This window comes from Tenrec ecaudatus, chromosome 8, assembly GCF_050624435.1.
Source record: "Tenrec ecaudatus isolate mTenEca1 chromosome 8, mTenEca1.hap1, whole genome shotgun sequence".
NCBI classification, from domain to species: Eukaryota; Metazoa; Chordata; class Mammalia; order Afrosoricida; family Tenrecidae; genus Tenrec; species Tenrec ecaudatus.
The window spans coordinates 79,498,401-79,620,296 of record NC_134537.1 but is presented as its reverse complement, the minus strand read 5'-3'; the positions used below and the strand labels follow the sequence as shown (position 1 = coordinate 79,620,296).

At 44.4% G+C, this 121,896-nt stretch overlaps 2 protein-coding genes and 3 pseudogenes across 2 annotated transcripts; 3 read left to right on the top strand and 2 right to left on the bottom strand.

Annotated features, from left to right (window-relative positions):
- The first annotated feature begins 338 nt into the window (after positions 1-338).
- MTMR9 (myotubularin related protein 9) lies at positions 339-52,951 on the top strand. Its single transcript, XM_075556436.1, has 10 exons — positions 339-927; positions 8,452-8,560; positions 14,405-14,530; positions 15,680-15,853; positions 18,973-19,190; positions 20,214-20,375; positions 22,755-22,896; positions 24,983-25,203; positions 47,280-47,431; positions 48,701-52,951. Exons 1-10 carry the CDS (start codon positions 746-748, stop codon positions 48,862-48,864), a joined length of 1,650 nt encoding a protein of 549 aa, XP_075412551.1. The 5' UTR covers positions 339-745; the 3' UTR covers positions 48,865-52,951.
- Positions 6,450-7,048, top strand: LOC142454979 (large ribosomal subunit protein uL6 pseudogene; annotated as a pseudogene).
- LOC142455806 (small nucleolar RNA SNORA57) lies at positions 31,926-32,061 on the bottom strand (annotated as a pseudogene).
- An 18,172-nt stretch (positions 52,952-71,123) lies between the features above and the next one.
- On the bottom strand, positions 71,124-71,589 carry LOC142455449 (huntingtin-interacting protein K pseudogene; annotated as a pseudogene).
- A 14,803-nt stretch (positions 71,590-86,392) lies between these two features.
- LOC142454374 (L-threonine 3-dehydrogenase, mitochondrial) lies at positions 86,393-97,503 on the top strand. The gene is made up of 8 exons (XM_075555697.1): positions 86,393-86,576; positions 88,907-88,949; positions 90,731-90,801; positions 92,395-92,544; positions 92,643-92,815; positions 94,301-94,391; positions 96,058-96,327; positions 97,359-97,503. The coding sequence occupies exons 1-8, from the start codon at positions 86,393-86,395 to the stop codon at positions 97,496-97,498; spliced, it is 1,122 nt and encodes a 373-aa protein (XP_075411812.1). The 3' UTR covers positions 97,499-97,503.
- Positions 97,504-121,896: the final 24,393 nt, after the last annotated feature.

Below are 121,896 nucleotides of genomic sequence, written 5' to 3'. Positions count from 1 at the left end.
TTGTAACTCCATCCCAGGCTTGCCTTCGCTTCACCGGGAATGGATGAGATCTCCGTGGTCTAGGCAGCCCCGCGCTCTTGCCAGCCCTTGGGAGGGAGGGGTGCTCACAGGCAAAGAGGCAAGGACAGCGACTTCCTACTGTCTCCTCTTTTCGGTCCTTTTCTGATAAGGAGACGGGGAAGGACCTACAGACAGTTTTCCTTCTTCCAGTCTTCTCTCCCGGTAGGAACACAAATATCCGGCTCTGCCTGTTTCCGGAAATACCGTCAACGGACCGGGCCAGGGATCGACTTCCGGTGCTGCTGCCCTTTCTTGGCAGTTTCGGGCTCGCTGCTTCCGCACAGTACAGCTTCGGGCTTGTGCTGCGGTCAAGTGCGTCCGCTAGAAGTCTCTGGCGGTTTAGGCGTGGAAGCTAGCCCTTTCAAGCGGCGCCCCTCTTCTGCTCTGAGCCCGCCCCCCCGAGGCCCGGTCCCACGGGTGTCGGCGGGCCCGTCGCAGAGCGCTCTCCGAGGCCGAGGCCTGTGGAGTGACGCCGGCCTGGCATAGCCGTAGTTCCGGGCTTCCGGGGGCCGCAGGCCGCGCCGCACCCACCGCGCCTGGGGCGGGGCCCGGACGCCACGCCCCCGCCCCGCCCCGCCCCTCCGGCCTGCGGGCGCCCGGTCGTTCTCCGCCTCAGCCCTGCGGCCGGCAACCGCCTTGCGTTTCCGGCTCTCACCGGCCCCCTGCTTCCCACCGCTGGGAGGACATGGAGTTTGCGGAGCTGATTAAGACCCCTCGCGTGGACAACGTGATGCTGCACCGGCCTTTCTATCCGGCCGTCGAGGGGACGCTGTGTCTCACAGGCCACCACCTGATCCTGTCCTCCCGGCAGGACAACACGGAGGAGCTGTGGCTGCTCCATTCAAACATCGACGCCATCGATAAGCGGTGAGTGCCCAGCCCACTCGCTCTGCTGCAGGGAGCTGGGGGCCTTCAGGTGGGCGCCTAAGAAAACTGATTATAAATGTGTCCTCTATGGCCTAGATTCACGACGAATTTTAAGAGCGCAGGAAAACAGACCTAAAGGGATACTTGGTCACTGTTAAATCAGAATAGAACTCGTAGGGGTAACATGTAGTTACTCGGGTTGTCATTTGGAGTGCATACCACCGTTGAAATGGATTTCCAGCGAGGCCTTTTGTAATTTCTTTTCTCTGCCTATCATGCTGCTAATCACAGTTCATGAAGTTGTGTTTGGACGTGATTTAGATAAAATGTTTGCTTACCTCAGCAGGAAACCCCAAAATGGATTTGTAGTCATCAGGCTGTCTAAATTCCATCACACTCCCCACTTCCCCCTCCTCTCCTCCAATAGCTTTGTAGATGGCCCGAGGTGCCATCAAGTTGGTTCAGACCCACAGCGAGTATGCACAACAGAATGAAACACTGCCAGGCCCTGCACCAGCCTCACAGTTCTTCTATGCTTACGCCCACTATTGCAACCACTGTGCCGAATACATTTATTTCATCACCTACCTTCCTTTTTCTTATGTCTGGACCATCAGTGTAATGCTTCTCATCCAGGGAGAGTAGAATGTCTTCTAGTCATCATTGTTCAATTCTGCTTTGGATAGGACAAGATTGGCTCTCGTTCTGCCAAGCCTCAAAATCATTCCACCTCAAAGTCATAATTCTACACTCACACAGAAGCCTGTTTTCCCAGTGGCCCTGGGTCCTCTAACCTCGAGAAAGTACTGTGCTTAATTTATGCTAAAGTATAAGCACATGGCAATATCTTAGGACAGTTTGGACATTGAAAAGATTTCTAGAGAAGTTATGTCAAAAAATAAAATAATGCCTAATGGTAGAATTTCAAGTAGTAGGGCTAAAGGGTGATTTCTTTCTTTACGCAGAGGCCTCTTGCTGGATTTTTTAGGTCAGATTTTCCTGTGTAAACAGTTTCAGTGGTCTCCTGTGTGCAGAATAAAGTCTAAGTCCCTTGCCCTGCTGTTCATTGCGTTCCATGTTCTGGCCTTGACCTCTTTTTCCCATTTTTTCCCCCCTTGTCATTTCCTCCCATGAACCCATTCACTAGCCACTCCTCACATGTTGCTTATTCGTGTCTAGCATTTTCTCATTTCTGCCCTGATATGTTTGCCCTTCTGGAGTGCTTTTCTCTTCCTGTTTGTTAAATATTGATAGAATGTCTCTATGGTCCAGACATTTTGTGAAGCACTAAGGACATCAGAATGAATAAAATGTACCTGTCTTTTCTGAGTTCAGAGACCCGCATCCAACTGTGCCATCTTTCAGTAGTCCGCTCAATTGCTACCATCTTAACAAATCCTTCCACAAAGGGAAGTCATTCCTTGGTCTTATAATCCGATAGCCCTTTCCTTATACGGCCCTTAAGTGTATTTTCAAATCTGCATGTCTGTGAACTCCTTGAAGCCAAGATTCAATGTCCCATTAATTTTTATCTCCTTCCCAACTTTTAAACTATGGCAGAATGGACACAGGATATAAAAGAATGACCACAGCATGAGCCATAGAATACAAATGATCCCTCTCTATGACCTTCCAGACAATTTTCTTCTTCCAAACCAAAACTTACTGTTCTCAAGGCAATTCCAACTCACGTGGGTTTCCAAGACGAAATCTTTAAGACAGACTAAATCTTTACAAAGAGCAGCTGGTGATTTCAACCACTGACCTTGCAGTTAGGAGCCCAACAAGTAACCCACTACCCCACCAACGCACCTATCCTTTCTTATCTACCTCTCTGTTCATGGTTGCCTTTCATTTATTCCTTTCATCATATTTATCGATTACCAGGTACTGGGCCTGGTCATAAAGAATTTTATCAGATATGGAATTTTAACTTGATTGGGGAGAAATGACAAACTATTTACACTTTCATCTTTTTTTCTGGAAAGCAACATGCTTTAACAGAAGGATTGTGAGCTATGTGGACAAGCCAGAATTTGTGTGATGTTTGATTTCAAGAAATATTTACTACAGTATCTCTTCTAGGTGCTGAGCTTTGTATACACATGTATCCATGTGAGGGCTTTGTAGATAACAGTGGTTAATAAGATAAACAGGAAGTGTGCACACTAGTTGGGGAGATGACTAATCAATAAATACATGATAGTATATAAATATATGTGTCAAGAAGGAAAATAAATAAATTAGAGGTGTGTTAGTCTTGGTAAACTAGAGAAACAAATTCATAGGCACACTCGTGTGTAAGAAAGAGGTTTATATACAAGAGCAATTGAATATTGAGAAATCATCCCAGCCCAATCCAGATCAAGTCCATAAGTCCAAAATTAGCCCATATATCTAATACTAATCTATATAGCCCTCTTCTGACTCAACGAAACACATGCAGTGACACCAAATGCAGGAAGATCACAGGGCAGTGGGTGGGAAATCTTGTGGATCCAGTGGCAGTGTAACATCTCAGCGCCAGCAGGGTTCTCCACTTGGCTCCTCCTGCTCCAGAGGTCTGGCTTCATCAGCCAGGGATGACTTGCAGGAAGTGAGAGACAGAGACTCAGTCTTTCCCGCCTCCAAGGAGGAATAAAAGCATTCCCAGAATCCTCAGGAGAAGGCCATGCCTCCACAGAGGCCTCATTGGCTTTACCCTGATTGACAGGATAGACTCCATCCCTACACTCTTATCTTGAAATTGACACTAGATTATGTAACTACCACAAGAGGATAGAGCATCAGGAAGTTATTTATTTTAAAAGGGCTTTAGGAGAAAGCAAGTGATATTCGAGCAGAGAGTGGAGGGAGGGAAGGTAGCATTGTGACTATGTGTGCAAAGAACAGTTTAGCCAGAAGGAACACCAAATGCAAAGACCGTATCACTGGAATATGCATGGCCTGGACCAGGAACAGCAAGAGCCTGAAAGGCAGCGAGCCCAGGGCCGGTGGGAATGGGTCTGGTAGAACTGGAGAGTAATAAGCAGGGACTAGATCATGTCAAGAAAGCAGCAGTTAGGAAATCAAACAAATGACTGCATTGGGCAAATCTGCAGGTGGGGAAAAGCCTCTTGAAGTGTTAAAAAGCACGGATGTCTCTTTGAGGACTAAATGTACTTGGTCCAGGCCTTAGTATTTTCAGTCGCTTCACAAACGAAAGTTGAATAAATGAACAAGGAAGACTCAGGAAGAATTGAAGTATGGTTTTAGCGAAGAATATTGAATATACTATGCACTGCCCAAGTATGAACTGCCGTCAAGTTGACTGACTCATTGTGCCCCTAGATGGGGTTTCTAAGGCTATAAATCTTTATAGGACCAGATAGCCTCAACTTCTCTCCTGGAGCAGCTATTGGGTTTGAACCACGAACCTTGTGCTTAGCAATACTTTCCAATACTTACCAACCGGCAGCACCACCAGGGCTACCTTGGAAACCCAGTAGGACAGTTCTACTCTGTCCTATAGGGTTGCTGGAGTCTGAATTGGCTCAATGGCAAAGAGTTCTTTTGAATGGACATTGTTTCCAGTTTTTTTCCACACCCTGTGATTTTTGTTGTTGTTGTTGAAGCTGAGATATTAGAATATTACAATAAACTAACATTCTCAAGTCCCCCCTGTACACAGTACTTTCCAAAATCCTGAGTTGCACAAGTCATTTTCAGATGGGCACAGCTGTAATTCTCGCCCCCACTGCCCCACCTGCCCTGTGAGAGCGCTGATTCAGGCAGCTCCCAGTTAGATCAGAAGAGAGACACGGAACAGTCAGCTGCTCCATTTTAGTTATATATATGTGCCAAGAAAAAACAAAACCCACTGCCATCAAGTCATCCCGACTCATAATGACTCTTTATGGGACTTCCAGAGCTGTCCGTCTTTATGGGAGCAGATAGGTGTATCTTTTCCCCATGGAGTGACAGCTGGGTTGAACTGCTGACCTCAAAGTTAGCAGTTCACCAATTGCCTGACAGTGCCACCAGGGCTCCGTGTGTAGGCCAAGTGTAACACAGTCTTTATGTGCTAATATAGGGCATGGATGAGGAAAGGCTAAACCTGCACACATTGCCATTGATTCAGTCCCAGCTGGTGGATTCGAACGGCTGACCTGTCAGGTTAGCAGCCAAGCTCACCACTATGTGGGTGGGAAGATAGAGAGATAGCCAAATGAAGTGGATTCTGGCAATTGGTGTGAATCATGGAAACTTTGTGGAGATGAAAAACTCACCACTTGATGATCATGAAAGCCTATTCTCTTCTTTTTATTGATTTATTGATTAAAATGCAGACATAACAGAAGAAGGAAAGCATTCGGGCTTACACACATGAGTAGCTGTTGTTGATGTTCCTTTGAAGATCCAAAGTCACTATAGATTTTGTTTACATACATTTGGCAATATATGGCTGTATGTAGGCTCATTAAGTTTCTTGTTTCTTCTGAATTTTCAAACTCTTTACATCGACTTTTAAATCCAGCAGTTGTGTTTTGGGGTTTCTCAAGCATTCCAGGCACTGGCATCGGAAGTTGAGCCACACTTGGCTCTTACTGATCATGTAAACATTCTTGAGCACCCTCACATGCTGATTGATGCTTTATATGTATGTACGATTGCCCTGATCCATAAGAGAAAGGCCCTTGACAAGATGGACCCACACAATGCCTGCAACCATGGGCTCAAATGGAAGAACCGTGTGAGGATGGGCAAGACCGGGCAGCCCGTTTCGTTCTGTTGGCCTTGCGGTCACTGCACCAGAACCGGCTCGAGGGCCCCGGACAGCCACATTGTACTGATAAAAGGATCCCTAGTGGCACGGGTTTTTATTCTGTTGTCCCTGCATGCCAGAATCGACTCGACGACACCTCACGACAGCCACAAGAGTGGCACAGTTAAAAGCATGTGGCTGTTACTGGAAGGTTGGCAGTTTGAACCCATGGGCTGTTCCCTGGGAGAAAGGTGTGGCGGTCTGTGTGTATCAAGGTTTACAGCTTGGAAACCCTGTGGTGCATGTATTTGCTAAGAGTCAGAATCAACCTGACAACAGTGGACTTGGTGTGTGTACTGAAACATACATAGACATGAAAACAGCGTCAATGATAAGATGGCTATTTTTGAAAAATGATATGTAATAGTGTTGTTTTTCACAAGCAACTGTGATTTCATACTAGAGCCAGTGTCTCAGAACATAAAATGCAGCCAGGGTAAAGTTGGTTCTTAATGCTAGATAGAAATATGCATTTCAAACTTGTCTTGATAATTTCACATATTTTGATTGATTTCTTGTCAGTTGTTACAGTGTCATTAATTTATGATGTGACAGATCAAAAATAGGTGTTAGGAATAGATGTGTCATCTCTTCCTTTTTCTTAAAATTGGGCCACTCTTACTGATTCTAACATACATTTCAATCTGAAACCACTTGCTCATTTTGTGAGTTAGTTTGGTCAAAGCTTAGTTAATAAAACTACTAACAGGGCCTCTTTGCCGCATCTACTGCGAGAATGAAGACCATTCTCAGCAACCAGACTGTCGACATTCCGGAGAATGTGGACATCTCCCTGAAGGGGGCGCACGGTCATTGTGAAGGGCCCCCGAGGAACCCTGCGGAGGAACTTCAATCACATCAACGTAGAACTCAGCCTCCTTGGGAAGAAGAAGAAGAGGCTTCGAGTTGACAAATGGTGGGGAAATAGAAAGGAACTGGCTGCAGTCCGCACGATCTGTAGTCATGTACAGACATGATCAAGGGCGTGACACTGGGCTTCCGATACAAGATGAGGTCTGTGTGCCCACTTCCCCATCAACGTGGTTATTCAGGAGAATGGGTCTCTTGTTGAAATCCGTAACTTCTTGGGTGAAAAATACATCCGGAGGGTTCGCATGAGGACAGGTGTTGCCTGTTCTGTTTCTCAAGCCCAGAAAGATGAGTTAATTCTTGAAGGAAACGTCATTGAGCTTGTATCAAATTCAGCTGCTTTAATTCAGCAAGCCACGACAGTTAAAAACAAGGATATCCGAAAGTTTTTGGATGGTATCTATGTTTCTGAAAAAGGAACAGTTCAGCAGGCTGATGAGTAGCTCTAAGAGGTGTCCAGCAACAGTCAGGATGATTCCTTTAGACTTGTCTGTGATGCTTTGATCCAATCCAATAAAGTTTATGTAATGAAAAAAAAAAACTACTAACGGGTACGTTTAAACTAAAACAGTGCGCCTCTCTGCCTGAGGGAGAGCTCCACACACCCAGGCCTGGAGTTGGACTCCCTGTTGTTTAGGACACCCCTCCAGCCCCCATCTACCCACTAGATAAGATTGAACCACTGGTTATAGGGCTGTGTTAACTATTAGAAAATGTAATTTTTACTTACTTCTCATATATGAAAAATAAATATCAGTTCCATTTTTCTCTTTATGCATTTTACTCGGAAGGGTCATTTGTTAGAACGTTTAATTACGTATTACCTGTACTACTAGCAGCTTTACATGTGTTGGTATCTCTCCTAATGTGAAAGCTCTTGGTACGCAGGTGCGCTCCTGTGCTTTTTAAAAGCAGTTTTCCTTGGCCGGTGTCCTACAAGGGACACCTCAGTGGAAACTGAGTGCATGAGTGTGCAGCTCCTTCCTGTTCCCTTGGTCAAGCCGTATGGGTGAGCGTGAGCGTGGTAAAGAAAGCCAAGCAGACTGTGGAAGCACAATACCCCTCGTACAGAACAAAAGCACAAATGATGCAGACATGAACAAAAGCATAACCACTTTAAGTCTCCTTTTGAAACAGTGTTTGGGTTTTGCGTTGTGGTGCTTTTTTAGTGCGAGTTGGTTATTGAGTCTTGCATTTCTAGCTCAAGCAGGAAGAGTGGTTTTTAAAGCAGCTTTCTTGAGATGTCATTGACGCAGCAACACCCCCCTCCCGCCCCCATTCACAGGGCACAGCTTGGTGTGTGATGGCCTTTGTGGAACCTTGAGCACAATCAAGATCATGAGCTTATTCCTAACATCTGAACAAGAAATCCCTAAGGAAAATGATATGCTTGTAATCAACCAAAAATTTCAACGTTTAGCTAAGACTCAAGAATTTGTGGAAAACATATGGAACAATCAGTGGCCAAGCCAAAGAGGAAATAGGAGCGAACAGCGATAAAAGACAACAGTCCCCAAGTAAAATCTGGTTCAATTTGTAGGAAACTTACAGAGACAAAATTTGGGGTTAAATTTGGCATTTTCTCAGGTTTGCCTTAATTACTATAGATATTGTTAAGCCAAAATATTTTTTAAGTTGAAAAAGGGATATCTATATTTTACATGGACTGTTGCAAGATTGGAAAGGAGTAAAATGTTTTTGTCTTCCATTTTAATGTGTGCTTGACTCAACGACAGTGATTGAAGAAAAGGAAGTGATACGTAGTGGATTATATCTGTGTTGTCTTTTCAAAGTCATCATCACATACCAAGTCAGTAATGCCCCTAAGCATGATCTGTCATTTCTCACAGGTTTGTGGGATCACTGGGTACCATCATCATAAAATGTAAAGATTTTCGAATCATCCAGTTGGATATTCCTGGAATGGAGGAATGTTTGAATATAGCCAGTTCCATCGAGGTGAGTATTTAGGAGACTCAATCTATAAGAATAAATTTACAAAGAAGAATCTTCTATCTGGCTCAGTGCACCTCTTATGTTTCTTTTCAGTTATTTGGCCCCATTCTGTGGCTCACATAGGAAACACATGCAGAAAAAGTCTCGACTGACTTGTTGTTAGAGGAATGTAATGGGGCTTTACTGGTGGACAGAAGTTTTTCGTGTTACATATCTTACATGAGCAATCAAGCTTTGTTATAGGTTAGGAAATCCACACAAGATTGTTTAATAGATGATGTTTCGATTGGTTTTTCTTCAAATATGTGCAAGTGCTTATTTGAAGAAACCATTAAAGGAAGTAAAAGGTTCTTGGGACATATTTTAAAGTTTTGCTTGATAGTTCATGTTCACTATACAGTTATTGATATTTTCTTCATACCAGAGGCAGTTTGTACACCTTTTTTTGTCCCAATCCATGGGGAAAATAAGATCCTGTGTGGCAGTTGCCTTTTTAAAGTTATAGTGGGCAGAAAGGATCCATCTGCCTCTAGGAACTTCCTCAGAGGCATTCAAAACCACTAATGAGAGTTAATCAAGTACAGTGTTTACTTCTTTACCAAATCAACAATTAGAAATAAGAGTTTTTCCTTTTTAGTGTACCAATGCAAAGGGGCTTCCCAACGTTTGTTTAACAATTCTGTTATCTCTTGATCCTCTCTGCCACACACCTCTGGAAGCCCCTCGTAGATCTGTTTTGTAATTGGTGTACAGTCTGACTCTTCATTTTACTACTTCTAGTTTTGGGGTCAAACCCAAATTTCTCTGATTACTTTCCTACTTTTTAAAATGGGGATAATAACACAAAAAAATAAAATGGGGATAATATTACCTGTTGATGTTGGAATTAGTTGGTGTTATTAATATATCATTTTATTGGGGGTTCTTACACATATTATGCAGTCCATACATCCATTATATTGAGCAGATATGTACAAATGTTGCCATCAACAATTTCAAAACATTATCTTCTTGAGCTCCTTGATATCAGTTCCTCATTTTTCCTTCCCTCCCCGCCCAGCCACCCTTGCAAACCCTTAATATATTATGTATTATTTACACATATCTTACACTGCCCCTCTATCCCTTCACCTACAATCCTGGTATTTGTCCCCCTTGAGGGGGCCTATTTCGCCATCATGACTATCAGTCATCCCTTCCCTTCCTGTACCCTCCTGGAATAGTTACTCCCGTTACTGCTTCTGAGGGGTCTGACTGTCCTGGATTCGGTGAATTGAAAGCTCTAGTCTATACCAGTGTAGGTACACCAGACCAGCTGGATTTGCATGGCACGACATGGAGATCATGATAAGGCGGAGAGGAAGGATTAAGGACCTAAAGAAGTGTTGTGTGTTTCATTGGTGCTAAACTGCCCCCTAGTTGTATCTTCTCTTCTGTGTGGCCCCTCTGCTAGAATGTTCAGCTATCCCTGGATGGACTCTGGGTCTCTGCCTTGACCTCTCTCCTTCACACCTCGATGAGGTTGTGTATTTTTGAACTCCTGATGCCTGTTCCCACTGATTACACAGCCTAGTGTGCTTCTTCCACGTGGGCTTTGTTTATTCCGTGCTAGATGGGCACTGTTTGGCTTCAAGCTTTTAAGACCCCACATGCTAATAACTTTTAATAGCTGGGCCCTCTCTGCTTTCTTCACCACATTTGCTTAGGCACCCAGTTTGTCTTCAGTGATCGTGTCGGAAAAGTGAGCATCATCCATTGCCAGACTGTCAGAACCAAGTGTTCTTATGTTGAGAGAAAACTTGAGGAGAGGCCCAAAGTCTGTCCTCTTCCTCAATGTAGTGCCTTATGAATATAAGTACGTAGGCCAATACTCCAGCTTTTATATATTTACATATGTGCACATCTATGTTGTACCTCTATAAATAGTTTTGCTCCCTAGTCCTCTCTCACCTTCGTCCTGCCCCACTATCACGCTCTCCTCTCATTTGCCTCTCCAGTTCCTCTTGGCTGGATTATGGTTGCTCCAACCCCTCCAGGAACGCTGCACCCTCCTCACCTTCCATTTCAGATTCCTAGTTGTTCCCCTGCCCGTGACTTTATTTGCTTATCACTCCCTTACTCCACCTCCTCTTCCCCAACGTACCCTCGGAACCGTCGGTCCCGTTGCTTTCTCCTCGGGTTTGTTCTCATGGCCATCCTGTGTGACAGAAACAGCACAGACAGCACTAGAAGAACAAAACCAGCTCAAGAGAAAAACGAAAGGGGAAAAGAGAGAGAGGAAACCCATACCTAGTTCTGGGTCTGTCCATGGACCTTTATGACTATCTCTCCACCGATCCAGGGGGCTCTGGGCACTGCCCCGCCCAGTCTGACATCTATTGTTGGAGTTCCTCGGGGGCTTCATGACTTTGTTCCTGTGTTAGACAGGGTTCTCTAGAGAGACAAAACCAGATTGCTAGCAATTATATATATATATTTATAAAGATAGATAGATATATAACACAAGAAATGAACCATTAAATTATATACAGCTAGATATATATACATGTAATACAAGAAATGAACACTTAAATTATAAATTATAAAGCAGTGAGACACTAGCAGTCCTTTAAGTCTTGAGGGCCGCCAGTTCTTTCTCTGTAGAGAGAGCTGGGCTGTATATACCCAGGCAGCAAACAGCAAGGCAAGTCACCAACTGTCACCAGCTCTTGGTTCCCAGCTCCAGAGATGTACATTCCAATCGTGTGGGCTTAAAGGGACCTCAACTTACAGCGACACAGTCCACAGGATAGGCGTCCCACAGGCAGTATACCCTTTAAATTGAGGCACAGTACAAGCAAGGCAGCTGCACACTGGTCTGATGATCAACGAGAGAGAGACAAGAAAGGAATTAATCCCACTTGTGTTTATAGGCCAGGCTGACACAATCAACTATTGCAGTTCCCATGGCTGATTTATTATGCTTCCTTCTTGGATTTCCCCCCCACATCCCCCACTATGGGGGGTTCAGACCAGACTCACTCTGGAATTCTAATTATAATATCTGAAGATCTCCCTATTTCAGGCACCCTGGGGGTGCTGTGGGATAAGCATTGGGCTCCTAACTACAGGTTCAGTGGTTCAAACCAACTAGCCACTCCGAGGGAGAAAGATGAGGCTTCTTGTTCATATTTACAATGGTTTTTGGATTTTGTTTAAAGAGCAAACCAAAAAAAAAAATCCACTGTCGTCAAGTCAATGGTATCTCCTAATGTGTTTCTTTTTAAAAATCATTTTATTGGGGGATCGTACAACTTTTATCACATCTATACATACGTCCATTGTGTCCAGCACATTTGTGCATTTGTTGCCATCATCATTCTCAAAACATTTGCTTTCTGCTTGAGCCCTTGGTATCAGCTCCTCATTTTCCCCCTCCCTCACGAACCCTTGATAGTTTATAACTTATTATCATTATTTTGTCATGTTTTACACTGTCCAAAATGTCTCCCTTCACCCACCTTTTCTGTTGTCTGTCCCCCAGGGAGAGGGTTAAATGTAAATCACTGTGATCGGTTCTCGCTTTCTCCCCTACCTTCGTTGCTCTCATTATTGGTTCTGAGGTGTTTATCTGTCCTGGATTCCTTGCGGTTCCAGCTCTTATTTGTACCAGTGTACATCCTCTGGTCTAAAGAACTAGAGGAAAGTTGTATGTTTCATCATTGCTACACTGCACTCTGGCAACCTCATCTCTTCCCTGCAACCCTTCTGTAACAGGATGTCCAGTTGCCTACAGATGGACTTTGGGTCTCTCCTCTACACTCCCCCTCATTCACAATGAAATGATTTTTTTGTTCTTTGGTGCCTGATACCTGATCCTATTAACATCTCATGATTACACAGGCTTGTGTGCTCCTTCCATGTGGGTTTTGTTGCTTCTAAGCTAGATGGCTGCTTATCTTCAAGCCTGTAAGACCCCATACACTATATCTTCTGATAGCCGGCACCATCAGCTTTCTTCACCACATTTGCTTTTGCACACACTTTGTCTTCAGCGATTGTGTCAGAAAGGTGAGCATCATGGATTGCCAATTTAATAGAACAAAATGTTCTTGCATTGAGGGATTTCTTGAGTAGAGACCCAATGTCCATCTGCTACCTTAATACTAAACCTATAAATATATGCATAGATATATTTCCCAAACACCATATATAAATATATTTACATATGTACATTTCCTTTATTTTCCTTTGACTTTCCTCTTGTCTTCCTATCATGCTCAGCCTTTATTTGGGTTTCAGTGATTCCTTTTGGTTCCGTTGCCCTTGATCAAGCCCTAGCAGGCCTCCTGTAACCACCTCGCCATCGATTTTGGATCGTTGAACCATTATCCCTAGGTTTGTTAAACCACTTCCTTTCCCCTGCTTCACCCTTTCCAATGTCCGTCCCCCCCCCCCACTGTGGGTCCTGTTGTTTTATCCTCCAGATTGTTTATCTAGCCGATCTTATCTAGAGAGACCTACATAGATAATAATATACAAACAAAGCAACAAATGAAAGCAAAACAACAACAAACCCAGGGACATAAAAAGCCTGTAAATAGTTCAAGATCTGTTTGTTGACCTTTAGGAGTGTTTTCTGGTGTAGTCTGATGGGGTGCCACGACCTGGCCCTAAAGTCTATTTTTGATATTCACTGGGGACTTCGTTGCTCTGTACCCCTGGCTGTTCTGTTGCGTGCCCTTAGTGTTTTGCCTCAGTGTGGCAATTCCCACACTGTGACTCCAGTGTTGTCCCCTGTAGTGCTATGGGTCGGTGAAGGACATTGTGTCTCGTGGTGGGGCTGGCCCTATGGTCCTTTCTGTGCTTTGGCTGCTCTGAGTGGCTTCCTGGGCCAGGGTGTGTTCCATTCTCTCTTCCTTCCCCTTCATTTGCTCTTATGCGCTCTGGTCAGACATGTCCCTCTCCCTGAGCTGTAGCTTCAGTGCTGTCCTCTGAAGTGAATTCTTCTGCGGAGGAAGGGGGGCTGTCTTTGTAGCTGGGATTGGCGCCTGCCCCTCAGACCTTTCTAATGGTTCCCTGCTTTTTGCTGGTGTGTTGCATTCACCTCTTGCACTGGGTTGAAGTCTGGTCCCTCCTTCCCTGTGGAGATATAAACAATACCCTCACCTTGGGTGGGTTAGTGCCCTGTTCCTCCCTAACCATGTCTTTTATTTTTCTTGTTTCCCATTCCTTTCTGTTGACTACCGTATGTATACCTGGCTTTGGTCTGGGATACATGTGTTTCTGAGACTAAGTCCTTATAAGAAGATTAGGCAATCTTCAACTTTCTCCCTCAGTGTGGTTGGTGGGTTTGAACTGCTTACCCCGTGGTTAGCACCCCAACACCTAACCCACAGTGCCACAAGGGCTCTTTTAGCTACTCAAAGGAGCAAACTCATATTCCAAACTCACTGCTACCATAGTGACGTAGTAGGACTAAGTGAAGGCCTTACTGACTATCCAAAACCTATTTGTTCTCTGATCCCCAGAGATATTCTGAGTCTTTTTATTAGTTTTTATTTAATGGTTTCAAGAAAGAATTGTTGAATTTTTCTCCTAGACTGGGTAAGCACTTTGTGTATTCTTTTGTTTATTTAGCAAACATGTAATAAATGCCTGCTATGTGCCTTTTTAGATCCTAGAAGCAAAGACAGTAACTTCAAATTATACTATATCTGGTGACAAAGATAATATGAGAGGAATACGTTGATTGCCTGTTATGATTATAACGTAACTGTTTAATACCAAGTGATCATTTAAAGCATGCTCTGTATTCACATGGTGGCATGGTCCTTTTTGATGTGCACATTTTCTTTTTGTCCCAAGGCCTTGTCTACCCTGGACTCCATCACTCTGATGTACCCTTTCTTTTACCGGCCCATGTTTGAAGTCGTAGAAGACGGCTGGCACGCCTTCCTTCCTGAGCGCGAGTTTGAACTCTACGCTGCAACTGTGAGTTCGCTCTGAGACCAGGGGGGTGATGTGGTTGTGAGAATAAGTGGCTCCTCTGGAAGAAGAGCAGGGCGAAGTTGGCTGGCCCTTGTCTAACAATGTATGTAGGTGAGTGCTGCCGCTGATGTTCACTTAGCTGATGAGGTTACCGTGACTTGGACTGTTTCTGGTTTTTTTTTTCTGTCAAATTTTTTTTAGGGCTTTTTGGATAATTTTTTCCTGTGAGGCTGTTCAGTTGCTCTTATTCCAGGGGGTTACTTAACTGTATTTCAAGTAAATTTTTTTTATTTGAAAAATGACATTGCTGTAACTTTACAATCTAAGGGAAGCTAGTTGTTGAGTAATTATTTGGTCCTTTAAAAGTCTCTCCATAGCAACAACTTTGTGTGTAGTAAATGGGATGCGAGCCTGTCCAATGGAGCCCATGTTGTACCTGAGACACTACTAGAGAGCCGTTCTACCACTTTTGTTTCTTTGGAATCGTTTTGTGGTTTTATAATTCAGGCTGCCAAGACCAGATTACGAAAACCAGGTTTTCTGCATTATTCTTCACCATTGTACAGCTCCTGTCATTGCTCTGTCGGTGGGCACCCAGGGAGCAGAAAGCAGTGACCAGGTTACTGTGTGGGAGTTAAAAGCAGAGGCGTCCACAGCACTCAGTGTGCTGGTGTTGCCCTGTCCGGAGGGTGGCAGGCTTCCTGGGCCATACTTTAAAATGACAGCTAACAAACTGTACCCAGAAAAGGATGAACGGTCTGATAAAAATAATGTGCGCATATATTTATTTTCTTTAACTTGGAAAGTAGAAGAGTAGAGACAAAATGTCTTTCAAATAGCCGATAGGGTACCATGTGAAATAGAGAACTTGACCTGCATTGTTACAAGGAGAGAGGAAGTTAGAGGGAGATTTGGTCCACAGGAGGAAGAGCTTTCTCTGAAGAGGGCGGCCTGGCCTTGCAGGAAGCAGCCCCTAAAGGACGGCCTCTTTCTTGCCAAGTGTTCAAGCGTCGGCTAGGTATGCTGGTCAGGAAACTTGAAAGCTGACTTCTTCCGGTGTGTGAAAGTGGATCTCCAGGCCCTCTAAAATTCTCCAGGTTTGCTGTGACATTGAAATACTTGTTTAGCTTTAATGTATTTTGTGTTTTTCAGGCCAGTGAATGGAGGCTGAGCCACGTCAATAAAGAATTTGCTGTCTGTCCCTCGTACCCACCGGTTGTCATTGTTCCCAGCTCTGTTGATGATGAAGCGCTAAGAAAGGTAGCTACATTTCGACATGGAGGACGCTTCCCAGTACTAAGCTATTACCACCCCAAAAATGGAATGGTGAGTACACAGCTCTATTGCTGGATGTACCGAGAGGCTGGGCGGGGGAGGCTTTCCTAGAAATGGTCCCTGAAGTCACTAGTGAAGCCTCCCCTGCGGGTTCCTGAAGGGATCGGGTGTGTTGTGTGGTCATGATGTGACTGAATTCTTCCTGCAATGCTGCTCAACCGAAAAAGAGTCTGGAGAGCTCTATCTTCAAGATACAGCACAAAGGGGATCAGTGTTGGTTTGCATGCTTGCAACAGCATTCGTGAAGTAGACAAAGACATTTTCCGGAGTCATGATAAAAATACTTGCGGTCTTAGTGCTACTATACTAACCCACAGCCATTAAGTTGATTCCGATTCATAGCAACTCTGTAAGACAGAGTAAAACTTCCTCTGTTGAGTTTCTGACACTAACTGTAAGATCTCTCTCTCTGGGCTAGAGTTACACCTCGGCGCCGCATGAGAAAGAATTCACGCTGAAGCCTGGCTCGTGAGCCGAGTGAATTTAATGAGAGCTAAAAGAAGCTTCAGGTTTTACGCGCCACCCACAGGATTCCTTTCCACCATGCAGAGACTGCTCGGGGTCACGCAAAGATCTCGCTCCCAAGTTTTCCTCCAAAAAGAGACCCCTCTCCCTCTCCGTTCCTGCCTTTCCAAGGATTCCTGGGGGAGGCATGGTGAACGACCCCCAGGTCGAGCTCATTGGCTGAATTGCAATCACCTGGCCCGGTGGGCTGATCCAGGTTTAACGCCCATCCATACCCACCTGCGGGGAAAACCTAGGCTTTTGTTCTATGCTTGACTCTCCTGGGCATGCGTCAATGGACAGCCCATCCCTGCCTTTCTGCCTAACATAACTATTTTTTTTCCTCATACAGTTCAGTAGTTCAGGCATATCAAGAAGAGTTCTATAATCTTTACCACAATCAATTTTAGAACATTCTCTTTTACCTGTACTCATTGTTATTCATGAATTCCCACCACACACACCCCCCCCCCCCCCGCCCCTAATTTTGGCACAAATTTACGCAAGGACTAAATTTACGGGAGAAGAAAGTCTCATCTTTCTCGAGTGTCTGTGGTTTCCACCTGCTGGCTTTGCGGTTAGCGCCCCAACTCCTAAGAGCACACTTGGGTGCTGGCTCTAGGGGAAGGCTTTATTTTTCCTTTGGCCCTGGAAGAAGGTCCTTGTGGCTCGGAGTTTTACTCTTGGGTGGTCTTTTTGTGGCTTGGCATCTCATTGCCCTCACCTCTGCTTGGAGGCTTTGGTATTTAGTCTGATTTACATTTCAAAAGACACTTACCCTGCCTCATTCACATAGCAAAGACGGTCCTCCCCAGGCCAGGCTTTCCTGCACTGTTCAAAACCCCCTGCTGCTCCCTGGGTGGGGGGGCGGGGAGGGTGAGCCTGTCTGCTCATAAAAAATTTACCATCTCAGAAACCCTATGTAGGATCTTGTTCAGTCAGAATCCACTCCGTGGCAGTTAAGTTGCTTTTAGTCTTTTTGTTTTGGGCAGGGAAGCCACATAATTCAATCCATAACACATTCTGTTACTAATTTTCATCACTATTCCAGGGAAGCAGTGACTCGTGCAGGACTTGTTATATGTGACTGCTCCTGAGAAGCGCTGCATGCCATTAGCCTCAACTGGAGAGTCCAAGTGCAGTGGTCATGCATTCTCTCTGTCACTCACAACTGTCTCCGTGATCCTTGTTTCGAAGTAGTTCTAAATGTGTTTTTCTCCTGTTACTTTCTGCTGCTTCTGATTTGAAACCAATAATAAATTATGTGATGGAGTTGTAGGCCTCTCCGATGGCAATTTAAGGTAAAACGATTTTTAGAATTTGTTTTATTGGCATCAAGCCACCTCTAGCCTGCTGTAAGCTCTACGATAAAACTTTTAACAGCCGAGGTGGCCTCCGTTTGCCTGGGTTAGTGTAGGTTGTCTCCTGCTGCCCTTGCTTGTCCTTGGTAAATGCTGCACTGGGGCTCGCTGGAGACGCCATGGGTCTCCTAAAGTAATCTTGAGCCACCTTCTACCAGGCTGGAAATTGTGGTGCTTGATGATTATGTTTCAGAATAGACAGCAGCTTTTCGGACAGCAAAACACATCCCCAAAGCAAAATGAATCGGGATAGCGTTTTCTCCTCACACCTGTGCCCTTTCTCGTGCTAAAACCTGCCAACCCTTAGATCTACCCCCATGTAGCTGAAGTAGAGGTTTACTTCCTTGTAGGCTATGAATGCTTTCTTATAGGACCAGACCTATAGGGTATCCAATCCAGTGATGAAAGGAATTGTAGTGTTTGATACTCTTAGTTTATTAAGGAAAGTATTTGGAGGTTGACTGCAAGGTCTATTTTTGGTTAGGTTCCTGGATTGGGTTACCTCAGTTCTTTGCTTCATGGAGCTAAAAGGATTCATGCAGCACAAGTGCTTTTGTAATCCAAGGGGGTTTTATGGGGGAAAGGCAAGTTTCAGGTATTATAGTCTTGAAAAGGTACAGACTATCTGTGGAAAGCATGCAGAGCAGGGCAGAAGCCATGAGGGGTTTGGAAATGGGCTTGAAAAACCACGTGGGAAGAACACAGGAATGAGGAGTGTGAAACCCACCCTTGAGGAACTGGGGAATCCCCAGAGGCCAAGGAGCCAAGAGTGCACAGCAGGGCTGTGCTCCCTGTCTTTATTCTATCCAGTCTACTGGCTGGGGGAGGCGGGGGTGAGGGTACTGGCTAACCCCCATTGGCTAACTTCAGGCCCACCTGTGTGATGTCATGAACCTAGGTAGCTTTAGGATTGGGTTTCACCTGAGCTAGGGAGCTTACTTTGCACATGCCCAGTTCCAGATTTCCCCATAGGCTGCCGGATCTCTCTGCACCCCTCTGTTGTGGCCCCATGCAGGCATTGGAGAGGCAGCCCCCCCCCCTCCCCTTCCCTATCCTGGCTTCCTAACATTTTTACTTTAGAGCTATTAACTGTCGTTAGGTGGAAACAGTTCTTTATTTTAGGGTCGGCTCTGTCTCCTGTGCCGCCATCAGGTTTGAGATTTCTTTTCATCCAGCTAGTTTGCTTCTGGTTTTAGAAACTCTCACAGTAGCTCTTACTGAATTTCCAACTGCCTCTTTCTCTAGGTGATTATGCGAAGTGGTCAGCCACTCACGGGCACAAATGGGAGACGGTGCAAGGAAGATGAGAAGCTGATCAATGCTACTCTGAGAACAGGGAAGCGGGGCTACATCATCGACACCCGCTCCCTAAATGTGGCTCAGCAAGCTAGAGCCAAGGGTGGTGGCTTTGAACAAGAAGCTCATTATCCTCAGTGGAGGCGAATCCATAAGTCCATTGAGAGGTAAGAGGTTCTGGAGAGAGCACTGGACGCCTGCTTGAAGCTGCAAAGAGTGGTCTCTTTGTTGTTGGAAGTAGCCTTGGGGTCCAGTCTGACTTGGAAACCCCTTGTGTACACAGCTCTGGAGAGTGGGCTTTTTAAGACTGCCTTTTGGGAAGCACATTACTAGGCCTTACTTCTGAGGCACTTTTCCCGCCAAAAAACCTAAACTCACTGCCATCGAGTCGATTCCAACTCATAGCAACCCGATGGGGACAGGGTAGAGTTCTAAGTGGTTTTAATTCTCAACCTTTCAGCTAGTAGTCCCATTCCCCAGGTACTCCTGGTGGGCCTTTAGCAGTTAAAAACTCCCAAATGGCTAAGTGATGCTCCACATTTGTCACAAACTGGCAGGACATCCTCTCTTGTGTTTATTTTATAAGTGAAGCCAAAAATATCTTGGCTGCAGACAGGTTCCTTTTAGCGCTTTCTCTAAATTTGCTCTGCTTGATCAGAGTACTGAACAGATACGCTAGCTTAGCTACTTCCTCAGCGAAGTGCCCGAGAGATTTCCCTCTCTCATCCTCATCGATCTCACATCCTCTTTCCACCACTGCTGTGCTTCTGGATTCGCTGGGAGTTTGGTTTGTTTTTAAGGCAGAAAGCAAATGCAGGCTGAGTTGGTTCTGGGTGTCACTGCTGCTGGCCCTGGAGTATCCGGTGTTAGATCTCAGGGGAAGCAGAGCGGTGGAAGTGGTGCGTACACGTCACCTTTCACAAAGGGCAGCACTCCAGCCGCGCCCCTAGCCACACCTGTGTCAGCAGATCGAATCTATTCAGGCGTAGAGTAGTTTGTCATGACAGGCCTTTTGGAAACTCTTAAAATGTTAATATTTTTAATCTTCAACCCTGGAGGGATTCTGTACTAAGGTAAATATTTGAGCATCTTTTGAGTTACTTTTGGCTCTGGATAAATTGGAGGTTGAGTTTTGGGTGTGTTGGTTTTTTTCTCTGTATCATCCTGTTTTCACTTCTCGTTTTTGGAAGGTATCATGTTCTTCAGGACAGCTTAATCAAACTTGTGGAAGCTTGCAATGACCAAACACACAGCATGGACCGATGGCTCAGTAAGTTGGAGGCCTCAAACTGGCTAACTCACATCAAAGAGATTCTGACAACTGCCTGTCTAGTGGCTCAGTGTATTGACAGGTAAAGTTGCCTGTATGTTTCTGTATGTAACATATCGTGACAACTAGGCTTTGCTTTGCCTTTAGACTCTTTTGATAAGTTACTACATATGAGGTAGTAGTTAAGACCATTCAGTTACAGGTGATGTATGCCATTAGACTGTGGCATATAATAATGGATAAGTAATGTTTGTTAGGTGAATGTGAACCAGGCACACGTGTGCATGTCTTCTATGACACCATTTTTTTTTATGACACCATTTTTAACTACTAAAAGGCCTGTTTTTTCCCTGTGAAATCCTTGAATTAACGAATCTACTCATTTTCCTTTCCTTAGCTGTGAAAAAGAAAGGAAGATTTCTTCATGTGTTTTTTTCAGAGGACCTAACTTGCCTCCTTGTTTTTGAAACATCCAAGAAAGGAAAAGATAATGTTACACGTTAAAATACATTTTTCTCATCTCTCAGATATCTTATTACAAACTACTTGGTATGTGCAAGTATATCTGAATCTCAAGTTGAGAAAAACCCAATGGCAGTGATAAGAAGTCTATGAACTGATTTTAGTGTGCTCACCCAGTTAACAGTTGCGATTCCTTGAATCTTGACGCAGAAGAATGGTATACATGCTTGCAGAAACTTATAATGCCCCTTTTAAGAAGAGATTCCCACAGAGACAGGAGGGTAGGTATAAGTATTGCCATCACGTAGTTGGATGACACTTTTCTTTGAGGCTTTAATGTGTTTTATTGGTGCTCCCAAATTAGGAAACTATGCCATGTTCCATGTTAGAGAGAAGTGGTTCACTGAGTTAGGTTTCTTACCATCGCCTCCTAAGTTCGTGAAGAGCTGGGACCAGGTTAGCTGTGGTGTCAGGATTCTCAGACTTGCCCAGTCTTTGCTTCAGGGAGAAGCTCTTTGAACTTGTAAAGACCAAGGTTCTGAGGCAGGGCGGGCACATGTTAACAGTAAGGGTTCATTTCTTTTTAACCTAAGCTTATCAGATTTCCCTGTATGTGATCAGTACAGAGGTTTCTGTTGTCTATGAGACATGAATTACAATAGACTGTGCACCACTTCAATATTGCTTAGATTTTCAGCCATAATAACCCAGTGATGAAGATCAAGGCAAGCTCTAGGTCAGAAGAGTGTTTATTTTCTCCACTGAGGTTTAGTTCGGGCTGGTCACCCGAAACGTATAGGGATCTCAAAATGCCTGTGAGGCATAGAGCTTTCGATAGGGTTTGTCACTTTTCTGATATATATTAGCCAGTTATTTGTCCCTTCATTGAGATAGGTCCTTACAGTAATTAAGTATTAAAAATGTAATGGTAGGCCTTAAATTAACTTAATTAAATTCAGAATATACTACAGATTATGAAGAGCTTATTATCAGAAACCTTAAAATATTCACCCATACCCTTTCAGCCTAGTAGTTAGATATTTATCCCCAAACTGAGATTATTAACCTAACCCCAGGTGAGCTTTAAGAACCACTGGCTAATTCAGAAGGCAACAAGCTAGATATATTGTCTACAGTAAAAAAATTGGCAGTAAGCTAAATGGTTTAACTATAGGACTCAGTAAATTCTAATTCATCATTTAAATAGAATATTGTCTGTAACTAAAAATAATACTTTTAAAGGTGCCATAGGAACATGGGGAATGTCTACAATAAGAGTGGAAATAGTAGGATATTGCGTTAGGATAGCAAGTGAACGTGCTTGGGGAAAGAAGCGACAGTCAGAGAGCCTTGTAAAGGGTGCTGAGCTCCTTTTGCCAAAATGTTCTTCATTGTTGGCTCCATAAAAGGAGACACAGCTGATGTGTGTTTGCTTTGATCTCATTGTCTGTAGAATAATGGCAGGACAGACACCTTGTAATTATTGTGGATTCATTGCCATTTTCTAGTTTAACAGTTTTGTGTTTTTGGCTTTTTTCCCATCTGTTTTCTTGGTTTTAGTCTTTGTCTTCCAGGTTCCTTAGTGTCAAGTGACCTTAAAGTCAGCTGATGGTGCCAGGGTAGAATTGAGACCAGAAAGGCACAGGAGAACAATTTTAAGTGTTTGCTTCGAGGTTTGAGAAAAGGCTTTTGTGAACTATGAAAGCAGAAAGGTGAAGCACATAGAAGGATAATCAGGGGTTTTTGTAAAGGGAGAAAAAATTCAGATAAAAGAATGGTTATAATTTAAAGGTTCTTGCCACGTAAACGGTGGGATTTTGTTTTTTCCTTAAGAGAATCGCTCCTCTACCACATGCCTTATTTAGACTGTGTAAACCCTACTGAGGAGGGCAAATCACGTAAGGCCCTAGAAGAATTGAACTCAATACATGCTTGTTATTGTCGGAGTTCATTAGCCATAATGGGGCTATCCCATTTGCACTCTGGTTTTTCCTATCAGGGAAGGAGCATCAATATTGATTCATGGAACGGAAGGAACTGATTCTACACTTCAAGTTACCTCCCTGGCCCAGATCATCCTGGAACCAAGAAGCAGGACCATCCGAGGTTTTGAGGCCCTGATAGAAAGAGAGTGGCTACAGGTAAGAAAGTTCCTTGGTTCTCAGAAGAGGGGCTGTTAATGATGTTAACGTCCCATCTCATGGTAGCTGACGGAATGTGTACAATCTTAATTAAAAATTTTCACTGGTGGACAGTTAATCTTGCTTCCATTTAATATATGTGTCATCTCTGTCACATCATACTTTGCCATTTTGCTTTTATTGTTCATTTGGCACTTCATTCACTAAACAGAAGAATTCTTATTAGCTGCACTTTGCTATAGAGAAGAGAAACACAAAGAAACGTACAACACACTTCTTTGCAGCAGCTGCGTGTGGATAGAGATTCAGGACAGAAGGAAATGGGTGAGCATGGGGTCGGGACTTTGTCATCCTGATGGAAGTATGCATTTCAGCACTTCCTCTGATAAGCCTTTTGCTTCTGCTGCCCACCCTACCCTTTTCCCCTCTCCTTCATTCAGATCCAGCTAGCTGTTAGTGCTTTTGTGATGTCTTGAGACTCTAACCCCTCCACAGATAAAATCAACCCTGATTCCTGAATTAAGATCTAGAGAAGTGACTTCTCTGAGGTCAGGGAAGCAACCTCCTCCATGTGCTTATCCCCGGATAAACGACTCCTGCATTCTGACTCCTGGGTGCCGAAAGAAATCCTCCAAGTCAGTGATTAACATCGGACTTCTCCGAAGTCTTTACTAAGTGTAACGTAGTGGATTTGTACTTAGTAAATACCTGTGACCGAAAACAAATACTTAGCTGTATCCTGAAAGCAGAGGCACCTCTGGAGATAAAATGTTTCTAGCCCTTAAATTTTATTCTCAAATACATTATGTGCTAATGCTGCTGGGACTGATGTCAGATCCCCAGGTGGCACAGATGAGTTTTTCTTGACTACTAGCGTAAAGGCTGGTGCTTCAAACCCACTGAACGGTACTGTGGAGGAAAAGACCTGGTGATCTGCCTCTTCCTTTAAGATTACAGCTAAGAAAACCCAGTGGAACAGTTCTGCTCCACATCACATAGGGTTGCCTTTAATTAGAGTCAGCTCAGCAGCAACTAGGGTAGCTTTGTCTTGTCTACCCTACTTGACCCCTGATCTTTATCTCTAAGTCAGGCCATCCTAAATCTACTGTCCTTAGTTGGCCATCTATTCCAATCCCTCCCTCATGCTGCAATGATGCATTAACCTGCCAAAAATGCTAGGTATTTTTGTAGATGCTACTATCCTGTGGGTATCAAAATCATGTTAGCCACTGCAAAGTCTGCATATGATTATCTTTGTCATGTAAAGCAGTTTTAAAGACCGAGAGACAGCAAGGCTGGTAAATCACCTCCCGAGGGTGGTCTGTGGTAAGGTTAGGGTTTAGTTGCTGTGAAGAGAGCTAACTGATTATTCATGACATTTACTGGTCAGTAGATGGCAGACTCTTCCAGTTCTCTTTGAGAGAGTGAAAACTAAGCACATTTTATTTCTAAAATAAAAATAATCATGCAGATACCTACTGGACAATACACATTTTAAAATGTAATTAAAGATATAAGATGATAGCTATCCTTTGCTTGCTACCTAAAGAGCCCATGTTCTTAAACTTGATTCCAAATTGTGTAGCCCTGGGAAGATTTATGTACCTCACATTAAAGTGCTTTGTTTCCTCATTTGATTTCCAAAAGACACTTGTAGTTCCTGTGGTAACAGCTATATACTCATATTAAGGATTTGTAAATTGCATCTTTTTCCTTGGTTGCTGACTTCATTTAAACTAAAAACTCCACGAAACCACTGCCATCAAGTCAATTCTGATTCATGGAGGTGCTATAGGACAGGGTAGAGTTACCTTCTGAGTTCCTGAGGCTTTAAATCTTTATGGGAGTAGACAGTCTCATCTTTCTCCCACAGAGCACCTGGGGGTTTCGAGCTAAGGCTCCTGTACTTAGCAGTTCAGTGGGTCACCTACTATGCCCCCAGGTATTCTAGCAGCTCCCCTCCTTACATGATGTTCCCATTCGATTGATTGTATTGGTGACACGTGTTAACAGACTATACCATCATGTGATCTCAGTGTTGGCCTCTGCGAGGAGATGATTGTTGTATTTCCGTCTTTTTTCTTAGGCTGGACACCCATTCCAGCATCGCTGTGCACAGTCCGCGTATTGTAGCAGTAAGCAGAAGTGGGAGTCGCCTGTATTTCTCCTCTTCTTGGACTGTGTATGGCAGATGCTTCGCCAGTTCCCTTGCTCTTTCGAGTTTAATGAGCCTTTCCTCATCATGCTCTTTGAGCATGCATATGCCTCACAATTCGGAACATTTCTGGGCAACAACGAGAGTGAAAGGTGAGTACAGAGCTCACATTGGGGCGTTTGCATTTTACTTACTTGGGTCCTTCGTCATGGAACCTAGACTGTGGTTCTACATTGAAGTTCCTTAGAAGAAGCTAGAGACACAGGTAAGTGCAATTGTCATTTGAAGGAGCTGAGTTGTTTGGGACTCTTAGGCACCCAGTGCCCAAACAGAAGGAACCACCACCCAGTCCTGTGCCGTCCTCAGAAGTGTTAGGTTTGCGCCTGTTGCTGCAGCCACTGGTTCCATCCATCTTGTTGAGGGTCTTCCGCTTTTTCATTGACCCCCCCCACTTGACCAAGCATAAGCGACCTAATAGTCCCCACATGACGCTGCAAGGCGGTAGCAGTTCATTCCATTAGTCATAGGTTGCCAAGGGTTGAGCTGACTACAGCACTGTTTAGAACCTCCTCTGGGGGAGGGACAGAATGTGCCTTGTGTTTGCTCTCACTGCCACCGGGTCATGCCGCCTCCTAGGCGCCCTCGAGGGCAGGGTAGAACCGCCCCTGTGGGTTTCCAACACTGCACCTCTTTGTGGGAGTAGAAAGCCTGGCTAGTTCTCCATAGAAGCACCTGGTAGTTTCAAACTACGGACGTGGCAATTAGCAGCCCAATGTGTAACCACCATCCCACCAATCGCTAGCATCATTAATTAAATAGCAAATTGAAACAAGCAGTTTTTCACTTATGTATGAAGTGTTGTGCCTTTGCCAGTTTAAAATGCAAGAAAATAGATCAGTAATTTTTTTTTCTTTTTCCCTAAGAGCTGCGTTGGGAAGTTATCCACATTTGTTTTCAGAAGTAGGAAAGTGCTTGGAACTGTTTAGATCCTGGAGACCGATCTCGGGCATCCCGGGGTTCTCGTTGAACTTTGGCTCCAGCTTTTAGAACTGCATGTTATTTATATGATCGGGCTTCCTAGAAAGACAACGCAGTGACTACATTGTAGTTTATATTGTATATTCTTACTCCCAAGGGTACTTGCTCTCTACTTCATCCTAATAGTATGGAGCTAGGACAGTACTAATTTTAGGCCTGTTTAGGCTGAGATATCCTCTTGTATTGGCAGTATGAAATGAAACATTTATAAACACATTCAGGTGGGGTGGTAGTATCATTTCCCCGGGGGCTGTTTATTCATAGTTTAGATTTAAATGAATCTGTAGGCATTGTACCACATTTAGTTTTCAATTAATGAAACTTATTTTGGTGTTTTAAATTAACTTTCTAGTTGAAAAATGGGTATGGTTTGACCTCCTTTGACTGGACAAGGAGATCTTGGGGTCCAAATGGCATGCTCCACTCCCAGCTCTCCATCTTTTTCTTCTTTTTCAACGTTTTGTTGTGAATTAGATGAAGGCTTAGAGAGTAGATCTTGAGTTTTACATTCAACCATCAGTACACCTATGACTCAACTCCCCCGTTGCAGTCCCTCGGTGGGGGTACTAGCCCCTACTCCATTTCCTTCCTTCCAGTGCTCCATTTCTTCTTCTTTCCCAAAGCTTTGCTAAATGCTGCCCTTTTTGTCTTTAATGTCTGATTATCCTAATATGGGGGTGAATTCAGCTCCAGATTGGAAGGGTGCCTAAGGGCCTTAATCTTGGAGGCTTAATCAGTCTCTACCCGACCAGTAAGCCTGGTCTCTTATGATTTGAGGATTGGTCCTACATTGTATGCCCACTCGATCCAGGACCTCCTAATGGATGGGAGCCTTGTCAGAGCAGGTGGTAGTTGTAGCTGCACCTTCTCATTCTTCTCATCTCCGGCTGGTGAGACCAATGTTTGTCTGGATGACAGTTAGCCCCGTTCAAAAAACGCAGCACACTTCTACTAGTTATGATGAGCCTTCATTCATGGAAATATGGAAAATAGGTACATGAAATAATCCAACTGTAAAGTACAAACTAAAGTTGAGTTTGAAAAAGTTACAAAAGGTGAAACACTCTAGAGTATTCAAGAGTCTGTTAAATTTCCTAAATGCTTCTGGTTTTCTCCTGCCATGGTGTTTGTGAGAAACACAAATTGTAAAGCCTACTTGTTGTTCGGTGCTGTCGAGTCGTAGCAGCCCTGTGCTCAACAGAACAAAACACTGTCCGCCCCGCCCCTGTGCCGTCTTCATATCGTTGTAACATTTGAGCCCCACGATGCAGCTACTGGGTCAGTCCACCTTGATGAGGGTCTTTGACTCTGTCACCAGCCTGCTACTTTACCAAGCATGATGTCCTCCAAAGCCTACTGAAAATACACTATTTTGAGAAATATTTTTATTAAAAACAGTATGTAGGTAGCAACTTTCTTTTTAGATTTTCCCGTTTTCAATTTTTCCCTCTTGGTTGGTAGTGACCTCGTATTTAAGGAAAGTATCGTTTTAAACAAGCTACTCTATTTCTTTTGATTGGTTTGTACTTAAAATAATTGAGAAAGGATTTCCGTGTCATTTTTCTGTTTTCTATATATTGTCTCTTTCTCTTTAATGACCATTTAAAAAAAAGGCATTTTCTAAGGTACTATTTGAATTCTCTGTTTTATTCCCTTTGTTGTTTTTGCTATTTTCTTTGTGGTTGCCCTGGACGTTACAAGAGCATCTTAAAACAATCTGGTTTGGAGTTGTACTAACTTAAACTCAGTAATGTACAGAAATTTTGCCTCAATAAACTTTAATCTGTCCTCCCCTTCTTTGTGTTATTAATGTCATTTAAATAATACATTATAAACAATCCACAGTTTTATCGTTGTCTTTTAAATGAGATAGAAGAAAAAGTTACAAACAAAAAAGACATGTTACTGTCCTTTATGCAAGTTGCCTTCACAAGTGCTCACTCATGTTTGAGTTACTGTCGAATGTTTCACCTGTAGGACTATCTTTTGTCCTGTTTTAGGCCAGCTCTATTAGTGATTAGTGAGAACTTGTTTCCATTTTTGTTTGTCTGGGATATCTTAATTTCTCCTTGAATTTTAAATAATTTTTCTAGCTATAGAATTCTTCAACAATCTTTTTCTTTCTGCATTTAAAATTTGTCATCCACTGCTGCCAAGGGAAGCTAGCCCCTAACACATCATTATGGGTCCTGTAGGTGCAATTGTACAGCAATAATAAGTGAAGATCATAGTAAAGTCATAGAGAGCAAGACAGATATTGAAATAAATGGAGTCAGACACATTTCATGGTAGCATGCTCACCTCAGCCCGGCTTGGTGGTCCACGGGGGGGGGGGGGGGGGTGTTAGAGAGAGAATCTTTAATGCTAAACAAGGCTTTTATATTCTCTGGGGACATGCAAGCCCCCTAATTGCAGGTGCGGACCCACGTCACAGGAAGGGGCTATGCTATTGGGAATTCAGTAATGGGAGGGGGTGATCTAGGGGTATCCACGCAATAGGAAGAGGAGGGATTGGGGGTCTACATGTGGTAGGATGGGCGGATCCTAGATACAGGATGGCAGCCTAACTTTGGATGTCACACAGCTGGTTTGGCCTGTTCCTTGGCTCAACTGATAGAGACCATTATCAGTAGGGTGTGAACCCCACCTACAGGAACCAAGCTAATGGTTGCAAGCCTTAGGGAGAAGTAACCCATTGTCCCCAGCAGCAGGGAGCAGGCCCACCCCTGTGGTGGGGCAGACAGCAGTCTGGCAGCAACTGCCTTCAGGGAGGATGGCTGTAAGCATCTGACCTTCCCCCACAAGTCCCCCTTTTGTTTTATATATAAAATTCAAAAGCCACATGGGCAATATGGTTATTTTCTATACATTAAAAGCTGTCAAGGCAAAACTTCATGATCCAATTAATATAGCCAAAAATTCAGGCTTATAGAAACATTTAGAATCCAGGCACTGGGGAAAAAGTCCCTTTATGCCCATCTGCTATTGGAGGAAAGTATGAGAGAGATTGGATACCACGGTAGGAAGAAATAGAGCCAAATGGGAATGCCTGCTTCTATAGAGGGAATGAATTAACCATGTGCTCACTTTTTAAGACAGCACAGCTTTAGAGAGAGAAACTGGAAAAATAGATTACCACAGGAAAATACACTCGGACTATATCTCCAACTACCAGAGTGGCGGCTTTCCTACCATGGAACACTGGCTTTCCAGATTCCCTCCATACATGTCAGGGATTAAGGCCCAGTTCTATTTCCCTTAGTGCTAGTATCCCACATTCCCCTTTCTGCATTACGTTTAAGAATGAATAGTGTCACGGAAGCAACAAGGTCTCTCCATATCTCTTAGCTTCGAGCATCAGAAATATGATGAATAAACAACACAGTCAGACTAGAACCTAAGCTCTGTGAACTGCTTTGAACCCAAGTTCGAGGATCCAATCCTTCCGTGCCGCTCACCAACTGCTTCATCACATCAGAGCCAGGAGATGTCTAGAGTCTGTCTTTGAATGTTTAGAAAATACCCTTTTTTAAGCTGATCAACATCTAATGAAATGTTTCCCTTAAACCCTTGCAAATGTTTCCTAATAAAATCCCAATCATGCAATGTTACATTATATAGGTAAGGAGTTATACGGAAATCAGTTACATTCCAATCACATTATAGCATTGACAAGTCCAAAATCTTGATCTTTCAGCAAAACAGTCTGCAGTAATAAACCAGTCACTATTGTATAAAATGTTCAGTTATGATGGAGTCCCAGAGTTTCTCTTAGCGTCAGCAATGGAAGAAATATCTCAGTAGTCAGCAGTTGCCATTCTCAGGAATCTGCAAGGTCTTCTTGACGTTTTGGATTAACTTCAGTAACAGGACAGAGTTAGGGCACACGTCAGCTTCCCTCCTTTCTTCTGGGCCTTGCTGGCTGAAGAGAAATTCACCTATCTCCTTTGCTTGTGAAAATATAAACACATAGCCCCGCTCTTTGGAGTGTCATTAACCTGAAAAAGAAATTATGATTAAGCTTTTGCGGTTCCTTCGTGTCCTTTATGTCCATCTTTCTCCAAACGTGGTTGCGTCCTTCTAAGGGGAGTCCATCAGCTTTATTCTGCAAAAATGTAAATGCACAGCCTTTTCTCCAGGTGAATGGACCCAGATCCCAAACACGTTTTCCATCATCTTGGGATTTCTTAGGATCAGTTTTCTCTGTTGAAGTAAAAATGTGTTTATCTGCCCTAATTTTATTACCAGCTTTTAGTAAGGAGAAAACTTTTTGGTTAAATTGACCAAATGAAATTCGTCGTACATAAGATTTCTCTTCTCCCCCTTCTGTTTTAACCATGCAGCCTTTAAAGCATACCTGGCAATCTCAGTTAACTTGCTAAGCTTTGACCCAGTATAAGGACTATTTAGATAGCCTTCATTGTTATGTAACTACTGGCTCCCAGCCCTCAGAGAATTAAGAGAACTGACAAATTGGGAGAACATATTACCATACTTTGAAAGACTGAAAAAATTCTTAATAAATTTGTTCAGCTGTTCTTTAAGTAACTTACCAAACACTTTTTCTCCAATCTTACCAATATGGTTATAGATTCAATTAAGCCGTTTTGCCTTTCAGGCTTCTCACACTGTATCATTTTATAATCTTGCAATCCTCTCTCTTGGTTAACTTCACTTGTTCCCACCATGCTGGATTTAGAGGAAGTTAATGGGAGGGTCTTAGGCCCTCCTGATTGCTCTAAAGAAATGACCCCACATCCAAAGTTTAAAAACCTTTTTCCTCCAATTTCTAATTCCATGTGGGGGCGCTGTTGTTTCACCACAACAGCATTCCAGAAGACCCCTTGATTTAAAGGGTGGTCAGGCTTCTCGAGTACTCTTTCCTGATACGCATACATTTTTACGCTAGAAATGCAAGGAAGCAAAAATTGGCTTAAGCAGCAATCTTCCTTCTTTATAAACCATGGTATATCGGCATTCATCACTGCCTTAACTTTTTCATAATCTTGTTCAATAATTCCAGCAACAATCAGAACACCTGGAGAATTTAGACTTTCCTAATAAACATCCCATAGTTCTTTTAGGTAGCAGACTCCAATTACTACTGCTAATAATTTCTGGTTTAGTCACAGATTTTGGCTTTTCCTTACAACTCTGATCAACTCTAGTATCCATTTAAATTTTTTGAGTACTTAGGTTAAAACTTCCTGATAAAACCTGTATTACTCTTTCGATAAGCTGTTCCTGCCTTTTAGAATCAAACTGCTGTGGGGGCTTCTGAGCCATTTTGGCTAACGAATCCACTGCAGTGAGAACAGACTGGGGTTCTGCAAGTTTGGCTAGGTTTGGTCTGCTGTGAGGTTCGGGGATACCGCAGTTACTCTCTAAGATCTTAGCTCCAGCAGGCAGACACCTTGCCTCCCATGCTCTGCTGGAAGGGGTCTGTATCCAGCTCCTTCCTCTAACTTGCGCTCCATTCAGAGGGGCTTGGAGATGCCCTACTACATGTTTTTTGGCTGGGCGTTACTTCCAGGTAAATGTTCTCTATTGCTAAAGTTGAATGACCACACTCTGCCCAGTGACTACCTCTCTAACAGCAAGGGTAAAATTCGGTTTCCTTGGACTCTTTCTCTGGGTCTTTTCTGCTGTGAACCGTCCTGTTCTTTTGTACCATCTGCCTGCAGTCTCTCTCGTAATGTCCCTCTGCTCCACATGTAAAGCATCTCCCTTTAGGTCTGGTGTAACTTGCCAAAGTAGCAGCCATGAAGTTGGCACTATGCTCATCTGTCCCTACATCCCTGTATAGCCTGATATAATCTTTTTTTTTTTTCCGGGTCCTTGTCCCAGCACTTGAGGATAGAACCAGCGGATGGGCAGCTGCTGGCACTGAAGACATGATGCCAAGGGGACCGGAGTCCGCTCCCTCTGCCTCCATACTATAATCTTAACAGCATGCTCTGTTCTTTGAAAGGGCTTATGGCAGCTTGACATGATGTATTCGAATTTTCAAATGTTAATTTAAGACTATCTGCTGCCCCTTTTTCTGTTACATTCTTGTGGACAGCATCCTGCAACCTGGATATAAAATCTATATATATAAGGCTCATCATTTCTTTGCTTTACTGTCGTGTAACTTGGCCATCTGCTTCCTGATGGTATTAATTTCGCCCAGGCCTTTAGACAGACTTCCCATACCTGTGCAAAAGTCTGCTCATCAAAGTTTAATTGTGCCTCAATTGTGATATAATTCTCATCTCCTAGCAGCTGATGAACCCCTATATCTATGCCCTCTTCTGCATGTTTGCGTGCTCGTTCAAGGGCTGCCTCGTTCCACAGCATCTGATACTGCAAAGATTCCGAAGAGGAAAAGCACACTTTTGTCAAAGTTTTCCAGTCTGTCTGGATCCAATATTACGTATCTGCTGTATTCTTGACCATACCAATTACAAATGGTGAATCTGGACCATAACTAGCTACTGCTTGCTTGAGATCTTTTCAGAAGCTTAAAGGGAAAGGCAGTATATTGCCTTTCTTGATTCCCTTCTGGGTGCTACTCATTGAGCTCCCTGTCCATAATTCTAACAGGATAAGCCATTCTGAATTCTAAATCTGCTTCTTGAGCTATGCTCTTCCCCACATGCGAGAGCAAAGGTGTCTTCCTACTCCCTGACTTTGCTTCTCACTTTCCTAGCCTCACTTTGTAGGTTAAATCTCTCTATTTGCATTTCTTCTCCTCCAGCACTGGCTTGCTTGATAGTATTGTGATTCCCTGTGCTGTGTTCCTGAGGGCATCTGCTATCTCCTGATTCAAACTTAACCTCTCAGCTAGACTTAAAATCTCATCTGCCTGAAACTCACTCTGCCCGGTTCTCACCTGATTTAAGTCTGCTTAACTTAGAGATTTCTCACTACTCTGTTGGTCTTGTTTCTTCACTCTCCCACCCTGCAGCCCTCCAACCTTGCTTTAATCTGCACCCACAGTTCCCAGGCCTCCTTGGGTATGCTCTATCCTTCCCTGTGAGCCTTTCTTAAGTTAATGGTACCTTATCTCAGATCTCCATATCAAAGGTTCCTGACTTCAGAAAAGAAGGATTAAATTTCTTTACCACTTGAAGAAACTCTTTCATTCTTATTCTTTATTGTTGTACATAGGCCTGACAGGAACAACTGAGATGTGAGATTGGAGGAAGAATTAAAAGTGTTTATTAACAACAAAAAAAGAACCTGCGCAGGGACCAGCCACCTGAAAGAAAGAGAGTGTTTGGCTGACTGACCCCGTTTGCTTCCAGACTTAGGTTTTTATGGGTTTTTTATCAAACAATTGAGCTGTGCAAGCAAGCTGATACAGAAACTGAAGCACAACTTCCTGGTGCGGGGTGGTCTGTTGCCAGTTCTAAGGATAAGGGGCTATTTTGGTTTTTCTGAGAATGTTATAAGGCCTGTGGTTGCACGTAGGGTCTTGATGCAGAATGTTTGCTTCCTACAAAGTGTCTTTACTTAGGCTAACTATTACATTTCCCCCTGTTCTTGTTACACCTGTGAATCTTCCAGGTGTGAGCTCTCATAAGACTGGCGGCAGCTCACTTTGGGTTAGTCACTTGTATAATTTGCTAAGCACTAACAACTTAACTGATTGTACTGGATCCTGCCCAAACTGGACTAGCTTGTTGATAATGAACGGCCCGCAGGTGGGCCCTGTTAAAAGTAAGAGTAGCAGGCAGTTAGACGAGATACTAAGGTGGTGAGTCAGGGCGACCAATTGAACAGTTGTTGAAACCAGCCTTTTGACCTTTTCTACTTATTTCCCGTTTGCTAAGTCTTTTTCTAACTGGGGCTAAACTATCTTTAGTTATTCCTGAATGATTGGCATAAAAGCAACAGGTTTTTCTTAGGGCCCTGCACAAACCCCCTTGCTTGAGGAACAAGAGGTTAAGACCCCACCTATTCTGTAGTACTACTTCAGCTAGAGAGTTAAGCGATTTTTCTAAATAGCTGACAGAGTTTTCTAAGTCTTGCAGATCATTATCAATTTGATGGCTAAGTAGTTGATAGTTTTTATTTTCTTGTATTAAGGCAGCTGTGCCTTTCAAAACGGATCCAGTGATGTTCAACCCCACTAACAAGGGAACAAGTATTGGTGCTCTTTTAACTCCGGAGTGGGTGTTAAAATGTTGCCACCGGCCTCCCCTGAGTAAAGGAGTACTTGGGGTAAAATATGCACTATTAGGCATACTTTAGAGCAGTTAGGAGGGAGAAAGGTTAGAGAAAACAAACAGGGAGTGACTCCAATGGAGCAGGCAGACCACATGCCTGCCAGCACAACCAATAGATGTGGGTCTGTTAGGGAGGGGATTACAGAGGCAGTAGCACAATACTGACTACACTGGTGGGCTCCTGGGGACCCTGGATAACAGTGCCCTTCCCCATGTAAGCTTGTTAGGGTAAGGGCAGATCATTGTCCAGCCTCTCTCTATCGGCACATACTGCTGTTTTTGTTGTACTGAGCTAAGGTGATGTTTGCTATGAAGGAGGAGTCCTTGGTCCCTGTACCCACAAAATAAGGGGGTGATAGGTTTAGACACAGCCAACACTTCTCAGTCAAGTTTGGGTTTGTTGCCTTTATAAAGGAAAAGAATGTTTCTAAGGTTTTAACTTCTGATACTGGTGGCTTATTTTCAGGAGCTATTGTTGGTTGTTTTGTTGTTGGTTTTCAAAATTGAGAATATGCATTTTTATGGGTTGGCTTCCAGTACCCTGCTAGTTCAGGTAGCTATTGACAACTTTTTCCGCTGTCAGCAGGACAAGCATATATATATCTGCTGCCTGTAACTTCTTTTTTAGCACTTGTTATCCGCAACCTACCCATCTGGGAGCTTGGGGGTTGGAGATCACAGGTGATCCTTCAGGGTGGGGGCGGGGGGTGACTGGCCAAAATGCACATAAATTAAACTTAAAGGTGGGAGCAATTACTGTAGGTTTGCTGACATTAATGGATTTTCTCGAATTGTCCAAACATAGGGGATTGGCTGGTGGGGGTTTGCCTGGACCCCAGTGCCAGACAGCAGGATTAGTCCAATTAAAACAACTTGTGCAGCGTGTCTTTAGTGGGTCATCTGATTTTTGCACAATTCATTTCTTTTGCCGGTGTTCTTCCAAGGCTCTTGTTATCTGGGTGTAGTGGATCCATGGAAGCTTTCCAACAACCTTGACTGCCGTCGGGGTGAGGAGAATTACCTGGTAAGGTTCAGTCCACCTTGTCTGCAAGGAAGGCGCCTTGTGTCGTTTGACCCAGACCCAGTCACCTGCAGCGATGTTGTAGAGAGGTCCAGGCTTCCCAGCCAGGTCTGGCCTATTGGCCAGATTGGGTCCAGCTCCTCCTGGAAAGTGTTAATGGCTTTCCACTAAGGTGTTGTTGGTGCTGCGGATTTCTTGGACCTGTATGGATTTTAAAAGTTTAGTAAGACAGGTTAACTGGGTTATACCTATGGTTGGTAAGAGAGAAGGCGGCTGGCCATATAGAATTTCAAATGGTGTTAGGTTTTTGAGGTAAGGAGTACACCACACATGCAACAGGGCAAAAGGCAAAAGTCTGACCCGGTTTTTGCTAGTTTCTGTGCATAATTTAGTTAAAGCTTTTTTTTTTTTTTTTTTTATAACCTGCCCTGCGCTTTGAGGCTGGTAGGCACAGTAACGTTTCCAATTAATGCATAACGCTTTGCTGATAGTATGAACTACAAAGGCCGGGCCGTTATCAGAGCTGACTTGTAAGGGAATGCCAAACCTGGGGAGGATCTCAGTTAACAACAATTTGCATACCACAGTGGCTATCTCTGCCTTGGTCAGGAATGCTTCTGTCCATCCTGAAAAGGTGCTAGCAAAGACTAACATATGTATAGCCATACAGTCCTGGTTTTACCTCAGTGAAGTCCACTTCCCAGTCCTGGCCCGGGGAGTGGCCTTGCTCTCGATGCTGAGGTGGTTCAGGAACCTGATGCGGGGCATTTACTTGGGTGCAAGTGATGCCTTTTTCAACAGCTGCTTGAGTCCACTTTTGGAGGTTTGGAATTTTGTACCTTGTAGACAAATATTGGTACAACTTGGTTTCTCCCAAATGAGTGGTTTTATGAAGATGGTCCACTAGTTCTTGCCCAGCTGCTTCTGGATCTAGTCTGCGGTCGTCAGGCAGGTTTAGCTATCTGTCCGGGCCCTTGACACAGGCCAGCTGGGCTACATTTTTTCGCCAACTGTTGGGCTAACTTGAGTTCAGATTCAGAATAGACAGGGTGAACAGGCAATTTAGGTTGGAGCTGAGTAGGCGGCTTCTTACCTTTGACTAGAGCCACTGTCACTCCAGGTTTTGAGCACCCTCGTCTGCCTCCTTGGCCACTTGGTCCACCAGGTTATTTTTTTTAATTACTTTTGAGTTTCTTTGGGTTTCCGTACAGTTATGGATTGGCTCCTCAGCCAGCTTGTCAGGCAACAGGGTTGCAGGGTTGAGAGTGGCTGTTTTGGAAAACGACACTGAGTGGGTTTAGCAATAGTCCCTGGTATTGGAGCACGTGGCTACCATGTCCAGCTTTTTTTTATAGGTAGGCCACGGGTCTTCTCCACGGTCCCAGGTGCTGCTTAAGGACCCCCCTTGGTTACCCCCTTACCTTCTGCTACAAACAGTTTCAATGGTTTTGCACATCCGGAAGAGCTAGGGCTGGGCCGACACAAGGGCCCTTTTAGTTTTTTAAAGACGGCTTCTTGCTCAGGAGTTTTCAGGACTTCCTGCACCTCTCCTCCAGGGCTTTATTTTTCCCTTCCCGCAGGGCAGCCACCATAATTTTTGCCATCTGCCTTGTGGAGGTTACAGGTGGATCCTCCCTGTTACTATAAACTTTTTTGGGTTATCTTTATTAACTCACTAATCCCTCAAGCTTTTGCAGCTTTTTGCAGATCTCGGGCTGATTGTGCTACAAACGCTCTATTTATGGCCCGCCGATTTTTAGGGGCCTCAGAGTTGATTGGCGTGTACAGCCTATAAGCCTTCGTTAGGCATTCAAGGAAGGCACCTGGTGTTTCACCCACAGCTTTTTACAGTTTTACTTAGGACAAATTAGTGGGCTTCCTAGCAGCCCCCACCCCCCAGAGGCCCTGCCACAGATATTGGCAGTACCTGGCCAGGGCTGCCCTGCCCTGTGCATCATTGGGGTCCCATGCAGGACGCTGAGGTGGAAACAAGGCTTCTCACAGATGGGGGGCAGTGACTGGCTGTCCGTCAGTCCCGAGCAGGACCCTATGGGCTTCCTGCTGGACTCTTTCCTGCTCCTCCGCAGTGAACAAGACCTGTAAGAGTTGCTGACAGTCATCCCAGGTAGGTTGGTGGGTATGAAAGACAATTTCCAGTAAAGAGATTAAACCTTGGGGCTTATCAGAAAAAGGTGGATTTTGTTGCTTCCAATTGTAAAGGAACATAAACCATGAAGGGGACCTCTTGATCTGCCCGCGGGGGTGGAATAGTTTGTCTCAATTGGAAAATGCCAACCGGAGCCGTTTGGCTCATTGTGTTCACCCTTGGGGTTTACGTATATCGTTTCTACCCAACCCATATGGGGAGGAATGAAAGGCACAGACATTACAGGGGCAAGGCCGGGGAGCAGCTGCCTCAAGGAGGGCTCTCAGCAGAGGGCGAATTTCACGTTCTTCTTCAGCACTCTGGAGGACTGGATAAAGTTTTTGAGGCTTCTTGTTTTTAGCTTGGGTTTCCTTCTCCATTGCCATCAGAACCTGCTTAGGGGGAAGGAACTTTCAAATATATGGAGGAGGGTCAGAGGCTATTTCAATCCACACATCAATGTAGAGGATTTGGTCTGGGTGACCTGGTTTTCCATAGACAAACCTTCGTACTTGTTATAGGAGGGGCAGGGAAAAAGAGCCCTCCGAAGGCCAGTCGGGTACTCCCGCAACCAAATCCATCTCACAAAAGAACCTGAAGCGAAATTCCTTAGTTTTGAACCCGTAATTTGATATAGACCTTTTAGAAAGATCAGAAAAAGTATTTAAGAGGCACTGGAACAGAGTTGACTGTTGTTGTCCCATGATCTTTACGCTGGCCGCTGGAAATTAAATACTAATGGGTAACCTGCGGGAGCAAGAGCAAGCCCCACAAGGACGAAGCCACCAGTAAACAAGGAACAACAACCCTAGACATACGAGACAAATAACAGAGGAATACCACCAGGGCGTTACAGGAACAGGAGAACACAGGGACGTCTCCTTGGTCCTCTGGGAGCGTCCAAATGTTGCGTCCAACCAAACCTATTCTCCAAATTCAGGATGTGTACACCAATTTCTACAGCGCTCAGGACCAGACCCAGCAACGGGCGGAGGAACGTCTCTCTGAGGCCTTCCCCTAGTTGAACTGGCTCAGGAGCCGTTCCCAGGGTCTCGCTTGTCCCGCTGATGCACAACCTGGCCACCAAGATTCTCGGTGGAACCTCCAAAATGTTGTACATAGGCTGGACAAGAACAACTGAGACGTGAGATTGGAAGAATTAAAAGAGTATATTAACAAACAAACAAAAAAACTTGTGCAGGGACTAGCCGCCTGAAAGAAAGAGGGTGTTTGGCTGGCTGGCCCCGTTTGCTTCCAGACTTGGGTTTTTATGGATTTTATTATCAAACAATTGAGCTGTGCAAGCAAGCTGATACAGAAGCAGATCTTGCGGTTAGGGGGTTAAGCACAACTTCCTGGTGCGGGTGGTCTGTTGCCAGTTCTAAGGATAAGGGGCTATTTTGGTTTTTCTGAGAATGTTACTGTGGTCGCACCTAGGGTCTGGCGCAGAATGTTTGCTTCATACACAATAGCTTTACTTCGGCTAGCTATTACATAACCACTACATTTTGTTTCTCCAAGAGGTGCCACAGAGTGATACTGTAATCAGTGTCCTTGCTCTGCCTGACTCATATCTCACTCAGACTAAAAACACACTTAAAAAAATAAACGCAAAAAAATTTCCCAATTCACCCTCACTACCCCATGAGGCCGTACAATTCTTGGCACAGGATATAACTCAAAACAATTCTTTTCCTACGAGGCCCCACATAATGGGCGCCATGTGCCAGGGGAAGCCAGCCCCTAACACATCATTACGGGTCCAGAAGGCGCAATTGTACAGCGATAAAAAGTAAAGATTATAGTAAATTCATAGAGAGCAAGAGAAATATTGAAATAAATGGAGTCAGATACATTTCATGGTAGCATGCTCACCTTAGCCCCCTTTGCTGGTCCATGTGGGGAGAGAGAGAGAATCTTTAATGCTAACCAAGCCTTTTATATTCTCTGGGGTCATGCAAGCCCCCTAATTGCAGATGAGGACCCACGTCACAAGAAGGGGCTGTGCTATTGGGAATATAGTAATGGGAGGGGGTGATCTAGGGGTATCCACGCAACAGGAAGAGGAGGGATTGGGGGTCTACATGTTGTAAGATGGGCGGATCCTAGACACAGGATGGTAGCCTAACCTTGCATGTCACAGAGCCGGTTTGGCCTGTTCCCTGGCTCAGCTGATAGAGACCATAATCAGTAGGGTGTGAACTCTACCTAGAGGGGGAGGATGTCTGTAAGCATCTGACCTCCCCCGACACACTGCCTTCTTGCCTCCATGGTTTCTGATGACAAATCAGCTTTTTAAAGGATTCTTGTTTGTGATGTTAGTTTTCTGTTGCTACTTTCAAGAATTTTGGCTTTGGGTAGTTTGATTATGATGTGACCAGGTAGAGATCTCTTTGTGTATATCCGATTCGGATTTCTTTAGCTTCTTGGATGTGCAGATTAATGTGTGGTTTTTTTTTCAAATCAAATTTGGAAAGTTTCAAAAATTATTTCTTTGATATTTTTTCCCCCTGCTCCTTTCTCTTCCCACCTTCTGTGACACTCATGGTCTGAGCTGTTTATCATTGATGTGGCTCACAGGTGCTGAAATGCTTTTCCCTTCCTTCCCTTTTCCATTCTGTTCCTCAAACTGGGCAATAGCAGTGGACTTGTCAAGTTCATTGATGCTTTTACCGGTCTAAATCTGCTATTGAGCCCTGCTAGTAGAATTTCATTGTAGTAAATCTGCTATTGAGCCCTGCTAGTAGAATTTCATTGTAGTAAATCTGCTATTGAGCCCTGCTAGTAGAATTTCATTGTAGTAAATCTGCTATTGAGCCCTGCTAGTAGAATTTCATTGTAGTAAATCTGCTATTGAGCCCTGCTAGTAGAATTTCATTGTGGCAAATCTGCTATTGAGCCCTGCTAGTAGAATTTCATTGTGGTAAATCTGCTATTGAGCCCTGCTAGTAGAATTTCATTGTGGTAAATCTGCTATTGAGCCCTGCTAGTAGAATTTCATTGTGGTAAATCTGCTATTGAGCCCTGCTAGTAGAATTTCATTGTAGTAAATCTGCTATTGAGCCCTGCTAGTAGAATTTCATTGTGGTAAATCTGCTATTGAGCCCTGCTAGTAGAATTTCATTGTGGTAAATCTGCTATTGAGCCCTGCTAGTAGAATTTCATTGTGGTAAATCTGCTATTGAGCCCTGCTAGTAGAATTTCATTGTAGTAAATCTGCTATTGAGCCCTGCTAGTAGAATTTCATTGTGGTAATTATACTTTTCCAATCCAGAATTTGGTGGTGGTGGAGGTGGGAGTGCTTCTTCTTCTTCTTCGATCAATTGTTCCTTTGTTGATAATTGTTTAATTGGCAAGACATCACTGTGATTACTTTTTTAAAAAAAAAAAAAGAAGTCTATGTCTAGTAAATCCTCAGGGACAGTTGTGTGTGTGTGTTGTGTGTGTGTGTGTGTGTGTGTGTGTGTTGGCAGCTGTGAAACTAGATTTACCCCTACCCTCCCAGAGTTTGTGATTGTGCTCTGGTGGGGCTTTTTGGTTTGTTTTTTCTGTTGTTTCTTTTTATTGCTATTTGTTTATTTAGTGATTTTCCTGGACTAATTCTGCCAAGCCTGTGCCTACTGGAGATCAGCTCAGTGAGTTACCTTAGTGATTTATCAAGGCTAGTTAGAGGTTCCCCTAAATACCTTCAGTCAATAAGCTTCCCACTCTTTCCTTGTGTGTGTTAAAGTAGACTTCCCACTCAGGTAATTTATAACTTTGTTGCAACCTTTACCTCCTGTCTATGCAGGAACAAGTTTAGACTGGATTGAGAATGAGGCCCCTTTAGATCTTTCCTGGGCATGTGCACATGGACACACTTTTAGAATCCTGGGACTATGTTAGAGTTTATCAAAATCCCCTGTGAACATTCTGTCCCCCGTTTCTTCTTTCATGTTTGCCTGCTCTGTCTAATGTCCTCCTCAGACCTCTGTGTTGCTGACTGCTTTTGATAAATACCCTGAAGGTAGGGCTTTTTCCATGGAGAGTTAAGTCAAATAACAACACTGCAGATAGGGCTTTGCCAGGGAGCTGAGAGACATGTCAATTAGTGCTGTAGAGTTGGCCTCAGGAGAGACACAGGGATTTTGTCTCCCATGAAGGCTTAATGGCCCAGAACCCTCAGGAATGAAGGTCTGCATCACCTCGCCAGGCAAAGAACCACGCCCAGCTGAGATACTAGATACTAGCCGAGGGCAAAGGTAAAACAGAATGGGGAGTAGACCTATCAGTTACGACCACATGATCAGTTGCAAAAGCAAGGTTTGTGATTTTTATGTTTATCTTTTTTAATGTGTGCTTATTGAATGTCTTTCCTTTGTTCATGTATAATGTACCAGATACACTTAGATTCTGTGTGTCCTCGTTTATACGTATGATAGGTGTTTGATGTTAGGTGTAAGTGTGATTTCCTTAATGTCTGGAAATAATATATGGCTAAAGAATTGTGTATAGGTGGCAAGGGGCAGACTGTGATAGGTTTATTGTGCCAACCTGGCCAATAGGAACATGTGGGATTAATAAGGTCACAGTTTGATTGGAGGGCAAAGAAATAAATGTCTCGGCAAGCCCTGCCTCTCTCTCTCTTGCTCTCTGGTGATCAGACCAGCGTGTGGCTACCTTAGCTCATTCTTGCCTCAAATAGTGAGCTATACTTACACTACCTGTGGGACAGCCAATCTGTGGATCGTGTCACTGGAGCTTGAAGTTCCTTCAAGACCTGCTTCGCCACTCTGATGGTATGTACATCACTTGAGCTTGGGGCTGTTGGGTCCTGTCATCTTGCTGACTGTTGGTGACCCGCCCTGCTGTTTGCTCCCTGTGACCGCACTGCCTGAACTACCCTACAGAAGACTCGCAGCAGCCCTCATGAGGTGAAGGACTTCCAGGATATTAACTGTTCCACGGAAGTGAGTTGCTGTGTGGACTAATGAGCTGTTATATTTTGTGCTGTATATATCTACGCATATATATATATATGTTCACAGGTGTCCTGGTTTGGTTTCTCTAGAGAACCCTGTGTACCACGCTCACTGACTGGGCATTTCTCGATGACAGTGAGTTTGGTTTGCTTCGGCAGAGGGATGCTTTCTGAGGGGCTCTACGCTGGTCCCTGACGTGGCTAGGAGGCTGCTGGTTTTCAAGGGTATGTGGATCCGGGAAAGGACTGAAGTGGTCCAGCTTTAGATGTCAGAGAACATACTGTTCTTGGCAAGGTTTAACGTGTTCTTGTTTTTGACTTCAGTAAATGAATGTTCTTCAGATGGGTGCAAGGTTTTGGTTCATATTTAGACTTCTAAAAGAGTCTTGGTCATTTTTGCCAGTGTTTTTGATGCCTTTTGGAAGAGCAGATGTTTTACAGAGGTGACTACTCTGCCATGCCAGAAGTCCTGCTCCTGCATACCATGTTTGATTATGATTGCAGGTACTTTGGTCATCCCCCTTTACACATTGCCTTTCACATTCTCACCACAGTACTTTAATGGAAACTGTCTAAGATTTTAAATGCCAAGATTTGTGTGAATCTCCACTCTGCCACTTTACCCGTGACTTAGTGTTAGCAATGTGGCTTCTCCAAGTCTGTTTCTCTGATATCAAGCGCAAAAACTATTTCAAGTACAAAAACTAGAATCTGCCTCACAGCAACAGTGTGAGAACCATGTGACCATTTCTAGCATGATACCTCTCACTTTGTAGGCATTGTAAAATGTTAGTCTAATCGTCCATTTCTCCTTAAATCTGTCACCAGCCTGGCCATGGTGGTCATAAATTGACCACTGGCTGCATGTTGACACAGCTCTGAAAAGTGTTTTGGCTGCCACATGCAAGGAAAGATGACTGAGCTCCAAATAGCCTCCACCACCCAGACTCTGCATGTGAGGTGTCACCCATTTGTGGACTTTTGGTGGACATTGATACCAAGGAGTGTTAATAGGTGTCAACAAAGAAGGATTCTATGGCCAGGTACATATTTTCTTAATTGTGAATAAAATTTTACCTATCTAAAAACCTTACTTGGCTTTAAAACAACAACAGTTTTAATGGCACATAATATATATAGCATACAATTCAATAGGTCAATCGTTCAGTCATATCAAAGAGAATTATGCAGTCATTACCCCCATTAATTTTAGAACACCTTCCCACCCCACTCCCCACCCCCGTGGTTAAAGCTCCTTTAAAACGAGTTGTGCAATCACAGTCAGTTCCAGGGCTCCCTCCCCCTCCCGCCTTCATGCTTCATTCCTGAAATCTCCTTTACCTCCCTATCACCCATCCCGCCTGCCCCCCTGCAGCCCCAATCAACCCTTGTATCAGTTGTTATCACTATGCGTCTACTCCTACTGTGCCTCACAGACTGGGAAACTGAACGGAAACAATAATGAACAAGATCGAAATAAGGTAGTAAGGATAAAATAATAAATAATAATAAAAAGACAATGATGCAAATAATGTGTAAGGAAGAAAAGACCACTTCTCACGATTCACAGACCCAGGGAAGAGATTTCTGTCATGGACCAAGTAAGAAATACTTGCACCCAGAACAAATTTAGGTCTACAGGGTGGTCAACTGGCGAAGTACCGATTTTGATCCAGCACAATCAAGCTTACAATGGTCTCTGGATCTGCCAGCGACTCAGTCTGACGAGATAGTCTATCAATGGGTTTTGGACTCCCACTGTCCTCCATAGCCTTCTACAAATTTGATGCTCGTAATTTTAGCTCTGATACTTTTTTCTCTATCATTTTATAGGGGACTCTTAGAGCTCTTATCAATCCATACATATATCCAGTGTGTCAAGCACGTGTACATATGTTGCCATCATCATTCTCAAAACATTTTCTTTCTACTTGAACCCTTGTATCAGCTCATTTCCCCCCTCCTCCACCTTCCCTCCCTCATGAACCCTTGATAATTTATAAATTATTTTTTTCATGTCTTACTCCGACCGCTGTCTTCCTTCCCCTACTTTTCTGTTGTCCGTCCCCTTGGGAGGGGATTATATGTTGATCATTTTATGATCAGTTCCCCTTTTTTCCCCCTACCTTCCCCTTACCCTCCTGGTATCGCGTCTCTCATTGGTCCTGAGGGGTATATCGGTCCTGGATTCCCTGTGTTTCGAACTCTTATCTGTACCAGTGTATGTGCTCTGGTCTAGCTGGATTTGTAGTAGAATTGGGGTCATGATAGTGGAGGGAGGGGAAGCATTAAAGAGCTGGAGGAAAGTTGTATGCTTCATCAGTGCTATACTGCACCCTGGCTGGCTCTTTTCTTCTTGTCCCTTCTGTGAGGGGATGTCCAGTTGTCTGCAGATGGACTTTGGGTCTCCATTGTGCCCTCATTCACATCGGTAGGATTTTTTGTTTTGAGTCTTCACTCTGATACTTTTCCCTCACCTGATTGGAATTTTGTAAGTGCCCTCTGGATCACACAAGCTTGTGTACTTCTTCCCTGTGGACTCTGTTGAATCCTCGCATTGATGGCTACTTGTTTGAATATAAGCCTTTAAGACCCCAGACACTACTCCGATTGATAGCTAGACACCATCTACTTTCTTCACCACACTTTGATGTAGCACACTTATCTTCGGTGATCATTTCATGAAGGTGAGTATCGAGCAGGGCCATGTTATCAGAACTGTTCTTGATTGATGTTAGAATTAAGTAGGAGCCCAGACTCCGCCATCTGCTTGTCCGTGGGGGTTGCATTGTCTCAGGCTTACTTTGGTAGTCATAATATGACAAAATCATAACCCTATAGGACCAAGTGCATCCATAGCGGCCATAAGCCAACTAGCAACCAAATAGAACATGCACACCCAAAAAAGAAAAAGACAAAACCCCCCAAAAAGCAAGCTACAAGCAGGAAAATAGAAACCTGTATAAACAAAGAAGTACGGCACACCAAGCACCTGCCTGGGGTATAAATCGATTTTACTCTTCCATCTCGATTTTCCCAACGCGGCACTCCAGACACTGTTGGCAGGAGGCGGCCGCGGGATCCAGTTCCGCATTGCGCCGCAACCCACAGTTGTCATCCTACACAGTTCAACCGCTTATTCAGTTGGGGTTGGTTGGCCCTAAGTGCGGGGCTTGGTACCAGTGGGGGCCTTCCTGAGTCACTTTTTAGAGGTGCAGACCCCATGGGAAACCCACCGAGTCAGGGGTTCCACCCAAGGTTCAGTGACCACCACTTCCACTCTCTGCTTCCTCTCCCATCTAAGTACCCCAATTCTCCGGCCTACGGTGCAGGCAGCTTAAGAATAGGGTTCAGTTCATTTAGCGGGACCTCTTTGTTAAGTCCTTCTGATCTCGCCACTGCGTTGTGACCTGCTGCCTGCCAGGTCAGTTTCTGTGATCCTCTCGGTGCTTAGTCCATGCTGGGGCTCACTGAGGGGCGGATAGAAACAAATTCATAGCGTCTATCCAGGTACCCCAAATCTGGCCCATTGTCTCCTAGGTTCCCAATGCTCATTGTTTAGCATGCTTTCCCTCTGTCTGGTAGTCACCCACCATCCTCACCAACAGAACTGTCGGCATCTCCTCCCCACTGTAGGGTTAGGTGGTTCCCTCTCCGGGTCTTGGCTTGAATTTCCAGAAAGCTTCTCCTTCCATTCCTGTGGGGGCCCCATTGATTTGCCCCAGTCTTGTTGTGATGTTGTATAGCTTCAAGTGAAGGGTTATCTCCCAATTCCCCCTTCTTGAAGGAGTGACCCCAGACAATGTGGGGTCTCCTCCTTCACGCCGGTTCTTGTGAAGTGTGCAAAGGGAAATGATTTATGGTTCACAGCCAGGTTTGTTTTGTTTTTAAGTGATTGAAGGCTCTGTCTAAATAGTTGTCACCAAGGTGATCCTGTGACATTATTTCTTGAAGTATGTTCCACTTGGCGCAGGACCTGTGCTTTCAGGAGGAGAGTAGTCTCAGGAAGATGTCACTAAAAGAGTCGAGGAAGTTTGGGTAGAGACACATAGCGTAGTTTCCTCTTAAAGAATCACGATGCATATAATCATTAAAGGCTTTAAGACGCCTTTGGCCAAAGCAGTGTTTGAGTCAACATTAAATATGTTGATGGAACTCTCTTTTGGTGTGGCACTACGAACATCCCTCAGAGCTAGTTTTCTGTTATTTTTTTCAGAGATAGTTTTCAATTAAAAAATTAAAGTAGATTTTTATCTCATATGCTTGGTCCTGTTTGGTAGTGCTGATAGAGGAGGATTCAGAGGTTGTGTCTGGACCTTGCCAGAAAAGAGTTCAGCTATTGGCCAACCATGCACCAGTGTGGGGACCAAGGCAGGGGACCAGTGTCTGCATTGATTTCCTGTCCACACCATCCCTGCTTCTTGGGAGCATAGTGTAAGAAATGAGATTTCCAGGCAATTAAATGTGAGCATTATATAATTTGTCAGTATATAAATTATCTGTATTGCTAGCATAAAATAATGCACATAATGACCCTATGATGCAGCTATAAATTTTCAAGTTATTTCAGAGATAGAGTAATGTTAGAGTCAAACTTTGTGAAAATTGAATATATTGTCTGTTTTAGGCTAATTTAGTGTTTATCACAACTGTATTTTGAGTCTTGTTCAATTTTCTTTTTCTCCTTAAAATGTGTCTGCACTATCTTTAAGTAACAGTTTACTCTGATAAAGAATGTGCTATAATAAAGTTTCAGGATTGTTAGGAATGCTGTTTGTAACTCAGATGAAGAGGAGAGTTAGTAATGACACCAGTGAACCGCTTTAGTGACCATTTCCTTTCTCTACCAGATGCAAATTGAAGCTACAGCAGAAAACCATGTCCTTGTGGTCCTGGGTCAATCGACCCAGTGAACTGAGTAAATTCACCAATCCTCTGTTTGAAGCCAACAGTCTGGTCATCTGGCCCTCCGTTGCTCCGCAGAGCCTGCAGCTATGGGAAGGTAAAGTATGTCCCACCGTCAGACTCTTTCTTAGTGTTCTCTGTGACTGCGTGCTGTTCATTGCCTCTGAAGATGACGAGGCGCCGTCCCTTAGACCTGCGTGTAATTGCTGATGGCTTCTTAGTGGTGGAATGGTTCCCCTTTCCTCTGTTTTCCTGTCAATTTTTCCTTCAGTCTCCATTTGAGATTTGGACTCAGGAGGACCCAAATGCGAAAGTAGAACCGCCCCGCTCGGGTTTCTGGGCTATAAACCTTTACAGAAGCAGACTGCCGCTTTTTCCCTTGGAGCAGCTGGTGGGTCTGAACTGCCGATTGCAAGTCGCAACCTGGTACTTAACCACTGTGCCACCAGGACTCTGGTGTTAAAAATACAATAGGAAAATCCATACAGACCCACCCACCAGCCAACCATAAAGTTATGTTTCTGTTTACCCTACACATACTCATCTAGAGAAGGACTCATGAGGGCCCTGACAGTTTGGTTTATAGCATATGTTTTCATGAGTCATAACCCGCTTCTGACTTGTAGCAGCATGGGAAGTTGTAGTATTTCTTTACTGGAATTTCTGGTAGCCATTATTTTGGAGTGAAATACTATATACATTCAAGTATAAGCTGAGTTTTTTTCAGCACATTTTATGCTGAAAAAGCCGCCCCAGTTTTTTGGTGGTAAAATAGGTGCCTCGGCTTATACTCGAGTGTATGCGGTAGTTCGCATTGGTCCCAGAAAGCAGAAAATGCCATCATCAAAGGAGAATTATCATTGGGGCAAAGTAACAACTACCTGCAGAAGTGAAAACCTGTCTCGTGAGTGACAAAGAGAACGTACAGGGCTTGTAAAGAGCAATTGATGTGCTTCTGCTTGGACTGCAACTCACGCTTCAGTGAAAGTCATTTCACACGTTCTCCTACAGGCCCGGGTAAAGTTCTATAGCTGTTTTTAAGATAAAGAGAGGCAGAGAGCCACAAGGATATATACTTTCAAACTGGAAAGTGTGATGTAAATTATCAGCTGCTTTTTTGGATTACTAGGTATGTATTGAGCATATATATAGGCACAGTAACTTCTTGAGTATTATTTTAATTACACTCTTTTCCATACATTGAGATGCCTGTGTATTTAAGAGTAAAATAAAACGTGAGTTTTCTTTTTTTTTAAAGGCATCTAGAAAGTAATGTATAATGCATAGCAGATGACTGTCCACAGGTACCCTATTGAACCATGGTGTGCATTCTTCTCCCTGCTCTTTCCCTTTCTGGACTCCACAGGTGTTTTTCTCCGCTGGAATAGATCCTCCAAGTATTTGGATGAAGCTTATGAAGAAATGGTTAACATCATTGAGTATAATAAGGAATTGCAAGCAAAAGTCAATCTCCTTAGGAGGCAGTTGGCAGAACTGGAAACAGAGGATGGGATAAAGGAGAGCCCTTAGAGGACCACCCCCCCCAATACTTTTCCAGAACCCCCAGACCTGTATTCCATCTCTCTCTCCTCAGCCCTTCAGTTTCCTTTACACACTTGCCTTGAATATAAGGCTTAACATGTGGGAGCCCTCTAGCGCCCAGCTTTCTCCGTACTCTCGTATTGAAAGGTACTGTGATTGCTCGTGTTCCATTTGGCCCGTGAGGCGTCTTCGCTGGGGAAGAAGGAAGGAGGTGCTAGCCCTCTTCCTTTCTGTGCACTGGATGACGTTCTTCACGGCCCTCCCGTTGTTCACCATTTCACCGTGAGCGGTGTTTACTAGTACAAAGGTTAAAAATACTTGTTGGCGTAAGCCCTTTGAAAATGTATCTTGACTCCATGTACTGGTCCATGATATGTTAAACAAATATGATTTAAGGGGAGGGGAAGGTTTAGAAACGTGATAAAACTCTTGTTTTGAATTTCTGTACCAGATGTGGAATGTGTCATTGTTAGAGACATAGTAAAGGTGTTATTGATGCTATGCCTGCAACTTTTCAGAGTTTGTGATTCAGTGTTTTCCATGTGTATTTCTGATTATGACTTTGTTCATTTTAACAAATACTATCTATGTTGATTTCCACTTAAAAGGATAGTTGAGCATTTTATTTTTAACATCATTTTCACTGCATCTATATATAGAACCACTTCTGTGTAAAACACCCAAACTGAACCTTGTTTTAGAGCCATGTTTTGAGCTAAAAATCAAGTGTAGCAAAATCTATGGCCTTAGGAACTAGCAAATATTTCCCGTCTCCAGTAGCCCAAGCCCCAACTTTTTCTGCCTCCTCAGACATGGAGCAGAGGCTCGGTAACCATCCATAGTCTAAATGCCCTTTTGGTAAATTGGCTTGGTCATAGTCCTGGCTTGACGAATCCCAGGCCACAGCCGTCAGCGACATTTCCGAAGCGAGTGTCTAGGCCGCCTACGTGCTTCGCAAGCTGTACGGGAAGCTGCATTGATGTGTGAGCTGGGCCGTTCACGGCCAGGTGGTAGGAACCGGTCAGGGGAGCCCGGAAGGACCGAACCCCACCCCCCACCTCAATTTAGACCTGTAGGTGCTGCCCCACCACCTCCCCCAAAGCCTATGTAAAGATGAGAAGCTGAAGACGGACAAACCTGAAAGGAAATAAAGTAGACGTTGTTCTTGGGGGGGGGCGGGGCGAGGCTAACACAGGGAGACAGTGATGCGTCTTGTGAGAGCGATGCCTGTGTTGGGTGAAGTGACGCCAGTTGCTGACTGAATCTGTTCATGGCGTGGCCTTTTCCTTCTTCCTATTTTGTCTTGACTAGATTTGAAGAACGAGCCTTTTTCTTCTCAGTTAATGGACCCATAAGGAAAGTCATCCAGAGCTACTCAAGAAGTGACTTATGAGTCAGTCTGGAGAATTGTTTTTGATAAATGCGGTTTTGTGAACTTTACGAAAGAGAACGGTGGCACTGTTTGCAAACATGGCGCAGCATGGGCACCAGTAATACATGACATCATTGCATTCATATGTATTAGACATCATTATTAGATACCTCTGAGTTCTTTTATACTGAAGGCTGGGTTGCATGGGATGCAAAAAATGGGCCCCCCAAAGAATCCTGTTTAAAATGCAAAGACTGGCTGTAACCGCCCATTAGGAATATCAGGATAGTTAGACTTACATTGAGGGCCATGGTCTCCCTCCCCCACCTTCTACCTTTCTACCATATATCCCCAAGTATAAGCTGACCCGAATATATGCCGAGGCACCTAATTTTACCACAAAAACTGATGCTGGAAAATGGCTTATACATGAGTTATAATACTCATGATACTTATATGATACTTCCTTGCCATTCAGACCAAAAATTCCTAAATCTTAAAGGCTTCTTCCCTTGGCCAAGAGAAAGAAACCTGTGTTGACTTTGGGTCATTAGTTGTCATTCAAACGAATGATTTTTATAGAGTCATATAAACTTAGGTGGAATTTTTTGTTTTAAAAAATCAAAAAAATTTTATGGCAAATTTTCAGCAATTATTCAAAAAGTCACAATTTGTCACTTTATTTCATTAAATGTGAAAAAAGCAGAAATTATACAATATAATACCGTTTAAGCAATCTATTAAATTATTTGTAAGAAAAATTTTGCCTTGGAAGCAAGATTTTTCATTATTTGGGGGAAATATTTGGAGGACAGATTATATCATTTAAGGCCCCATATGGGAGATTTAAACACTTGTCTTTGAAATCAGGCCTGGTTAATCAAGGTGAGATCTCATTCTTGTTTCATTTTAAGAGATAAAATTCACAGGGACTTTGTGTTTGATTCACTCTATTTGGTTCATGTTAAGTTTTTAGATATCAGTATCATGGAAAAGAATGGACCGATAATTTAGTCCCTTGAAGTGACAAATAGGACGACATTTTGAAAAAAATCTGCTTAGAGTCATTTTATTGTAGATAACTAGTTTCTGAAACATTTCATTGTTAGCCTTAAGTAGGCCATTGGGTTAACTTATTATCAGACTTATTATCAAACTTGAGGCAGAAGTTCTGCTTGTTGTCCACTGAATTCTTCCAGATGCAATGCAAGGGCACTCCCTCTGAGAAAGGGTCCTGGACCAAGAATGGATTGTATATGGAATCATTGGTCCCCTCTTTGAGAAGCTTTGAGATTTACCAGGGAGTGAAGTAATTCAGTACATCAGGTAAAGGTTTGTACTTTACCTCAGGCAACATAGGTTTGTTATTTCTTACTCTTTAAAATGGATCAGAGCTCCCCCACCGCATCCTCTAAAACTGGTATCCTAAATTATTACCAAATAGTGTCTTTATATAATTGTCTTAACAAAAAAAAGTTAAAACACTGATTCTTCCATTAATATTTTTTCTAAGATTATATGAAATGCTAATTTTCTGTTTCCTGGTTCTTATTTTCCTTAATAAAACTTCTACCTTTACTGAGTCTCTATAATCCAGTGTCTACAGCATCATCTTCCTTAAATCAAAGCACACAAAAGGTCTTCTGAACCTAAAGGATTTGATTCTTAAGAGGTTGAATTGTTATCCAAATTCTTTCAGAACCTAAAGACCCATCTTTTGAGTCTTTCGATAGAATTTACAATTTGTGCTTAATTTAGTGGAAGATAAGGGGCTCACTCTAGACACTACATTGCCCTAAAAAGTAATTCTTGAAGAGCATGTGCTGGCTTTGAAGTTATTGTGCTCAATCGCCTGCAAGTCTAAGGATTAACTATCTTGGTGGTTTGTGACATAGTTGAGTTGTGCAATGCTGTCTTGTGTCCGTGTGAGCAAGACATTTGCTTCACTTGGAAATGCACATATTTTGGAGAGGTAGACTTTTTCTATAAAAATACTCCCTAAATCCCATTGCTTAGAACCTCTATAGATCTGTTACTATTTACACTAAAAATGGACTTGCACAACTTAGTTAAAAACAAAAAAAAACTATATCTTCAATAACCGGGTATTTGGATTGTACTCTTGATATATTTGAATGTGACTCTTGGATTTAAGTGCACTATCACTCATTTCTTATACAAAATTGCACTGTATGGCAAATGTATCTGTAATGTATGCTGTGCTAAAACAAAACCCCCAATGGTGGTAAAGTATAGGCTTCTATATTGTGAACCTGTCTATGAGTTTTGGGAAGTCTGCCTGTTATTTGTAACATTCACAAAATGTTAAGTTCACTTGCATTCTAAAATGGAAATCATTCACCATGAGTTTGCTGCTTTGTCTAGCCTAGTTTGACTGAATCAAGAAACCGTCTTGTCATATGTGGTACTGTATCTTAGTGTGTGATATTTGTGTATAGTGTGTGCCCTCTGCCACAGAAGGTTATTGCACACACTTGAGTGTTAAATTTCTATAGACACTGGTAATAAAATATGAATATATTCAAATGCAATTAAAGTAAATTTAAAGGCTGGATTACTTTTCTCCCCCAATTATCTGGCAGGGTTAGCAGAATCTCATTTTAAACTCCCCTATGTTTTTTACTTTACATTTTGGAAACTTCAAATCTCAGGGGCCGGGGGTAGTTGTAAAATAATTCATTAAACTTCTACACCACCTTCCCTTAGCTTGAATCATGAACATATTCCCACATTTTCTTTAACTGTGTATGGGTATGTATTTTTAGTATTGCTATTTTGTTGATACATTTGAGATATCCTGGACCATTTTCCTAAGTACCTCATAAAGTGTTTCCCAAGAATTAGACATATATATTGTATGTACTCCCAACTCACCAGTAGTATATGTTGATATGATTTAACCTAGGGGAGAAAGAAGCTGTGCTCTTCTTAGAGTATAATGCCAACTCGTAAGCGTGGAAAGAAGCATGAAATTAGACAAGTCACTATTTAAAAACCATCACAGTAATGATTTTTTAAAACCTCTTCCGTGAATTAGGCAGAAGTTTACAAAATAGATCCTCAGTTTTACTTCCAACACATCAAAGCTCCCCAGCTCATGACATTTTCATCCCTTTTTAAAAACGCAGCAATAATTGATGAACCATCAGTGAGTGCTACATCTTGAACAGGTCAAAATTTGTGAGGAAGCGAATGTGAACCTAGATAAAGGCCGTTCTGCAAAATGCCTCTTACAAGGAGGAAAATCAGGACTTCACAGTGCAGGACTCTAGCCAGTACCACCTTATCTAAGAACATGTTGAACATGACTGATAAAGGAACCCCACTCGCTGTCGCCCTGTGGTGGCTTGTGTACTGCTGTGAGGCTGGAAGTTAAGCCACCAGGATTCCACATAGCAGCAAGGTCACCCATGATGAATAGGTTTCAGCAGAGTTTCCAGACTAAGACTTCTGCAGGGTTGGCCCCTGGAAACCATATGGTGAGCTGCAGAGTGTCGTATTACACAGTACCAGAAGTGAACTCCTTGGGTTGAAGCCACTCAAAATACGACTACACAGGCTGCTGCTGCAAAGTAGTCGACTTGAATGATGTGGCTAGAGAAGGTTTGGGGCATGATTCAAATCAAGAATAAGCAGCTGCAAACACCTATTTGAGAAAAGTAGAACGTTTAGGACCCAGGAAGGTTAGAAGTAGTCAAAGATAAAATGGACATCATAAAATGACTTTAGACCAGTGAACTGGTATTGGCTATTTGAATAGGACACTTACATTGTTTACCATGCTAAGAATGACAAATTCAAGAGGAATGAGTGTATCCATCATCTAAAATTTGAAGGACACTGCTGTTTGTGATAGAATAATATACACTCACAAGGAAGACCAGTTGAACAGAGCAAGAGGATGCTGTGTGGTTTTAAAATCAAGAAAGGTATGTGCCACGGTTGTATTCTGGTTTCCCGACTTTCCCATCTGTGCACTGAACAAAACATCCAAGATAGTACATTATATGAAAATTCAGCATCAGGAGTGGAGGAATCCCCACTCATAAATCACCTTCAATATTAGACAACACAGCCTCGCCTGCTAAAAGTAAATAGGATTTGAAGCATTGATTGATGCAGGCCCCTCAACATGAAGAAGAAAAATCTCATAACTGGACCAGTAAGCAACATCACATTAAATGGAGAAACGATCAAAATTGTCTAAGATTTTGTTCTACTTGGACCCACAATCAACACTCGTGAAGTCAAGGAATCAGACCTAGTCACACTGGAGAAATCTGCACAGGATCTTAAAAGTGGCGTGACTTTGAGCACTAAGATGTGCCTGACCCAAGCCATGGTATATTCAGTTGCTTCATAGGCATTTGGAAGCTGGGCAGTGAATATGGAGAAGTGATGCATTCAATCACAGTGTTTGCTAAGAATATTGATAGGACTACGGACTCCCCAAGAACAAGCCTACCAGCCTCATGTATAGCCAGAATGCTCTTCAGAAATAAGGATGGAAAGCCTTCATCTCACCTACTTTGGACATGTTATCAGGAGAGACCAGACCCTGGAAAAAAGATACGCTTGGTAGAGAGTCAGTGAAAATGAGGAAGATCCCCAGCCCCAATAAAATGGATTGATAAAGGCACTGCAAGTGTAGGCTCAAACTTGTGAAGATGGGTCAGGACCAGGGCTATATTTCATTCTGTTCATATGGTCACAGTAGCCTTTTCTTTCATGAAAGCTCCATGCGTGTCGTCCTCGGTTTGTGTTGAGACAGGAACAGGAGGACTGCTTTGGGAGTTCCTTTAGCAGGAGGCTTGGCAGACTCACTGCTTGCCTTGAGCAAGGAGCAATGGTCCCTTTATTCTAGCACGAGTGAGCTCCACTTGGGATTGGTGCTCTGGGGCTGGGCACTGTTGCTTGGGTGCGCTTTCTCAGTCGTGGCTGTGCTTGTGTGGTCCACCCTGGGTTGCCGGCTGACTCAAGTTTCATAGGGCTGGCTTTGCACAGTAGCTGATGGGAAAAGCTCAGGTGGGGCACTTCCAAGTGGAAGTAGCAAAGGTGCCTACATCATAGCAGGGTGAAGTGAGGGATTTCTGGAGATATGGGGAAAGGCAACCTTCGGAGCAGAGAGCTAGAAGGCAGAACTGGAGGTGGGCCTGAGGGCCTGCCTGGGGCCAGTTCTGGAGGTAAAAGATGGGGTAAAGGCCCTTGAAGCCCTGGTAATTCCAGCTGGTCTCGGGTTAGAGGAGGTTCTAGCAGTGCCCAGGAGGAAGGTGGTGGCAGTGGCGTTATAGGGGGAGCAGGGGTGGTCCCAGAGTAGTCGGTTCTGCCATGGGAGGTGCTGGTGTCTGAGGAGGAGGCCCAGAAACCTGCTGCTCTGAAGAACCAGTGGTGTATCATAAAATGAGCCCTCTTTATGCTTCAGAATCATCATCATCTGAAAACTTCAGGATTTCCTGGCCTATCAAAGCATCGTGGCTTAAGAAGAAGTCAGTGCCGTCATGTTCTTTTTCCTTGGTTTCCCAGGCAAATCATACATTCGGGTCTGACTTGGTTCTTCATTGTTGTGTCTCTCGTCATCCCACTGCCCAAATTGATTCCCCTCGCTTTCCCCATGGGATCTGGCTGTGTGACTGTCATCCGTGCTGTCATCAGGATTTCTTGGTCCATGTCCTCAGGATAGCCATCGTCCTCCCTAGTGCTAGAAACATCGCCGTCATGATCTTGCTGAGCCAGTTCAGGACAGTAGAACATTTCTAGGACAAAATTCTAGGACAAAGCCCACTTTACCACCATTCATCTGCAAGAGGTGAGCCAGGGAGAGGACCAGGAGGTATATTCCGGGGAAAATGTAGAACAGCATGCTCAAGAGAAGGAGGTGCAGAAACTGCCTAGGTTGGAGGCTCATAGGCTGTGGTCTTATGGCTTGCGGGCCGGTGAGCAACAGGACGTAGAATGTTCTAGATCAAGATGTTGGGAGGAGCATGAAGCATATCGGGCAAAGGAATTTTCTCAACTTCCACAGGCTGAGCATTCTTGACAGCATCAAAATATTGGCTAAGTTGAGCCCTCTTCTGTTCATAGTCTGCTAGCCTTCTCATTTCTTTTTAAATACCTGGATTTCTCAGAGAAATTCAGTAGACGTCACACTTAAAGGTTCACATAGCTTTCTACACTTGTCAGTGCTTCTCATTCAGCGGAGATCATAGCAGTTGACACCGCACTTCGGAACCACCAGCCTCTCCTCGGGAGAAAGGTGGGGTTCTCTACTTCAATGAAGAATGACAGTCCCTGAAACTCACAGGGCAGTTCTACCCTGTCCGAGAGCATCTCTGTGAATCGGCATGGACTCAATGGCACCGAGGTTGTTTTTGGAGCAGTTGGCCTATTAAGAGACTAGTTTGAAACCAAGAGGGTAATTCATGTGTTAACACAGGTATCAAAGATGATGGTTAATTGGTCAATCAGATCTTCTAGTAAGATGGTGTGGTTAAGGCTCCTCCATTCATAATCCCTTTGATGCATTGTAAATTCTAGCCTCTAAACCTGTGGTGGTAATCTCATCCTGGAGTGAGTCCTCTGGTCTCCTAATGGACAGGATTAAGATGAGTTGGATTCCGAGTCTCCATTGTATTAGAGTTGAATCAAGTCACAACCCTTTGTTTCCTGGGGAGTTTAGTCTGTAGAAAGACACCAAGCCCCCTTCATTAAACCCGTTCCTTGGAAAGCCCCCTCAGGACCAGAGACAGAGACTCCCAGGATCTTCCAGGAAGAACCACCAGTGCGGTGTCAACTGCTATGATCTCCGCTGAATGAGAAGCACTGACAAGTGTAGAAAGCTATGTGAACCTTTAAGTGTGACTTCTACTGAATTTCCCTGAGAAATCCAGATATTTACAAAGAAATGAGAACCCTGCCTAAAGAGGCAGGGGCTGAGACCAGAGGCACCAGACATCCAGCCACAGAGACCAGGGAACAGGACAGAGGACCCATGCTGAGAAAGAGCAGAGTTGCTGAGTCCCTGAGACGAGACAGGAGAGTGGCAGGTGGGTTTCTCAGCCCACTGAGGCAGAAACCAAAGGACCATGTGGTTGAGAGGCTGACGACCAAAGAGAGCTCTGTGGACCAGAGACTGTACCCTGACTTTTACTGATCCTGACCTGTTAAGTTCCCTAATAATAGGGAGTTTTGCTGTGAGTAGTGTGTGGCCATGGCAACAAATGGTCAAACTCAGCAGAGAGGAAGACTTAGCCCAGAAGTTTGGTCAGTCTTCCTAGGATAGAACTCGCACCCTGATGGACAAGGAGTGGGGCCCTAAGACCTAAAGTGGGCACTTCCTGAATGGTGCCCTGAGGGCTCGTGTCTAAATTCCTTGAATTTCCTGGACTGGAAATGGATCCCTCTTGAGCTAAAAGATACTCATCTCTGCCGAAGAATAGAGGAAAGTCTCACAAGGTGAGATTCTTCACAAGGTGAGATTCTTCACAAGGTGATTCTTGTCCTTTTCAGGATTTCTTCCCACTTTATCTCAGAATTTATTGAATAATAAATATAAATAGAGCCAAATCTCAGTGGGATTAGACTGGAGATGTCTACGGCTTTAAGAAGAAAGGAAGCATTCCCCCCAGAAGCCCCAGGACTGGGTTGTTAAGTTCAGGGAGAGCTGGCCTGGGAATAGAGCTAGAGGATGCTGAAGTGAAAGTTGTAGAATATAACAGATCAGAACTGACATGGCACCACCTGCTCAGGACTGGGTTAGTGGCTACAAGCAACGCCACACCTGACAGCCCTGGTTTCCTCCTAAGCCTTGACATTGGTCCAAATGCCATCCTGAGTACCCTACATTCACTTTCTGACCACCATGCTGCAAAAGAAGTCCCAGGAGACAGGAAAGGACAGTGGCTCAGCAAGCTCTTGCTAATCCGAGAAGGCTGAGCGAAGCAGCCACTTAGGGGAAAGCTAGATGAAGGAACAACATACACATCGACTAGCCAAGAACTTGAAGAATAGGGGAGGATAAGGGGTAGGCATCAGGAAGCTCCCCCTCAACTCCTAGATATGCAAATAGGAGAGAGCCATCTTCTTTGTGCTCCCCCACCCTGGCCTGATGGATCAGCAAAAGACCCTCCTGACCGCCTTTGCCAGAAAGCATTGGATCAAGGTTTTGCAGGAATTACTGTTTATATTCAACCAACTCTGTCTAAAGAGAACAAATGGTGTATGGCTTTCAGATTCTGTCAGACATAACCTTGATGGTGTGTCAGTCCACTTCCCATCTCTCCTTTCTCTTTGATGCGTAGGCTGAATAACACTTTATTTTCCTCCCCACTATTATAATCTGATGATTTTCCCCTAGGACATGACTTTGAATTTAGCATCCTGGTCAGGGCACCAGGGCCTAATGCCAGGAGAGCGAAAGAAGAGAGAGAGAGAGAAGGCTGGGTAGACTAGAGAAACAAAACTCAAACACTCATGTGTATAAGAAAGAGCTTTATATACAAGAGTAGTTGAATATTGAGAAAACACCCAGTCCAGATCAAGTCCATAAGTCTGATATCAGGCCCATATGTCCCATACCAATCTATAAAGTCCTCTTCAGACTCACACAACACATGCAGTGATGCCAAATGCAGGAAGACCACAGGCCAATGGGTGGGAAGTCTTGTGGATCCAGTGGCGGTGGAAGCATCTCAGCGCTGGCAGGGGTCTCCATGTGGCCCCTCCAGCTCAGGGCAATAGTGCAGTTCCATGTGTCTTACTCCCAGGGAGTAAGTCTCTCAAATTGACAACATTATGTAACTACCACAACTTAAATGAGAAAGATGCCATAACTTAATTGGCATATTTAGGTATAAGTCAAAGTACTGCAAGCTGGGCGTGTCAGATGCATTGTTCCATGGCTCTATTTCTTGGGAAGGTCTAGAGGACATGCCTTTAACAAAATTAATAAAATACCAGGGGCCTTCGAAAAATTGGTAGAAAAATGTCATCATCCTTTATTTCTATTTTTCCCACAGTTTCTTTGAATCTCCCTTCATATGTGCTCACAAAATTGATAAAATGTGTGCTCTTCCTCATGGGCATCTTGTTAAAAGAACCATTCTGATTCCATTTGTCTAGGGTGGAAAGAAATTCTCAGCAGGGTGTGGTGGTTACACAATTTGGTGTCAACTTGTGGAGGAGTGGAGTTTAGTCTGTCAATCAGGCCGCATTTTGATGACCTCATTTGGAAGAGCTATGCTGGTGCTGCCAGAGGCCTAGAGCTGAAGGAGCCACATGGAGACCCATGCCAGTGCTGAGATGCTTCCACCACCACTGGATCCACAAGACTTTCCACCATTGGCCTGTGATCTTTCTTCCTGCACTCGGTGTCATTGTATGTGCTGCATGAGTCTGGTGAAGAATTTATAAACTGGTAACAGACATATGGGCTGATGGCAGGTTTATGGACTTGGCCTGGATAAGGCTGGGGTGATTTCTCAATATTCCATTGCTCTTGTATATAAAGTTCTTTCTTAGACACTTAGGAGTCTCCCTGGATTTGATTCTCTAGTCTACCCGGACTAACACATGGGGGACATCCCATAATGAACCAGTTTGAATTCTCTGACGAAAACTCCATAACCCCAAGCAATAACCTCCTTTCTCTCTCACTTCTTTCCTTCCTTCCTTCCTTCCTTCCCTCCTTCCTTCCTTCCTTCCTTCCTTCCTTCCTTCCCTCCTTCCTTCCTTCCTTCCCCTGGTAACCACTAATTAACTCTGGTCTCTGCTACTTAACTACCAAGAACATAATAGCTCTTAGACATTCTTGAAGCCTGGAAATGAACCCATCCCAAGGAATCAACTTTTAACCAAACAATACATCGACCTATAAAATGGGCAGGAGGGATGTAATCCTCAGAACAATCAATAATGTGGGTCTAAACAGGAAGGAGGGTGAACGTGAACGGAAATGAGGGACCTACAGAGGACGTAGGAAGAACGCTGTTACATTAAAGGTATTGTGACTAATGCCATGAAACAAAAGGTATAAATTGTTCGATGGAAAACTAACATGCGCTATAAGCTTCCACCCAATTCATCATAATAGAAATAAACTTTTGCCTTTATACATTTGCCTGTTGTTGTCTTTTTATGTAAGTGGGGTCATGTAATCTTTGGTCTTTTTTTATAGACTTTTATAAGACCCATCCATGTCATAACATGAATCAGCATTTCATTTCTCCTGATAGTTGAATGGTACTCCATTTATGTGTTGGTCTAGGGGAAAAAGAGACCCTTAATTCAAATGTATCTTAAAAGTCTCTCTCTATTAAGTCATAGACAAGACAAAAATCATCCAGATCAGCATAAGACCATAATGGTGCCCAAAGGATTCACAGTCACTTGGCTACTTTATAAAGCATGGGAAGCAAAGGACTTCCGTTGCACAATCATGGATCAGTGCCTTGAAGGCAAAGGTAGGACCACAGCAGCAGGAAAAGGCCTACGATTTCCACAGATGCACAACTACAGATTAGAAACGGTTCCAGGATTGGTACAGGGCCTTCTGACTTGGCGGTTCATTCTTGGTGGCCATGGGATGCTTCTCCTGGTTCTGAGGCCGCTCATTCTGATACCCAGCCAGCCGCATGCAAAACTGACCAGCCCCAGAGTCTGAACCCTCTAAAGTCATTTATTTTGGGGGAGTTACAAAAACTAGACCGAAAAGCGATCGGCATTAGGGCCTAACACCAAAGGTACTTCAGCCAGAGCCCTGGTTTCTTCCTAAGCCTTGAAATAGTCCTGAATACCCCTCATTTACTTCCCCACCACCGAATTGCCAATGTGAAGTCATAAAGAGCCGAAGGGGCAATGTGTTAGGCTGATTTGACTAGAAAAACATCCAGTGATACTCATATATGAGAGAGAGAGAGCTTCATAGCAAGAAGTAATTACAGATTGCGCAGGCGCCCCTGAGGGCAAGTGAATGGTTTTACCCAGAGGGCTGTGCACTGCCCTCTTTCTCCGCTGCCCACCCCACACCGCCACCCCCCACCCCGTGCCGCCGCCGGCCGCTCCTCCTCCCCAGCCATGGCGTTCACGTGTGCGGATCTTCTGCCACATGCTGGCGCTGCTGCTCACCTTTTTCGCCATCTGGCACATGGTAGCGTTTGATGGACTGAAGACTGATGACAAGTCTTCAGTTCATCCTCTTGTACTCCCAGAGTACCTCATCCTGCTTCCTTCTGTGCTCTGTTGCTTTGTGCAGCAGAGTGCCTTATGCTGGGTCTCAATACGCCTCCTGGCATATCATACTTGGAGGTATACGAGTAGACCTGTGATGAGCGGCCCAGGACTATGACCCCACAGCCATCCTGAATGCAGATATCCTAGTGTATTGTCAGAAAGAAGGAGGGTGCAGATTAGCTTTCTATCTCCCAGCCTTTTTAAGGCATAGTCCTATGTCCTGGTGAGCTCGTGGAGGACCCTCAGAGGAGCTGGTTCAGTCAAGTGCATGCAGAAGCCACCGGGCGAGAGGTTTCTAACAGCAAGATGCTGTTTCCAGAGGAGCTGATGGAATCTATCAGTTACTTTAAGAAAAAAATGACGCCTTATTTATTAGATGTTTCCACATTTTTTGCTTGTGGAAAGTCTGTTTTCATATGTTATACTTGGATAAAGCATTTAAATGGAATTGCGTATCAAATAACATAAAATGATTACCGCTGGTGTCGACAGGTGTGGACTTGCACTCCTTAAGGAACAGCCGTGCTCCTCGGAATGATTGCATTGACTTCTGACTGCCCTTAGTCCACGGGCAGCTCTTGTTTGTACAAACTTGTAGGACTGCTTTGGTTTTATTGAAATGCCATCTAATTATCAGTGAGCTGTAGACATCAGGTGCTTCTGACAAGCTGAACATGTGTCTGACCGCTGGGAAACTTTCTGCATTTCCTCGTCTATCATAGATAGATGATTATACATGGATACTTTTATAAAACAAGAGTGGGATTTTTTTCCACCTTCCTCCTTGAGTATTATCCCCCTATATTGCATGAGTGAGAGATTGCCCATACTTTTTTTTTTTAATTTTATTAGGGGCTCATACAACTCTTATCACAATCCATACATATACATACATCAATTGTATAAAGCACATCCATACATTCTTTGCCCTAATCATTTTCAAAGCATTGCTCTCTACTTAAGTCCTTTGCATCAGGTCCTCTTTTCCCCCCTCCCTCCCCGCTCCCCCCTCCCTCATGAGCCCTTGATAATTTATAGATTATTTTGTCATATCTTGCCCTATCCGGCGTCTCCCTTCACCCCCTTCTCTGTTGTCCGTCCCCCAGGGAGGAGGTCACATGTAGATCCTTGTAATCAGTTCCCCCTTTCCAACCCACTCACCCTCTACTCTCCCAGTATCGCCCCTCACATCCCTGGTCCTGAAGGTATCATCCACCCTGGATTCTCTGTGCCTCCAGCTCCTATGTGCACCGGTATACAACCTCTGCTCTATCCAGTCTTGCAAGGTAGAATTCGGATCATGGTAGTTGGGGGGTGGGGGGGAGGAAGCATTTAGGATCTGGGGGAAATCTGTATTCTTCATCGGTGCTACATTGCACCCTGACTGACTCATCTCCTCCCTCAGACCCCTCTGCGAGGGGATCTCCAGTGGCCGACAAATAGGCTTTGGGTCTCCACTCTGCATTTCCCCCTTCATTCACTATGGTATATATTTGATGATGCCTTATACCTGATCCCTTTGGCACCTCGTGATCGCACAGGCTGGTGTGCTTCTTCCATGTGGGCTTTGTTGCTTCTGAGCTAGATGGCCGCTTGTTCACCTTCAAGCCTTTAAGACCCCAGACACTATCTCTTTTGATAGCCAGCACCATCAGCTTTCTTCACCACATTTACTTGTTCACCCGCTTTGGCTTCAGCAGTTGTGTCGGGAGGGTGAGCATGATAGAATGCCAATTTAATAGAAAGTATTCATGCATTGAGGGAGTGCTTGTTCCCATACTTTCATCAGAGTAATACTTGCTTTAATTCTTAAGCATAAGTGAATATGATCTAAAAAAAATCAATGTATGCTAATTATTTGTGAAGGATGCACTTAAAGTTATTTTAAATGAGTTATTATATGTAAGACATTACTTACTAAGAAATTTGTTATCATTACTATAATCTGGTGGCAAAAGCATCCTTAAGAATTTGCAAGTACTGTAGCTTCTCCAAACAAATGAGAGAGAACGTTGTATAACCGGCCTGCTGTTCTTTTAGTGCAATACAATAAAACTCTGAAATGAGAAAAAAGAAGCAGTTAAATATCAAGTAAACATACCAGCTCAGTCTATATCAAGCCCATAAGTCTGATACTAGTCCATAAAATCCTCTTAAGATTTACTCAGTCACATGCAATGATGCAGAATGCAGGAAGATCACAGGCTGGTGGGTGCAAAGTCTTGTGGATGCCATGGTGGTGGCCGCATTTCCAGCGGTCTAGCAGGTCTCTGCCAGGTTTCTGAGAGGCTTGCCAGCAGGAAAATGAAGCAGGGGGAGACAGGGAAGTTACAGGACCCTACTTATGAAAAAGGTCAGGCCCACAAGGAGGCACCATCAAACTGTGACCTGATTGACAGGCTAGACTCCACCCCTACACTTGTGTATCTTCTGATTGTCACAAAATTATGTAACTACCACAACAAAGAATATGAGAGGTTATCTTCAAAGGGTCTCAAGACTAAGGTCAACAGAGGAGTGCTATCTGCTTTGTCCTTCCCCATCCTAGCCCATGGGACTCACAAAACAGCCTCCCCACACACACTCTCTTTAACAAAGACCTTTGGAGAAGCTACTCTTATGGTTTGGGTTGAAAGAATCAAACCACCACCAACTCTGTTTATGAACCTTGGATCTTGTGTTGCTCCTTGGATTGTGTCAAGCATAGCCTGGTGGCCTGTCAGTTCGTTTCTAACTCTCTTTTCTCTTTACTGCCTGTGCCTAATAGAATTTTGGTTTTCCTCACTGTTAAAACTTTGGAATGATTCTCCCCTAGTGCAGAGACTAAGTAATTTCACTTGACCACAGTTGGTTACCAGATGCTTAGTAACTATCTATATGGCTTACAAAGAGAGTTTCTCAGATCATAGCTTGTCTTTTCATTTTTTGATAAAGTCTTAATGACTATGAAACCAGGCAGAAATAGAGACAGCTCGATCTGAGTCTAAGGCAAAAGTGATTCCCTTGTAAAATTGAGTGGGACCGGAGCTCAGAGAACCTTCTACAGTCAGGCTTTCTCTCTTTTAACAAAACTTCAAGTTATTTTCCACCGATATTTTTCACAGCCCTCACGGTCTGAGACCAACCATCATATTAGGGTCTACATTCCCCAGAATCCCTTACACCCAACACCTGAAGTTCCCAGAATCCTTCAGTGCCCCCAGAGGAATCCTTAAAAAGCCTTCTAACACATGTGCTTGGAGAAGTCAATATCTTGAATGCCCTAGATCTGGCTTTCCCTTCTAGCAACCTCTACCAAAAATTCTCCAGCATTGCCTCTCTGACCACAATAATTCTTCTCTTTTGGTAAAAGACGAGAACTTAACCCCAGGAAGGAGCAAAAGTTAAAAATTTTTATGCGATCCCATTTGTTTATTTTATCTTTTGCTGGTTGTACTTTCGTTATTATCTTAGCTACCCCAGTGTTAAAAGTGAGGCACAAGCAATTCACCTTCCGCCTCCAGGTAGACATAATCGCTGTAGTGGGGAGCAAAGCTAGACTGGAAACCTGAAGCAGTGGCTAATAGACCATGGTTTCATACAAAGAAGACAGGCGATCAGTGAGGATGCTGCTGCATCTTATAACAAAAAAACATCCAGAGTGGGCGAGCTGAAGGCCATTGTCAGCTGACACAATGACAAATTACAATTCCCTAAGCAGTTTCTAAAATTCAGCTATTTTGTTCATAACAAGTTGGAAGTGGCATAGAATTAACGCCCCTTTTCATACACAGAGAAACGCTAAACCAAGGACTATCTGTAGTTGGTGTGCTCAAAAATATGCCCTGATTCCCTTTCCCTCAAAGGTTGATTGTTCCACAGCAGGTGCATTTGATGGAAGGTAAAGGCTGGTTTCTGTGATGAGAATTCAGGTTCTTATTTAATTTTTTAAAAATTTACTTTTGGACGACAGAACATCACAAGAGAATTTTATTTAGAGACTCTCAGGACTATAGGTGACTAGACGCATGGACTTTCCCAGATGGAATGCTCAGAAATGAAATCTGTGGGAAGAGATGCTAGAGCAGCTCAAGATCTGCAGTTAAAGCCAGGCCAGGGGCCTCCTGTGGAACAGACCCTCCGTGGCAGAGTGGTTATTCTTTGAGCTGCTTGCTGCAAGGGTGAGCAGTTTAAAACCACCAGCTGCTCCGAGGGTGAAAGAACAGATCAGTGATATCACATGCAAGTAAAATTTTGCTGAAGATGATCCAGGAAGGGTTGCAGCAGTACATTGGCAACGGTTCAGACCTGATTCAGGAGATGATCAGGAAAAGCAAATCAGGAAACTCATACATACAACAGAGAGTTTTATATAAAGGGTAAGTGCACATCAAGAAAACATCTCAACTCAGTGCTGCCCAAGCCCACAAGAACCACATTAACCCATATGTCCGACACCAATCCACAAAGTCCTCCTCCATCTCACAAAACACACACAATGATGCTGTCTGCAGGAGGAAAGCTGAGGCAGTGAATGTGTAAGCATCTCGTTCCTAGCAGGGATCTCTACACGGATGCTTCAGCACCCAGGGCTGCATCGGGGTAGGTCGATGTGGCTTCTCCTCAGGGATGTCTTGCAGGAAGTGAGCCTTGCCAGCTGAAGCAGGTAACTGGCTAAGGCAGCTGCACCCTGGTCCAACCATCAGAAAGCAAGAGACCCGAGAACTCGAAAGGTGAGGCTCACTGAGCCATTTATCCCTCCGCCCTTCAATTAACCCCACATGTGTTTATCGGCCAGGTTGGCACAATAACTCACTTGGAGGAAGACCTTGATGAGATGGATTGATGGCCTCGAGCATAACAATTGTGAGGACGGCGCAGGACCGGGCAGCGTTTCCTTCAGGGGTGCACAGCGTCATGGTGAGCTGGTGAAGACTCAAAGGTACCTCACAGCAGCAGCAGCAGCAGCAGCAGCAGCAGCAGCAGCAGCAGCACAATAGGAAAATAAACCTGACCAGCTAGCATTGCTGGCCCACGTGTTTCTCACCACCTCCCACCCCCAGTGGATAAACCAATAAGCCAAACTCATTGCCCTGGAGTCAATGCTGCCTCATAGCAACCCCCTGTGGGTTTCCCAGACTGCAACTGCTTATGGGAGTAGAAAGCCCAGTCTTTCTCTCAAGGGGTAGGGATCGCAGCCCAGCGCAGAACCACTACACCACCAGGGCTTTCTCCTCGATGTATACTAAGCATTTTTAAAAATAATTATTTTATTCGGAGCTCTTACAACTCGTTACAATCTATATATCAATTGTATTCAACCTATTCATGCATATATTACATTGTTCTTTTCTAGACATTTACTTTCCATTGGATCCTTGGGATCAGCTCCTCTCCCCCCCCCCCAACCCTCATTGCCCCTTGATAGATTGTAGATTGTTAATTATTTTCAAATCTCACTATTTTTAGTCTTTCTCCAGAAAGAGAATGGGAACTAATTTGCATTGATTTGCAACAGTCAACAATTTACATTCATGATCCTGCCCCAAGTCTTTGTTTCACTGAAACAATATAGTCTGCAAGGTCTTTGATAGTTTGGCTACTTTATTGAATAGGCATGACAGTCTAAAGCCTTCCAGCCAAGCCCAGCCAATTACTTTTGTGTGTGGTAGTTTCTTTAAGTAGAGTTTTGGGGAACATAGCTAACCTCTTTACTCATGTATTGTCTGTGACTGCCTTCACCCTAGAATAGCAGATTTGAGATCGAGCCTGTGGGTCCCAAACCCAAAAATATTCATTTACTAAGAAGTCTGCCGACTCCTGCTCTAGAATATCCAGTCAGTCCACTAGATTTATGAATCATGTCGATCAGTTCTGGGAAGTGAGAATGGCAAGTGATTTGGATGTATTGATAAGACGTATGTGCACTGGATTATGGGAAATGCAGATTCAGAAGGCTGGCACATGGGTACAGTGGTCTTAGGATTTTGTCCTGGAGCCTCCTACCACTATACCAGAGGCATGCACTTGATAGGCCTCTTCCCATTTTAACGACAGCACATTCTCTCAGGAGAATGTAGCTCGATCCACTGGCTAGGTGACTCGGACTACTGCCAGTTTTGAAGGGACCCAAAGCTAGAGTAGGCGTTTTGGCTTCTGGCCTGGGCATCAAAAGCTTCCTGCTTTGGGCCATCTGACCCAAGTATTGAATGTCCATAAGAGGTGAATCTGCTGCCTGGACTAGGGAGTGATGGCCACCCGACTGGGTGCATTAGGTAAGGTGATCTCCAGAGTCTACATTCTTGTTTTATTTCAATCCGCTCTCTGAGTTGCCTGGTGCTTGTCAGGGCTAGGTTTTGATGTGAGCTCTATGGGCTTCTTGTGTTTCTCCATCCAATAATTTAGATTCAGGTTTTTTTAGGTCTGACAAATAAGTTATCTGTTGTGATGGTTAATTTTATACGGCAACTTGGCTAGGTTATAGGGAAAACATTAGGCTGGTTGCTGGTTTATAATGTAATCATAATGACAGTGCCCTGGTGGCACAGTGGTTATGCACAGGGCTGCCAATGCCACAGCCAGCAATTCAGAGGCATCACCCACTCTGCAGGGCAAAAGATGGGGCTTTCTGCTTCCATCGAGCTACAGTCTCAGAAACCAACAGGGGCAGTTGTACCCTATCCTATAGGGTCACTATGAGTTGGCATCAACTCGATGACAGTTAATACCTATCTATCTATCTATCTATCTATCTATCTATCTATCTACTTATCTATATTTATCTCATAATGGAATAGCATACTATATAATGGATGAGTCAGTTAAAAGGGGGAGTTCTTTAGGGTGTAGTCTACCTTCAAACTATAAATCAAAATTTGGGCAAAACATGCTCTTTCTTGATTCTGTACTCTCCCCCACTGCCTGACTTAACAATCTTGGGCACAAACTTGCAGAAGTCTCCAGCCTGCAGCCTTACCAATGGCATTTGGACTTGCTAAACTCAAACATGTAGTCATCTAGTGATTCTGACACTTGACCCTGACTCGTAGCAATCCTATAGGAGCCCTAGTGGAATCCAACAGGAGCCCTGCTTTTGCACTGGGCTGCTAATCGCAAGGTGAGTCGTTTGAAATCACCAGCTTTCCACGGGAGAAAGCTTAAGCTTTCTACTCCCATGAAGAGTTACAGTCTCCTAAATCCACAGGAGCCTTTCTACCATGTCCTATAGAATAAGAACCACCTTGGTAGCATTGAGTGAGAGCAACCTTACAGGACAGAGTGGCCCTGTCTCCACAGGGTTTCCAAGGCAGAATGTCTTGTATGGAAAGAGATGGACACATCTGCCTCCTGCTCAGCAGCTGCCAAGTTCAGACGACCTTTTTCATTCGCGGTTGAGTGTGTTAACCTGCCCAGGAACCAGGGTGCCTGCACCCACCCCCACCTCACCCTCCCACAATCCCAGGAGCCAGCGGAAGTCTCCAGCCTGCCATTGGAGCTATGGATTTTGGGCTTTCCAGATCACACAATTTACATGAGCCAACCCCTGAGGTGGTGGGTTCTGTCCTCTTTCTCCCTCTCTGTTTTTGGATCACTGACAACTTCTGTGATCCTGCTTTGAAAATGTCGATTTTTCTTGTATGTTGTCATTTCTTCCATGAATATACTTATGCCCTCCCAAATGAAGGCTGAGCATGTTAGTGGGACAAGAGGAAAGCAAAAGGAAATAGAGGAAAGAACTAGGAGGCAAATGGCATTTATACAGGTCTAAATAAAGGCATGCACATATGTAAATATATATGAGGATGAAGAAATAGATTTATGTGCATATATATCTATAGGTTTAGTATTAAGGTAGCAGATGGACATTGGCCCTCCACTCAAGTACTCCCTAAATGCAAGAGTACTTTGTTCTATTAAACTGGCATTCTATGATGCTCACCTTGCTGACAAGATCGCTGAAGACAAATCAGGTGCATAAGCTAATGTGCTGAAGAAAGGTGATGGTGCCTGGCTATCAAGATACAGCGTCTTGGGTTTTAAAGGCTTGAAGGTAAACAAGCAGCCATCTAGCTCAGAAACAACAAAGCCCACATGGAAGAAGCACACTAGCCTGTGTGATCACGAGGTGTCAAAGGGATCAGGTATCAGGCATCAAAGAACAAAAACATCATATCATTAGGAATGAGAGGAGTTCAGAGTGGGGGCCCAAAGCCCTTCTGTAGACAACTGGACATCCCATTATGGAAGGGTCACAGGGAGGAGATGAGCCAGTCAGGGTGTAATGTAGCAACAATGAAGCATACAACCTTCCTCTAGTTCCTAAATGCTTCTTCTCCACCTACTAGCATGATTCCAGTTCCACCTTACAAGTCTGGCTAGACCAGAGGATGTACACTGGTACAGATAGGAACTGGAAACACAGGGAATCCAGGACGATGATCCCTTCAGGACCAGTGGTGATACCAGGAGGGTGGAGGGAGTGTGGGGTAGAGAGGGGGAACAGATTATAAGGATCTACATATAACCTCCTCTCTGGGAGATGGACAACAGAAAAGTGGGTGAAGGGAGACAGCAGACAGTGTAAGATATGGCAAAATAATTTATAACTTATCAAGGGTTCATGAGTGAGGGGGAAGCAGGGAGGGTGGGGGAAAATGAGGAGCTGATGCCAGGGGCTTAGGTGGAGAGCAAATGTTTTGAGAATGATGAGGGTAACGAATGTACAAATGTGCTTTATATAATTGATGCATGTATGGATTGTGATAAGAGTTGTATGAGCCCCCAATAAAATGATTTATAGAGAGACAAATATACTTATGCCCTTTTTTGCTCCTTTACAATCATTTTTGAGGAATTTAGGGGAGAAAAAGAGGCCAAACTTTTGTCAATAACTCTTTACATTTAACCTGCAGTCTATATTTTAAAATTGCCACACATTGCATAAGACAAGGTCAGAAGAAACTTTGAAAAAACATTTACTTGCTTTCAATGACTATTTTAATGTTTACGATTTTCATTGACATTTAAATGTATTTGTCCAAGTGAACACTCTGTGCTCTAATTTCTTTTGAATTACTCATAAATATTTTCCCAGAAAACTACATGGGTCTCATAATGATCATATAAAGAAACTATGCTAAACAGACCCTTCTTTATTCTAAAACTTTAAAAATATATAATATCTATAGCACGTTTGCTTACTCAGCATTATACGCAATTCAGTGGCATTAGGTACATTCCTCCTGTTGTGCAACCACAACCAGCATCCACTGCCAAGTTTACCTTCACCAGCAACAGATACTGAACACTTCCTAACAATGACCCCTCCTTCACTGCCCCCTACTGGTGCTGATCAGCAGGCATTCATTTTAGTGCCGACGCATTTGCCTCCTCTACATATTTCATCTAAGCAGGCTCATAGAAGATTGGTCCTTTTAGGATGGACTGACTTCACCCAGGGTGATGCCTCCACAGTTCATCCATGTGGTCGCAAGTCTCAGCCCTTCTCTTAGAGATGAGCCATCAGTACTTCACTGGATGGACGAGGCGCATTCTGTTCATCCACCCTGTTGTTGGGGAACATTGTGGCTGCTTGCACTTTCTGGATTTTGGAAATAGTCTGCAATGAACATTGGTGTACACACGTCTGCTATGTCATCGTCTTTGAATCTTGGGTCTCAGTATAGTTTCTGGGGTAATTCTTTGTTTTTAAATAAAACAAAAGCATCGTTGTTGCAATAAGTAATCCAGTGAGACCCATAAAGCAGCTGGTTAGTGTAACAAGAGCCTCTACCACATTGCCCATGCGCTCCCACAAGCCCAGCTTGGTTGCTGCTCTGGAGATCTCCATCTCTGTCACTATAGGCTGCAGAACTTCCTTCGTGATGGTGACTTTGGTAGTCCCTTCCCCTGCTCCTGTTTGGCTTTCTGTTCCCTGGATCGTGTCTCCAGTCACCCGTGTGGCCATCTCCAGGTTGGAACCCTGGATCTCCTCCTCCTCCTCTGCATGGTAGGGGACTCGCTCCAGGCTCTGTTTCACGGCTATCAAGCTTCCAAGGCGCTGGGCTGCTGGTCTCTGTCTCCAACTCCAGTTCCACATCGCCCTCAGCAGCCATATAAGCAACCCCCTCCGTTGCTGGGGTAATTCCATATCCAATGTTTGGAGGAACCACCAAACCATTTTCCTTGGTGGTTGCACCATTTTACATTTCTACCAGCAGTGGATGAGGGTTCCACAACAGTAAGGATTTCTACAAAATCTGTTTTGTTAGGTAGCAGAGCAGGGATCAGGGTGTCCACTGGGCATGTGCTAGGGTGCGGTACACCTAGGTGGCCGGTACACCTGGATTGGCCCAATCTAGGCCAGGTGAGCTTAATACAACCAATGGGTCAACCAGTACTGTCGACCACGCCTCCCAGCTGCAGGCCCCCAAAAGGCCGGAAATGGGAGACCACCCCCCATCTCTTCCTCCCTCCACCCTGTGCTCTGCCTTCCCCCTGGCCATGCTGCAGTTGCCCACCCTGACCCCCCCCCCTCTAGCATCAGGTCACCATTTGTGTGGGGTGCAGTCCCGTGTTTGTGACCGTAAAACCTGAAACTTCTATCCTTTATAAAAACTCACTTGGCTCACAAACCAGGCTTCGGCATGATTTTTTTCTTCCGTGAAGTCAAGAATCAAAGTATCTCCCACCTGAGGAATCTAACATATTCTGGTACCGTGACTGGGATATACAAGGTAAGCAGGCTCCAGATATTTTCCCAGAGCGGCCCCCATTTCAGCCTCAATGACTTTTCGGACACCTTCCAGACTTTCTCACCACCACCCTTGGGAGACGACGCTCAGCTGGAAAGGACCTTTCCTGGAAAGACACGGCTGCAGATGTTCCTTAGAACCATGTGTAATGTCTTGCGAGAGTCCCATCCCCACGTGTCTTTCTATCTGTGCTCCCTGGTTTTAGGTGGGGCTATGGGTTTGTCTTTCTGTGTTTCTGCGTTTCAGCGGGCTCGCATGCTCTCCCCCGCCTCACATCCTGGGATGGGATGGAAACATTGCAGCCTGCAGGGTTGGGGAATTTTGGTCCCAAAAGCCTTTTTGAGTTCCAGTGGTCTGCTTTGCGTCCTGGCCTGCTAGATGGCCGCGTTTGCACACGTTAACCCTGTTGGTCTCTGCAGGACTCTCGTTTCAGTGACTTGTCCCCTGCCAGTTGAGCAGGCCGAATGGGGCGGCTGCCCTTCTCCCAACCACGTGACTCTCGGTCCTCTGTGCAATGGTGCCACCCAGTGTCCGCCATTTTTGTTGTGGGGCAACGGAGCACGTGCCGCCTGCCGCTTCAAACATGTAGTGGGGGTCGTGCTTAGTAGGCTGGCTGCTCAAACCAGGGGACTAGCCCCATCTAGGCCCCAGTGGTGGGTCGCTCCCTTCCCCCTCCCTCCCTTTTGTTTTCTCCTGGTTTTACAAACAAGCTGCTTTGACATTCTGCCAGTGTGCTAGTTTGGGTTTGTTCATTTGTTTCCTATCAGCTGGTTTTTCATTGCCAAAGTCTTGGCCAAAGGCATTCGGGAGCCAGATCACTAAGTAACTGGTAACTTGCATCCCCAAAGGCCAATCAGCAATACCGGCTTCAGCACGTTCCTGGGACCGCTCCTGGCACAATTCTACCGCCGCAGTGGGTCCAGAGAAGGATTCTGATTTCCCTAAAAGGTTCCCTGAGTCACTGACCAATTGCTCCTGCCCTTCATAGGTTTGGGAGCCCGATCATGCCAGCAGATATCTTTGAAGGCAATGGGGGAGCACTCCAAGAAGTCGCCCACCTAGCTTATGGTCTAGAAAATGGTCGGGACCTAGTTAGCCAGCAGAGACTGGGTCCCCAACCCCTCCCTGGAAGAGGGGCACCTGCTGAAGGCCCCAGATTCAAGCACCCCTGAGAGCTGCTGGGGGTGTTTCGCCACCACCCCAGGACAGATAAGTGTTCCACAGAAACTCTGCCTCAGACCCATCACAGTCTTTAAGCCAGTAAATGCTTTCACACCATGGCTGTGTTTAAAGTGAACTAGGACCCATGCCTGTCAGCCCTAGGATTTCTTTCTTTAACTTCCCGTGACACTAACCCCCACCTTCAAGGGCACTGCCATCTCACAGCCTCACCCCTGTCTCACCTAAACTGTCCACCTTTTTTGTTTTGTCTTCCAGAAGTTCTCAGGTTATCAAGGTGTCTGAATCTAGTGTGCCAGCGCCAGGACCCCCAGCTCCTGGACCTCATCCATCCTGGGCCCAGAGTGTACAACCCTTTCCAACAGGGTAGGGAGGGGGTGCACCAAAACCCCACGTAGTGCCTCTTTTGCCAGTAGGCAGCAGCTAGAGATGCAGCTGCCCAGTTCCCCAAAGGTTTGGGTCCATACCTCTTCAGGGGGGAAATGTTAGGTAGCGGACCAGGGACCAGGGTGTCCACTGGGCATGTGGTAATTCAGGCCCTGAGCTGGTGGTGGTGATGGTGGGCGGTACACCCAGGTGGCTGGTACACCTGGATTGGCCCAATCTAGGCCAGGTGGGCTTAATTTATCTAATACTGTCGACCAAGCCTCCCAGCCACAGGACCCCAAAAGACCAGAACTGGAGACACCCCTCCCGTACAACCCTCACCCGCCCCCACCACTGTGCTCTGCCTTCTGCCCAGCTATGTGGTAGTCTCTCTCTCTCTCTCTCTCTGGCCTCTGGTCACCGTGTGTGGGGTGAAGTCCTGTGTCCAGTTAACTGTCAAACCAGAAACTTCTTCACCCCTTTATAAAGACTCAACTTAGATCCCAAACCAGGTTTTGGTGTGAATTTCTTTCTCGGGCGAAGCCAAGAATCAAGGTATCTCCCCCTCCCCCCACCCCAAGGAATCTTAACAATTTTGCTTCATTATGTTCAGTTAGGAAGATATGCAGTCATCTTGTGTTGAGTGAAACATCTTGCTGCATGCCTTTAAAAACTTTGAAAACAATTCTGACTTTTGATTTTAAGATCAGGGTGTTGCAAAAACACTAGAGAGTGCCCCCATATGCTTCATCCAACGTTAATGACTTACGTGATTGCCGCCCAATGGTCGAGAAGAAGTAAGTGGCATTTGTGTCATTGCTATAAACTCAACAAGGAGCTCCTTGTCATGTGGCACCAGTTTTCCACGAATGTTCCTTTATCTTTTATCATCAAGATTCTACATTAGTCATCATAGCTCCTTGGCCTCCTTTGACCTGTCAGTCCTTCCTTGTCATCGTCATTTCTCTTGAAAACATGCACAGCAAAACAGACACAAATCCAGACATTTCTGCATGCACAGTTTGGTGGCCTTGGTGACGTTGCATTGCACAGTCACTGCCACCCTCCATTTCTTCTTCCCCCAGTAACATAAGCTCACTGTCCCCAAGGTGTTACTGTGGTTGTGAGCAGTCTTCTCATCAATTTGATCCGCACAGATCATTGTTAAGAGGGTATAAAGCTCAAGGCAGACATTTGAGCCATTTATCCAACTATTGTTTGGTGTTTAGAAGAAGGCAGGGTGTAGTTTTGGTCTGACTGTCTCAGGACAATAGGTTCAGGCTTTCGTCCAGGCTCCATGGCTCCTGAAGGTCTGCATTCTATGGGAAATGTGACATTTGGTTCTGCATCTCCCCACTTTGGATCACGAACCGTCTACAGAATCCCCTATCCAAAAGTTCACTCGGACACCAGCCAGTTCTTCTGACGGTGGCAAAGGGGCAATGAGCCACACCTCCATTTTCTTCCAGCCCTGCCTCCTGGGGCTGGCTTGCTCCAGGTGAACAGAGACCAGTTGTTGTGCTTTATGCTGCAGCTCTCAAGCTTGGAAGCCCTCACGAATTCTTCAATGAACTAAGAAAAAAACAGGACCACTAAACCTAGTACGTACCAAGTTCAGTGGTTCTAATCCACCAGCTGCTCTGTGGCACTCTGCTTCTGTAAAGATGCACAGCCTTGGAACCTCTATGGGACAGACACGTACTCTGGTCCTGTCGTGTCATCGTGAGGAGCAGGAAGCAACAGTACCGCAATGAGGTACTGAGGTACTACATCTAGGCTCTATAATCACTTGGAAAGTTTGTTTAAAAACAGACTGCTCCCAGAGATTCCCATTCAGGAGTGGGACCTGGAAATCTGCATGTCTAGTAACTTCCCAAGGGATGCTGATTCCACTGGTCTTGGCTTTGTAAGTGATCTAGTTTCCCAGCGTTGCCCCGCCCCACCGGGAAACCAACACACCCCGCGTTGCTCATTGTGTCTCAGTACTAGGTGTCTTGACTCCTGGTCCTGGGCCGGGCTGTTTGCAAATCGTTCCAGTTTTCCCTTCTGCTCTCACAACCCTGAAGCAGCTCTGGCCTCCAGATTAGCAGAGGGTACGCTGGGCAAAAGCTCTTCCCTGTGGCTTCAGAGGGACCAAGCTCACCCTGATCGAGTCAATTCTAACTCCTAGGAGAATTACTCGTGTGGGTTTCCGAAAGTGTAACTCTTACCTGCCGCCGCCACCACTACCCCCGCCCCCTCGGTGCTGATGGGTTCAAACTGCTGACCTAGCAGTTAGTAGCCCAAAGCATAACCACCGCGTGACCAGGGCACCTTACACGGGGAAAGGCTGCTCCCACCCTGACAGTGTCCATAGGACGGTGCAGATGGAGATGATGCGTGCCTGGGCTACTAACGACCGTTTCTCGGGCTCTCCAGCAAGTCTGTCCCAGGAGAAGGCAACAGCCGAGGGTGTGCGGAGCAAGTATCTCAGGACGGGCCACTTCAAAGGAGCCTGGAAACAGCCGACGGTTGTCAAGGCAACCGGAGCCCGCCCCTCCTTGACCTCACTCTGACGATCGGCCGACCTTCGCCGAAGCCCGGGATTGGTGCGCCGGGGCTGGGGGTAGGTGGGGGTGGGGTGGGGTGGGGTGGTGAGACGATAAAAGTCGCTGCGCTCCCGTTGCGCGAAGTCCTGTTTCTCGGCTCCTCGACCTCCAGTTGTTGGCCGCGTGTGTGCCTCCCCGACTCCAGCGCTGCATTCTTAGCATCTCCGAGCCGCCGCGTGGGAAGGTCAGTCGGAGGGGTCGTCGCGCGTTTCGCAGCGGCTGTTCAGGGGTGCGAGTCCACGGTCCGAGTGGAGGCCGACATCGCCGCCGAGCCCCCTGGTTTGGCGCCGGCCCGCACAGTGCGCTCCCGGGCGCGATGGCGAGTCCCCCGTAGTCCCCCAGAGGCGGGCGAACTCAGCGCGGGGTCCAGTGGTGGAGGGCCCCCCCCACCCCGCGCAAGATGGCTTGGGGAGGGCGCGAGACCTATATTCTTCCCACTTTCTGAAGGGTCCCCCTCTAAGCTGGGGTGCGGATCTTTTCTTGCAACCGGTTTAGCCAGTTCTCTGGGAAGCCATCTCCTGGGGATCCCTCTGAGGCTGGGAGACTTGCGCGGCTCACGTCCCCTGAGGCCCAGGCCCAGGGTGACCCGGTGGACAATCCCCCAGGCAGGTGTGGGTGGGAGGGAGAGGCCGTTCCCTGCGGAATTGCCCAAATCAGATGAGCCGTGCGTACCACAGAGTGCCAGATCTCCTACCTAGACCCTCCGGTTCACCTCTACACCACCCCCACCCCACCCCACCGCCCCTCACCTTTCTGGCTTAAAGCTTATCCTCTGGCATAAAGAAACCTTTAACCAGCTTAGAGATTGTAACATTGGGGGTGGGGTGGGGGGGAAGGCAGAGTGTACCTTGATTGAACTTGACTTGCTGTTTCTCGCTCATTGATTGCTTTTATTCACCCTCTGAACATCCTAATGCAGAGGGACTGCTATTGCCGCTCTCTAGAAGGGAGGAAACTTCACGTTGAAGCAGAAATTTATTCAAACTCATACAAAGAGGGTGTGCTTGAGTTGGGGCGGGAACCCCGCGCGCTGGCCCCATCAACGGGATCAATCGGGTGGTGTCACCAATGTCCCATTGCGATCGATCGGTTTTCACCACGACACCATTCCCCCTCTTGGCAATGAGGGCCAGTGGGCTGGCTGCTGGAGAGCAGACTCCGCTTCAGCCCAGATTGGGGGGCGGGTCACTGGACTCAGGCCCTGGGGGTGGGGTTTGCCAGCGGGCCCCCACCCACGCAGGTGACACCAACTGTAGTTATGCCAGAAGCATTCCACATTCTGCATTTTTATTACCCCCCCCCCCCACGCCAAAAGTGGGGCTTCTCTGCAGGGCAATGAACTGGTTCAGATGAAAGGTCAGCACTTGCCTACTTAACAAAGTCTTGGCCGCGTGGCCCCGTGCCTTCACCAGGAGCAAACCCAGTCCTCACTGCTGACCACGCCCAGTGTCGTCCCCCACCTCAGTAGGAGTATTCTGCTTTATGGGCTATGAATGTAGTTGCTAACACAGGGTCAGAAGTTCAAATCTACCCGTTGCTGCTTAGCAGAAAGGTGAATGAAAGCTCCGGCTAAAGACTGGAAGTCTCTCAAACCCCAAAGGACCTTTCTACCCTGCCAGGTAGGGTCACTGTGAGTCAGAAGGGACTCCATCGCAGTGAGTTTGGTTTGGAATAAACCCTGCTAAAAATTGCTTGGTGGAGCTCACAGTTTAGTCCGGGAAGGCAGGCATGTTGTCTCTTGGCACCTAAAAATAAACATGTCCCAAAGCAGACTCATTTGTCTTCTCACTTGACATGCTTCTCCCAAGAAGCCTTTTCATGCGAGCTCAAACTCAGTGCTGCCCAGGCAGTTCTGACTCACAGCGAGCCCGTAGCACAGAGCCGCACTGCTCCTTCGGGTGGTGTCTTTATATGGGAGTAGAAAGCCTCATCGTTTTCCCACAAAGTACCTGGTAGTTTCGAACTGCTGACCTGGCAGTTAGTAGCCCAGCTGTAACCACAATGCTACCAGGGTTCCTTCTTTTTCATCCAGCAGCACAAATTAGTCTGTAGTGACATTTTCCACTCTTTCACCAACCCCCCCCCCCCCAACCTCCAAACAACCCCCAAGTCTGCTAGTTGAGTATTGAAACTGTATCTCCAGCATCCCCTCCCTCCTTCAAGCCACTGCTATCTTCTCTTGTTTGAGCAGCTAAGCCTGCTGGAAGATGGGAAAGCCCCAAACAACCTCACTGACATTGAGTCCGTTCTGACCCTAAAGAGCAGGGTAGAACTGCCCCCTGTGGGTTGCTGAGACTAACTCTTTATGGGAATAGAAAGCCCCCTTGTTCTCCTGCAGAGTGGCTGGGATTTTGAAAGGTAATGAGAGGCCTGTGCTGGGAGGTGCTCCATTATGATGGAGGGAGAGTCTGTTGCCCTCTCCTTTTCATCCCTTCCTTGCAATTAAAGTAAGCAAGGAGGGAGAGTCTCCTGCACTATCATGTGATCCTTAATAAGCGAGGACCGGAATCTTCTTTGATGGCCTCCTGATAGCACTTAATTAAGTAGCTTGGCAAAACGATTTTTATTTTAGAACAACTGGGAAAGTATGTTCAAGGGAACCCTGGGAGAATGGGGGGCTCTTTACCCTTTCATTGCCGCCATGAGATCAAAAGTTTTTTTTAAAAAGTGCAGTCAGGTGTGATTTGCCTTTTTCTCACAAATGTCCAGTGGAGTTTTTTTTTTAGAGATTCTGTGACTTGAACTTTCCCTCTCACATGAACATGTGCATACATGTTCTTGTGTTCTTAGAGCCTTCTGAGGCCATAGGTTGAGGGTGTAAAGATGCTTGCCTCAGTGTGATGTTAGTACCTGTGATGGGTTTTAGAAAACTTTTCCAACTCGGTACTGCACCGTCTGTGTCTAGGTGATGCACTCCCTGACTTATAAAACCTACTGCCGTCTAAGTTGATTCTGACCTTATGCAGGGTTTCTGAGACTGTGAATCTGGACAGGAGCAGAGCGCCTCATCTTGTTCCCATGGAGCACCTGGTGGGTTTGGACCACCGACCTTGTGTGAGCAGTCTGATGTTTACCTGACAGTGCACCCAGAGCTCCTTACACGCATGCACGCACGCACTGCCAGCTACTTGGTGCCAACTCACAGCCACCCTATGGGACCCTATGCTCCTGAGAGTTTCTGAGACTACAACTCTCCAGGTATAGAAAGCCTCCTTTTACTTCCTCAGAATGCTTGGTAGTTTCGAACTAGTGACCTTAAGGTTAGCAACCTCATGTGTAACCACTGTGGCACCAGGGGCCTTCTGACTCAAAGAAGGGGATACTTTATGCCAAAGAAATGGGCAAAATTAAATAAGAAATAAAGATACAACAAAGGCTTTCCTCGGCTCTATGCACATTAGCCATCTTCTTTCTGGAGCTTACGTCACAGAGCCTTCTGAAATCACATTATGGTAACAGTGCTATGTCATTTTGGGACCGGACATTCAGAAAAAAAACAAATGTCTTAAAGGTAGGTAGAGAAAGCTCTTTAAAAGCCAGACAGTTATAGCTTTTCAAACTAGAAATAAGATAGCTACTGAAGTATCCTAGGATACTTTGTCAGATTGCACTGACTAGAGGAACACACAATAAAGCCTTGTTCAGATGAAAAAGCATTGAAAGAAATCATGGCACCGCCCTTTGCAATGATACAGTAACTTGTTGAATTAAACATTTAGCCAGAGGCCTGAAGGCTGAGCTAGTGTCCTGATTGTAGAAGTGTAGGCTTGTCTTATACATGGAAACACTGTCATGGTTGAATTTGCCATGTGCTTGTATTTGCGTGCTATCCGCACCCAACGAATCACTGAAGCCTATTTTCTTTTTAAACAGCTTTATTGGCATATAATTCACATATACAGTTCAGTAGTTTAATCGCATCAAGAAAAGTTGCACAATCATTGCCACAACCAGTTTTAGAACATTTGCTTCATTCTTGTACTCATTGTTCTTAGCTCCCCATTTCCCCAGCCTCCTGGGACTGCCCTACCCCTCAGGAGCTATTAATCCAGTTGCTGTCTCTATAGCTTTACCTATCCGGGATTTTACATATGTATATACATACATACATACATTAAACAAAAAGCTAACAAGAATAATAAAACAGATAATCAGCTCAATCAAAAAGAAAGCAGAAAATATTAAAAGACGGAACAAAATTAAATGGACCATAAAGGAGACTGAATGATGCTAAATGTTAACCTAACCGCATCCGCAGCAGTCCACGTTTCAATCCCTGGTCCATGGTCAGAGGGGCTTCACCAGGGCCTTAAGCCATGTGTATTTCCCCTTCACCTTTAACAGGTTTAAAAACTGAAACAACTTTAAAATAGGTCAAGAGGAGGGTCAAATGATGGCACTGCATTTTGCCCTCACCACGTCTGCCATAATCAACTAGACAGTGCTCTCTGATAACAAGGCTGTTCACATCCCTCGACTGTGATCAGAAGGTGTTCACAGGAGGCGTAATCCATGTGGGGACCCAGCAAATGGATTTGTGGCTTCCATGATCACCCAGAGCCTTCTGCAAACTACCGTATATACGTGAATATAAGCCGACCCGAGTATAAGCCGAGGTACCTAATTATTACCTGGGAAACCAGAAAAAACGATTGACTGGAGTATAAGCCTAGGGTGGAAAATGCAGAAACTTGGTGAGTTTCAATAATCAAAACAAATGAAAAAAATAAAATTACTAAAAATTGAGACATCAGTGGGGTAATATATGTAAATATTTATTTTAAATAAAAAACATAAATAAAAGGACAAGTCATTTAACATTAGTAAACCAGCACAGTAAGTGGAAAATAGGTTCAACAAAAGCAATAAGGTGTCAACAATGATCCCTTAAGAGTACTAGTATTCCCTGAGCTCCATCAGCAACCAAGCTAAAATGTAAAGAGTTAAAATCCTTCAAAACTGGATTCCTCATCATCACCCGTATCCCAATGCAGAGCTTCAGCTGGTGTGAGGTCATCATAGACGCTGTCCTCACTGAGATCGCCCTCATCACCATCATTGCTGTCATTTTCATACAAAGCGCAGTCTTCACTGTCATCCATAGCATTACTAATACTACATTTCTGGAAGGCACGTCGCACCATGTCTTCTGGAATGTCTTCTCATGCATCTCGAACCCACTTTGCTATTAACTCTATGTCAGGCTTCATGAGATTTCCTCCTTTTGTTAGTTGGCCTTGACCAGATGACATTCATTCATGCCACATCCTTCGCACACAGTCTTTAAAAGCCTTATTCAAAGATACATCCAGAGGCTGCAGTACAGATAGATGTAAGCCCACCTGGAATAACGGCTAAAGTAACTTTACCAGATTTTGCCAATTTTTTTATGTCATCTGATAGGTGGGCTCTGAACATATCCCAAACAAGTAACGATGGATTTTTCTTTAAGGCTGCTCCTAGTCGTCGGTTCCAAATTTCTTCCAGCCATTTTTTGGTTCTGTCTTCTTCCATCCAGCCTTTAACATGTGCATGCACAGTAATTCTTGGTGGAAAATTGATCTTTTTAGGCAAGGTCTTTCTTTTAAAAATAATGACAGGACGCAGCTTAGTTCCATTAGCCAAACATGGTAGAACAACTGTAAAGTGTTTTTTTCATTTCCTGTGGTTTTGAGAAAAATGTTTTTTTCTCCTAAACTTGCCACAGTTCTGTTGTTTGGAAGATCAAAAGTCATGGCAGTTTCATCCATATTCCCACTATCTTCCAGGTCATAATTATAATTCCTTTTTTGTTTTATAATAAATGACTGGAATGACATAATTTTTTCTTCAAGGTCTTGTGGAAATATCTGGGAAATCTTTCTTCTTTGTACAAACAGTAGGCCAAACCTATTCATGAAGCAGGTACACCATCCTGCTGACGCAGCAAATTTTTCAATGCCTGGTGCTTTATATTTGTCATCCTTAGCCATTTGTAGAGCACACATGCAGATTCCCATGCATATTACCCAGTAACCATTTTGACGACACTCCATAACCCATTCATGCAATTCACTCTCTAGAGCCCCATAAAAAGACGTTAAACCACGACGAGCTTTTTTAGCTTTTGGAATCTGTTCCAAGTCAGCCTTCATTTTCCGCCACTCCCTCACTTGCTTTTTGTCAACACAGAATTCCCTACTTGAAATACTGTTATTGCTCTCTTCTGCTCTTGACACAACCTTCATTTTGAAACCAGCCTCTTATGACCAGCGTTTTTTTGTTTTGGTTCAAGAGTATCCATTTCTAATAGGATAAAAAAAACAAGACTTTGAAAAAAGAACTTTCATGGTAATGCCCCCCTCACGCCCCCCTCACCCCCACGATGTGTTAGCTGGGAGGAGGGGGATGCAGGATGTGAATTAACACAGAGACCAGAGGGGAGAGACAGAGCGCAGCCACACATCCTTACCAGTTCAGTTGCTGACGTAAGTGAATCACTACGGGTGCTTCTGCGAATTGGAGCTGTCCACGTCATAGGACGGTTCTGATTAATTAGATATGAGTAAACAAACATTCAAAGCCCTACAATGTCAGCGGGGCTTTGAATAAACAGCAGAGAAACGGCAATCACCCGCGAGATAAGGGGCGTTCGACAATCACAGGCAAGATAAGGGGCGCTCGTCCCGTTACCTTGCAGGGGGCGGGGGGCAGCTAGATGTTACATCTCACTGGGATACCACTGACCCGTGTATAAGCCGAACCCCAGTTTTTCAGCACATTTTTTGTTGTGCTGAAAAACTCGGCTTATACACGAGTCTATACGGTAGGTGTTCACAATTTAATTTCTCATGCCATGCTCTATTTTAGATCGAGATTCTATTACTTGCAATTCTTCTATTACACAGGCTGGTGATGTGCTTCTTCCATGTGGTTTTAGTTGACGCCTCAGTTAGATGGTTGCTTGTTTGAAAACAAATCTTTAAGACTCCAGATTCTATTTTTTTCTGATAACTGACACCATCTAGTTTCTTCATCACACTTTGCTGCAGCACCCATCTCTCCTGTGATATCTTCATGAGCATCAAGCAGGGCCATGTCATAAGAACTAACTGTTCTCAAACTAATTATTCAATTGAGGCTAGAATGAAATGCAAACCCCAAATCCATTCATGGATCTATGGTTTATGTATGTCTCTGGTTCACCTTAGAGACATCACTGTCATTTTGTGTTAGAAAACATTGTCAATCATCTACCTGGGTCATCACATTCACTGCTACCAAGTCAATGTTGACTCATAGTGACCCTATGGGTCAGGGTAAGCATATCTTCTTTTAGTGACTGTTTGGCAGGAAACATAGGGGTCCCAATAATATTAAAGGTGTGGTTCATTCTGGAATAGTGGTATTGAATTTTCAATGATGATGCAAAAACAAAACTCTATAAAACTTGGTATCTTGGCACAAATTGTGGGGAGGTGAGAATAACCACTCTCATTGTAAAATTATGAGGGAAAACAAAATCCTCCACCAAACTAGTTTTATTTAACTCTAGGGTTATGGGAATCCGTCATTTTTACACATTTCTATTTCCTCAACAAAAATTATAGAAACTATTTACATTTACCTCCTACTATTTATGCTGACGTTCACCCACTTAACGAGACAAACATATATCCAAATTCATTTTCATCTAAGCCTTCTTATCTTGAAATTCTCCATGTGCTATAACCTGTCTCTATGAGCACATGTCAATTCGACGTGGATGTAAATGGAGTATTAAACTCAGTTAATCTGTTTCACCCATGAAGTATTATTTCAGTAATAGCAATGTACTAAAAAGGTTCTTAGAAAGTAAACACCAAATATAAAGACAAATAATACAGCAGAGGTTGTCAAACTGACTGGCCCAAGCAACCCTTACTGTACGTCAAACCCAATATCTCAAATGTTGAATATTATAAAATTTACATAAATCTAGAGTAGCACACAATTTCTTTTATTAGTTGATAGTGTATAATTATGCTGTTTTTAAATAAATAAGTTGTTTTTTAAACAAAATGCAGTTTCATTCATGAGTCAATTTGACACACACACATATATATATATATATATATATATATATATGAGATGTCTATAAACCTAGTGTTAAGAATACACCTAATGGCTAATTTTTTGAACTCTTGATCGGTAAGTACATATCTTGTTAGTGTGGTGTGCAGGGAGAGGGGAAGTGCCCATAAAGACCTCCTGCTACTTTCTGAAGTGTCATGGCTGTCTTCAGGTAAAGCACTAGTGTGCATGTTTGTGGTTCCAGCTCAATGAGCCAGTCTTTAACAATGAAAGCCCCCTTTTGCCTGAAAGGATGACTGGTGGGTGAAGAGTATAATAGGCCTGTCTTACAATAGGCTTTGTCTTAAAGGAAAGCAAGCGTGGTGTCTCTTGGGGTGGGGTGGGGTGTGTGTGTGTGTGTGATGCTTGCCTGGGTATTGACTGCAGGATGGGGAGAACTTAAGTGTCTGGTCTGCAGCCATATGTTATTAGACTGTCGTGACCCCTGAAAGGCAGAATTGATTTTGTGGTAAAGCTAACAAGAAAGACCCAAATCCATTGCCATTAAGCCAATGCAGATTCCTTGTGCCCACATGTCCCAAAGTAGAACTCATAGAATCTTCTAGGCTGTAATCTTTAAGGATGAATATCCAGGCCTTTACTTAGTAGCCCTGTTGGCTAGGTTTGAATCACCCATCTTTTTAAATTTAAAAAGATTTATTATTAAAGGATCATTTTATTGGGGGCTTTTACAGGTCTTATAACAATTCACATATCAATTATATCAAGCATACTCGTACATAGGTTGCCATCATTATTTTCTAAACATTTACTTTCTATTGAGCGCTTGGTACCAGCCCCTCTTTTCCCCCTCTCCCTAGACCTCCCACCTTTGTGACCCCTTAGTAAATTATAAATCATTATTATTTTCATATCTTGAATTACTAATCATCAGGTTGTTAGTTCAAGTGCACAGTGTTTGAACTACTGGAGGACCTAAAAAGAAGATTGAGGCTTATAAGAAATAGATGTAATCTTTGAGTAATTGAGAATATGGGTTAGTGTTGCATATGGAATAGAGTAAAATAAACAGTAACCATCTGTATTTCCAATATGGCTTGCTGTAAAAATCACCTGAGTATTAGCACAAGGTATTTACAGTGCAGTGAGTTGTTTAATCTGGGACCTACTCACACCTTCAGGGAGTGAGGACAAATTGACAACAGCTTTCAGAAGCTTTAAAACCTTGTTGCTGACTGTAGCTCTCTGCTTGAAGGAACCTCCTGAGGTTATACTAAATCTGTTGGTTTCAGCATTATTTGGCTGCATTTCTCAATTTTCACCCAGCCTTTGCTTGCCTAGACTCTGTGTGAGCAACACATTGGCCCTCTCCCCAGGGCCCGGCTCCTAGAGGACCTAGAGGCACCCTGTGGACTTACTCAGCACTCTCTTTAACTCGGTTCATGGATCCAAAAATTAAATTATTCAAAAGCTAACAGTCTCAGTATCCATTTCTGTTGAAGAGTTTGACTTTGGAGGGGCTAGAAGATTAAACAGGCTCCTTTAAAAACAATGACTTTTAACAAAATAGCATTTTATTTTTAGTGCAAATAAACACAACTGAATACACTCCCAATTCAACGGTTTCTAGACTTAATGATCACTGGTCTGGGTTCCCAGGAGCTCTGGTGGCGTAGGCATAAAGCCTTGGGCTGCTAACCATAAGGTTTGCCGTTTGAAACCACCAGCTGCCCCGCGGGAGAAAGGCAGGGCGGGGCTGTCTACTTCCTTACTGAGTTACAGTCTGGCAAACTCACAGAGCCGGCTCCTCTCTGCCCTATAGGTTGGGGGTGAGTTGAAGTCCACTCTGGCACTGAGATTGAGTTTTCTGGTAAGGGTTACCGTCTTTACCAGGGTCCGCGGTTCTCTTGCGGTTGCTTTAGTCGCGTTGCCTTAATCTCCATTCAGTTCCTTTATTATTACAGGGTATTTGAAAGAAAATGCCAGTTCTTCGGACACTAAGCCAGGCCGTCGGCCGGATGCTGCCGAGACCAGCCTGTGGCTGCCGGACATCTGCGGTGCCCGTCCGGTTCCTGGGCTCCTCCCCTCGGCAAATCCCAGCCGATGCCAACTTCCACTCCATCACTTTCTCGGAGACAGACCATCCGCGAGTCTTAATCACAGGTGGGTTTCCTCTCCTTTCCCCACACTTGGCACCTGGCTCTCGGGTCCTGCGCTGGGTCCGTGAGCCTGCGCGTTCTCGTTGACTGCCTGCTCCCCAGCGTGCTCACACCCTGGCCGTCCTGCTTCCCTGCCACTATTGATTCAGGAAAAACAGGTTTGTCTGGGTTCCATCCAGAGCGTGTGTTGATGTGCTGGCTAGAGGATGAAAACGATCGCACAATGAGATACTTGCCACCTAAAGCCTTGAGGTGGGAACAACTAACAGGTATTCCTGAGAAACCACCCTCCCATTGTTGGTCTTCTCCAGAATATTGCCAGTCCCAAATCCTTGTTTCCTGCCAGGAGAGTTTCCTGCCAGAAGGAAACTTGAGGGTGAAAATGCCACCTTGCCACGAGGCTCCCTCTGTACCCTGCAATGTGCGTGGAAGCGAGGGTCGCCGGTTAGGCAGAGCGGAGGGACTAGACGCGAACTCGTGTCCGACAGAGCTTCTCTTAGGCGAAGGCCTCTGCGGGAACTGGGGGTCGTTCATTTTTCACACTGGCCTTTGAGGGGTTGCTAGCAGGTGGAGTGAGTCTCCATCTGCCCTGAGGGCCTCCCCACCACCTGTCTCTTACCAGGCTCATTCCTTAGCACTGCTCTGCTCCTTACCCCACCTGGTTTCTGCCCCCTCCCCCCTCCAGCCCTCACTCTACCACTCAGCAATTGCTGCTCCTCCCCCCCACCCCAAGTCAGTCTCTCGATCCATTGACATCTACAGTCTGGTTCCCTCTTTTTGCCTCCCCATCATTCGCCTGATTTCCTCATGAGCAACAGTTGCTTACTGTTTCACAGCCTCCTGCCCACACTGTCAGCGGGTTTCAAGGCTAGGCATTTGCCCTCAGTGCCCTCGGAGGGTGGTCTGTCGGGATATGGACTCCAGTCTCTTGCAGTTCTCCGTGACAAAGTAGCTGCTAGGGTCTGCTACTAGTTTGGGTGGTTTTTGCTTTCATCTCGGTTCACAAATACTAACCGGAAACCCACTTTCTAGATTTTCCCCCAGTTGCTGCTGAATGAGACTGACCTTTGTACTCCTTCCAAATGTACTGCTGGCTCCCCAGCTCCCTCCCGTTTCTAATGGGGTCTTTGGTCAGCCTTCAAAGTAGAGAGCTGTGGAAGTCATGTTTCATGGTCTTAGTGACTCCTTGTCACGTAGCTTCTCTTTCTTCAAGTGGCCTTCTTGGTTTGTCCCTGCCTCTGGTCCCAGTCCAGTGCTGATGGAGAACGGGGTCCTTGATCTTCCCATTAAGGGTCATAGCTTTCCTAATGACTTAGTCCTGCCTGAAGAGAAACACGTGTGGATGGCTTCAAAGAACATTTATTTCCTCACAGTTCAGGGAGTTAGATGTTTGAATTCAGGGTGTGACTCTAGGGGAAGGGCCTTTGCCTCTTTGAGCGTCCAGTAGCTGCTGGCAATCTTTGGTGTCCTCATGCTTCTAAAAGGCCCCTCACATGGTCTCTTTCCCCAGTGTCTAGTTTCACTTTTCCAAGATGCCATTGGCAAGGGCATGGGTTTAGGGGCCAGTCTGCTCCAGCAGGGGCCTCAGGAACATAACACAAGGAGAGCCCTGCTTGTAAGCAGGGTTACCTTCAGAGGTGCAGGGGTTAGGACATGAGCATCTTTTAGGGGACAGAATACAGCCCACTCATAGACTTGATCCATGTCTATTTGTCTTTGCATGATTCTGTCATGTGTAACTGATGAGATATCAGGACCGCTTCAGAATCATGAAGGCTTCATGTGAATTGGTGACCCAAGGATCATGCTTTCTTGAGATGTGTTTTAAAATGTTTTCTCTTCCAATGACCTTGCTTCATCCGCTCAGTCTCTCTGGGCTACAGAGAGCCTTGTATCTGAAATCTGGAATGTTCTCCATATGAGTTTGGGCGAGGTAGTTCCATGTTCTCTGTGCTGTGATGTGTTGCTTAGAAGCATCTACCAAACCCAAACCAAACTCGCTACCATTGAGTCGCTGCTGACGTAGAGTGACCCTATAGGACAGGGTGGAACTGCCATCCCCTGTGAGTTTCTGAGCCTGTAACTGTTGACGGGAGTTGAAAGCCCAGGCTTTCTTTTGAGGGGTAGCTGACCCTGCCATTATCAGCCAAGCATGTGACCCCACTATACCAGCAGGACTCCTGGAAGCATATACGGAAACAATAATTAGATCAATCTAAGACATTACCTGGCTAGCTAAGAATAAAAAGAGTTGAATTCAGTTATGATATCCTGCAATTATTAGAGTTAGTTAAGACTTGGATTAAAGCTCCACTTTTTATTTTCTTCACCTAGGGGGTCTTGGCCAACTTGGAGTGGGGCTTGCGAACCTTTTGAGGTAAGAGCTCTAAATCTTGAAGTTTAAAATGTAAGTTCTTGCATTTGTGAAGCTTGTCTTATGCTTCTTTTTAACCATGGCTTCTCCCTCGCCTTGTTCCTGGACTATTTTTAAGATGTCAAATGTCATTTTTGCCTTCTCATGCCAGGGACATGTCATAAGCCCACGATCTGATGTCTCCCAGCCTAGTGCATCCTTTCTTTTCTAACAGACAAAGTAAGACTTGGATCGAGATGAATCATTACCTGGCTTTTGTCTGTGGGCGGAGGGAGGAACAGGCAGAAACTAGAAGGGAACAGTGGGATTTGGAGAGCTGAAGCAGAAGGAGGTGAGAAGGACGTAAAACCGAGCAGGGAGAGGTAAAACCCCCAGAAATAATGGGAAGAATTGAGTGACAAGTGCAGCAGTGGCCGTGGGGCGAGGGTAGAACTGGAAGATGGGGCCACCCACAGAGAATGGCTTCATTGCGGCAAGAATGACTGGCGTGCGTACATACTGAAGACGATTGGGGAGGTGCAAGGAGAGGAATCAGACAGGGGGGTATGTACTGGGGATCACTGGGAGGAGAGGAATCTAAAGGTGTGTATACCGAGGACGACTGGGGAGGTGGGAGGAGAGCAATGGAAAGTAGGGACTGATATCAAAGGAATGAAAAAAAAAAGCTGATATCTAAGGACTCAAGAAGAAAGATAATGTTTAGAAATTGTTGATGCCAATCATTGTACATGTCCACTTGAGGTAACAGATGTATGGTTTGTTATAATATATGTATGAGACCTCAATAAAATGATTTATTAAATAAAAGGTTGGAGACTGACAGGAAATTACTATACCAACTCCTCACTTATCAACATGGTTGGGTCCTAAAGGCCAGGTCCTTATACAAAATCAGCATTATGTGAGAAGGGGGAGGAGCTGGCTTTGGGACTCAGGCCTGGGTCGACTCTCAGAACTGCTGTGCCCCTGACACCACTGTGCTCTGGACCCCATGGCCTTTGGGAATGGTATTCAAATGGACCTGGGGCTTGGTGGTTGGGATGGAGGCACATTTAGTGAATCTGACAACCATAGGGCGAGGGGTGAAGACAGTGGTGGGGGTTGGTGACTGTACCCGTGCCCCTTGCAGCCACCGCCCCTCAGCCCTGGCCACCTGTTGCTGCCATGCAGACCGGGGCGGTCCTCATGGAAATGAATGATGGACTGCTGGTCTGGGAAGGCTTGTAATCCAATGCTAAGAACCTGGAGACCAATAGCTACTGGGAAGAAGAGCTCAGTAGCCTAGGTCATGTCAGAGGAGCAGGGGACAACTGGCTTCTTCTGTAACCCCTGAATCCAGAATTTCCCCCAGTATCCTTCCCCCTGTGTGTCTCTCCAGGGTGCTGGAATAAAGGGTAACAGCAGCAGCAACCTCCCTTCCCTTTCCTTTGCCTGGGCCTGTCCATACACTCCAGGGTGCTTCCCAGGACTCTCCCAAGATCCCTGCAGCCATTCCTGCCATGAAGTGCTGTGCCAGTGGTTCCCCAGGTGGGGATGGGACTGGCAAAGGGTCTGTGGAGAGCTGGCCGCATCCCTGTGAAACGGACACAGATGGATGGCTTTGTGGGCAGGAGCTGGACCTAGGGATGCACACAGGTTAATGAGCAAAGGAGTTGGATAGGTGATTAAATATGAATAACCAGGTATTGATCAGTGAGAAGGAGGTATTCCTCTTCAAATATTGGTTTCATAAGACCACTTATGTCATAGAGTTGCCAACTGGTGTGTTCTGATTTGCCTTGTAGGAAGCGATTTGGAAAGGACAATGTGATCCTGTCTGATATAAGGAAGCCCCCCAACCACATCTTCCACAGTGGTAGGACATCAATGTGTATTGCTTTTATTTTTTATTTTCAAAATGCACTATTAGACTGCTCGTGGAATCAGCGTGTGCAACCAGGTTTGTGACTTACAGAAAGACACGTTATTGTGACACAATGGTGGCCCTTGTTTTTGCCCTTCTTAGTTCTGCCCAATGTCTACAATAACACTGCTGTCATTCAATGACACAAGCACAAGAGACTTCTCTTGAGCTTGGTAAAGAGGTAATAGGAACCTTAGACAGGTGGAGGTATCTGATTCTCGTATTTCACTGTAGAAGGTGCCCTGGTGATATAAACAGGTAAGCACTAAACTGCTAGCCAGAAGGCTGGTAGTTCAAACCCATGCAACTGCGCCACAGAAGAAAGACGTGATTTTCTTCCATAAAGATAATACTCAAGAAAACCCCATGATCCCATGGGGCCTGCCATGTGACCAGGGGCTCATTAGGAGTCCAAATCCACCTGACAGCACCCAACAACCATCTCCAATTAGACTCGCTGTGAAACGACCTGTCAAGAGCCTCAATGCCAAACCCACTGCAGCAAGTTGATACCAACTCCGAGCTGCCCCGTAGGACAGAATGGCACTGCTGCTGTGAGTTTCTGTTGTGTTCTGACAAATCCTTACCAAAGTAGAGAGCCTCAACTTTCCCACAGGAAGTGGCTGGTGAACAGGCCTTGTACCAGCAGCTCAGTGGCCCACCATGCCATCGGAGCTCCCAAACTCTTACAGGCAAGTTTTTTGCCGCCTTATGAATGCTTTCACAGTGCCTCCTGGTCCTGTCTGGGTCATTTGCTGTCTGGGGGGCGAATTGGGATTAGATAACATCAGCGGACATGGACTGTGATTGGGTGTGCTCTATGGATCTTCTGTACAGAGGTGTAGGTGTGCTGTTTAATTCTGTTAAAACTCCATTTCTCTGTAACTTTTAGACCGTGCAGCTTTCAGGTAAAGTGAAATCCCTCTGCTCTGTGGTGATTCAGAACCGTGCCCAAGCAGGGTTGCAGTGTGGGCCGTAAGCGCACGGACCCTGGGGCTGGCTCTGCTTACCTGGGCTCTGAGCCCTAGTGCTTCCTTGCTTGCTCTTTGAGCTTGGCCAAGTACTTATCCCGGTGCCTCTATTTCCTCATCTACCGTAAAGGCGGCGTGGAAGTTTAAAGGACGTAAAGCACTTGAGAGCTCTTAGCTCATGCTATCTCTAAGGACAGCCCTGGTGTTACAGTGAGTAAGCAGCATGCGGCTGCTACCCAGAAGGCCGGTGGTTTGAACCCGCCCAGTGGCTCTGTGGGAGAAATACCTGTGACCTGCTGCTATAAAGCCAACACCTGAAAAAACCCTACCGGGCAGCTCGGCCCCTTCACACGGGCCGGTCGCTGAGTCGGACTGGATCCCAGAACCCTCAGCCCCACGAGCACTGACCAAGCAAGCGGTGGCTGTGCTCTAGTGTTGCTTTATCAGGAAGAGCACCTCCAGCTGGCCGAGTGGTTTGGCTTACCAACTTGGTGTTAGTGGAAATTCCACGTCCACAAGGGGGAAGGTCCCTGGAGCTCTTCCAGCTTCATCTCTGTGGCTGTACTTCTCGTAGGTCCGTTCATTTATTCTGATATCCTGGACTACAAGAACCTGCGCGAGATAGTGGTGAACAACCGTATCACCTGGTTGTTTCACTATAGCGCTTTGCTCAGTGCCGTGGGAGAAGCGAACGTGTCGCTGGCGAGAGCCGTGAACATAACTGGTAAGCGTCTGCATCTTCCCCAGTAGGAGCCGTTGGCCAACTGTCCCGGTTCTTTGGTCAAAGGGAGTTTGCAGGCTGTGATGCTGGCTTCGTTTCAGGACTGCATAACGTGCTGGACATTGCCACCGAGCACGGCCTGCGCTTGTTTGTGCCTAGTACCATCGGAGCCTTTGGACCGACTTCCCCCCGGGACCCGACCCCTGATCTCTGCATCCAGAGGCCCAGGACCATCTATGGGGTGTCCAAAGTTCACGCGGAGCTCATGGGAGAGGTGAGTGTTGCATGGCGGGTCTGCTTCAATGAACCCTGAGTGAAGGAAACCAGTGTTCTCCCTGTTAGCTCAAATCCTTGCCGATTCAGCCTTGGGGGTACTTGTGGCCTGCCCCAGTTCTGGTTCCCAGAGATACTCAGGCAAATCGTTGGGCTTGCCAAGGGTCTGGTATCCATTGCACCTGCAGACCGCCTCATCCCTCAGCTGTGGCGGGCCGCCTGTTCACAATCAGATAAAACTCACTGCCATCGGGTCGATGCCGGCTCCTAGCAACCGTATAGGACACGGTAGAATTGCCCCAGTGAGTTTCCGACATGTGTAACTGATTACGGGATTGGAATTCCCCATCTCTTTCTCAGAGTTCTGGGTGGTTTGGGACTGCTGACCATAACCACTGGCCCACCAGGCCTCCTTTCACAGTCAGATCGTGATGCTCCTAGCACTTCCTGTCACCGGGTGCCCCTCCCAGGTGTGCTACAGGACAGAGGCTTGGCAGTCTGCTTTCGTAAAGGTGACAGCCAAGGCAACTTATGGAACAATCCTACTCTGTATCTGGAACATGGGGCATCGCCCCAGGGCACAGCCAGCTCTGGATCTGGCACAGACAGCAATGGATCTGGGTTTTTTCAGTGGGTATTTTAAACCTCCTGTTATGGAAAGAGCCCTAGTGGCAGAGTGGGCTACACACTCAGCTGCTAACCACAAGGTCTGTGGTTAGAACCTACCAGCTGCCTCACTGGAGAAGGATCAGGCTCTCTACTCCCATAGAGAGTTACAGCCTCAGAAACCCACAGGAGCAACTCTACCCTGTCCTAGAAGGTCTTCTGTGAGACACAGTCAATGGTGGCAGTACGAGACCTAGTGTGGAAAACTTGAACCATCTTTTTGGTTCTCTTGTATTTTTTTTTTTACTACCCTTTTTGTCCTTAAAACTCAACTGTGGTGTTTTTGTCCTTAAAACTCAACTGTGGTGATCAGTTAATATCTGACCTCTCCAGTGGTGTCCTTAGGCATCGTTCTCTCTTCTCCAATGTTGTCCCTCTGAAATGCTTTCTAATGCTGCATTGCAGAACATCCCTTGGAGAATGATTTAAGACCGCAAGTCTTGCATCCCTTAAATTTAAAAAAAAAAAAGGTTGGAAACTAAAGTCTTCATATGCTTTGACCAGAAATTCAAAATCACTGACATTGAGTTGATTCTGATTCATAGTAACCCTGTAGGACAGAGTGAAACAGTCCTGTTGGCTTTCTGATGCTTCAGAGCTTTATGGGAGAAAGCCTCTTCTGTCTCTCTCAAAGCGGCTGATAGGTTTGAACCTCTCACCTTGGGTTAGCAGCTCAGTGCATGACCCACTATACCAGCGGAACTTAGGTAGTATCTTGATATAATTGTAAGGCAGGGTATTTCAGAGAGAGAAAGGCGAGTTTAGTGCATTGCTCTATTTGATTAAGAAGCTAAAAAAAATCTGTTTATCTTTTTTATAGTACTATTATTATCGATATGGGTTAGATTTCCGATGCCTGAGATATCCCGGAATCATTTCAGCAGACTCCCAACCTGGAGGAGGAACAACTGGTAAATATGTTCTTCGTTATTTCTTCTGTTCAGTAGATGATGTGGGAGGGGCCTTAGCCGACCTCCTCTGGCTTCCCTTTGCCATGAGGCAGGGACCAGACATGGCTTCACCCTCCATCCTCCTTTACTTTAGTCTGACATCACCCATTCTTCCCACTGGCACTCAACCTTCTGTGCTGGCGTTGATGATTCACTATGGCAGACCCTCCTCACAATTTAGGGGAGCTAACAGGTTACTACAAGCCAGGATTCGTGAAGAGTCAGGATACAGTCAGTGGCCACCTCTCCTGAGCCAGCTGCCAAGTCTCTCTCTTAGTCGTCAGCTTCTCGGGCATGTGCTCCCTCGGCGTCTGCCTCCCTGAGCCGCTGCTCTGCCTCCTAGTGTCTTAGAGCTCGTGAATGTGTTACACAGAGGCTCTTCCAATGGGCTGTGGCTTATCTTTCTTCCTGCCAAGACAGCGCATCCTTATAGCCAGGGGTGGGTGGTAAGTCCAACTGATCACGGCCCTCTCCTAGTGTCACACATGTCCTATTTGCTGTGTTCCATCCAGTCACTTGGTGGGAGTTGCAGAGCCATTGACAGAAGAGCCCTATGAAGAAAAATCTCACCGCAGCACATTCTCTAGTTACTAAAATAAGCTTTTCACGGCTAGGAGGAGTCGTCTTCATGGTGAATAACTCTGCTCTCTTCTAGTCCAGTCTTAACGAGAAAGGGCTTCCTTTCCAAGACGTGCATCTGAGATACCTGTTGAACCCTGCTGACTGACATTTGCTCAGGGCAGCAGAGAGTTTGCAACTCACTCTTGAGCTTACGTAATCACAAAGTTAAAATCATACATCTGCTTCGAGAATAAATGTGTGTGGGAAGACATCAAATGAGAAGCAACCTCTTTCTTTGAGTATAGCCTTCCTGCAAAGATGGCTGTGTCAGTCCGTGTTGACTAGAGAAACAACTCAAGAGACATTCATATATGTGTATACATCAAGAAAACAGCCCAGTCCAGATCAAGTCCATAAGTTCGATGTTAGCCCGTAACTCCGAGACCAGTCTTTAAAGTCCTCTTCCGACTCACACCACACTTGCAATGACACCAAATGCAGGAAGATCACAGGTCATTGGGGGGAAAGTCTTGTGGATCCAGTGGTGGTGGAAGCATCTCCAGGGTTGTGACTGCCATCAGCCTGGCTCCATGTGACTTGTCAACAGGAAGGTGAAGCAGAGTGCGTTTCCTGCCTCCAGAGAGGGAGACAGGAGTTCCCAGAATCCTCAGGAGAAGCATTATTGGCTATGACCTGAGTGACAGGCTAGGTTCCACTCCTTCATTCAAGTTGATAGGAGATTATGTAACTCCACAATGTCTTATTAAACAGACTCTATTCATTGAATACTTGAAACTAAACATTGTTTTTGACTTGGCATGTATGGTAGTCAGTAAATCCTGTTTGGGTTTCAATATAAAATGTAGAAAATACTTGACAGCGTCTGAAGGGTTGGGAAGTTTGGGTTTCGATTCCTTTTTCAAAGTTTCTACTTTAAAGATAGCATTTCTCAAAGTGGGCTCTAGGCACCTGGAAACCCCTTCAGGGAATCCAAGAGGATCCTCGATCCAAAGATTTGCTTCATCCTTTTGCTGTAAGGAAACGCACTGACAGGATTTCCTTTCAGATTACGCGGTCCAGATTTTCCACAGCGCTGCCAAGAATGGCAAGTTTGAGTGCAACCTGAAACCTAGCACAAAGCTCCCAATGATGTACATCGACGACTGTCTCAGGGCCACCCTGGAGGTCATGGAGGCCCCAGCAAAGTCTCTCTCCATGAGGACTTACAACATCAATGCCATGAGCTTCACCCCGAAGGAGCTGGCCCAGGAGGTTCTGAAGCACGTGCCCGAGTTCCAGATCACGTACAACGTGGATTCTGTCCGGCAGGCCATAGGTGGGTCCGTCACTGCCAATCACTCCCAAACCCAAATGAAAGCTTTGGCCCTCTCTGTGGGGTCTGTAGGGAGTATAGATGGCGGCAGGATAAGTGGAGCACAGCTTTCTTCTCCAGAATTTTTTAAGCCCGTGGAACGTGTGAGTGGGTGAGTGAGTGAGAGACCCAACCTGCCTGAAACGAGCCAAAGTCAGCAGAGGCTCTGATTTTGCAAATGATATCTAACACGGGGGAAATGCTCTCATTCCAAATAAACAGCCTGTCAGCATCTCACCGACACTACAGCTTAAACATAAAACAAACAGAAATGGAAGTGATGGGGACAATAGGGAATCACCTCTAGGTTTGCCTTGGGTACTTTTATGCTCTGACACCCCTTTCTGGGCGTATTTCCTAATCTGTAAAGGAGAGCCAGACTGGAAGAGGCGGTGCGAGATTGTAGTGATAGGTGAAAAATCCACAGTGCTTGGCAGGAGAGGTGCAAGACATACAGCAGCAGCAGCTCTGGTCTACTCAACGAGGGAATTTCTTTTGGGTACTTTGTAGGAGAAAGCTTCATGTGAAATGCTTTTGACCTTTTTTGTAAATCTAGAGCTAATTTAGGAACCCTGGTGCTGTAGTGCGTAGGAGTTTGGCTGCAGACCACAAGGTCAGAAGCTTAAAATCCACTAGCCACTCCTGTGGAGAGAGATGAGGCTTCCTCGCCTGTAAACAGTGACAGTCTGGGAAACCCACGAGGGCAGTTCTCCTGTCCTGTCGGGGCGCTATGAGTCAGAGGTGACGCGATGGCAGTGAGTTTCCATGTTGAGAGCTAACTGAAGCATACTGTTAGTTGTTGTCCAGGCAATTTCAACTCGTGAGCGCAGACTAGAAGTCCAGCCACTCCTCCGTAGCGTTTTCAGCAGCAGATTGCCAGGCTTGGCTTCTGAGGCACCTTTGGGTGGGTTTGGGTGGCCAGCCTCTAGGCTAGTGGTCAGACACGTAACTGTTTGGAACCCTGCTAACTTACCCTACGCCTCCATTTGTTCTAGCGGATAGTTGGCCCATGAACTTTGATGACAGCAATGCTCGGAAGGACTGGGGATGGAAACATGACTTTGATCTTCCAGAGTTGGTGACGACGATGTTGAACTTACATGGTTCTGGCACTCGAGTTGCCCAAGCTAACTGACAGTGTCTCAAGGAGGAATGCCTGTGTCCTGGACAGCTGTCCAGGGGAAATTTTAAAGCCAATTATGTTGTAGATGCCAAGGAACTAAAGTTAAATGATCGGACTAAACTTGGGCAATTCATATTGAACTGCTAAGTAGAGAATGAGGTTGTTGGTAACCACTTAAAAAAAAAAAGCTTTTCAGTTTGGTGGCAAGACTTTGAAATCTTTAAAAAATTTCCCCCAAACACTAATAACCAAATTCCATTGCTTTCATTAAGATTTAAGTTACCATTTGGGGGAAGGTGAAAGTATGTGATGTTTGTGTTTAATTAAATGTAATTCAATGAGGCTCTTAAGACTTTATTGTTCTCTTGACTTGAGGCCAAAGATTATATGTTAAGGATTTTCTGAGACCATCTCCTAATTTAAAAATGTTCTTTACTGTTAAATCGGAGCATAAAAGAATGCTTGGTGTATTGCGTTCAGTGTTCATCGCGTTCAAACGCTTTCAGCACCTTTTGCTTCAGAAACGATGACGTCTTGTTTTGTTTATGGAAATCCGTAGGAGAAGCACCTGAAGGGTCTGACAAGGAGCGGGGAACATCTCGGGTCTGTTGGTTGCTCTTCTTTGGTGAGCTCAGTGGCGGCCTCTGATGCGGACTCTTGGTGACTCCATGTGGGCCAGAGGAGAACGGTGCTCCTAGGATTTTCCATGGCTGATTTTGGGAACTGATTCACCATGCCTTTCTTCCAAGGGATCTCTGGGTGGACTTTAATGCCCATCCTTTCCGTTAGCAGCTGCTCATGTAACTGTTTCTAACCCTTCAGGGGAAAGTTACTGAGTGCTAACTGCCAGGAGTTTGAGTCCCTTCACTGAGTTTCTGGGCTGCACCTGTGCATGTTGACTTAGCCAACGGACTGGCCATCTCTTGGTGCCACAGGTGATTCCCATTCAGCCAGGACTCATGGCTTTTGACCAATTTAAACAGTGCTCTCTGGAGAGTCCTTTCATGCTTTCAAAATTACTCTCCATCGAGCCTTTGGAAGCGCTACTGTGCCCTCTGATGCAGTTGCTGTGTGAACACACAGTCGCGTTTTCTAGCTACCTCAGGACAAAGCCTTTAGAAAGTGCATTTTCCTACCCCACGGACTAATCATCAATGCAATCGGCAACAACAAACGGGTCTTTAGAAAGCATTTCTGTTCTTAATGCCAATAAAATGGTATTCGTGTGGGATTTTTAACCGTTAAGTACAATGAGACTTTTTGGCCAATAGCTATAATATTAATGTAGTCCCCACCCCTTATTTCATATAATTAAACTTGGATTTAACATGTTCTAAAACCACTTAGTCATGAGCTGGAGTCCCCACCCCCATTTAAACCGCTCTATTAAGAATGAATGTAAAATGCATCCACGTAACACCTGTCAAGAGCTGAAATGACACACATTGTGTGATTTACAACACAGCGCAGCTGCTGAGACTGCTTAGGCACAACCAGTCACCTCATTGTTCCGTGGCTTAGAATGGAGATTTAAGGTTATGGTTTGATGGGTATCACAGTTCATTAGAAAGTCCATCATTTTTTTCCCCTGGAGAGGCTAGGGGTTTCACACTGCTCACCTTGAGGTTAGAAGCCCAGTGCATAACCACTACACCACCAGTCCTCTGTTCATTGGTCTGATGTGTTCAGTGGTTCCGTTGTTTCTCCTGGTTCATTGTGTGGTTCCGTACCATTGATTTCTATTTGCTGGGAGCAACAGAGGAAGAAGGAGGGTCCAAAAGAGAAGGGAGAAGTGGAGCCTGTGGCAGCTTTTCCCCCCACAAGACGGGAAGAACTAGATGATGCCTGAAAATTTTGGTCAAAGAGCCTATAAAAGAATCTTTATCCAAAGGGAGAATGTACAAAACAGAATTTCAAATTCTTTTGGAATCCAGACTTCTTGGAAGCATGGAGACTAGATAAACCCTAAAACTATTGCCCTGAGATGCTTTAAACCACAGCTATCCACTGAAGTCTTTTTTAAAGCAAATAGCTGAATTAGTAAAGAAGGTACCCCTCGAATATTGTAAGCTTTTAAGAACTCTATGGGATCAAAGTGACAACTTGAAAGACTTCCTAGGAGACTCGGGGGAGGGTGAGAAGAGAATTTATGTGGATGTGGGAGGAACAACTGGGAGAAGGGAGTGTGAAAATGCTTATACAATGTACAGAGGTGTTTGTTTATATGCTCAACAACAAATAATAAAAGATATCTCCCACGTACAGCTTATAGCTAAATGGTTTTTAGTAAATTCACCAAATTACACAAACATCAACCTTACCAATTAGCACAGGAGTCTTGGTGGTGTAGTGGTTGTGTTAACAAGCTTGTGATCTCAATGGTCAGCAGTTCAAAACCACCAGCAGTTCCTTGGGAAAAAGATGGCTTTCTATTCCCCTAACAGTCACAGTTTCAGAAACCCATGGGGGTCACTGAGTCAGCACTGACTTGGTGGCAGTGAGTGAGACTGCCCATTAGTGATTCCACATTGTCCTTAAGGCAGAGGTCAGACGTGCCTCCACCACCAACTCTCTTTGCCTCTTTGATGCCAACCATCCCTCCCCTGGCAGTCTACTTCTGGGGTAGATTTAATGGCCACACATAGCCAACACTCAGAACAGGATTTGTTGTGGGAATTAACAGCTGACCACAAGGCAGGTGGTGTAAATGGGAAGGACAGTCATTAATCCACAGTACCAACTCTTCTCAGCCAGTAGCCAGGTCTCTTTAGTCCTCAATCTTTTAGCAGTGTGGTCCCATGGCCTCTGCCTCCAGAGGCCAGGAAGCCAAACCACTGCCCAGCCTCACAGTCTTAGTCTCTGCCTCAGCCTGTAGTCTTGACCTGGCTCCTTTGTTCTGCCCCATAGGTCCTTTGCTGCAGCCTCATTTGCCCCTGGTCTTGGCCTCCACCATTACAGAGAGAGATCTCAAACATGCTCTTTTGAGAGTCCTGGGCTTTCTCGCTGTATTCCTGCTTGTGAGCTGGCTCTGTACACAGATGAATATCTTCGAGGTGTTCCTTGTGTCCTTCAGCAGATCATAAACCCAAGGACACAAAGGCTGTGACTTGGCTCACACATTCCACTAAAGTAGAAACTTAATCCCACCTTCACCCTACCCATTACCATAGCAGAGAACTTCCTCCAAAGTGGGCTTATAGCCACAGTCAGTCACAAGGAATAGCTCAAAGAGATTATGGCTAGAAGGACCACAGAAATAATTGACTACATCTCACCTAGGCAACCAGTAGCTGACTTTTTTTGTTTATGAATTATCCTATTCTGGCCATTTCACATAAGTTTATGAGGTCTTCATTTAGCATAATCTTTTCAAGGTTTATCCATGTTGTAGCATGTATCCGTGCTTCTGTCTTTTTTACTGCTGAAAAAATATTCTGTCCCTCAGTCTTCACAGGGGCTTGGTTCCAGGACCCTTATGGATACCAAACTCTGCAGATACTCCAGCTGCTTATTAAAAATGTAACAGCGTTTGCATAGACCTTACTTGCTACATCCTCATGTATGAGGGGGTACCCAAAATGCCCCGGAATCCCGTGCCCCACCCCAAAGCTATGTATTTAACACAGCCTATCACCTCCAAAGTACTCTCCATTGCACTTAGTACATTTGTCAAATCTGAAATTCCATTCTTTGAAACATTTTCAAACTCATCTGTTTGGATGGCTGGTAGCACTTCTCTTGTGTTTTCTTCACCTCTTCTATGTTGTCCAATAGCTGTCCTTTCATGTCCCTCTTCATTTGCAGAAATAAAAAGAAGCTGCACAGAGCGAGGTCAGGTGAGTCAGGTGGGAGGGGCAAGAGAGGCATGCTGGTTTTTGCCCCAAACTGGTATACCGAGATGGCTGCATGGGCAGCTGCATTGTTGTGCTGGCAAAACCATTCCTCCATCTGCCACAAGCCTGGCCTTTTTTGTCACACTTTTACGCAATCTTTTCAGAATCTCTAAGTAGAAAGCGTTGGTTAGCAGTCTGACCTGGTGGAAGGAACTGAAAATGCTCTTGAGTCGACATTTTCATCCATTCAGGAAGTTGATGGATGTCCAGAACCTGGTTTGTCATCAGTCAACATATCACCTTTCTTGAAACGAGAGAACCACTCATACGCTTGAGGTTTTCCTATAGTGCTGTCCTTATAAGCTGGGTTCAACGTCACAAGAGTTTCTGTGGCATTTTTCCTGAGTAGGAAACAAAATTTCACAGCTATACGATGTCTTCTTAAATGGACCGTCACACACACACACACACACACACACACACACACACACACACAAATGCTGTTTGAATAGAACTGCTTTGACAAAAAAATTCATTGTGACCAGAGAGAATCTTCCCAGTTGATGCCACTGGGTGCAATAACTCAGAGTGACTTGCTGGATGCTCACTTAGCAGGAAAAATTCATACTATGAAAGTTCCACTCCGCCCAGCACAATTCTAGTTCTTTGGGGGGTACCTCCTAGTATACTTTAGCTCACTTGTAACATCTAATATACTATAAAGAGCTTTTGGGACCTCTCTTAGCCTTTGAGCTATTTCTGTGACTATTGACCACTTGCTCCTCTCATTCCAACCCCAGCCCCAATATTTTTGATCTGTGGTTGGTCGAAGATGTGGAACCTACAGATGAGGAGGATCAATTGTACTTAATTTTGTTTATTCATTTATATGTTTATGGACACTTAGGGTTTTTAGAAATAATGCATGGACATTTGTATAGGTGATTTGATTTTGAAGCTAGTTTACCTATTATTTGTAATTTGATAAGCAATTACTAGCTCTCAATTCAAAATTATCTTGAGAGAACAAAAAATGATTCTTCCATGAGAAGAGAAGAAGCAAGTGAACCTTTATCTCTTAAACCTTAGTCTTTCGATATTTCTGACAGGTGACATGGGTGACCTGTGAGAGGAAGGTCCGGTTCTAGAGTGGTTTTTTCCCCCATCTTTCTAAATCTACAAGTGCGCCTCCAGAATAACCTCAAAGAACAAGGGCTGTTCCAAGTGAATGCCTTTGCTCCTAATTCAGACTAAAATTAGAGTTTCCATTTCTATTTCAACAATATCTGGTACATATCTTGAGATCCCAGGAGGTGACTCAGTGTTTATTATTAAAAAGGTCTCTGTTGGAGGAAGAGGGTTTTTTTCTATAGTTAATTCAGAAATGATATGAGGAGCTACTTACAAGAAAATGTGTGTTAACAAAGTTTTGGGTTGTTTTTTTGTTTTTTAAATAAAAAGAATACAAATGTGATTTTCCTTTCATGTTTTCAGCCTTGAAGATCCACACATTGGTTCTGTTTGTGTGATGGCATTGCCAACAACAAAAATTGTCGCTAGCAAAGGCACAATTTAATGACTGGATTAAGGCACCTTGTTTAAAAAAAAATCACAAAACAACCTTCAGGGCAATGGCTATTACTGCCCCACTGGGGTCCCTGATCATGGGAAGAAGTGGATTGCTGATAGTTTTCTTTAACTTACCTAGACCAAATGGCTAGTTTGTTTTGTGTTTCATAGTAAAGGCATGGGTATTAAAACACACACACAAACCCACTTAAAATTTCCCCATTGAAAAATAAACACCTGTGTTAAGAATTTAAAACCTTAAGATACATAAACGAAAAGAAATCTTTCCTCTGACTTAGTTATCTAATGCTACTATTAAAGAATTACCCCGAGTGGGTGTTTTAACAAATTGATTTTTATCGTTGAGGGGGTTACAGGTGCCTTCGGATTGGCTCTACCTCCTGGAGGCCTTTAGCGCATCAGAAAGAAGCACTACCTGGTCCTGGTCACCCTCACAATTGTGATGGTCGAGCCCTTGTTGCTGCCGCAGGGCTGAACTATCCCTTTGATGGTCTTCCTCCCCTCAGCTGCCTTTCGACTTTACCAAGGAGCCCTGATGGGGGAGCAGTCATAAGTTGGGCTGTGATCTACAGGGTCAGCAGTTTGAAACCACCAGCTGCTCCATGGGAGAAAGACGGGGCTGTCTACCCCTGCAGAGAGTCATGACCTTGGAAACCCCCAGTTCTACCTTACCCTACAAGGTCATTAGGAGTTGGCATTGACTCAATGTCAGTGAGTTTTTTCCTACTTTACCAAGCAGGATGGCCTCTTCTGATAATATGTCCAAAGTACATATCATGAAACCTGGCCATCTTCACCTCTAAGGAGCATCCTGGCTGTGCTTCCTTCAGCACAGGTTTGTCTGTTCTTTGGGCAGTGCATGCTACTTTCAATATTCTTCACCATCACTGTGATTCAAACGTGCTGATTCTTCTGTCCTCAATATCCAACTCTCACGTGCATAGGAGACAACCGAGAACACCGTAGCTTGGGTCAGGGACTCCTTAAATGGCTGCCTTAGATGAAACCGCAATTATGTAATCATGCCATTTAATTACTGTGTCTAGAAACCCAGTTAATACAACTGTTACTCTAGCTCACACACTAACCACTAGAACTAATGAAATTGATGACTTCTACCAATTTCTTCAGTCTGAAATTGATCAAGCATGCAAGCAAGATGCATTAATAATTAATGATTAGAATGCAAAATTTTAAAACAGAGGAAGAAGTAATTGTTGAAAAATGTGTTCTTTGTGACAGAAACCAAGCTGGAGATTACCTGACAGAATTTTGCAAAACCAAGGATTTATTCATATCAAATATGATTTTAAAAAATCATTTCATTGGAGGCTCTTACAACTCTTATCACAATCACAATATATCCAGCCGTCCATTGTGTCAAGCACTTTTGTACATACGTTGCCATCATCATTTAAAATTTTTTTTCTATCTATCTGAGTTCTTGGTATCAGCGTCTCATTTTTCCCTCCCTTTCTCCCTCACCCACTCTCCCTTATGAACCTTTGATAAACTATAAATTATTATTTTCATATCTTATATCATCCTCTGTCTCCCTTCACCCATTTTTTTGTTGTTTGAAGGTGGTGCTGGTGGGCGGTTATATATCAATCATTGTGATTGGTTCCCTCTTTCTCCCCCCGCCTTCCCCCTATCCTCCTTGTATTGCTACTCTCATTATTGATCCTGAGGGGTTTATCTGTCCTGGGTTCCCTGTGTTTCCAGCTCTTATCTGTACCTATGTACATGCTCTGGCCTAGCCATGTTTATAAGGTAGAATTGGGGTCATGGTAGTTGGGGGGAGAAAGCATTAAAGAACTGGAGGAAATTTGTATTTTTCATCAGTGCTATACTGCACCCTTACTGGCTTTTCTTGTGATGCTTCTGTAAGGCAATGTCTAATTGCCTACAGATGGGTTTGGGGTCTCCACTCCACCTTCCCCCTCATTCCCATCAATATGATTTTTTTTTGTCTGGGTCTTTGATGCCTGATACCTGATCACATCAACACCTCATGATCACACAGGCTGGTGTGATTCTTCCACGTGGGCTTTGTTGTTTCTCAGCTAGATGGCTGCTTGTTTATCTTCAAGCCTTGAAGACCTCAGATGCTATTTCTTTTGATAGCTGGACACCATCAGCTTTCTTCACATTTGCTTATGCACCCATTTTGTCTTCAGTGATTGTGTCTGGAAGGTGAGCATCACAGAATGCCAGGTCATTAGAACAAAGTGTTCTAGTGTTGAGGGAGCACTTGAGTAGAGGCCCAGTGACCATCTGCTGCCTTAATACTTAACATATAAGTATATGCATATAGATCTATTGCCCTATCATTATTTATAAATATATTTACATATATACATGCCTATATTTTTACCTCTATAAATACCCTTTGCCTTCTAGTTCTTTCCTCTAATTCCTTTTACTTTCCTTTTGTCCTACTATCATATTTGGCCTTCATTTGGGTTTCAGTCATTTCTCTCGGCTACCAAATACCATTTTTATAATGACACAAACGCTGAGTATACAATAGCCAAAATGACGCCAAGAGCTGACTTTAGAATTGACCATCATTTACTCAGGTTGGAGTTAGAGAAAATTAAAACAAGTTGACAAGAGCCAAAATATGACCATGAATTTTGAGAGCATCTCAAGAACAGATTTGATGCATTGAACACTGATGACAGAAGGCCTGACGAGCTGTGGGAGGACAGCAAGGGTATAACACATGAAGAAAGCACAAGGTCATTTAAAGACTAGGTAGAAAGAGCAAAGTGGATGTCAGAAGAGCCTCTGAAACTTACCCTCGAAGGTAGAGTGGCTAAGGCCAAGGGAAGAAATGATGACGTAAAAGAGCTGAACAGAAAATGTCAAAGGGCAGTTCCAGAAGACAAAGTGAAATTTTAATGAAACACGTAAACACCTAGAGTTCAAAAACCTAAAAGGAAGAACATGTTTAGCATATCTTAAACTGAAAGAGGGGAAGAAAAACTTGAAGTCTTGAGTTGGAATACTGAGAGATTCTCTGGACAAAATAGTGGACGATGCCAGCAGCGTCAAAAGGAGATAGAACACACAGTCGCCGAACCAAAAAGCGCTAGCCAGCACTCAGCCATTTCAAGAGGTAGAACTTGGTCAAGAACCAATGGTTCTGAAGGGAGAAGTCCCAGCGGCACTGAAGGCGTCAGCCAATCACAAGGCTCCAAGGAATTGATGGCATGCCAGTGGAAATATTTCACCAAGCTGATGAACCTTTGGAAGCATTCACTCATCTATGCCAAGAAATTTGGGAGACAGCTACCTTCCAGCTAACTGGAAGAGATTAATATTTGTACCCATTCCCAAGAAAGGTAACCCAGTATAATACACAAATTATGGAACAATGTCATGTAACACTGCAATCGAGTAAATGTTGAAGATCACTCAACCACAGTTGCAATGGCACATTAACAAGGAGCTGCAAGAAATCCAAGTTGACTTCAGAAGAGGTCATGGAAATAGGGGTATCATTATTGACATCAGATGGATGTTGGCCCAAAGCAGAGAATACCAGGATATTTACTTGTGTTTCATTGACTAAGCAAAAGTGTTCGACTGCGTGGATCATCACAAAGTATTGATAGCATTGAGGAGAATATTTATTCCATCTGTTTGCGGAACAAGCAACTGGAGAACCTGGACTACATGAAGAAGGTGGTGTCAGAATTAGGAAGGCTTACCGACAACCTTTGATATGCAGAGGACACAATGCTGATGGCTGAAAGCATGGAAGACTTGAATTTTGTCCATGGAATCCTTCAATATTGCAACGTGGGTGTGTTAGTCTGGGTAAACTAGGGGCACAAATCCACTGAAACTCATGTGTAAGAGCCTATAAGTCCAACATTAGCCCATATGTCTGACACACTCCATCTCACAAAACACACACAATGATGCTGACTGCAGGGGCAAGGCCGAGTCAGTGAGTGTGTAAGCATCTCAGCACTGGCAGGGCTCTCCACGCAGCTGCTCCAGCACCCAGGGCTGCATGTGGCTTCTCCTCAGGGATGTCTTGCAGGAAGTGAGCCTAACCCTGGTCCGACCATCAGAAAGCGAGAGACCTGAGAGCTAGAAAGGCAAGGCTTACCGAGTCAAAGCCATTTATTTCCCCGCCCTTCAATTACTCCCACATGTGTTTATCAGCCAGGTTGGCACAATAAACCTTAACTATCTCATCGGGGCTTACATTTTTCCTTCAGTGCTGAGTGTGCTCTTATTTTTTGCCCGTCTAACTGCAGGTCTTTGCACATTTCATTACATTTCTCTTTGTCTTCAAAGCTGCCCTTGGAAATGTACGGTATAGGTATCAATATACTGTTACAACGATTTTAAACCAAACAGCGCAATTTTGCTTGCTTATATTAATGATAACACTCAGTTTATCTGTTAACCAATCCAGTAATGTCAAAGGCAGATAGTGAACTGAACAGCCCCTTGATCTCTTCAGCCGCCTAACCACTGCTTAGAGCAGGACTAGAGGTTTTCCTTGGCCTCCTTGGGTACAGTAGAACCACACCCAGCTCTCTGTTCTAAGATTCACATTGTCAGCTACATTTTAACCTAGCCATTGACTAGAGACAATCCTAATAGTGTTGGCATTGTTTGCAAGAACCATCAGGAATTCTACAGGGTGGGTGTAATAGGCTGGAAGAAATGACAGCAATTTTTTAACCCCGTGGAGACCAATAAGTGTGCGTTTGGGGTGAAGCAGGAATATTTGGCAACATTTCTCAAGCAGGTGTCAAAAGTTGGCTAACTTGACATTTTAAAACTGGTAGAAGAGCCCAGTGCAATGATTTTATAGAACTTTAATGGAAAAGTAGAGTGTCCTGAGAGGAATGGTGGTGTCAGAATAGAGTTAAGAAGGAGGGAGGGTGGAAGCAGGTGTGACCTCTGGCTTGAGGCCATTGGTCCTGGACTGGTGTGCTAGTCACTTCTCCTTTGGGTAGCCAGAAGAGGTCAGATGTGACCCACATACCATTTCTTCAGGAACTTTCTGGACCAAGTCCCTGCTTTAGAGGCAATTCTCATCAGAGGGAGGACTCCAGTGGTACCGTCCGTGGGGTAGATGCGGGGCTGCTACAGAAAGGTCGGTTGTTCAAAGCTATTGACCAACGGTCAGGAGAGGGATGAGGCTGGGCGTCCCTGTAAAGGTATACAGACCACATAGCATGGCTCTCTGAGTCTAGATCAACCCATCGGCAGGAGGCTTCTTCATCAGACTAGTCTAGAAACGTTACTAGAAAGATTAGATGGGGACCAAGGGGGCAGTGAGTTTATGTGAATGTGGGAGGAACAACTCAGGAAATGAGGGTGATCATGATTGCACAAGTCAACAGCACTAAAGGGTTCATGTAGCAAGACAAAACAAAAAACGAGATCACAATTCTTCACAGATATGTTTATTTCTGTGTCTGTTATATTGGACATTTATTGGATGAATAGAAACAACTTACTTAAACAATAAAAATACTTTTCAAAATTTTTCATGAGATATTTACCCAAAAGTTTTCATGAAAAGAGTTACATAGGATAAGCATTTCATGTCTCTTAAACTGTTTGCATTTCAGAAGACTGATTACTAATTTTAAACATCAAATGTTTTAAACATCAAGCATTCAACTTCAAAGCAGACCAGCCTCTTATTTTCTGGCTCGTCATTTCATTATTAGGAGTCATTACTCACTGCAAGATCATCAGTGGGAAACCACCAGCTGCTCCGTGGGAGGAAGTTGAGGTTGCATTCTCCGGTAAAGTAGGCACAAGCTCAGAAACCCACAGGGGCAGTTCCACCCTGTCTTATAAGGTCACTGTGAGTTGACATCGATTCGATGTCCTATAAGGTCACTGTGAGTTGACATCGATTCGATGGCAGCGAATTTGGTTTTTGTTTTATTTCACTATTATTATGACATAAATCATAAAGTGATAGGGTACCTTGTTTATGTTCTATTCTGGATAAGGCAAAATAATCCCTTTAAATTGTTTACAGTCTAAAATGCTCATTCCGTGAGAGGAACAATCTAGCATTATCAAAAATGCAAATCATCAGAATAACCATCACTCTTCACACAATCAGAGATGGTGCTGAGTTGATACAAATAAACACTGAGAATCACTGAACAGGTTAAAAAGAAATTGTTCAATGAAAACCTAATCTACTCTGTAAACTTTCACTGAAAACACAATACAATTTTATTTTAAAAATTAAATTACCACTAAACTCCCGACGCTGAAAAAAACAAAGCAACAACTAAGAGTGTGAGTGGGAACAAGAGGTTCAGTATTTCTATGTGTGTTGGACCAAGGTTGACTAGAGAAACAAATCCAGTGACACTCATCTATGTGTAAGAAAGAGCTTTCTATCAAGAAGTAATTGTGCATCAGGAAGGTGTCTCAACCCAGTCCAACTCACGTCCACAAATCCAGTATTTTAAGGCCCTCTTCAGATTCACGCAGCCACATGCAATGGTGCCGAATGCAGGACCATCACAGACCGGTGAGTGCAAGGTCATGTGGATCCAAGGTTAGAGGAGCATGGCAGGGCTCTGGCAGCTCTCAGGGTCAATGACAGAGTCCCAGGGGCAGAAAGAAAGGAAGGTTCCCAGTTTCCCTGGTTATAAGAAGACTATCCCCCCTGCCAAGAAGCATCATCAGGTTGAGACCTGATTGACAGATTGGATTCCACCCCTACATTTTTATACATCTCCAGGTTGAAATAATATCATCTAACTACCACACGACGCATCTGTGAAATATAGTCAAATAATATGGCCCTTCTAGCCCTAACCCCTTATGTGATATATTATACGTTCTTGCCTGTGGTGAAAATTCCATTTTGGGGTGAGTTCTCCCAATTAAGGTGGGATGTATTCTGTGTCTCCACTTTACTAGACGGTGTGAGCCCCCCTTTGTTTCCTTGGGGATGTAGTCTGCTGAAAGACAAACACGACTCCTCCATCAACTCTGTGTATAAGCTCCACCTCAGAGCAGGTATGAGGCCCATCGAGGAAAGGGGGCACAAGTGGTACACGTTCAACATCTCTGTGTCTGGTGGCAGAGGCCAGGACCAGAGACACCGGAGACCGGGCCCGCAGCACCATGGGAGCAGCACTGAGACTGAGTCTATGACACAGAGGAGAGGGCTGCCTTCCTGGCTCATGTGACTGAGAGGCTGAGGATATAATAGTTAGCCTAAGTAAAGCCATTTTGTATGAAGCAAACATTCTGCGCCAGACCATAGGTGCGACCACAGGCCTTATAACATTCTCAGAAAACCAATATAGCCCCTATCCTTAGAGTTGGCAACAGACCACCCCGCACCAGGAAGTTGTGCTTCAGTTTCTGTATCAGCTTGCTTGCACAGCTGCACAGCGCACTTGTTTGATTAAAAAACCCATAAAAACCTAAGTCTGGAAGCAAACAGGGCCAGCCAGCCAAACACCCTCTTTCTCTCAGGCGGCTGGTCCCTGCGCAGGTTCTTCTTCGTCTTCTTTTTGTTAATAAGCTCTTTGCATTCTTCCATTCTCACGTCTCAGTTGTTCTTGTCCGGCCTATGCACAAGGACTGGGGAGACACGACTTGGCTGCTGGCTGAGGAGAGTTTGCTGAGAACCCATGATTATAACCTGTTAGTGATCTTGACTTGTGGTAACCTGTGAACTTCCCTAATAACCCCCCTTAATTGTGAAGACTGTTTTGAGTGTCTGTTGCAACACATAGTGAAACCAGCAACAAGATAGGGTGCTGTGAGAATGCGAGGCAGCAAGAAACAGGGATAGGAGGCCTGTCCCTCTCCATGCCTGAAGAACCCTGACACGAGGTTGGAAGAGAATCAGGCAAACCCTTAGCCAGCCATAAAGACTACTGGGCATGCGCTAATTCAAGCCCAAGCCAGGTGGGCGGTATACCTGGGCGGCCTAAACTAGGCCCAGGTGGGCTTAATTCAGCCATTGGGGTCAACCGATACCTTTAACCACACCTCCCAGTCAGAGGTCTCAAGTACCTTGATCATGGGACCATCCACTGGCTCCTGTCCTGTGCCCGCTAGGCCGTGCTGTAATCTCTCTGGTCTCAGGCTCCCACATGTGGGTGAGCAGTCCCACAAGGCTGCCTGCGGTCTAGTGGTGAGCCTGGCACAGTTTACCGTGCTTTGGCACGCTTCCCTGAAATGAATGTACTCTTTTTTTGTTTGTTTGTTTTGGGTGTACTCTTTTGAGACTGTAAAACCTGAAATTTCTTCCATCCTTTATAAAAAACCACTTGGATCACAAACGAGCCTTTAGCGGGAATTCTTTCTGCACCAAGCCAAGAACCAAGGTATTTCCCACCTGAGAAATCGCACAAGAAGAATGGCTGGTGTTGGAAGAAGGCAAAGAAGGCTGGAGGGTGGAGCTGTGTCTGACTTCTGCCTCAGAGCAAGCAGTCTGGGGTGTGGGTGGAGCTGGATTCTCCTCCCTCCGAGGAGCCAGAGGAGGTCAGATGGGACCGTTCCTTTATCTCAGTGTCACTTCAGCGAACGTCTGTGAGGCTTGAAGAAAACGTTTGACTTCTTTCCAAACTACTCAGTAGCTGCTGGGTAAATAATGACTCACGACACCTAAAGATGGTGTAATCATTTAGCAAATACCAAGTAACATTTAAAATGATGATCTCTGTTTTTCTTTGATGCATGCACATTTGAACACAGCCATAACTGGCAATCTATAAGCCTACATTTCTTCCAAGTAAGTCTAGGTGTGGAAGTCCAATTTTAGAGAAAGATGTGACTTGTGGCTGCCATCTGGGCGAGACATGAATTCCAGTTCTCATTTTCAAGTTGTATAATGTTGACCAACACATCTCAATTCTTAAGCCTCCATTTCCTCATGAATGTAAAATTATAGGTTTGCTCTGTAAGGTTGTTTTTATTCCCCTGCCCAAAGCTGGGATTTCAGCCAATAACTTAGTAATATAGTCCTGTTTTTAAAACAAGTTAAAATATAACATTGTTAGGTGCAGTCAAGTCAGTTCCAAAGCAGCCCTGTGAGCAACGGAACAAAACCTAGGGCGCCTGTCGATGATGAGGCAGACGACCAAGACGAAGTGCTCTGAACTCAGTTATGATTCAGCATTTCTGATTTGCGCTTGTTTCAGTGGTCCTCCTTGCACATTGGCCTGTGGAAATTATTTTTCAGTTTGTTCTAACAGCAGTTACCCTGATGGCAAGTTAGCTAACTTTAAGCAGGCTCACGTATTTCCTTTACTCTTCGGAAAATTGCCTCGTCAGCACAGAAGAGAGGCAATAGAAAATCATGGGTTCATGCCTACATTGGAATGAGAAGAGGGATGAGCCATGTATGGTGGGAGATTACAGTTTGTGGGTATAATTATTTAGTGCAAAAAATTATTTAGTGCTTTTTCCCCCTCAGAGTATTTTTCTAGCCTTGAATTCATTTTATCAACTTCACCATGCCTGTGAAGTAGCTACGGCCAGTGTGAGGGAGGCAGAGGCTGGGTGCTGCTGGACTTGTAGGTCAAAGATGGATATTAAGACAAACCATTGATTGGTTGTGGAAACTTGGTCACTGTGCTGGTTAAAGCCTCTGGCGAGTCGCCTCCCTCATCTGTTACAGGAGATGTGTGCTGCCTACCTCACAGGGCTGATGTGAGGGTCAAATGAGAAGGCATGTGAAAGAGTTGTAAATGGTAAAGCACTATGTACTTGAAAATAATAGAAAAAGGATGGGCTATCTCCGGAAGGAAAGAGTGGAGGACTGCGTGGAGGGAAACACACAGAAAAGTCAGGAAAAGTCCGGGGGTGGAAAGGGGACAGGGAGGGTGGAACCAAAACTGAAGCCGTGTGCTCAGTCTATATGTCCTCCCTCCCACACCCCCTGGAAGGCATGGTTGTGTGTATTCTTCATGGATCAACCCAAGTGGACAGTGACGTATGGCACAGCTGACGTTTCTGCGCATGTCCACGTTTCAGGTGGGTGTACATGTGTGCTCGTGAAATAGCTGATCCTTACTGTGTATGCCTCTTCCCGTGTGCCCGCTCTCTGTGGAAGAGTCCCTGTGTTTGTGGGCAAGGATGGCTATTCCTAGCTGATGTTGGCGGCAACTTTCTTCCTAAGTTCCTGCCGATAACAATACCATGGGAATCCATTTTAAAATAGACCATATCCTCGATCATAAATCAAACCTCAACAAATGAAAAAGAATTGAAGTCAGAGAGAGAAGACTCACCACAATGGAACCAAACTAGCAACCAATAACAAAAAGATAGCTGGAAATTTCCAAACACTTGAAATTAAACATCGCACTTATAAGTAATCCATGCGTCTAAGAGACGATCTAAAGAGAAAAAACAAAAACAAACAGCATTGCACTGAATTAAAATGACTACAACTCAATGTAAAGAAAGCAAAATCTTCACAAGATCATGATAGATGAACAAAAGACTGAAGTTGTTAAGAATTTCATTTTACTTAGATCCACCATCAATCAATGCTCATGGAAGTTAAGAAATAAGCACCATATTGTATTGGATAAATCTGCTGCACAAAACCTCTTTGGAATGTTGAAGAGCAAGATGTCATTTTGAGGACTAAGATGTGCCTGATCCAAGGGAGGGTATTTCCAATGGTCTCATAGGCATGTGAATGCATACATGAATAAAGACGAGCACAGGAGAATCGATGAATTTTAATTCTTGTGTTAGCAAAGAATATTGAAGTAGCATGGACTTCCAGAAGAGCAAGCAATTCTGTCCTAGAAGAAGTACAGCCAGCATGCTCCTTAGAAGCAAGGGTGGCAATACTTTGTTTTTGTATATTAGACATGTCACTGGGAGAGGTTGGTCCTTGAACAATGGCATCATGCATGGTAAAGGAGAAGGCCAGTACAGAAGAGAAAGACTCCTAAGGAGATGAGCTGACAGTCACTTCCGCAATGGGTTAAACATAACAGCAATGGTGCAGTTGGCACAGGATAGGGCAGGGTTTTCCTCTGGTGTACATAGCTTGCTGAGTCAGAATCGACAGCACCTAATGGCAACAACCACAACCATTGTTGGTTGTATAAAAAACACATTTAAAAATTCATTTTATTGGGGGCTCTTATCACAATCCACGCAAATCCATCCATGTGTCAAAAACATTTGTGCATTTGCTGCCATAATCATTTTCAAAACATGTTCTTTGTACTTGAGCCCTTGGTATCAGCTCGTTTCCCCCCTCCCCACTCTTCCTCCCTCATGATTCCTTGAAAATTTATAATTTTTTTTCATGTCTTACACCTACTGCTGTCTCTCTTCAGCCACTTTTCTGTTGTCCGTTCCCCTGGGAGGGGCTTATATCTTGAGCACTGTGATTGATTTCCTCTTTCCCTTCCCACATTTCCCTTAGCCTCCTGGTATCACTACTCTCATTATTGGTCTGAGGGGCTTATCTGTCCTGTATTCCCTGTGTTTTGAGCTCTTCTCTGTACCAGTGTACATGCACTGATCTAGCCATATTTGTAAGGTAGAATTGGTGTCATGATGGTGGGGGTGGGGTTGTGTGAAAAACCTCTTAAAATCATTTTATTGGGGGCTTGTACAACTCTTATCACAATCCATTCATCTATCCATCCATTGTGTCAAACACTTTTGTACATTTGTTTCCCTCATCATTCTCAAAACATTTGCTTCTATTTGAGCCCTTGGTATCAGCTCCTCATTTTCCCTCTCCCTCCCCACTCCCCCCTGAACCCTTGATAATTTATAAATTATTGTTATTTTGTCATATCTTTTTTTTTTCTCTTTCTTTTTTTATTTTTTATTTTTTATTTTTTTCACAGTTTCTCTCTCTTTTTTTTTATTCTGGAAGGTTTTTTTTTTTTAATTTTAACAATTTATTGGGGCTCATACAATTCTTTTCACAGTTCATATATATACATACATCAATTGTATAAAGCACATCTGTACAGTCTTTGCCCTAATCATTTTTTTCTCTTTTCTTCTTTTACATTTTATTAGGGACTCATACAACTCTTACCACAATCCATACATATACATACATCAATTGTATAAAGCACATCCATACATTCCCTGCCCCAATCATTCTCAAGGCATTTGCTCTCCACTTAAGCCCCTTGCATCAGGTCCTCTTTTTTTCCCCCTCCTCCCTCCCCATTCCCCCCTCCCTCATATGCCCTTGGTAATTTATACATCGTTGTTTTGTCATATCTTGCCCTATCCGGAGTCTCCCTTCCCCCCTTCTCTGCTGTCCCTCTCCCAGGGAAGAGGTCACATGTGGATCCTTGTAATCAGTTCCCCCTTTCCAACCCACTCACCCTCCACTCTCCCAGCATCGTCCCTCACACCCTTGGTCCTGAAGGTATCATCCACCCTGGATTCCCTGTACCTCCAACCCTCATATGCACCAGTGTACAGCCTCTGTCCTATCCAGCCCTGCAAGGTAGAATTCGGATCATGGTAGTTGGGGGGAGGAAGCATCCAGGATCCGGGGGAAAGCTGTGTTCTTCATCGATACTACCTCACACCCTAATTAACCCATCTCCTCTCCTAAACCCCTCTATGAGGGGATCTCCATTGGTCGACACTTGGGCCTTGGGTCTCCACTCTGCACTTCCCCCTTCATTTAATATGATATATATATACATATATATACATACATATATACATATACACATATATACACATACATACACACACTTATATCTTCTTTTTTTGCATGATGCCTTATACCTGGTCCCTTGGGCACCTCGTGATCACACTGGCCGGTGTGCTTCTTCCATGTGGGCTTATTTGCTTCTGAGCTAGATGGCCGCTTGTTCACCTTCAAGCCTTTAAGACCCCAGACACTATCTCTTTTGATAGCCGGGCACCATCAGCTTTCTTCACCACATTTGCTTATGCACCCATTTGTCTTCAGCGATCCTATCATGGAGGTGTGCAGTCAATGATATGATTTTTTGTTCTTTGATGCCTGGTAACTGATCCCTTTGGGACCACTCGCTCACTCAGGCTGGTGTGTTCTTCCATGTGGACTTTGTTGCTTCTGAGCTAGATGGCCGCTTGTTTATCTTCAAGCCTTTAAGACCCCAGTCACTATCTCTTTTGATAGCCGGGCACCATCAGCTTTCTTCACCACATTTACTTTTTCACCCACTTTGGCTCCAGCCGTTGTGTCGGGAGAGTGAGCATCATAGAGTTCCAATTTAATAAAAGAAGGTATTCATGCATTGAGGGAGTGTTTGAGTAGAGGCCCAAGGTCCTCTTACACCGTCTGACATTTCCCTTCACCCACTTTTCCACTGTCTGTCCCCAAGGGAGGAGGTTATATGTAAATCCTTATAATCTGTTCCCCTTTTCTCCCTCACCTTCCCTCCACCCTCCTGGTATCGTCACTCTCACCACTGGTCTTAAGGGGTTCGTTTGTCCTGGATTCCCTGTGTTTCCAGTTTCTATCTGTACCAGTGTACATCCTCCGGTCCAGCTAGATTTGTAAGGTAGAATTGGAATCATGATAGTTTGGGGAGGGAAGCATTCAAGAACTAGAGGAAAATGATATGTTTCATCATTGATACACTGCACCCTGACTGGCTTGTCTCCTCCCCATGGCCCTTCTGCAAGGGGATGTCCAATTTCCCACAGATGGGTCCTGGGTCCCCACTCTGCACTCCCCTTCATTCACAATCCTATGATATTTTTGTTCTTTGATGCCTGATACCTGATCCCTTAGACAGCATGTGATCTCACAGATTGGTGTGCTTCTTCCCTGTAGGCTTTGTTGTTTCTCAGTTAGATGGCCACTTGTTTATCTTCCAGCCTATAAGACCTCAGACGTATCTTTTGATAGCCGGGCACCGTCAGCTTTCTTCACCACATTTGCTTATGCACCTGCTTTGTCTTCAGCGATCATGTTGGAATAGGCTGGTGTGCTTCTTCCATGTGGGCTTTGTTGTTTCTCAGTTAGATGGCTGCCTGCTTATCTTCAAGCCTGAAAAAACACTTTAAAATACAAAGATGTAAATAAGTTCAAAGTAAAATGATAGACACGCACACACACACACACACACACACACACACACACACACAAACTCTAAGAATTAAAACAAGCCTGGCAGCAAGATTGTAAGATGAAAAATCAATATACAAAATCAATTTCTATAACTATATTCTAGAATATTCTACAGAATATTCTACATAGTCCAGAATATTTTATATTTCTATATTCTACATCTGTATTCTATATTTCCATATATTAGGAATGAACAATAAAAATAAAATTTGCTTTATAATATCATAAAATAACAAAAAAGAACCAATCATTTGACAAACTCAAAGAGAAAAATTATATCATCTATCAATTATGTAAGAACAATATACGTCAAATTTCAACATCCATTTTAAAATAAAAATAGAAATTTCCTCAATCTTCCCTTAGTGAAACCTTAGACTGATGTTTTGTTAGAGAATGAAACAACAGCTTTTACTGAAGGAATAATTGCTTTTCATGAACTGGAGGAATATGTTACTAGTGCTCTCCCTTGTAGGAGAAGCAGCCCTTCTTTGTTGGTACATTGAAGACAGGCAAATGGCTTTGCATCAAAGAGAGAAAGGAGAAAAGGTGGAGGATGCGTGGTTACAAGAAGTCAACTCATACATTCTTCACTTTGACAGAGCACTGGGAAGAAATCACATCGTGCCAACACCTGCCACGGGCCTTTGAGATGCTTTGTCTGTCATAATTATTCCCATCATTTACCCATGATTCATTGAATTAATCTACGGTTCATTGAATTTCTTTACTTTGTAATCACACAATTTTATGAAAATTCTTAGCCAACATTAATTCTTTATCCCCCCTTATACAATTCAACTTAGGCAATATTGCTATGTGAAGTCTTGTTAGTGAAGTAGATCAAGTATAGGTGAAGTCCTTGAGATGGAAAATGGATGCATTTAGTTAAGAGGAGCGCTGTCTTATAGGGTTGCTATGAGTCAATCTTGACTCAATGGCAGTGGCAGTGGGCAGAGTGATTGAAAATGTTCTCTAACATAAAATGACAGTGTGTCTTTAAGGTGAACCAGAGACATACATGAACCATAGATGCATGAATGGACTTTGGACACACACTTAATTCTAGCCCCAGTCTAAGAACAATTAGTTCTTATGACATGGCCCTGCTTGATACTATCCTCTTGAAGAGATCACTGAAGATACGGATGCTATAGCAAAGCGTGGTGAAGAAACTAGATGGTGCCCAGCTCTCAGAAGGAATGGTGTCTGGGATGTTAAAGGTTTGTCTTCAAGCAAGCAGTCATGTAAGTGAGGCATCAATAAAGTTCACACAGAAATAGCACAGCCCATGTGATCTGAGGATTATAAATAATATAAAGCAAATTTAAAGGAGGGAATAATATCAGAGCTTAAATTGGTTGAAACACCAGGATTACAGAAGGTTACGGATGACATTGGATTCCCCAAGTCCATGTTCGGGGTCCACACATGTATTAAGTCTCCTTGGAATCCACTCTAGTTATAGTTGAGGGATGTCGATAGCCTTGCTCTACGACACAGAGCATTGTAAGTCAGTTAGGGCAGATGTAGTTGGGTCCAAATTAATATCACTTGATCTCCCTTTTGACCCATTTTAAAGTTGTTTCAGTTTTGTTTTTTAAGTGAAGGGGAAATCATATGGATTTAGCCTCTAGTGAATTCCCTCTGACCATCGACCGGGGATGGCCAATCGTGCCGAATGCACTGGGAAGTGAATTGTTGCAGATGCAGTTAGGTTAAAATTTAACACCTTAACCTTTGGTCTCCTTTTTGCTCCATTTATTTTGTTCTAGTTTTTAATATTTTGCTTTCTTTTTTATTTACTCATTTGTTTTGCTTTGTTATTGTTAATTAAAAAGTATTTAATGTTTTTCCATATATGAAATGCAGGATTGGTAAATCTATAGTGACAGTAACTAGTATGGTTCCTTGGGGGTATGGCAGGGCAGGTTGTGAGGAATGGGGGCTAATAACGAGTACAAGACCAAAGTAGATGCTCCGAATTGATTGTGGCGATGATTGTACAACTCTTCTTGATATGATTAAACTATTGAATTGTATGATATGTGAATATATGTCAATAAACTGTTTTAAAAAAGAAGATGAGAAGGTTGAATTAATCTCAATGTGAAGTCATTTAAATGTAAAATAGTTTACATGGCTTGGAAGGAGCGAAGGGGGATTTTAAAAAGTCAGATTGATTATTCTAGGAACAGTTAAGAAAGTAAGTTTAAGAATCTCTAAGCAATTCTTCTTCCTGGTTAGAAATTCCGATGTTTGTCTTTTTTGTTGACTTAGGCAGCCTTGGTTGTGACATGTGTTGCTTGTTGAACTGCTAATCTCAAGTCCTCAGTGGCTCCACTAGCTGCTCTGTGGGAGAAAAATGAGGATTTTTGCTCCTGTCAAGATTTACAGCCTCAGAAACCCAAAGGAGCAGTTCTATCCTGTTCTATTCAGTTCTAGTCTGGCCCTTTGGGTTGGAATCTACTTTGTGGCAGGGAGTTTGGGCTTCATTATTACTCAATCAGTAACACCTTGACACGAAAAATGATTGCCTTCTTTTGAAAGGTTGAAATGAAAATCTTAATTTAAAATGGAGTTTCCACTTAGGACTGAAGTCACCCTTTTCAGATAGGCAAAGGAAATTTATAGAGGTCTAAATACAGGCATGTATATTTGTAAATACACTTATATAATGATAGGGGAGGTCTATGTACATATATTTATTTATAAAGTATTATGGCAGCAGATGGGACTTAGGCATTCACTCAAGTACTCCCTCAATGCAAGAACACTTTGTTCTACTAATCTGGAATTCTGTGATTGCTCACCTTCCCTGGCACGATCGCTGAAGACTAAATGTGTGCATAAGCAAATGTGGTGAAGAAACCTGATGGTGCCTGGGTATCAAAAGATATAGCGTCTGGGGCCTTAAAGGCTTGAAGATAAACAAGTGGCCATTTAGCTGAGAAACAACAAAGCCCACATGGAAGGAGCACACTGGTGTGATCATGAGGTGTTGATGGGATCAGATATCAGGCATCAAAGACATAACAAAACTAACAAAACAAAAAATCATATCAATGGAGAGCAGAGTGGAGACACAAAGCCCATCAGTAGTCAGTTGGACACCACCTGTCTGAAGGGCCACAAGGAAGAGATGAGTCAGTCAGGGTGCAGTATAGCACCAACAAAACACACAACCTTCCAACCTAGTTCTTTAATGCTTGCCCCCAGCACCAACACCTACTATCATGATCCTAATTCTATCTTACAAATCTGGCTAGATCATAACATGCATACTGGTACAGAGAAGAGCTCACAACCCAGAGAATCGAGAACAGATAAACCCCTCAGAACCAATAAGGGGGAACAGAGATAGTAGGAGAGTAAGGGGATGGTGGGGAGTAAGGGGGAACCAATCACAATAATCAACATACGGCCCCTCTCCCAGTGGGAAGGACAGCAGAAAAGTGGGTAAAAGGAGACAGCGGTTGGTATAAGACATGGGAAAAAATTTATACATATTAGGGGACGTGGGGGAAGATGGATGGGGATGTGGAATGAGGAGCTGATACCAAGGGCTCAAGTAGAAAGAAAACATTTTGAAAAAGATGATGACAACATATGTACAAATGTGTTTGACACAATGGATATATGTATGGAATATGATAAGAGTTGTAAGAGCCCCCAATAAAATAAGATAAAACCAACTCCCCCCCCCCAAAAAAAACCCCAAAAACCAAACTCACTGTTACTGAAGGCAAGTAGAGCTGCCCCTGGAGGTTTCTGCGACTGATTATCTGTTTTGAGCAAGCTGTATAAAATGTGATGTACACAAAATTACGTTTTTCCACAATGTCAGAATTACTTGTCCAATAGGATACAAATCAATAAATGACCTACAGAACCTTGTGGTCCTGTGAGTTAGAAGGAAGGCAGGCAGTGCTGTTGTTAACAATTCAAAATGACAGCACGCAAAGGGAGAGTCTGCATCCTTGAGTTTGTGGTTTGGGTTCAGTATGAAAGAGAAACTCATGGCTGTTGAGTAGATTCTGACTCAGTGACCCTATGCAACGGGGTAGACCTGTTCCTGTGGGTTCTAGTGCCTTACAGGAGCCCTGATTGTGGAATGGTTACATATTGGTCTTTGGTCTGAAAGGTCAAAGATGCCACAAAGATCTGTCAATGCCACACCCCATACTAGGCAACAAACTTCGAAAGGACTAGGTATAGATAGCTTAGTTTATTATATCCTTGAACTATTTCCTCTGGCTTCACATATCACACACTGGCCCATGATGCCAGGATCTCTATCAGTTCTTTGTCACTCAGGAGCATCTCATAGCAGGAGAAAGTGTGGTTGCAACCTAGCTACCGTAATGGTTTTTCTTTGGGCCAGGGATTCTAGAGAGCCTGTAGTGAAAAAGAAATAGCCCTTTCCTAAAGTACTATGAATCTGAGAGAAAGAAATAAGAATGATGACTAAATAGACATACTTATCCTTATTTTTACGACGCACAAAGGATATATGGTTGCGTTATACTAAAGGCAGCATCCACTTCTGCCTTCTTAAGAAGATTTCAAAGGTGGGTGGATGGCTGTAGAATGTTGTCATATACGTACTTAAGCTTTGCTAATCAGCTAAACACTTATACTTCTGCAATTCAATTGAGACTCTTCTCAATTATCCATTGAGTGAGAAAGAACTTGATTGGCTATTGCTTTGAATTTCTGAATATTACCAATGAGATCTGCCAGATATCAAGATTTCTTCCAGCCTCCTCCCCCCAAAAGATAACCAGACAGTGCTCAAGTGCACATATGTAGATGCCACATCCTCCACTAGACAACAAACTCCAGCAGGAGGGACTAGGACACTTTCCATCATAAACATTCAC

Excerpts from the sequence above, each read along its gene's own strand:
- MTMR9 (XM_075556436.1), top strand. The coding sequence starts at position 746 with ATGGAGTTTGCGGAGCTGATTAAGACCCCTCGCGTGGACAACGTGATG. Across the intron at positions 15,854-18,972 it reads ACCACCCCAAAAATGGAATG|GTGATTATGCGAAGTGGTCA; the intron begins GTGAGTACACAG and ends CTCTTTCTCTAG. Across the intron at positions 20,376-22,754 it reads GTGGCTCAGTGTATTGACAG|GGAAGGAGCATCAATATTGA; the intron begins GTAAAGTTGCCT and ends TTTTCCTATCAG.
- LOC142454374 (XM_075555697.1), top strand. The coding sequence starts at position 86,393 with ATGCCAGTTCTTCGGACACTAAGCCAGGCCGTCGGCCGGATGCTGCCG. Across the intron at positions 90,802-92,394 it reads CAACCACATCTTCCACAGTG|GTCCGTTCATTTATTCTGAT; the intron begins GTAGGACATCAA and ends TACTTCTCGTAG. Across the intron at positions 92,545-92,642 it reads GAGAGCCGTGAACATAACTG|GACTGCATAACGTGCTGGAC; the intron begins GTAAGCGTCTGC and ends GCTTCGTTTCAG.